This window comes from Mchenga conophoros, linkage group LG23 (assembly GCF_057382185.1).
Source record: "Mchenga conophoros isolate Kocher_MC1m ecotype Shallow Benthic linkage group LG23, M_conophoros_male_GT1.1, whole genome shotgun sequence".
Taxonomy (NCBI): Eukaryota; Metazoa; Chordata; class Actinopteri; order Cichliformes; family Cichlidae; genus Mchenga; species Mchenga conophoros.
The window spans coordinates 10807093-10951271 of NC_140547.1; the positions used below are offsets into that span (position 1 = coordinate 10807093).

Sequence of the window (144179 nt, forward strand, 5' to 3'; positions counted from 1 at the left end):
CTGCGTTTCTGCTCGCTGAGCTCATCGCTGAAGCCCGGTCCTCCTCTCAGTCTCTGGCTAATGAACGTGACCTCACACGGACCACAAACACAGTGCTGAGGCGCCACCGGCCCGCTCCAAGTCACCGCTTCACAGAGCCGAGCATCGCCTCACTCAACCTCTGACCCCGAACACACTGCCAACCGCTAACGGACACGGTCAGTAATCAGAGCTATCAAACAGCCAGCATGTTCACCTGGAACACACACACACACACACCTTCCTACTGCTCATTAATTCTTACACAATAGCTTGATTACTGTGGTTGATATTAATTAGCTTTAACAATTATTCAGCTTTTTAAAGACGACAACAGAGTGCGTCCTGAGTGGCGTTCAGGTGCTCAGGTTAAAAATAACAGCCAGACGAAGACGCCATGTCATCTTCATCGTGCTGTAAGAACACAGTCAGAGCTGCTCATGGATGTCAGAAAGCCCCGCCTTCTCTCAATACACCTGGAAGCAACTCCTTCTGATTCTTTACACGCCTACATCACCGCATATCCACTGTGTTGCTCTTCTACGCGCACAGCCGGTACTTCCTGTCCGTCTCCCTCAGCGTCATGCTGTAAGCCCCGCCCCCTACAGCTCATCTATGATTTGTGATGTTTGGACTGTAGAAATAAATTTGTCAGAACCAATCAAATCATCAATCAACTGTAGTTATTAATGAATCCTTAATGATCAATAATTTACTCTGTTCCATATTCAGCTTCTTTTATTGTGTAGGAGGAAGTTGTGACATCATCATCATCATCATCACGTCCATGCAGACCTGCTCGGTTCACGCTGCCGTGTTCATAAACAGGTTCGTCGCTGCGATTTAAAACGTCTCTCCGAACCTGAACGCACCCTCACTGGGTGGACAAAGTGACATAAACACAAACACACCATAAACCAGACTCTTCAAAATGACCGAACAGCTGACCCGAATCTTTTTTCCCTGGTTGATCTTTTTTTTTTCCATTTTAGAAATTCTCTGCTGAAAGGTTTTAAAAGTTTTTATTTGCTGCTTTCTCAATAAACTCGTCATCATTTCATCTAACTCAGAGAATAGTATCAATAAATCACGTTTTGTTGATTTATAGAGCCGCAGCACAGTTTGCACTCTAAGTACTGACTAACAGAAAATTTTGATGCCAACACCAATCATTATTCCCACGTTGGAGTGGCCATTAAATGAATTATTATCAGCTGTTACTAATACTGACAGTCATGAGGATGTTCAGCGTGTTTGGAGGCAGTGCATGGAGCTGGATGAAAAGTAATACACACAGCTGGCTGTTATTAATTTACTTGTGTCCCTGTCCAAAAACATCAGTTCTACATATTCACAGACTCAGCACCCTGAAGGATGAATCTGCATATTACACAGTGACCCATCAGGCTCAGCTCACAGGTCTCTGACACATCAAACTCATACACGGGACTGAAATCCTCCAGTTTTTCTCTGTGACAGTAAACGCTTCTCCGACGCTTTCAGACGGGAAGCACATTGTGATTGAACTCTTTTCATATGCAGAGAATTCAAATTTTCTTTAAATGTGAAAAGACTCGCGCTCGCACACGCCAACACTGATGATTTATATTTAAATATTTCACTCAGATTCTCGATAAGGTCAGCTGAACCTTATCGAGAAAGGTTCAGCTGACAGGACATCGTAATGGTTTTCTAACGTTTTACGGCTTCATCATTAATAAAGATAAAGATTTTCTAATAAACGATCAACGAGCTCGCTCTGCTACAGGCGTCTCAGAGACAAACACGAGCTGAACCTCAGTGTCGGACGCACGGCGGCGACACTGAGACTGATCACACCTTCCTGAAACCATCAAACGGGTCTCAGAGCCCAGACCAATCAGCTTGCAGAGTCGAAGTAAACAAGTGCAAAGGACAGCAGACAGTGAGACACATGCGATCCACTGCACCACCATCCCACCGACCAATCACACACTTTACACACACAGGTTCAAAGAGCTGCCTCACAACTGAAGGCAACACCCGCAAACTGCCCCGACGCCACCATCAATGTGTGTGTGTGTGTTTGTCTGTGAGGGTGTGTGCGCGAATGTCTCTGTGTGTATGTGTCTGTGAGAGTGTGTGCGTGGGTGTATCTCTGTGTGTGTGAGTGTGCGTGAGTGTGTCTGCGAGTGTCTCCGTGTGTTTCTGTGAGTGTGTCTGTGTGTATGTGTCTGTGAGTGTGTGTGCGTGGGTGTATCTCTGTGTGTGTGTGCGTGAGTGTGTCTGCGAGTGTCTCTGTGTGTTTCTGTGTGTGTGCGTGAGTGTGTGTCTGTGTGTGTGTCTGTGAGTGTCTGTGTGAGTGTGTGTAGAGTTCCTGAGGGTGACACACTCAGATCACTTGGATTTTGTGCTTTGTCAGTCACTGAAGCTGAAACTGATGGAGGTGCAGACATGAGGCCGTACTGCGCTCCGTCTGCAGCACACAGCTACTGTTCCTCCTGAGCCTCCAACATCCAGCATGTGCTCAGATCAGGTACTTCAAATCATAAACCGCCTGCGGCTGAATCGCCACCAGTGCTCACTCCAACGTTCTGCTTTTAAGATGAGCATAAAGCAGCTTTTGAAAAAGGAACTAAATATTTTCATTTGTGTCTTTGAAGACTCATTTATTGGCACTATGAGCGAGAGCGAACAATCTGAAGAGATGGGAATATTCTAGGAGCTCAGTGTTAGTGGTGTTTACACCTGCCTCCTCCTCAGCTTTCTAACACATTTAAAAATAATTTTCAAATTCGTGAATATCACAGTTTTTAAAGCATCTGCAGAAACTCTAATAATAATAATAATAACGTTCCACATGTTCCACATGCACCATGTTTACAAACATGTTTACAAACACACACAACAACATCCTGAAAACAGAGTTGCTTATTTATTTGTGATGCTAAACGTCGCTTGTAGTGCTGTTAACCCCTGCAGAGAACAAACACACACACACACATAAACTCTCTCGTCTTTATTGTGTATGAAAGTCAGATGTTCTTCTTCTGCTGTAGTTTAAATTGAAGCGCAGCCCGTTTGTCCTGCATGGTTTTGAGTTTATAATTTAAATAAATTTTCTGTCTCTTCTGAGAAAAACTCCCTGATATTATTTTTCTCTATCTTTTTGCTCGTGCTCTCCGCCTTCATCCTACTCTCACTGTAAATGTGACTATTAATGAAGGCGACGTGTTCACTGCTGCAGATGCCGCACAGCAGTAAATACAAACTGGCAACAATTCAGCTTCACTTCTCCAGCGTTTAACTGTAACGTGCAGCGAAGACGAAGAAGGCCGAAGAAAGGCTCACAAAAAACCCGACTCCACAAGAGGAAGCAGGAATTCAGAACATTTTTACAGCTTTAAAAACAAAATATCCTGAATCTGAAAGACTCATTAACGATATTAAACCACCAAACAGCAGATTATAAAAAATATTTAAATGAGATTAAAACCTAAAATCCATTAAAGCACTAAAGGAAAACTGGTGCGCTGGCCTGAAATCATCTGGAATAATCACAGCTGCTTTCTGAAAATGGGAGCAGATAATCCTCTTTGTGCTTTCAGCCAGTTTAACCTTTCCTGCTGCTTCACAGATTTAAGTCCCACTAATTACCCGCTATGATCATTTAGGATGCTGCTGCGGTGATACCTCATTAGAAAACTCTCAACTGCTGAGTTTTTAATGCAGTCACTGTAAACGTGTCTGATATCTCCCCACGAACTGTCAAATTTTTCACGCAGAGCGAAAAATTCAAATCATTATTAATTTGAATTTACTGCAAAAGTCCAGTAGAAAAAACCCAGAAAATACCTGTGCTGTTCATTTAAATCATTTAGAGGAAAAAGGAAAATATTTCAGGTTTTACACCCCAAAAAACGTAATTTTTGTGCATATTTATTGCCTAAAATCACTGTGAACTTCCAGCATTGGCCTTATTTTAATTTATTTTCAGTTTTTTATATTTACATTTAATTGTGAGGTTTAAAATCATTTTAATAAAGAAATAAAAAGTAAAAGTAGAGTCCAATCAGGATTTTACATTTATATTCCAAATGTATTTTTAAATAAATGTTATAAATAAAGTACAAATGTGTTTAATTTAACCTCCTTGATTTAAATAAAATTATTTAAATCAAGTAAAACGACAGGAAACTTTTCCTTTAATAAGAAACGTTTAAGGACAAACAGACGTTTCTATCTTGTGCTCAGCGCGTGCCATAAATTTATTTTAATACATTCACTTCATTGAAACGGGAAATAAATTAGTTTTTTTATTTTTCCTGCTTCAAACTAAATTCAAAAGATTATTTTAATGGAAACTCTTCACCTAAAATCTCTCTCCTTGGACCGGGAACTGGCGGCGGCAGCGGACGGCACAGTATGACCGGAGGAATGCAGAGTTCTCGGAGCTGTTCGGCAGCGTTAAGCCGCCGTTGTGTCCCCGCGCTCAGGCTGGGGGAGCGGGAGCTGCAGGTGCCTCCGCCCCGGAGCTTCAGAAAGCTCCGTGGGACCACGGCGGGTCCGCCGAACCTTACGCGTCATCACGGAGCAGCCGACCGGGGCCGGAGCCCAGCTCGTCCCGGGACATCACGGTGAGGGAGGGGTGAGGCGGGAGTGTCCGCTCCGTAAGTACCGGCAGGAGCGCGCGGACACGGACGCGGAGCCACTTTATCCGCGCTTTGACAAGTTTGCGCTTCTGAGTGGAGAGAAGCTCCGACACCGCGGGAGGAGCAGAGAGGAGCAGAGAGAGGAGCAGAGGGGAGCGGGGGTGTTTGGCGGGAGGAAAAGAGAAAGAGAAGAAGGAGGAGAGCAGCTCGTGCCAACTCACCATCCACCACGTCCTGGCTGAGATGTCGTAGCACAGCTGCCATTTGATGGATCCTTCCGAGCTTTTCCCCGCCATCACGCTGTCCGCGAGCCTCATCTGAGAGCGCGCTCACCGGACATGAGACACCTCACGGAGAAAACATTTGCTCTGGCATGTTGGGCAACATGTAGCCGCAGCACATGGAATCATGGGAAAAAAAGCGCCCTGACAATGAACCAATCTCCTGCAGACCCCGTGGCAAGGTGAGCGGCAGTCATCTGCTGCGAGGAAAACACACCCCCTACACACACAAACTCACTGCACAAGCAGACACACACACTCACTGCATATACACGCGCACACACTCTATACGCCCACAACACACACTCGCTCACACGCGCGCGCGTTCGAGCGCAGGAATGACGAGCCTTTTTACGCATCGTCGCGCGCCTCGGGTCGCTTCTCCCTTTCTTCCTCCTCCGGTTTAATTAGGGCTTCTTCATCATCATCATCAGGAGCAGAGGAAGAGGAGGCGAGCTGAACTTTGCAAACTTCTTCTTCGTGGTCACTTTAAAGGCAGGTAAGAGGGAGGGAGGGTGCACATGGAACTGCTTATCATGCTTTGTTTTGTTTTCATCCGCTGTGAGCCCTCCACCTCCTCTTCCTCCACCTCCTCCTCCTGCAGCCGAGCCTCGTGTGTTTTGGCATAAATACCTCCAGACCGAGGGGCCGTGCGCGAGTGGACCCTGGACAGAGCGCACCTCTCCCGGCCGAAGCTTCATCATCCCGAGCTCAATCAGTAAGTTTGCTCCACCATCATGCACCTCACCTGTAGGAAGGAGACAGCAGGAGGCTCAAGCTGAGGCTCAGCCTCCTCCAAGCCTAAAAATGAACAGACAGAGAGGGTTTAAACTTAAACTTGAGACTAAAATTAGCTTGACTGGTTTTTATGTTTATTATTGATGTAAAAATAAAACTTTCTGACAGATGTAGCTTTAGTCTTTAATTAAACTTTCATATTTTTGTTTAGGAGGCTACAGCCATTAATAAAGGAGCTGCTTTCATATTTCATATATTTCCAGATGAGACAGAAATCACTGTAAATTATGATTTCTTTTTTATTTCAGTCTAAGCCAAATTTATTCTTATTTATTTTAGTGTGAGCGTAAAACAAATCTGAACAACAATCTGACAGGACAGTTTATGTCACAGCCACGCTTTACACCATACGTAAAATCAAAGTGTAGAATTAAATTATTTTTATAGCACTGTATATTTATATAAAAAAGAAATATGTATTTTATAGTTCTTGGCTGTGAATATTTTAATGCCAAAGCACTTCCTGTTTGTAATTATTTCACATTTATAGAAAGAGAAAAATTATTAAGCTAAATCAATAGGAAACATTGATAAATATTCGTCCTCATCATACATAATAACTTTTATTATATATATGTATAATGACACAGAATAGGAAGGAATTAATTACAAAATGATGCAGGTCTTTAATTATTCTTTTTTTAATAATAAAAGCAAGTGATAATGGTCAGGTGGCATATATTTCTGTTGTGTACTCACTGTGTGTATGAATATTACCTTTATTATTTTATGTTTCTCTTTTTGTGGAAATGCAGGTAATTAAACTCTGGAATCGTCTTTGTACATGTCTCTGTTTTTATTTCCTCTCAGGATGGACTGAGCGGCGGTGTCGTCCCATCACATGTGCTTCAGCCCTTCAGCCTAAGAGAGCCTCGCTCTGTGTGTGTGCGTGGGGGGGTCTGAGCAGGCGGTGTGTGTGTGTGTGTGTGGGGGGGGGGGGTGTCTGTGAAGCTCAGGTTCCTAATCAGACGGGGAATACCTGAACCAGGGCAGAGCCGCCATCAAACAGTTCACCCATTGTGGCGGCCAAACGGAGGAATGCGATTCGGCCGGAGATACGTCGGAGGGGGGGAGGAGGGGCTCTCTGGAAAATTTGGAAGGAAATTAGAATAAATTTGGAGAGCCCTGCAGTGAAAGGTTGAATCAAGTCGGGCTTATGGAGCATGCTCAGGTGCAGTTATCGTCTGTGGTGCTGTTTGGGATCATCTAGGACACGTCGTTCACGGGGAACACGAGGAACCAGCTCCGTCTTCCCTGCTGACAAACTTTGTGACTCCAGCCACGAGCGTTCGACAGATGCTGAGCGGAACTGTTTTCGTAGGCCAGCCCTGGCGTTAGCATCGCTCCACTTCCCTCCACATGTGCGCTGAGGATGATCTCTGAATTCAGACTTTATGAAGCTTGCGTGTTTTTTTCACTCAGAAACTTTCTGCAAACTAGCACAGCTCTCACAATTTTCAGTTCCCGACAACTCGGCTGCCTGTCAGGTTTTATCAGGAATTTTCCTGTCAGATGAATTAATAATCGGTCAGAAATACTTCCTGTGCATTCAAGGGGCTGCATGAACTTGTTAGTCAGGCTCCTTTTAATCAAATCATATCGTCAAAATCTGCAGATCTGTGTCTAACGTTGCAAACACACACACACACTGTCAGGTTGGTCTGGAGTGTGACTAACCTGAGTAGTGCCAGCACCAACAGTCGTGGTTTCTTCCTCAACCGGCATCCACACGGCGGTGTAGGTCGCGGTTACACGTTGCTTCGGTCGATTAGTTATTTTCCAGTTTATTCTAAGAAAGCCGACACAAAACTGCTAGTCATTCACATGAAAGTGAACAGTTGGCAGCACTGCCTTCTGTTTGCGTCTGATTCGCCGATTCGTATCCTAAATTTGTGGAGAGAGATGGACGAGGCGAGGCCTGCCGGGATAGGCAAATACCTGAGGCCGTTTACCATTAATAGAATAACCTGACTAACACAGACAAGGACCTTGAAACACTTCCCTTGTTTTTCCTGATGATTTTTATTTTTCAAAGCCAGACGTCACTAAGCTCTTAACCGAGACGTCAGGAACCAGGAAATGTAAACCACTTTTAAATACTGGCTTTTAGGGCCAATTCCTGTAGCAGCAGAGACCCTACATTTATAACTGTTGTGACAAATACATTTATGCTCACTGTATTTCTGCAGTATCCCTTAAAATTGTTAAATGTTGATTATAATGGTGACCTATCCAGTTTGTGCCTCTCCATGATAGCTGGGATGTCAGTTTTAATTTTAAGTACGCTGTCTGCTACCCAAACGGACCCATCTCAGCTCTAATCCACCTGGACTTCATGATTAAAGGTACAGTTACACTTTTCTCCTGTAAATTAAACCTGTTTTAGCTGCTGATGTAAAATAAGTGAAAAGTCTCACAGCAGGCTGTGAAATACTCACCAAACTGTCCCTGAAGTCCACTCCAGGTATGAGGAGGAGGCCTTTTACCTCAAAGTTCCAGTTTGAACCAGAAATGGGTTCAACGCTTGGAGACATTTTCAGCTCCTCTGTGTTTCGTTTTGGCCAACTCGCTCGGCTTAATGAAAACATCGTGGACAGAGTGAAACATTTTCACCACACGTTTCAAAGCTTCTTTTTTCTTGGTCTCTTACCGCTGAGTCCATTAGAGACGTCCTTTCACGTTTCAAAGTCACGAAAAACCGCCATTAAAAAAAAACAACTATTAAATTATTCAGCCGTGGAATAATTTACCACAAGTTCACCTTTAAAATTTGGATAAGTTAATCCTAATTACTTACACATACTGAAACAAATCATAAATGTATTAATGTGTTAATATAAATTTAGCTTAAACTATATTAGCCTAATCGTTCGTTTTTTTAGCATCATTTAAACAGTTAGCTAACATTCACATTCAAGCTAAACTCTACAATTTATTTAAGAAAAACTTAAATAAACAATTTCACATGTTCAATATGTAAAATTAACAGCTGAATAAAAACCTGCACAAAAAGAAAAACTGAATATAAACTAAATTAAACTTTTTCTTCAACAATAAAAGTGAATTGAAAAAACTTTAGCTGGTAAAATAAAATGTTGATCAATACTAATATAAAACTGAATATACTAATTTTAACTGATATTAATACTGGTCACATTACGTTTGCACCTGTGAGCTGCTTAAACCAAATATATCTCTTACCATCACCATCGTAGCATACACGTGTCTCTAACTCCTCGTAGAAGTGTTCATCAACCCGGAGGAAATTTACTATATGAACTGCTCAGGATATTTATCTATGCTTTGGAAATAATTCTTAAAACACACAAAAACACTTAAATCTTTACAATGATTTACATATTTATATATGTAGTAGCTGATGTCACAGGAATGATGACATTACGTATCCATTATTTGGAAATAAACGTTTACTATGGGTGGGTTGTTTTTTAATATTTATAGCAATAATATGCTCTTGTACGTTTCCGGAAATACACATTAAATCTGAGCAATCTTATTTTTGTTATTGAATAAAATTATGCAAGTCTATTTTAAATGTTAGTGGTCGATTTAAAAAAAAAACTATAAGTGCCTAATGTTATTACTATTATGAATATGAATGGTGCTACATGCATATATATAATACTGAAATTGATTGAAACAATCACCCCCCCCCCCCAACAAAAAACAATTATATTAAATATAAACGTTAAAAAGCGACTTTTGTTGTAAGTTATGTATTTTCAAAAATTATGAAAAAGTGTTTACGTTTTACTTTGTAATGAAGTTCAGATTTTAATTCAGAAATGATGTCTGGTCTGCATTCACACGTGCGTCAGTGGGTCTAAAAAATAAACATCTGTCAGTGCAGCAGGCTCCAAACTGTGAGACTGCCTGAATATTAATACCTCCTCACCGCGGGGAGCTGGGTTTAACCAGGAAGTGATGATGTTGTGTGTGAAGACCTGACTGGATGTCAATAAAAGTGTGAAGTTTTCTTCTGTGTGGCCCTTTCGTGTGTCAGATGAGTGGGACCTTCACGCTTTGCAGTACCTGCACACTCTGAAGCAGCTGCCGGGCTTTACCTCAGCTCCCAGCAGAAGGCGCTGTTGTGTTTCTTGGACCTCCTGTGCTCACCTGCAGAAGAAAGTTGGCACATTTGTCCTTATTCCACCTGATTCTGCTGAGAGTTCTACTCACCTGCCGCAGGGCAGTAATTTATTCTCTCAGAATAAACACAAAACTGACGGTGAAAAACGCATCACGTTCATCATCATCATCACTCAGTGGAATCATTTATTCTTGCAGGGCAGAGATTAGATGGATCTGTGTTCATCTACTGAAAACGTGACTTTTTCTGCAAACATATTAAAAAGTAATCATTTGGGAGCAAAAATGAAAACCTTTTTAAAATCACACTGCGGACACGCTGATATTAATCAAATAAACACTTACTTAAAAATATATTTGTTCCCACATATTATTAAGGAATTCAGACAATGAGGTGTAACTGAAATAAATATAAAGCACATTTATATTTATACGGAACATATTCTTTTACGTTAATTTTATTATATTTCCACAGTTAACACATTAAGAAAGCACCGGTGTTGCGTTTCACGGGGCACACGGCTCATTTTTCAATATTTTTCTGGCCTCTGTGAAAAAGCACAGTACAAAAATACACAGAAACAAGTGAAAATGCTGCAAAACCCAAAGCATGAACAACAAGCTTTCATGTCGACCACAAACTGTCAGCACGACGAGCCGAGAACACATTTCTCCAATTTTTCCACTAAATCCAATAAGTTACCCAAATATATGTGTTTCACTTCCTTCCTCCCCCGAACTACAGAGACAAAAAGACCTGATTGTCAGCAGCTGTTTTTCCCATTGCCCCCCCCCCTCTTTGCGCAGCACGGTGGCGCCCCCGGGCGTCGCAGCAGGAGCACCCTGCCACCCACCCGTCTGTCCGTCCACCCGGCCGCTGAAGCTCACCGAAGCCAAAGCGTCCATATGAGGACACACTATCAGGGACATTTCCCCGAGTAGCTCGCCAGCTGTCCCCGCAGCACTCGCCACATCAGCCATATTAAATGACCCTTTGTCTTCTTCCTGCTCCCTGTCTCTCGTGTATTCTCGCACCTAATCTTCGCTGTCTGGCCGTGCAGCACTTGCAGAACATTAGAGGAGCATTTAAACGAAGCGTTTGACAAAAGCCAGGAAGCCTGAGCTCCAAACAACAGTGTTTGTTTTCATGCCTTTCCCCCTTGTCCTGATTACTGTCAGATGCCTTTGTGTTCCAGGTGGCTGAGGCTGCAGAGGGAAAACCACATGCAGAAACAAACACCACACATCCTCCTTTATTCCCGCTGCTGTCAGCGCACACATTCAGCACACCACCAAGGGTAAAAGAACCACATGGCCATGGAATCCACAACAGAACTGATTACTGTCTCCGGGCCGCTGACGAATCAGCACCAGCTGAAAGTGAATGAGATCACTAGTGGTATTTAACCTGTGTTTCTCTCAGGGTTTGCATCCAATAAAGGTCAATGCTGCTGCTCACAGAAAAACATTTATGATTTTCTGATCCTGACGGAAATCGGCAGGAGATCCTCCACAGGTCCAGAAGTGTGCTGGTCTCATATATCTGAGGCTTGGGTAGCAGGCTCCTTAAAAGTACTGAAAGCTGAGGTGTGGACTCTAAAGTGGAAACTGTGTCAGATCTGTGTATTCGCCTGCGAAAAATCAGAAAAATCTAGCTTGATCTGAAAATCAAATATCAAAACAGTGAGTTGCAACAGGAATATGACCATATTAAACAAATAACAACAACTAAACATATTGTTTTCATCTGGTCACATAATAATCGTATGAAACTATTCATTTTGATCTGGGGGATTTTTGAATATGACCAGCAATTACAACTGCATTCTTCACTTTCACATCACTTCCCTCAGTTTCATCATTTCAGTTTCTTTCCCTTCATCCTCGACAGGTCTCGGCAGATTCCCGTCACTTCCTGAGCCTGGTTCTGCCGGAGGTTTCTTCCTGTTAAAAGAGTTTTTCCTTCCCACTGTCGCCAACTGCTTGCTCACGGGGGTTGTTTGATTGTTGTAAAAGCATTTCTGCAGAATCTGGTCATCATAATGGAAAAAGTAAACTGTGGACACAAAGCTGGAAGAATTCCTCATCAATCTGTTGCTCGTGACTAATTGTTATTAACCAGGCCTTCCACTCCTTCAGGAAGTCATTTTCCAGAACATTTCCAATGACAGACAGATGCTATGAACATATGTGTTAATCTGTAATTAGACAACAAGATCGAGACCTGGAAAATGTTTTCTGTCACATGTTGAAAAGTCGGTTCTCTTCAGTTCCCATAAAATAAATCAAAGCAAATAATCACAGTGTGATTTTTTTTAGGATTGTGAGTACAAACTGATGGGATGGTTCTGAAATACTGAATGCATTACACTGGGAGGGGTGCTGGCACAGTTTGGTCTGTTGCTCTTTTACCTCCTACAAAGCAGAAACCACTGCCAGAGAGATGAAACTGGAGGTGATGGTGAAATCTGGAATAAGGCTGAAACAAATAGAGGATAAACTAACAGGACCCGGACAGCAAGAAGCATTTAACCACAGAACTACAGCAGATCACAGAAAAAGAAATAAAGAATAAAATCTCTCCAGTATGAAAGGATTTAAGTCACTACACCAAACATCACACACAATAACTCCTGAAACAACATGACATCTGGAACCAAACTGTGGATAAATCCTGTAAAAACAAGAAGAAAACTCACTGGTGCGACTGGACAGTTTTAAAAAATCTTTCTTGTCCAAATAATTTGGAGGAATACTTGGAAGTAATTTAGTGGCCATCATGTAAATCTAAATATTTTTTGAGCTGATTGTTCTAATGTACGGACGTGTCCTGAAGTCACCGCGGAGGCAGTAACGAGGACCCGATGGACGCGTGCTCTGACGATTAGAAACATGCTGCATCTGGTTTACGGAGCACGAGAAACAAATGAGCACAATAATGACTTCATTGTTCCGCAGCAGAGAAACAGACGCTGAAGCACTCGCACACAAACTACCTGACATGCTACTTCCCGTCGGCCTCCACACGAAGAGCGTCTCCGCTCTCACGTTTACTCGCAGGATACCCAAACGTCAGCGCACTACCCTTACACCGCCATCGCCTCGATGTAACCGTCACCTGTCCGCATGGTTTCATTTGTCCGAGCTCGTTTTTTCTTGTCTGATTCTTTTTGTAACTTCTTCCACACGAGTTTGCTTCATGAATCTGCGTCCGTGTCAAACAGCATTACTGTTGTTATTTTGCCGCCGCAGAGCACAAACAGCCATCCAAACGCTGTACAGCACACCTGTCAGTTTTCCAGCTGTTCCGAGACACGAATATTTAGATCACCTCTCAGGATGAGGAAAACAAAGATGTGTGAACAGACTGCAAGTTTGTGGTACTTCAGCAATCCTTAAACATTACAGTCAGCAAACCCAGAGAAACATGTCGGAGAGTTTAGCTCTGTGCAGCAGGGAGAAAGTTGTTCTTACTCTGGAGGACAACTGTGATATCTCCTGGTCACGTGGCCTCTGTTACACCTCACGGGGCTCCTGTCCTTATGAAGGTAATGTAAACACGGATGATGGTGGCTGACGGTTTCTGAAGCCAACAGTAAAGAATGTGAAGCTGTCTGGAGAGCAGATGGCTGCCTTTCCCTGAACTGGAGGTTTCTTCCAGTAAACGGTGAGTTTTTCCTTCCCACTGTCACCAAGTGCTCGCCCATAGGGGGTCGTCTGATTGTTGGGCTAATCTCTCTATCATTAAAGGGTCCTTATCTTACAATATAAAACGCGTTGAGGTGACTGTGTTGTGATTTGTTGCTATTTAAATAAAGTTGAACTGAATTGAAATTGAATGAGTACGTTTGTGAGGGGTGTTGTTTTGTTCTCTGGTTGTTGGTTTGTTCCCAAGAAGACTGTTGATGCCAGAGCTGCAGAGCTGCTGAGAACCACCTTAGACAAACAGACACTGAACATCAGCACAGTCTTACACCATTTCTATTCACGGTTGCACTGCATCCTGAAGCAAGCCGGTCCAGTACATGGTTTGTGAACACAATAGTTGTTGTGATGGGTCTAGATTTCATACATTACATCTCAGTAATAATAATGAAATGCTGCAGCGTATCACTCCTCAGTCAGAGATTCAAACAACAATGTGGAGACATTTCTCACAAAACAGGCGGTGCAACCACAGCTCCACCCAGCTGGTAAGGTACGAAGCTACAGCCATCTTTCACATCTGCCATCATTTATTTTCATTTGTGGGGGACGGGGTCGTGTCACGACTTTATTTCTTTAATTACATTTTCTTCACTTTCACACCGATGCGCTGACAGTCTGACAGTGTTAATAGATATTCTTCTAATTAAATAAATCATACTAAATAATAACACAATAAGCATGTTTGTCAAAATAAAATTCCTTTAATAACAAAGAGAAAAAATTCCTTTAATAACAAAGAGAAGGTGTGAAGTGATTTGAGTGATGTAGATGGTTCCCAAAAATAAATAAAATCCGTTCTTGTAGTAAAACGTGCATCAAAACAAATGTTTTAGTTCCTGTTTCTGAGTGAACACGGATGCAGGTTAATGTATTCTGCTGGAAAGCCTCCAAACAGCAGAGCTGCCACCTCCACTGTACAACAGCTGCTGCTCTTCAGCCCGAGTGTGTGTGTGCGTGCATGTGTTAGCCATGAGCACCATCTGCCTCTCCATCACTCAGAGCCAAGACGTTTGGTCAAAGCGCTCGGCGGCGAGCTTGGACGTGGTTGTGAGGTTGGGCGCTCGTCCTGCTCACCGTGTTTGCAGGTTGTTCTTTTCTGCCCGTTATCAGCTCATGGGTCACCTGAGCGCTGCCTGATGACATGCTCTCCCAGCGGAGACAAACAGGATCGTTGTGCATGTAATGACAAAGCTTCAGTTACGGAGGAATGGCAGACCTGTTATGTGCACAGTATGTCTGAGCTGAATGCAGCAGGCTTTATTTCCACATTCACTTGTGTGATGTGTTGTTATGGGAACCTCTGAACCCCCCTTTGCATCCCATATGAAACTATGTAAGACTTTAACCTATTTTTACATTCAAGGGAGATCTGTTCTGCTTCTTCTGCTGTTCCAGTGATTGATGTTCACATTAAATGCATCCGCAGTTTCTAATAACGAGGCCAGTGCATGTGCAGTAAACCTCAGGCTGCTCCTAAAACTCAGGTTAATCAGTTTTTTTCCTACTGTTGGAGCTGCATGATGTCATAACAGGATAGCGGTAATGTGGTCATTTTGAGCACAGAAGCCCCTCCCACCTGCTGTTGAAAAAAGTTGGTAGATTTCTCAGAGTGAGATGAAAAAGTCTTAAAATGGCACCAAAGTAAACTAGCTGGGAATATAAACGGACTTTACATTTGCTCCAGCAGAAAGAAAGTGTGTCACGACCAGAGTCCAGTTTTCAACTGCTGCTGTGGCTGCGTGGGCTTTCTGCCTTGAGGCCGTCATGTTGAGTTGATGAGCTGCAGGATAAACAGGTCACGGGGAGAAGTTACGTCCTGTTCTCAGGTGTTGCTGCTATTTTGTCCACCCCCGGTCTGTGTAAATGTCACGGGCTACCTGACAAAGCTGCTCAGAAACAAACAGCTTCACGTGCAGATTGATGAGGAGATTTCTGCATGTCCTCTTCAGATGGCGCCACGCCGCGTCCTTGAAGGCTATTTATACCCCGCAACCTTTCGCTGTGTCTTAATGGATTATCAGAAGGCACTCATCAATTCTGCTGGGTGAGGCCTGACGGTCACGTTGGCACCCAACATGAAAGTTTTGGAGTGATTTTTTCCTGACAAAAACACACAGAGGCCGTGCACCTCCCTCCACAGAGGCCCTGAAGACAGCAGAGCAGCAGCCAAATGACGCGTGGTGGCGTGGGATGCCAAAAGAGCCACGCTTCCTCCCCTAAAACAAGACATTGTGCAGTTTGTGTTGGCATGCGAGCAGACAGGCGGGGCCGGTAGCCAGAGCATCCCCGGCTGTGCTGATGTCCATCTTGGCACATCACAGCCGATCAGAGAGAGTGGCGGTGAGTGTCAGCCAAACTCATCATCCTCATGTCCTCTGACAGCCAGGATCCTCCCACCCCCGACAAGCCCCGCAAACCTCGCTCCTCCACCTCGGCCCCAAACACCACTGCACACCGACGGCATGTTTCAGACACAAGGCCTTGAGTTTACGGTCAGAAAAATAAGACAGGAAAACAGCTGCTGCTGAGAATATGAGTGCTAACAGAAAAAAAAAATTCTTATCACACATAATTTTATTAATATTATAACATCGTATTCGTGGAAGGCAACTGGTAGCTGTTGTCCATCAGGGTGATGCATGTGTGCAGCCGACATGCTGCTCAGGGGGAGCTGGCTGCTGTCTAAAGAGGCAGACATCTCAGTGCAATTAAAATCATTCATCAATATACTAATCTGAGCCTGCTGCCACAGATTTCTTCCTGTGAAAAGGGAGTTTTTCCTTCCCACCATCACTGAGCGCATGCTCAATATGATTGTTGGATTTCTCTGTATTATTGTACCTGGAGGTGACAGTTGTTGTGATTTGGTGCTATATAAACAGTGTTGGTCAAGTTACTTGAAAAAAGTAATCAGTAACTAATTACCGATTACGTCCCCAAAAAAGTAATCCCGTTACTTTACTGATTACTTATTTTCAAAAGTAATTAATTACTTAGTTACTTTTTAAAAACACGATTTACAACCTGAGTAGGTAATAAAGCGATAGATCTTTCAGCCCAATTCTACTTTTTCTGCATAATCCATCATACAAAATGTAATCAAATGGAAAAGTCTCTTTTTAAAACTTGTTTTACTAGTTTTAACCTTTTAACTTTATGCATCCAGCAAAAATGTAATTATATGCAACATTCACTGACTGGAAGAAATTTGTTTAACATTTAAACTTATTTTCTGCACATTCCAGCACATAAAATAATTTTTTTTTGTGTTTACACTCAGTCTTTCAAATAGATGCAAGTAAAACACAGCAGAAAATAAATAACATCAAAGACTCAGCAGTCCTGTTGCTCTATTTTCACCTGTAAAGCAGGAGTGGCGTAGGTGGTCAGTGGAAGAATTCGCGAGTTTCTCTGTGAGTTTCCCATTACGTGGTAGCGCACTTGGTGCTTGCTCGGAAGTTTAGGGGTTTTTTCGCTGTAAAAAGAAGTTTTCTTCCCACGCTTTAAACGCTGCACGGTCATACTCTCTCCCGCACTCGATATATGATCCATTGTTGATCTGCACACAGCTGTTGTCACGAATGTCGCACTCGCTTACGTCACTGTCATGAGACATTCTCGCAAAAAACTCACGGTTTTAGTAACGCAGTAACGCAGCGTTCCTACAGGAAAGTAACGGTAATCTAATTACCGTTTTTGCAATAGTAATCCCTTTACTCGTTACCTGAAAAAAAGTAATCAGATTACACTTACTGCCCATCTCTGTATATAAATAAAACTGAATGAAATAAATCTAATATTTTTCAGTTTCACCATTTCAGACTGATGTCTGCTCCACAGAACATGCTTTTCTTGAGATAGCAGCACAGTCGGTGGTTCCTCTCTGGCTGTCTTCCACAGCATGTTTTTTATCCCATCTTACTTCTCCTACACCAACCAGTCGCGGCAGATGGCCGCCCCTCCCTGAGCCTGGTTCTGCCGGAGGTTTCTTTCTATTAAAAAGGAGTTTTTCCTTCCCACTGTCGCCAAATTGCTTGCTCATAGGGGGTCATACGATTGTTGGGTTTTTCTCTGTATGTATTATTGAAGGGTCTACCTTACAATATAATGCACCTTGAGGAAACTGATGTTGTGATTTGGTGCTGTATAAAATGAGGACATGTTTCACATATTGAGGAGATGCAGCAGCACAGTATTTAACCAAATCTGGTCTAAAGCAGAAGATCAAATAAAGAATAAAACTGAAACCAAGCTAGCTCAGAGGTTTCATGTCCGTTCAATAATAAAGTTCCTGCTACCTGAAGCACATTTCCAGCCACTGGGACTGTAGCCTAACCAAACCTCTTTGACTTATAGATGACAGGTTAATAAGAAGTGAATTTAACTGCTTTTCTCTCTAATCATTTTTTGTGGTATGCTTTGGTTCTTGATGGTCAGTGCTGCTGGTCGCATCGATTTCGATCTGCTATAATTGCAGGTTAGTGTCTTCATATTCTGGCAGCCTTTTTAGACCACTAACCCTGGTTCAAGTCAGAGCTCTCTTTAACTTTCTCACATTTTTAGACTGAACATGCAATAATTCTAAAAGCCAGCATGTTAAAGGTTTGCATCTTTATTTCAGTGCTAACTAAAATATGATCACACTCATGCAGACTGACGCTGCTTTTCACACAGAGAGCATGAGACATCAGTTAAACTGGCCATCGCTCAATTCGGATTTGGCTTTTTGAGGTTCTTCCCCTCTTGGGCTGCGAGGCAGTGGCTGGCAGCAGCTCTTGTCCTGGCAGCGCTGCAGGGTTTCTCCAGCCAGAGCAACACAACAAACACTTCTCCACAGCCCGGCCCAACACAGCGAGATGTTCAGAGTCTTAGCGGTAAACTGGGCCAGTTTAGGAACACGTGCAGCCAAAATGATGTGACGATTTCAGTCTGTGCTAACAGAAACACAGCCTTCATCATTAAGACCGAAGAACAGCACCATGCAGGCTACCTGAAGTGGACTGAACCATCAGAGAAGTTTCTCGTGTGCATGAAGAATCAGTAGATTTAAAACTTAAAGATTCACGTCACATATGAACTACAGAATCAAATGTCTGCAGCCTCCAGCTTCAAGAAAACCTCTACAGCAAATAACCACACACTCGCTCTGCTCTGCTAACAAAGCACAGATCATTCATGCTGCAGGGTCAAATCCTTTCATTAATGCAGCAGATGCCGATCACTTCTCTTAGAACCTGCCTGACCCAGCAGGCGCAGCAGACTCAGCTTAGCATGCAAAGACTCCTGGTTTCATCTCAGCACATCATCCTGGTACAAATAACAAAATGCTATAGAGCTACTCGCCACACTGCGTTAAACATGTACAGCTAGCTAGCGTAGGCTTCAGTTAACGTGTATGATGTAATCGGCATTAATGACAAGGTTATCTGTAGTTTAATGACACGTCCGCAGTGACGATTGTTAGCAGGCTGATTTCGACTTTCACGAACAGGTTTTGTCTCTGTGAGCTCTGACTACAGAGACGAAACCTGTAAGACATCACTAAGGTTATTTGTGGAGAAAAAAGCGCATCCTATTGACTGATCCTGATTGGTTAAACTAAAAAAAAAGAACAGGATCCTGTCCTTAAATGGACATCGAGCATCTCAAATCTTTGTTGTAAGATCAGATCTTAAATGATCCGATTGGTGCTCTGGCTCCAGGCTAAAAACATTTCAGTGAATTTTGTGGGAGGAAACGGTTTCTTTAACCTCGGCTTTGTACATCACTGAGCTGCCGTTCTGCAGAAACTTCTGAGCAAACCTTTCCCGGTTATCTGAGGAGAGGAATCTGCACAGGAATGTCTGCTTTACTGTATCAACAGCGGAAGACCTATCTGCTGTAACGAGGAGGCCGCTGGTTTAAAATGCTGTTTTTGGGATGTGTGTGTGTGCGTGTGTGTGTGTGTGTGTTGGGGGGTTTGGGTGAAAGCTGGATCTAAGATTTCCTCTTCTCAGTATAATGCCTCTTTTGTTGTGACTGCAGATTAGACGCTGGAACTGAAGTTCACAGAGTAGCTGCTCTCCCCTGAGTGGACGGCCTGAAAGCTCACTTTTATTCCTTCTACCTTTGAAACTCTCCTCCTGCTTCAGCAGCCGGCCCGGGCCAGGACGCTTTCATCTGCTGATTTGGTTGAAGCGGGCAACTAACACTCCATCGCCTGAATTAGCCCGTCCATCCCGACAACAATACAGCCGAATCTTCTTTGATATACGATCGTCGGCTTGTCGTGATAGGAAATCTTCAGCGGGCATTTGTGTAAAATAAGCTGTCTGCTCTTCTTGGTTTCTCTTAAAGAAAAACTCAGACTTTTTCATCTGCCTTCAGCATCCAGGCCTGGGCTATCTGGGAGTTTATTTCTTGTGTATTTCGACAGATTTATATCTCAAGCTTCGTTAGTGTCTAATTTTTGAATCTGCAGGACAGCACCGACACAAAACCACCAAACGCTTGATTTATTCTCCACTTATTTTTGCCTCTGTCTGACAGCTGATCCTGTTACACAGAATACTTCACCTGTGACCTCCAGCTTAACTCGGACATGTAGCGATATGGATTCCAGGACAGGTTTTTGGAGCTGCCATGTGAAATTCAGTTCAGTTCAGTGTTATTTACATAAGCACGCAGCGACAGTGGGAAGGAAAAACTATGTAGGAGAGGCAGGTTCATGGAGGGGCGGCTGTCTGCCATGACTGGTTGGAGGTGAGCGGAGGAAGAGAGCCAGAAACTGGGTGAGACTGGGCTTAGTCCTAACTGGTTGAACTCAGAAAAATACCACTGAAGAAAACCCCAAAACAACAACCAACTGGCAGATTTGCATGTGGCTGCACCTTTTCCTGCATGTTATACCTCTTTTTCCTCACCTTCCCCCTCTGAAGACCAAGCTGTCACCTTTTGATGTATTTAGCAAGCATAGACTGTAAATAAAGATGCCGTATCTTAAAGGTTTGCAAAGTGAAGCTAGAGCTGAAGAGGATTAAACCTGCATCCATTCTAATGTCCAACAGGGGGAGACTCTTCTGATTGTAAAAAGAAGTCTGTGAGGAAATGATCTTCCTGCTCACCTATTCTGATCTCACTGATCACTTTCCCGATGAGTTTTGAGTCAGAAAGCAGTGCAGGATTTAGGGTGGGGCTACAAAGGTGCACACATGAACATGCAGTTTGAGATCCACTCTGATTCGTCACATCCAGAAACAAAACACTGAATCTTAGAAATTTGAAGTTACTCAGATGATCATTACTGCCACACTTGCAGTGCACAGGTCATATAAACTGAAAGTTGACCACAGCTGGAACAGATGTGCACTCCATGAGTGGCCATGTTATAATAAAGAGGATCAGGAAAGCAGCGCAGAAAGATTGAGCCTCTAAAGAGATGAAATGTTGTATTTGAATCAAGCTGAGCTGTATTGATGAACACTATCGTCAGCTCGTTATATCATGCTACAGAAAGAAAACACAGACTAATGAACGTGGGATTATGCCTGCAGCTCCTAATCCTGTCGTCACGGAAACAATCGAACAATCGTCTCACTACAGACACGTGTCTCTGGTGTTCCTTGAGCTCAGACACTATCTGTCTACCTGACAAGGTCACTGCTGGACCTCGTCATGTTCTCCTGTTAATACTATTATTTTTTTAAATATTTAATTTTTGGCCTTTACTACGAAGGACAGTGAAGAGTGATGGGAAAGAACGGGAAGCAAGAGGGTAAGACATGCGGCAAAGGGCCACGGGTCAGAGTCGAAACTGGGCCAGCCGTTCTCTGCCTAGCAGCATGTGGTCGCCTGCTCATGCCGCTGAGCTAAACTGGCACCCGAGTTATTATTTTAAATTAAAAAATAAATAAAAAATATAAAACAAATCCATGTTTCTAAAGCTTTGGTGTCAATTTCTGTTTCAGGTCACCGGTTAGGCGTTAGATTCATGAAGCTTTAAACACTTTAAACACATGGAGCCCAGCACATAAGTGACTTATGCTTAAATACCTAAAAGTTCATTTAGAAGTGTTTTAAAGTTAATCATTTGTTTTAAAACACTAGCTGTAAAAAGGATTTTCTATATGTTAATAAAACTGAATACAGCTTTGTTTCGTACCTACCCTGCTGAGCTGCACACTGTCAGTATTGGTTCTTGGTGAACTTGGTGAAGCTGACCTTGTAGAGAGCGGCTGTGCGAGATGCGGAGCCAAAGCTGAAAGACGGCAGATGACACCTGTGAAGAGCAGTGAATACGTGACTGTTACCATGGCAACTGCAGAGTTTGGTTTAACAAGTTTGTAGATATGTGGAGGTAAACGCATCTGAGGTTTGTTTTGGACTGTCTCAGGCACAGTGTTAAACATGCTAATAGCGGATAGCAATGTTAGCACGTGTACCACCTGTAGCTGTGTCCGTTACCATGGTAATGTGTTTCATTGTTGTAAGTCAGAAAAAGCTCAGTGAACTTGACACGGGTTTAAAAGCTTCATTAAGTAAACGCACCGAGAAACATTTGTGCACGCTCGCTAAGCTACAGCAGCAGGAGGCTAACCTCCTCCTGATGGAGCACAGACGGACCCAGATGTTCGCTTTCTCCTGTGGGGATTTCTGTCGCTGCACCCTCTCGTCCTTCTCTTCGATGGTTCCTCCAGGTTTCCATCACTAATTCACTACCAGGCTGTGACAGCTGACTGTCAGGAGGTCGTGAGTAAAACTGCTGCACGTGCACGTGAGAGGGTCTCATAGTTTCGGACCAAAATGCACACAAACATGCACACAGGGCTGCAACCTTTCACTTAATATTAAAGGACTCTGACTGCAGTACAACGGTGTGAGAACTTTTTTCTTAGTCATTGGGAGTATTGGTGTCACGAGTGAGTGAGTGGTGCATGTGTCTTAGGGGCTGGCAGTGTTTTTCCTGGGTCCACCTGAGGTGGACCTGTGACTCATCAACTTCAATCAGGAAGCTGCATTTAAACCCCGCATCCTCATCTCTCCTTTGCTAGTTGGTCAGTTGCTAATGGTGGTAACAGGCCGCATACCTCAGTGTTTCTGTCTGGTCAATGTTTTTGCCTTACTCGTTTCTACTTGTGTTCACAGTTTTGCCACACCACTTACTCTGCCAAATGGTTGGCAGCTTCCAGCTGGAAAATCTCTTCACTTGCAGAAACTGCGGCGTGAAGATTTGGATTTCCTTCGCCTCTGCTGCCTGCTTCGGGATTTGGACTCACAGGCCAGATAATCCTGAACCCTTAATCGCTCTGTCGGACCCACGACTGGAGAACCGCCCCGCAAAACCACTCCTCTGATTCTCCGCCTCGGTCCGCCTCACAAACCCTGTTCTCCCTTTGCTCTAGAGACCCTATGCTCCTGCTGTGGACAACCCATTTCCCATGCCCCTCTTGCATCTCATTGTCTCCCTGAGAAGTTTCCCTGTGTCCGTTCCACGCCACTCCACTGACACACAGAATATTCTTGAGTGCTGTAAATAGTAGTGTTAAGTCATATTGGGTTGTGGTGTGTTTGGTGTCTGTAAATAGTTCTACATCTCACTGATAAACAAGTTTAACCTGATTGCTGAGTTTACTGAGCCTGCTTTTCAAGCCTGCTTTTCAAACCCGGACTTTTTCAGTCACTTTTTTCACTCACTATGTGTTAACAGACCCCTCTGCATTGAATCATACTTGTTATTAATCTCTGTCTCTCTTCCACTGCATGTCTTTATCCTCTTTTCCTTCCCTCACCCCAACCGGTCTTGGCAGATGGCCGCCCCTTCCTGAGCCTGGTTCTGCCGGAGGTTTCCTCCTGTTAAAAGGGAGTTTTTCCTTCTCACTGTCGCCAAAGTGCTTGCTCATAGGGGGTCATATGATTGTTGGGTTTTTCTCTGTATGTATTATTGTAGGGTCTACCTTACAATATAACGCGCCTTGAGGCGACTGTTGTTGTGATTTGGCACTATATAAATAAAATTGAATTGAATTGAATCTTCTGCTACTCAGGTTAAACATGATATATAAGTCACTTAGATAACTTTAAAATGTTATTGTTTGGCTTTTTTCAGTGTTGTATTTGTTCCTGAACAAATTGGTTTGGCTGAGATTAAAGTTGAGCTTTATAACTGGACTGTTTTATTTAACACTGAAGTCTAACCACCGTGTCACTGTGCTGCCTAGTGCTTAACATACTTTTTAAAATTATCTTTTTTTTTTAAAGAAAGAAAGAAAGAAAAAGAAAACCTACAACATCATGTGTAATTTCCGTTGTAAATATTAATCACAGTTAAATTAAGAGAGGAGGGCAGTAAAAACTCGGTGATGTCATCAAGTATGCTGCTGTTCCAATTCTAGAACGATCGTACTGCATTCTCGCGTTTTTGGGAAGTCCGGACTTCCGTGTGTGCTTAAGAAGTCCAGACTTGCGTACTTGAGAATTGAGAAACGGCCTCTGTTTTTGTGTTGTATCCCGTATTGCAATATATTGGATGTGGTTCTACCTACTGCAGAGGTCACGTGTTTCTGGTTACTGTGGAGGTCACGTGTTTCTGGTTAATGTGGCGCTCCCCAGTGGCTGCAGCCAGACACTTCTCAAAATTGGTGTCAAACTAAGCATGACTGTTTGTGTCACTGTGTCAGACCTACAACAGACAAGCGACCTGTCCAGGTGTACTCCGCCCCTCTTCCTATGACAACCCTGAGTTAAAATAGCGGAAGAAAATTAATGAACAGACTTTCTAATAAATATATATTCTTGTTTGGTTGAGTGTGTTTATGCTAAAATGGAGTGCTGCTTTCAGTGTATGACACTGTTAAATCTACAGCTGAACTCACACTGTGAATTGTGCATCAGAGGTCATCGTTTTTAATAAAACGATGGATAAACGTCTGATTTACAGCCGCTAAAGGCCCTCACTTTAAAACCCACACAGAGTGAACTCTGCTGTCTAAAGACTCATCCATAAAAATAAAATCTGTACGAGAATGAGGTCGCCGGCTCGAGAATTAGGCCGCTGCCTGCTGATGAATGGAGACATTAATTGAAAATGGTCGCTACAGGAGCTCCCAACATGAGGCTGGAGGCTGTGCCAGCCGGAATAAGGCTGGAAGAAAAATGACAGGGGCGGGAGGACAATGTGGAGAGTGAAGGTTAGTTTCCTCTTCCTCTAAATTCAGAGTGTGAGCACTTTAACACGTCGGCATCCATCGCCGTCACCAGTGTTGGGGAGTAACGGAATAAACGTGTTATGTATTTAAAATACAAAATATGAGTATGTGTATTCTGTTACAGTTACCGCTTAAATAGGTGATAATTAGAATAGAATTTTGTTGAAATAGATGGATTACACAGCCGTCTTTTCCTGTTTCATATGTTAAGCTATCCCCTCTCTAATGTTGGTAATTAAATGCAATGCCAGAGACCCAAACAAAACACACAATAAGAGGCTCTAATGTGAGTGTCCTGTTAATGTTGGTGGCGTCAGTTACACAATGGAGCCAGAGCCAGCATAACAGAGTCAGCAGTGCATGGGCAGGAGTGCATTTCTTACTTTGAAATTCCAACACCATTTCATATTTTTTAGATTATGTATCAGAATTTCAGGAGCGGAACCACCCCTCCAAACACGCTCCTTCTGGTCGTCATCTATAAAGGTTCCCCCTAGTTCTGCAAGCTGTTCATTCGAGGCCTTTCCCAAACCGCAGCTCAATTCATGTCAAAGCATTCACTTTTACCTACTAAAACGCTGTCAAACCTAAATGAGGACATGGGCCCAGCTAGCGAATAAAGAAGAAAAGGATGGGCAAAATCTGACCGTGCGATGCAAACATTCTTTGCAAGCAACCAAGCTGCATCGAAAGACTTCAACCTAAAGAAACATCTGGAAGTAAGTCCTTTTTTAAAACCTAACGTTAGCCTATGGCAACTATCTTGTTTTATTTGTGGTAAAGTATAGTATTCAGGATAAATATTAGTCTGGTTTCAGAGCCCTCCACAGCACAAAGTCTGCTCTACTGAAGGTGTTCAGCTTTTAGCTGAACTTGGGCCGACTATCAGCTAAAGTACACCCCCATGTAAAAAATCATGGTTTCATTTTCGATTCTACCCTCAAGCTGGACAAACAAATACATTCAGTATCTCGTGGCAGTTTTTTCCAGCTCAGGAGCATTTCTAAACTAAAAGATATCCTGTCATCTAAAGATCTGGAAATCGTTATCCATCCCTTCATATCACATCTCGACTACTGTAACTCTCTCTATTTAGTCGTTTGTCAATCAAGCCTGTCCCGCCTGCAACTTGTTCAAAATGCAGCCACAAGGCTCCTGACGGATACCTGAAAGAAAGAGAGTATTACTCCAATACTTGCATCTTTACATTGGCTGCCAGTTTAATATAGAATTGATTTCAAGGTTTTTTTATTTGTTTTTAAAGCTCTCCATGGTCTGGCCCCAGGTTATATTTCAGATCTCTTTAGCCTGCACCTACCCACTCGAACTCTGCGTTCTTTCAGTCAGATTCTTTTACTGGTTCCATGCTCCCAGTTAAAATCCAGAGCTGACAGGGCATTTCTCCATTGCCGCCCCGAGACTCTGGAACAGTCTTCCCTCTTTTATAAAATCCTCTTCCTCCTTGGAAAGCTTCAAATCAAATTTGAAGACCTACCTATTTTCCAGGGCTTTCGGATCTCTTTGACACCACTGTTATTCTGTTTTAGCTATTCTGCTCTTTTATCTCATTGGATGATGTATGTATATGTATACGTATACACGTATTTTATGTTCACTTTTGTATATGTATGTGCATTTTGCATGTACATATATATTTTTACAAATATATATAGATGTCTTACGATGTTTTTTATGTTTTTCATCTTATCCACTTTAATTCTTTTATTTGATTATATTATCCCTCTGTTTAGCACTTTGACCGACACTTGGTGTCCTTTAAATGTGCTGTATAAATAAAGTTGACTTGACTATTGTTTGTCTCTTGTGTATAACTAAGCATTTCTCATATTTTACATGTCTTCCATTCTTTTTTGGGGGTTTTTGTGTTCCTGCCTTCTTTTCAGCTCATTTATTGAATCTGTTTCCCGCCATGTTTCTTCCTCCCTTCCGCCTCCTCACTCAGCCTCTCACCTCCAGCCGCCGCTGCATGTTTAACCACGATGATGTTTTTCATGGAACAAGCTGGAAGGTGCCACAACACTGCGTCTCCCCTGCAAAGGTTCATGCTAATGCTCCCTCCCTCCGGCCTCCATTTTAAATTCGACCTGCCCGCCTCGTGCGGTTACCACGGCCGACTGGAGGCTGTGATCTGTGAATGCCATCAGCCATGAGTTTATCTCCTGCAGAACAATGCTGCTGCCCCCCCGCCTCTGACTGCTGCTTAGCATAATTAATGTGATCGGCCCACAGTGGAGCCCAGCGAGCCCGGGCTGCTGCCACTGGGCATCACATCGCCACGCTAACCAGTTTAACGGCAGCGGGGACGATCAAAGACAGAGAGAGGGTTTTTATCTGCAGCGAGAGTTTCTGAGAGGAGAAACCAGGAGGCTGGATATTTAACCAGCTCCTGCCAAGCGTGAGACCATCGAGAATCTTCAGGTTTTCATCAAGCATAACTTTTAAATTCTTAAAACAATAAAAAAAAAAGCTAAGCTAACGCTGTCCTGACCACAGACTGTATAAAACACGAAGTCACCTGTGCAGGTTGTAAGAGATCTTTCTCTAACCTTGACTGCATGGTTTATATTGACAATCATTATTAATGCATTTAAAATAACAGACCAAAAATCTCGAGCTGTGGTCTGTGGTGGGGCGGCCTCCATGGCCTCAGCTGATTTCAGTTCAGTGTCGCTGGTCACTCTCTGTCGTCATTCAGACTCTTTCTAGAGCATCTGTGTGTGATGCGTTTAGGGGACTTCTGTAAACTGGAACTGTAGCAGTAACCTGGGTGCCCCTCTGGAGAACATGAACGAGTCCAGACGGGAAGCCGCAGCTCCTCCTCTTCCTCAGCCTCATCCTTCACCACCTCTGCAACATTGACTGAGCTCGCTGCGTTTCGTGTTATTCTCAAGGTTTTTTTTTTTAATTGGAGGGAGATCAGATTGTCGTCTTTGTGGGAACATATGTTGACCAACCCCCCCAGCAGATGTCCGACTGGAGGCTCCAACGTGAAGCTTCTGCCGCTGTGATTCGAGCCTCGCCGCCTCCTCCAGGGCCTGGCGCGCAGCTCTGACACTCTTCCAGTCCCTCTGTAGTGTTTTTAATGAGAGGCGATGCAGATGTGTGTGGCACCCAACTCTGCAAATAACTCCGACCTTCAGGTGTCCTTCACCTGCTCCACCAAGTGTAGGAATGATTTTACACAGAGAGGTTTCAGCTGCAGCAGAGGCAACGTAATCCACGCTTTAAAGTAAAAAGAAAAAATCAGATCAGGAGTGCATTGTTCTGCATCAGCTCTGGATTTGAATCCCGTCACACAGATCTGTTTCCTGTGAAGACGTATCAGGGCCAATGAAGGGCGGTTATTCCAAGAAAAAAACCTTTCTGTTTGAGAAACTCGCATTTAAAAGAAAACGGTAACTGCTTCCATCTTCACCCCACCTGTGGTCCTGACTCCAGCTGTGGAAGAGTAAAGCATCCTCCTGCTTTATTTCCCAATATGTGTCGTCCCTGTATGGATCAGGTAGGGTGCTACCTGTATGGATCAGGTAGGGTGGCCTGGAGGTGCAAAAACTAAAAACACAATAACATTTAAGTTGTAAATGTTTGAAAAACTCAAAAATTTATTACAACAAAAATTTAAAAGGAAAAAGTCACTGGCTATAAAATTAAACATTTACAAGGAAAAATTGGAATGATGTCAGAAATGAGCATGATGGTGTGGATGGTGTAAGGACTGTCTGCAAAGATCGGGCCAAGAAGCTCGGACCGCTGTGATCGAGAACCTGACACTGAATCATGAAGGTTTTGTTTTTCAGGGTTTGGAAAGACATGGATCATCTAAACTCATCATTGGTGATGCATTGATTGTTTTCTGCCGTGCACATCACGATGTCCATCAGCTCGCTGCTCATTGGTTCTGGGGAGTAAAGAGACCGACACCACGATGACCTGATACTTCCTGCTCCCTGATTCACTGTTTTCAGGGCTTTTTCTTCTCTTTAAGTGTCAGATAAGTCGGCGTGACAGCTGCATGGTGCCACCTACTCTCCAGGTGTGTTTTTAACACAGCTCATATCCTGGCAGGTGTGCTGCCTCCGTCAGCTCATGTCTTTCTTTGTGCTTCTTTTGCAGATGTGTTTGATTAAAGAGAGCTGGCAGCGGGGGGTGGGACACTTCAGAGTCCTGTTTTCTTATAGAAGGACTCTGAAGTGTGGGCGGAGCACCCCGTGACAAGCCTGTGAAGGTTCGCAGTCTGTGGCCTGCTGGCTCCTTCTTGGCACCGCGTCCGTCAGCCTTTCCTGCCGGGCGCAGATTAACAAAGTGAGCGGCCTCCCCCCCGTGGACCCCGACACAGCGCTCCTCCAACAAAACAGCTTTTCACACCCAGAGGAGGACGGCATCCCGGGGCCCCATCCAAGCCTCTCTGAGGCTTAGAGCACTTCCTCCTTGTTATCACTCCTCTCCTGCTGCTCCTGAGCTCCTCTCCTCTGCACACAGGCATTAAGGAGGAGCGAGGCGGGGCTGGCGGTCAGTGGACTGAAAACAAAGCTTTTTTTTCGGCCCGGGATGCTTCGCTCCATTCTTGCAGAGGGCCCCCGCCCTTGGGTCAGGAGTTCTTCATCATCATCTGCCCCTCCTCCTCTGCCTGGAGTACTGAAATCTGATCATGTAGCAGATCCTCAGAGCCAGGACCACCCCGATCTGTCTGAAGGTAAAGTGAGGGTGTGCGGTCACATGACTCCGTTCGGAGCTCAGCCTGGGGCTTCCGTTTAAAATCTCAGATTAAGTTTTAAGAACGGAAACAGCGAGGAGACACTCGCAGTGCTTCACTGAACATCAGCTGCTCGGTTTCAAAGAGAAACATGAAATCATCTTAAAAATGTTTGTGTTTGGACTCGAGCTGTTCTGCACGGGCCTTTTCGCTGCTTTTGTTCAATCTCACATCATTATCCAGGCCCACATCCGCCTTCACTGAACTCTGAAACACCACTGAAGGTTACAAACACTCCTGTGTGTGTGCACAGTTTCCTGACGTGAAGAAAAAAGAGGGGAAGAGGTCGTTTCTAGAATGGTTCAGTCCAAACTTTACCCAGAAATTCTGTCATCATAGGAGGATGGAGCAGGAGGAAAGCTTTGTGAATACTTGGTGTTCAACTTAATTCAAACAACCTCACTAATCAGTTTATTGGTACTCAAAGAATTTGCACTGTTTTATCCTCAGCATCTGATTTTAGGAGCTTTTTTTTTGCCACTAGAGCATTGAAATGAAACGCTGATCCAGATCCACACAATAACCCAGCAGACTCATTTTTGCTGTGTGGATGTTGGAGATGTTCACCAGAGGCTCGGCATGCCTGGTGAAGGTAATCTGGATGGATGTTCTTCTATTGATGAGAACAAAAGGAACCAATCGACCGAGCTAAGAGAGTACCACTTCTTTAAACACGATGATGCCGGGAACACAGAGGCAACGCCGAGAGATAGAAACTGTTATTTAAGAATCAGGCTGTGGTGAAATGACACTCTGTGCATGGATGCTGACGGGCCGTCTTTTCTTAGTGAGCAAATCAGTCAGCAGCCATATGTCACCTATACAAAGCATGTATTTTTGCGCTGCAGTAATTCACTCATGTGTCTTGCTTTGTGTCGCTTCACAGTTTGTGCCGTCGTATGGTGACCACGTTTTAAGCCACTGGTTCGACCATGTTAACTGTTGGTTTAAGTCAGAGTTGGGACTGTGAGCGCACACGAAGTTTGTAATTGTCAGTCTTTGCTGAAGTTCTCTGTCCTTTCTAAACGAATGGAGCTCTTTCCCCACAGTTCATCTTTCTGTGTAGCTTTGTGTTTAAATTCCGTTTCATGAATTATTCCATTGTTAAAAACTGATTTCCATAATCTGAGTGGATATTCTTTGTCGCCGTGATTCCGACGAGCAGTTCGAGTTAAAGTGATGACATTAAAGTCGTAGAGGGGCGGTGTCCCTGTGCCACATCGCACGGCTGAGAGGAAACACAAAATATGTCGAGCGTTAATGTGAAGAGAGTCCCGGCTGCAGGCTGCTCTAAAATATTTAAATCGAATCTGGAGCGCAGCCACGGGAGCTTGTTTCAGAGTCCTCCGCTGCTCCAGGTCAGACTAGCTCTGAAATGTGAAAGTGGATGTAAATCGGACATATTTGAGCGGTTAAAGGCAGCATGGCTCGCTGAGGTCCCGCCTGCAGCACCCGTGCAGATTCATCAGTCATCGCCTGTGACTCGCACCACCTGCTCACTGGGGACTACAATATGGAGGCCCGCCGTGATTAGCACGCCACACTAACCGCTGTGACAGAGGGGCCCGCTCAGAGGAGGAGCAGGGAGGGGGTGTCCTCCTGCCGGGCGACAGAACTGATTAGCACAGATTAATAGCAGTTAATATCACCGGGGACTCTCAGCTGTGTCGCACTCATTAATAAGTGCCTTTAATTAGCGTCATTAGCCAGAGTTTGTCCTCTCCTAAACACTTCAGTTTGTTTCACAGGACCCGATCCCCAAGGAAGGAGCTCACCTCAAAGGCTGAAATACTGAGTGAAGACCACAGAGTAGCACTTTTCTTCATGTCTGACTCCTCAGTGAACATGCTCCTGAGATCTGAAACAGCTGACGACATGTCATCCATTCTGGGTTCAGAGCTGCGCAAGTGAGAGAAAACACAACTGTGGGAATAGCATAAACCCACACCTGTCCTGAACGTCAGAAAGTCTTCCATTAAACAAACTCTTATCCAAATTACAATAAAAAATATTATACAAAAACAAATAATTCAACTACAGCTACAATAATACATACAGACAAGACCCCAACAATCATATGATCTAGGGTTGGGTATCGTCACTGATTTCTAGAATCGATTCGATTCCGATTCACAAGGTCCCGAATCGATTCGATCCAATCGATTCAATTCGATTCGATTTAAATCTGGGAAATTTTGCCTCAGACAGTCAGAAACATTATAATTCAGATCAGTACATTTACATATTTTTGTATCTATAAAAAGGAAGCTGACACTCGCAAGACTTTATCAAAGGTGTGAGCGTCACAGCAGATGCTTTTGTGTCAAAGTAGCTGAAGATAAAACACAGAAAAACATGAAGGTGATTTTCCTGGCCTGGGATTTTATAAAAATATTCTGCAGTGCATCAAAAACGAAAGAAAACCATTAATCAACATATGGACATTACCTTTGAAGTTACAGCGGTTTTATTAGAGACACAGCTGAGCGTTTTGCATTTTGCATAATTTTAAAAAGTTTACATTTGTTCAGAAGCCTATTGAACGGCAGAAATTAGGTTTTCTTTTCGGAAGTAAGTAAAAGGGAAAAAAACAGCGACTGACAGCGGTAGACTTGTGCGTAACAAGCTTTAGAATCAGTGCAAAAAGGATGTAAACACAAAGCGCGGACCCGCCAAAACATCAGAATCAGCGAGCTGTTGGCTTTCAGCCCTGACTGTGTCCGTGCCGTCAGGTGAGAAAGGCGACATCTCACTGATTCTGATCCGTCGGCGGGTCCGAGCTTTGTGTTTACATCTTTGTGCAGAATCTGTGTACCTGCTCTCATTTACTGTTTTAGCTGTTTGGTGGTTCTTGAAATTTTGTGAGGTTTAACCTGAGGTTCTGGCGTTTCGGGCAAAATAAATTAATATAAAAAAAATCGATTCAGGATTTTAATGAATCGATATCACGTTATCCAAGCCAGAATCAATTTTAATTGATAAATCGATTATCAAAACCCACCCCTAATATGACCCCCTATGAGCAAGCACTTTGGTGACAGTGGGAAGAAAAAATTCCCTTTTAACAGGAAGTTAAAAGCTAAGGAGCCTGCTGTCACAGTGCTGGGTCCAGGGACCCAGGGTTCTTTGATTTAGTGTTGTTCATTTCATAGTCTTTGTATTTCTTGTTTCATAGTTATTTTCTGTAGTTTCTAGGATTTAGGTTTTGTTACTACACCTCCCCTGGATTCCATGTTTCGTGTCTAGTCGTCCTTGTCTCTAAGTTCGTGCATCTCCTGTGTTCAGACTATGTTCCCTCTGTCTAGTCAGTCATGTCTCCTGGTCTCAGAGTCAAGTCTGCATCTTAGTCTTGTGTCTCATGTTTCCTGTTTTATTTTGATAGTCTAGTCTAGTGTTTAGTGTGTTCAGTTTTGCTTCATGTCTTGTGTATGTGATTACTCCCACCTGTGTTCCCTTCTGTGTCTCATTCCCCTGTTATCCCTCTGTTTTTAAGCCCTGTGTTTTCTGTGCCAGTTGTTGTGTGTTGTCCTGTGGTCCTTGCCCCCCCCCCCAAAAGAAATTGCTGTGTGTTTCTCTGTGCTCCTGGTTTATTTGTTTCTATTTTCCTTGTTTGTATTATTTGAATTTTTGATACTGCATTAAAGCTGCCTCCTGAGTTCACTGATTTGTTTAGAGTCCTGCATTTAGGTCGTACTCCTGCCTGCCACGGGACTAAACATGACAACTACAGGGAGGAGGCCAGGGTGGATGGATAGGTCAACAAAGTGATTTACAGTGTCACTGATTTTAGCTGACCATGTCGAAATAGTCATATCCTACAAGTATCTGGCAAGCTGGAATGGTCTGCCAACACGGACGCTGCCTACAAAAAAGGTTCTGAGCCAGGTTTACTTTCTACGAAGGCTCATATCCTTCAATGTATGCAGCAGGCTGCTCTATATGTTTTATCAGTCCGTTGTTGCACCATCTTCTTTGCTATGGCGTGCTTTGGTTCAGGCATCAAAGCAAAGGACGCAAACAGACTAACAAACTTATCAGGAAGGCCGAGTCTGTTGTTGGCATGAAGCTCGCCACCCTGGAGGAGGTGATCGGTGTAGGAATGCTGGCAAGACTGCTGGTAATCATGGACAATGACTCCCACCCCCTCCATAACACACTGGACAATCTGAAGAGCAGTTTCAGCAACAGGTTCCTTTAACCCAGGGGTGTCAAACTCAAATACACAGTGGGCCAAAATTCAAAACTAAAACAAAGTCGCGGGCTAACGTTAATATTTATTGAAATATATTTATTCCTCCAGATATAAGAATGAATCTTTTCTAATGGACTCAAACACGTTTTGCTGAAAAACTGAATATGGAACAAGCAAAGCTTAATACTAAACAATATATATATTAGCTGTACAATACCAGTAGGCCAGCTCTGATAGTAATTTGGTATGGCTTCGCGGGCCAAATGTAATTAGGCTGCGGGCCAAATTTGGCCCGCGGGCCAGAGTTTGACACCTATGCTTTAACCTCACTGTCTGAGGGAATGTTACAGGAGGTCGTTCCTTCCCGCTGCTATCAGACTCTTTAATTCATATACTTGAGTCAGGTCCACACATGTGGAACAGAATTAATCACACCTCAGTGCACCATCACTTTTGTACACCACAACATATATTTGCAAACATACTTGTCCTTTATATTTATATGTATATCTCTATCTTTATCTATTTTTCCCAATATTTATCTATCATGACTCTGTTTCTACACTCATTTTATATGAGTACTTGTCTTTTGTTGTATATTTGCTGCTATAACAACTGAATTTCCCTCTGGGATTAATTAAGTTTCTCTGATTCTGACCAAACCTGTACCACAGCAGGAAACGGCCACTTAGGATGAGACTTAGCAATAGAAGACTGAAATCTCCACTAGATCACTTATGAAGTGAGGAGTTCTCTTCATGGGAGGATGTGGGCTTCAGCAGTGATGATGAACAACTCGTCTGCACTGAACCAACCAAAAGAAGAGTCCAGTCAGCTAGGCCTGGAGCCATCTGAAGTGTGGGCATTCTGATTGAGCAACCTAAAATTACCTAATAAACCTAATCAGAGCACCGGCAACTTATCTGTCATATTTCTGTGCAGACTGAGTTTTAATGGGCTTCCTGCTGCAATGGGTTTCCCAGTTTGAGGAGATCAGGTGAGAGCCAGAGTGGCTGACTCTTTGGTCCTCCCCCCTGTTGCTGCTGTAAGAAGACAGCTGCTGGGCAATAAGTGTTTAAATGAGATAATTAATGAGTGCAGTCAGCTCTATTAGAGCTGTGAGCTGGCCCTCCTCCTCCTCCCCCTCGTCGTGTTACCACTGATCCACTCTCATCTCATCTTCATGAGCTGCAGGGTTACCACACGATGAGGGGAAACTCGTGCCGGAGTCAGCATTGTTTGCTAAAGGTTCACTTCACCTCAGAGTCACATGTACAGATGTTTTGTTTGGTTTGCAGAGCTTTTTTATGCAGATGTGAGTCACCCGGCGTGGATTTTTGAGTCATACAGATGTACCCTTCCTCTTTAAAATGATGGTGGTCGCTGCGTGTTGCACAGCAATAAAACCTCTTTCTTCATCTTCCAGATTAAAAGAAGCATGCAGCTACCTAACACTGACGCTCAGCTGGGGAGCATTTCCTTCACAGGTAGTGCACGTGTCTCTGCACAAGGATACGACTGGGGCTCAGTCCAAAGAAAATTGTTTCTATGTGGATTTTTCTGAATGACTTCTGCAGACACATTACTGCTCAGTTTTTAAAATGCATTTATGTAAATATTTATTTTAATTTCTATATCAGAATAACAGAGTATAACAGAATTTATAACAGAAAGCAGAACTGCTCTGCAGCCCATGTTTGCAGCCCTGTAAATGAGCTGTAGCTTGTGAAAGAGCTTCAAGCCAAAGAGTTTGTCAGTAAATCTTCACTTTAAATGATATTTCAGCTGCAGTGGAAATTCCTCTGCTTGGAGTTATAATCAGAAATCAATCCCAGCAGATGGAAAACCGACTCGTTGTGGAATATTTTCTCTGTGTAACAGCAGATATAGTCAGCCTTCTTAGAAACCTCTTCTGATTTTGTAAGCATCAGCATTACCAAAGCATAGCAGATGGATGTGAAGAAGAAGAGGGATGAGGAGGAAGAGCACAGGGCGGAGGTGTTTTTCTTTCTGTGGAAGTGCACAGCATCTTGTCTAGAGGCAAAGCTAGATCAAAACACAATTTCTACGTTTTGATGGGCTCAAGCATTTAAAAGTCTGAAACCACGAGAGGCTGCACATTCAGTTCTTGACTGATGAGTATGAGATGAAAACCTGAAATCACAACATCACAGGGTCTGCAAGTTCCTGCAGAGAGGGAGGAAAACTGCCACAAATACCATGAAATGCAAGTAAGTGGGTGACGCTGGTGGAGGGAATTGTTATTTTAGTTCAAATAACATTTGCGAGTAAACCAGTTTAAGTAGGTTTTGAGTTGTGACTTAAATAAGGGAAGGGAATCTATATTCCTTAAGGCTGAAGGAAGTGAGCTCCAGAGCCGAGGAGCAGAGCGACTGAAAGCTCTGTGCCCCGTAGTGGTAAGGCGAGCAGAAGGAACAACAAGGTGAGTGGCAGATGAAGATTTTAGAGAGCGGGAAGCTACGGTGATATGAAGCAGATCACAGAGATAAGGAGGGGCAAGGTTATTAATACACTTAAACCTGAGAACTAAGATTTTAAAGTTTATCCTGGCTTCTATGGGAAACCAGTGAAGCTGTTGAAGAATTGGGGTGACATGGTCACGAGTTATGACCTGAGCTACAGAATACTGAAGGAGTTGAAGTTTATGGAGGGACTTATTGGGGAGAACAAATAGGAGGGAGTTGCAATAATCGATCCGGGAAGTAATAAGATTATGGACAAGGATGGCAGCAGCATGAGGAGGAGTGAAGGAAGGAACGAAGTTGATTAATGTTACGTAAGTTAAAGTATGCAGACCGGGTTATGTAATTAATGTGAGACTGAAATGAGAGAGTACTGTCAAGTATGACACCCAAACTCTTTACCTGCGGGGAAGGAAGGATGGGGGAACTTATTTTAAAATATGGACGCAATCAGTATTTATTCCTATAGTGTGTTTATATTAATATTTATGTAGAGAAATGTGTATTATATATACTCGAAATGCCATCTAGTCCATACAGTACCACTGCAACATGACACTAAGACACATTTCTCAGTTGTATACAAACTTAGAAGAGTAATCAGCCAAGTTTGTGAGTGTTTATTTACTACGACATTTTTGATCAACGCTGGCCCACAAACATTGTTTCATATTTAGTTTGTTGGGTTCTGGTCATTGTGGTGAAGCAGAAGCTTGAAAACATGAGATGAACGCTGTCTAATAAAAAGATTTATGTAAGGCTCCTTTGACAACAACTGCCTCAGTGATCATGATTTCATCACTGCTGCCAAAAAGCATTGAAGCAAAGAAGATCTCCAACTGAAGATGAAGAAAGTTCCTCAAGGTTCCTCAACTCGCCTGCAGCTGGTTCGTTATTTTCTTGCAGTTATTAAAAAGATTCTTTGGACAGTGTTAGCTTATTAGCTTAGGCTACCAGGTAAAAAACAACAACAAAAAAACGCTAACACGGTCTTGCTAAGGTGAGCTAGCCAAGATGCTGCAAGCTGAAGCTCTACTGATTTAGATGTGTCCTGTCTTTCACAGACAGATAACCTGCTGCAGCTTCAAAGCTAACATTTCACTCTGTAACCTGTGAAATGACCAAAGCAGGAAGTCTGTGCTAACCAGTGTTAGCATGCTGCAACTGATTTCTGAAAGGAGAAGAAGAATTTCTTTTAACAGCATATGACAGCCAAAAACACCTGAAGTCAAGTCTGATTGCATGTAACCAGACACACACACAGACACACACACACACACATGCACGTAAACACACACACAAAAATTAGAAAATTAAAAATCAAAGACAAACAGTGTCATTGCAGACATATTGATGCCTTCTGTTATTCTCACACACACACACACACTGCTGTTTGTCTCTTTATTATTTGGTGAAATCGGGTTTCGGTCTGCTCTCTTTATTGTGACGAGCCGTATGTCTTATTTTTCTAATGTCAGCTTCGTCCTGTGTGGTTTGTGTTCTCACAGTCGTAGAGAGGCGGCGCAGGCTCCTGAGGGGCCTCCGGGGCCCCCTGCTGGGAGGGACTTGGACCAGGACCGTGCCTTTGGTCACGCTTCCAAATGTTTCCATTGATGGGCGAGAAACATGTTGGATCGCCGTCCCAAACAAAGCCGGAGCCAAAACTAAATCAGGCCTGGCCGGCTGGGGGTGGGGGGAGCTTCTGCTGGCAGGCGAGCTCCTTGCCCTGTAGAAGCGACTCGCTGATGGCAGTGAGAGCAGAATTGATTTAAAAAGGAGGAGGAGGGGGAAGCTGTGTCGTACGTATGGTGATGACAATGATGATGAAGAGATAAACCGTGTTGGTTATTTAGGTTGTGTTATTTAGGTTGTGTTTATAAAGGTTGTGTTTCATAATTTTATTATTTCAGTCATGTGATGTGTTTTTCAGTGAGAGGGTCTATCGCTCTCAGACCTGCTCTTTATTTCCTGCTGACCATCAGCAGGAACAGACTGGGAGCTGTGGGCTGTAAAGGCTGAGGAATCAGATTTCTGTGTTTGTGGCATTAAAAGTCAATGAATCCAACTACAGAGGCATGTGTCTCTGTAGTTGGACTGTAGTTGGACAAGTTTTTATCGTCCAGATCAGTTTGTCTACCTGGATAACAAAAAAACAAAACAAAACAAAAAAACATCAAAGATGTGTGACACATGTCTATAAGGACACAAGCAGATTAAATCTTCTGTCTCCACAAAGATGAAAACATCATAAACTTTTATTTAGGTTTCAGTGATACTGGGACTCGGTGCAGCCCAGAACAAAATGACTTGGTGTGCATCAGACGCTAATGCGTGAAGGTGCCCATACCTAAAATCTGACTGATGTTGTAGTTGTTTGGCTTCTGGAAGTGTTACCTCGAGACTTCCAGATCTCTTTTTCATACTTTTTATACTTTCAACTCCCTATTTCAAGGAAAAAGATGTAGGAAAAGGAAATAGTAGCAGTAATCCTGCAGATGTAGGAGGTCATTCCTTGGACTGTTTGACTGCCTGCAGGGACACTGCACACTGACTGAGTTCAATATTTGAAACACCAACCTTGGAGCAGGACTTACTGGGGTTGAGTGAGTTTGAGTTTGTCCTGTGTGGTTTAAAACGTGGTCCTTTAAAACGTGACCTTGTGGTCGCAATGTCTCTGCATTTGTTTGTTTCTTTGCTGCTTTTCTTCGCCATCACCGAAGTGTCAGATCTGAAACCTCACCACAGTCTGGTTGTTCTCGGGACTCTTGGGGCTTACAGTCAGGCTGATGAGGCAGACCAGCCAAGATAAGCAAACGGTGAGCGGGTGGCGCGGGGCACCTTGCCATCCAATTATGTGTAAGATAAAAAGGTGAAAACTCCCTGTGTTTGCAGAAAGAGCTGGCAAACATGGCAGAGAAGAGCCGGGGGGAGTGGAACGGTGTGAATGTATTTTCACTTCAGATTCAGGATGTGTGTTCAAGGACCAGCTCAGCTGCCTCCACACTGCAGAGCTCTGAATGTGGGGGATGGGTGTGACTCTCTGACCCATTCAGGTTGCTCAAAAGGTGTTCTAGCTTCTATTTACATTTTTACATTAGGTTTTACCATTTTTCTAAGGTACAGTGAGTTCTTTAGACAACGTGGGCTTTTATTTTGGAAATCTGAGATATTCCTCTGTATCCTGTTAATTCTGTAAAACTAAAGATGGGATTTTACTTTGAAAATGTCACAGAAAAGTCGTTTTGGTAACATCCAATCCAATGAGTTATTGTAGGTCTGTGTAGGTTCTCAGTCATCCAGCTCATGGTAGTCTAAAGAGCTTGGAAAAAAAGTGAGTGGACTTCTTTAAGTTTCATCTGCAGATGTTTATTTTAAATAAGCTGAAGGTGAAATGTCTTCTCAAACTCAAAGTCCACTTGCTTTCCTTCCAAGCTCCTTAGAGTAATTGCTGGCTTTTACTTTGAAAAGTGATACATTTTTAACACCTGGAGATTTGAAAACCAAAGACATGTATGCTCCTTCCTGTGATCTGCTCTCCATCAGTGAGATGGAGATAAACTCGTGCATGCACAGAGATGTTTAAACCTTCAGGAGCGTAGGTGACAGATGATCTGCTGCTGCGACTTTATCATCTGAGCGTCTCCAGCTCTTTATAATCAGCCTGCTGGAGGTGGCAGGTCGCTCTCTCAACTGTGGTGTCGCGCTCTTCACACACCCTCAGCTCGCACAGGAACAATGTGATGTGTGTGTTCTTCACCGCGAGAAACGCAGATAACAGAGTCTTTTGACTGCAGACAGCTCCCAGTGGCCGCTGACGTCCTCCAGCAGCTCGAGGTCAGTGGGTGGCGCTGGGAAGATGGCCGACCTCCAGCCTGAATAAAAGGAGGCCGGTGCGGGTGGAGGGCCTGTTAGGAGCATCCACACACACACCACCACCTTCTCCCGCTGCTTTTCATTGGTGGATGACAGAAAAACAACAAAGCAGCGTTTGAGCAGCCTGGTTGGCAGCTGCGAGCTTCCTCCTGGACTTTTTCCTCGGTCTGCGTGAAGCTTCAGATTCAGGACACGATGAAAGATTCATCAATCAGCATCAAGGATGCACGAAGCCAAAAGCACCCAGAGCTCCTCAGTTTAATGCTTCATATCTTCTTCTGTAAACATCGCTGAGACACAGCTAATGGCTTCAGCTGAAAGAAACTCTGACTTTCAGATTAAAAGCATTCATTTATTTCTTCATTTTCATGCAGCGAACTACAAAACCTAAGCAGACAGTAAAGGCCGACCAGGAGCTAAGCTCTTAGAACCTCTGTTCTGATCACTGTGATTTGATTTCAGATAAATGTGAGGTGTTGAGCATCCTCTTGAACATATTCTTGGTTTCTTCGGGAAGAACATGGATCATTCCGTGCTCCCACATCTGCAGATATTTGTTTTAAATGAGCTGAATATGTTCTGATCACATGCTGCAGGAGATCTTCTGCTTCCTCCTTAAATTTTCACCACCAACAAGCTTCAATCAACTTATTGCCAAGAAAAAAACCTCAGAAAGGGCTTTTCCGATAATAAATCCCATCAGTTCGACCACGAAAAGCATGGCTGGAAATGCATTCTCAGAGCTCCTTGTACACATTACACAATCAGGCGGTTATTAATGAGAGCCAGATGGAGAACTCCAAACAAAAACATTAAGAACCTGGAAGCTGGGTCTCCATTTTTCTTTCGAAATCACTGAAACTCACCTTGCATGATCGTTTTGATCCACAGCACACAGGCTGTGAAGAGCGATGAAAGTGAACGTTTCCACAGTGGTTTCTAGTAAAGATAAGTTGAGATAAGATAAGATAAGATAAGATAACCTTTATTAGTCCCACACAAGGGAAATTTGTTCATCACAAACTGTCCATCCACATTTCACAGGTTCACGTGGAGCCTAAAATCTTGCCTTCATTTGGACGTGATGGTGTTTGTCCACATTCTCGGTCCTGCTCCATAAACCCTCTGATCCATCATCACTGGTAACCCTACCCTCTCCATTTACTTTCCACAAAGACCAACTGATATTTATGGAAAAACACTGATTTTGTTTTTCAGCTAGAATGAGTATTTTCTGTTTGCCGTTTGACTAGCGAGACTAGCAAAGATTGGCTAAAGTTAGGATTAAATAATGAGAAGCCTCAGAAGATGAGCCTTCGATACCCCAACAACAGTTTATTAGCATGCTAACATCTAAAAGCAGTAAATAAATACAATACATGAACTGCTGTAAAGTCTCAGTTATATATTGGTTTTCATTTAACAACATTTTGCTTTTTAAACTATATGTAACCATGTAGGATTTCTACATTCTACGTCCTCTATTTCTCCTCCTCCTCCTCCTCTTCGCCTTCACCACTGCCCTCTCTCCTCCTTCATCTCCACCTCAGTCTACTCCTCACCTCAGGCCTCATCTCCTGAACTGAAGTCAGGCTCTAACATAGGAAAACGTGCACAGTCACACTCATTTATTCCTGATACAGTCACAGTTCCTTACTGTTAGCAGTTTACACATGTGACCCTCTCTGGACAGCTGACAATGAGTGAGCTAAACAACAACAGCAGCTGATTACAAGCTAACATTATGCTAGCTGATATTAGCCTCCAGTGTCATTGTGATTACATCCTCAAATGTGAATCAAAGTTTATTCACTGAAGGTCCAAAATTGTTAGATCCACTTATTAAATTCAGTTCTCCAAAGATAGTTTCAGCAACCCTGGGTAACAGCAGATAAAAGAGTCTAACAGCAGCAACAAGAGCAATGCTCACTCACCTCAGTGTGGCTGTGAGACAGAAGTGAATTTCTCTCACTCACTGACTCTTATCAGTCTCAGTTTTACAGCCTCCTCCAGAGTAAATGAAGGTGGACGCTTCACACTTACTAGGTAAACACGTTTGAGGTTAGGGAGTAGAAACACATCACCTGCGTTCAGAATCAAAAAAATATTGCCAAATAATTATTTGACAAATATCTGTTTGTTCATTCTTGTTTATTCTTGCTAAGTGTTGATATTATTAAAATATGTTGAAATAAATCATGTGCACAAAACATTTTTATACATAAAAAGTAGCAGAAACATGTCACCGCACCGTGGCCATTATGGGCTACAGAGCATTAAAGATAGCTCAATGTCCTTCTCATTATCTCATTATCTCTCAAATCAAAAATTCTGAACCGGGTCATCAGGACCAGAGCAGCTCACAAAAAACAGGAGGTGCCCCTCAGCAGGCTTCCAGATGTTAGCCAATCAGAAAAAAGTGAGCTGATAGGAACTGCTGAAGACTGCTGTGAAGTTTTCTACTATGTGTGTGCTGATACTGTTCACTGTGTGTGAGTGATGGTGGAGGAAGAGGAAGAGACCTTCAGGTGGAAGATCGATGACGTCTCTGAGTTCTTCTGTAGTCTGTTATCACGGCAGCATCAGGACGCCAAACAATTACAACATTGCAGCTGGTTTTCACCAGTGTGTGTGTGCGTGTGTGCGTGTATTTGTGTATGTATGTGCATGTGTGTGTGTTTGTGTGCCTGGGTATGTGTGTGTGTGTGTGTGTGTGTGCGCGCATGTGTGCATATGTGTGTGTGTGTGTACGCGATATGTTTGAGGCGCCAGAATCACTGAGTGTAAGTGTGTGGTTCATGAACGCTGGCTCTGTCTCAGTCATGATGTCATGGCGAGGAGCGGAGGGTCACTACAACTGTGAGTGAATGAATGAGTTTCCCGTCAGTCCATGTGACTTGTGTTTACAGTTGCTGATTGGTCGGTAATAACTCTGGACCTGAAACAGACCACAGGAGGAGAGGTCCTCTTAATCACGCTGTCATCACCTGGTCAAAAGTATGTGGACACCAAACAGTTTGATTGTCCATTATGATGCAGCGCTGCAGCTCTTCTGCTTTCAGTCCTTCTTGCATGTGTTTTAGTGAGTTTAGTTTAATACAAACCTAAATCAGAGGGATTAGAAAAAACAGTGGAATACACTGAGATGTCATTAATGTGTTTTTCTACATAAAAAGAAAACAGTCCCCATCCATGTGCCGTGGTTCAGTTTGGCGTAGCGTCATGTGCTGGCAGGCTGAACTTCGCTCACAGTGGAAAGTGGAGAAAAGTTCAGATTCTTTGAGTCATAAAAATAAATCTCACTCATCCAAACGATCGGAGAGCGAGTGCTGCTAATGTCCTGTTTCCACACTCCATGTTTCATGTGATCATTATCCTATTTTTCCTCCTTTGGGCCCAAGATCATAATCGCTGCCCTGTTGTTGGACCAATCAGAGTGTGAGATTTTGTGCCATGGATGCTCTGTTCTCTGGGCGAAAGAGGAGGGGCACCCTCAGCACAAAGTTTAAAACAGACCTGATAGTACGTGAGGGGGCATCAGTGCACATGGCAGGGCTAACTGGGACACTTGTGAAGGAGCAACAGTCAAGCAGACGATGAATGAACAGCACTGAGTTCGTACTCCAGATGTATGGTTTCACAGGTAAAGAGTCAAGATGAGCTGAATACAGTCCAGACCATCACTCACTGAACATGTGGAGCTTCATGAAACCAACAAAGGAGCAGCTGATGTCCTACATCATGCAGGAAGCTGCAATAAATTCAGAATGAGCACACACACACACACACACACACACGCACACATACGTTTTCTTTGTGTGATTATCAGGTTTTAATGATTTTACGCAGTGTTCGTGTTCAGGTGCTGCACTCGTCAGGTGTGTTTCAGCTTTAAATGTTTTCAAAACCTGCAGTGTCGCAGTGAAGCGAGCAGAGCCCAGCGGTCCCACACGGCACAGAGCCAGCACATCTATTATACATACATGAGGGAGGCGAGTGTGTGTGGGTGGGTGGGGAGGGAGGTGTGTGTGTCCAGATGTTGCCAGAAAGTCTGGTTTCTGTTGTCAGCTGAATGGACAAACTCAGCTTAAATGGCCTCAAACACCTTTCATTTATTCATCCACCATTTTTAATTGATCTGCTGCTGAGATGGAGGAACATACACACACGCGCGCGCACACATACACGCACAAACATGCGTGCAAGCACACAAACACACCAGGAACCATCTTCAAGCTGCACTTTCTTGTTGTCCTCTATCAGCAGAGGAAAATCCCACAAAGCTGTTTCTGATGGTTTCATTTGACAGAGCACACAGTAACTAAACCAGAGGCAACTTATACTGTACAAAAGTACTGTAAAATGTAAAAATGCTCTGTTCATGTTACTGCTGCTCATTTCATCTGCTGATTTGAATCTGAAGTTTCGACTGAATTTTATTGCCAGAGAAAAATGTAACAATGTGCAATACTGCCTATGACTAAGGACTTTTATTTTAAATCACAATGTAATTATATTTATATAATTATATGTAGGTAGGTACACGAGAATAAGAGTTAACAAGTCAGGTTTTTAAAGAAAACAAAGACATTTTAAATAATGTAGAAGTCATTTTAGGGAGAACATGAGTCACTTTAAGTATTGCATAATTTGATGGTATTTGTTTTTTGTGTAAGCGGGTATTGGAGAACAGTCCTTTACTACAAAATTACTACTTGAAATGACTTAAAATTACAATTATTTCTTTGTTTCCTGTAAAAACCTATTAACTCTTATTCTAGTGTAGCTGTGTTTTATTTTGTGGGCAGATATAATTACACTGCAATTTCAAATAGAATACATCAAATTTAAGTGGTGCTACACCCTTTGAAAAATCATAGAAAATGTGTGTGTGCGTTTCCCTCTGCAGGGTCCGATCAGAGCGCCTCGGGCTCCTCGCTGACCTACATGAACAGAGAGGATGAAACCAGGATCAAGTGCTGGTTAATAATCGCTGTGATAAATCGGAGTGTAAACACTCAGAGGCCTGCACGGCTTTCAAATTTAACTTCCAAATGAGCGTGTGGGCGGCGAGCTAACACACAGTGTGAGTGAGCCATGTTTGTCTTTGTCACTTCCTGTAAGATGAACTGTCTCATTTAAGCAGGATTACAAAACAAGAACGACTCAGCGAGCACACATGACAACAAGAATCAATTAAACTTTATTCATACAGCAGCCCTGACACCCGCCGGAGACAAAAGATTAAACATGTGAACCGAGAACAATTTCATAAAGTCAGAGAAAGGAAAACACAGACACACTAAAAGATTTATTTGTTCACAATGACTCTCATCTGTTATTCCTTATTACGTATCTTCGCATGCAGCAGATTTTAAAATGTCGGGCATTTTTCAGGATGTCTTTCTTTATATATGTTGGTTTTTAAAGTTTGAAATAAGCTCAAACATCCTGCTGGAGGATCCACACCAAGGTGCAGGACCTGGATCTTGTCCTCGCTGCCATCTGAGTGTCCCCCAGCAGGGGGAGCTGTGTCCTTAAAGCTGCAGGGTTCACACATACCTGAGCAGGCAGCTGTCTTACCTGCTTAACCTGTAGAGGTTTGCAAAGAAATCAACCTGAAACAGAATTTAATTACAGAACACAAACACTCAGAGTAAAGGATGCCATGAAGACGTGACGATGAAGATTTTCTCAGTCCTGTGTCTGTAGCGTAGGGTCCACTGTGGCGCTCGGCTCAGGGTCGTCCTGAACAGTAGTAATTGATTAAATTAATGACACATTTACATAATTGAGCCTGTTTACATTCTGTGGACGAGCGAGGCCCACAGCTAATCCCCCCTCTTTTTCTTTCTCTCTTTCTCAGCCGTCAGTCTATCACTCAGGCCGTCTGCCCTGTCAGTCTCCATCAGTCTCCTAGGCGACGGGATGCTGGTGGTAACCCGCGGTGATGGGAGGCCTCTCTAATATGTAAAGCAGGCCGTCTGGATGCGGGCCGAGCTGTCAGGCGTCCCGGCTGCCCGTAGCTGCAAGGGAGGCCGACCCAAATCTATGCTAATTTGACATTTCCAGCCTCATTTGCATATGTACGCATCAAAGTTTTTTCCTCCTGTAATCTCTCCTTTTTTAACCTCCTCCTCCTCCTGCTGCTGCTGGTCAGCCTGAAGAAAAGACAACTCACATTCATCTATCATCATCTTTAAATCACTGATTCACAGCATCGTTATTATTATACAGTAACATTATACCTCATGGAAAAATACAGATATTATAAATATGAAATATTCTCCTGCACTGACAATGATGCTCAAGTACAAACATGTGGGTCAGCACTCAGTCAGACATCAACCCCAAAATGAAAAGAAGACAGAAGACGAGGAGGGAAGGAACAAAAGCTGTGTGAATGTGGTACTTCTGAACTGTGCAGTTCTGCCCTCAGTAACCTCCAAAGGGACCAGCCGACCGACGAAGAAGAGGAAGACGAGAGCACTGTAATTTTTTATTATTTTTCCTTTGAGGTCACGATAGTCGGCACCGAGTCTGTGTTTGTCAGCTCTTTTGGATTCAGAAGCCATTGATGTAACACGCCGCTGTAAAGATGTTTTGTTTGATTGAACACCTGGACGTCTGAATCCTCTCCCCCCTGCTTGTTGGGGGCGTTTGTTTGGTGCTCCTGTTCGTCTTGGCCCGCTGTGCCCGCGTGGAGCCTCAACGCTCATTTCACAGCACGGACTCAGCGGGGATGCAAATGTGACGCCGTGCAGCCAAACTTTCATCATGTGACGTTTTCACACCCGAAATCTGCTACACACACACACTCTCACAGACTCACACAGACACACACACACTATGTTGGCACGCTGCTCGGCTGTGTCGGGGGAGAAGCGGTGGACGGACGGGTCACCCAGCTCGGTTGGCAGCTCAGCTCCGGCCTTGGCTGGGCTCTCCGCCACCGTCTGCATGTACTCATGGTGTTGGCAGGTCACACTCACCCCCCAACCTACACACACACACAGAGTGATGTACAGCAGCCGTGTTTAATCCTCCTCCTGGCTGCAGATTACACACCTACATGCTGGATGGGAGGTGAGGGGTTGAGGATGTGGGGGGAGGAGAGGGGGGGGGTGTTGGGGCAACCCCTGCGAACACACATACAGACACACACAGGCCTGATGTCAGCTGGCTGTGAAAAGTGGAGGCTGACCACTCGCTGTGATTAAGCACCAACTGGGCTCCGGCCAGCCGACTGGAGCTCCGCCATGCTGCCCCGTCCACTCCTCCACCAGCCAGCTAGCGTCCTCCTCCACACCGCCTTCATCCCCTCCCCCTCCTCTCTGCACTCTGGCTGAATCTGAGATCTTTTCTTCTCATATCTGCGGCAACAAGTGTTCCTCACACAGGAAACTGTGAAGCTTCTCCAGCTCCATCATCTCCATCTTCTCACACGTGAACACTGAGATTTATTTTCATAATGACCACATGTTTGCCTTAAGAAGAGCTCATCTGTGCTGCTTGATTATGCATAAAATGGAGACATGAACATGGGGAGAAACACAATTTCAATCTGATTTCCTGCGTTTTTACTCCACCCAGTCTTTCAGATAAGGTCATCCACTGAAGTCCAGATTAGATTAAAACAGAAAATGCACTGAGAGTAACAAAGCTAATACACTTTAGAATTTTAGCTTTATAGAAGCCTAAAATGATACTGAAGCAAAACAACTACAATAAGTAGCAAAAGTACCACTGAGATTTGACCTTTGAGGCACTTACTTTCATGCTCCTGCCGAGGAATGGCAACCTTAAAGCCTGCTCCTCAGAGTGGCTATGCGTGACACTGCGGAGCATATAATGTTATCTGACTTTTCACAATTTTAACAATTAAATGTGATAAGTAATCAAATAAATTAAATAAGAAAAAGAAAGTTAAAAAGGACTCTAAAGCACTTTAAGTGGTCAGTAACAGAGGTGGGACCAAGTCATTGTCTTGCAAGTCTCAAGTAAGTCTCAAGTCTTTATCCTCAAGTCTCAAGTCAAGTCTCAAGTAATGTCAGGCAAGTCAGAGTCGAGTCTCAAGTCACTGGTGTAAAAGTCCGAGTCAAGTCACAAGTCTGAAACTTTGAATTTCAAGTCCTTTCGAGTCTTTAAAAAAAAAAAACGAAAAAATAATGTTGCAGTTATGCTAAATGTAAATATTAGACCATGTAATTTTAAAATCTGTGTTTTTCTCAACACATGACAAAATAGTGAACTTAGAAAATATACACAAATTGTGAAATTGCACCTCTTTAAAATGCAGCTCAATTAAACCTAGCTCCAAGAATAATTTTCACCGACAGTTCTGAGATACGCTGCATGTTATTCTTGGATGCGGTTGTAGGGCCAGCTTTAAAATCGCATGACAAAAATATCATACACATTAAAAAAAACTGTATCACCAACGTAGCCTGGACAACATTTGCTAGTTAGATGAAGTCAGCTATCTCATCTTAGCATATTTATTTCAATTCAATTCAATTCAATTCAATCTTAATTGGCAGACTTCATGTCCATAAAAACAAGACAAAAAAAAAAAACAAAAAAAAAAACACACACACACACACACAACACTCCCCCCCCAACACAAGGTATACACCATTAAATATATATATGTATATAAATAAGTATCTAAAACATTTGTAAAAAATATAAAACCATAATATACATAAAACACAATTACTTAAAATAAATCAATAAATACACAAACACTTTAACCAGTGCTTTCTGAGACTGGATGAGTAACGGGAACCACTCACTGTCGGATCTGTGAGTGCTAAAATTATACTGTTACTCGAACCATCCAGTCGTTCTCTAAAATTGAACATTAGCTTCCTTAAAAGTGCTTTAAAAGTCCAAACACCCACAGCTACAAACATCTGACTGGCACTACCACTTCTAGGTATCCTGCAAAGGATTCTCATCGCATCATTATATGCAACATGCAGCTTCTGCATGCTACATTGTTTGTAGTATGACCACAAGGGGGCAGTATATAGCGGTGTGCAATACGCTTTAAACAAAGCCACTTTAACTGGAAGTGAACAAAAGCTGAATTTGCGTGCAATAGTATTTGCCTGCACATAGAGCTTACACCGTTGTCTGTATATGTCATCATCATCATTCATTTGCTCAGTAATAAAGTGACCGAGGTATTTCACCTTTTTATGAACTTCAAGAGTTTTTTGTGCCAGTTTAAACAAAGGGAAATTTAGCTGTTTATCCTGCTTGGTTCTACATATCAAAACAGCACTTTTAGCAGCATTGTACTCAATGTCATATTGCACACCATATTCAGTACAGACATTAAGAAGATCCTGTAACCCAGCACTGCTTGGACTAAAAACAACCAGGTCATCTGCATACATAAGATGATTTATCAGTGCTTTACCTAATATACACCCAGTGTTACAGGCTCTCAGTTGTATGGACAAATCATCAACATACAAATTAAATAAAATTGGAGACAAAATCCCACCCCGTCTAACACCATTGCTGACACCAAAGGGGGCAGAAATACTGCTTCCCCATTTAACCTTCATGTTCTGATGAGCGTACCAGTAAGAGAGAATCCTCACGATGTACTGAGGAACTCCCCATCTCTTCATTTTATCAAAAAGTTTTCTGTGGTTCACTCGATCAAAAGCCTTAGAGGCATCAATGAAAGACATGAGGACAGATGAATTTTTAGCCCTGTACAAACTGACTATTTCCTTGAGTGCATATATGCACATGTCAGTGCCGTGCTTTGAAGCCAAACTGATTATCCAGAGAAGAGATGAACACACTAACTCTGTCAAACAAGATTCTTTCTAACACCTTAGATAAAATACTGGCTAGTGCAATTGGCCTGTAATTATCCAAGCAGCTCACTTTTGCAGCTTTGTCCTTCATAACTGGTACCAGTAAAATACACAGCATTGAGTCTGGTAATATGCCATGAATCATAAACCCAGTGAAACAGAGTGCTAAAAGAGGAGCTAGCCTTACACTAGCATGTTTTAAATGTTCTGCAGTGATGTGATCCAAACCAGAGGATTTATTATCAGACAACCTATGAATGGCTTCATATACTTCATGTGTCCTTACACTTATTGTGTCATTACTCATGTCAAGATTGTCCTCATATGGTTCACTTTTTATACAGTTAAACAACGCACTGTAATGCTGTCTCCATAATGCTGCAATGTTATCTGCCCCAGAAACACCTTCAACAGTTGATGGTAGAGATGGTTTACAGTTATTAAGAGCTTTCACCTCTTTCCAAAAATCTGCCGTATTATTACACAGCATTTTCCTGGCCAAAGAATCTGCTCTTAGCATTTGCTCATTTTTAGTTATAAAGCGAACAGCGTACTTATATCTGGCATTCGCACATTTTTTCTGTTCAAATTCTGGGCCTTGTTTAGGTCTTCCAGCCATGGCCCAACATTTATAAGCTATGCGAGCTTCATCATGGTACATGGATACATGTTCTTTCCAGCCAGGTCTGATGTTAGGTTTCTTATGCTTATATTGTTTATCAAGCAGTGTGCCACTTTTATACAGAGCAGTCACTATATCATCATACATGGAGCAGAGTAAATGTTTATGCACAGCATTCTTACAGTTGACATCTTTGCACAAAATAGCTTCTTTATTTATATGCATATTAATAATCACACGGTTCTTGGAGTGAGTGCATACACTCATGAAGTTTAGTAACTTCCGGTCACTGCAACAAGTCCAGGTACAGTTTACCGACGGATGGGTGCAGGACCTTGAAATGCACCGTGTAGAACGAAAGACCATCGTACGTATCATAAGTTTACCAGTCTCACAAATCGTCGTCATAAATACACATTCCTTAACCGTTTATTAATATAACCTTTGAGCTCAACGGTAATTAATTAGTAGTGGAAATAATTTCTGGTTCATCACAGAAATGTAGCAGTGACAATAATATTGTATGCTGTAATCGTACTGGGCAATTAGTGATACAAAAAAACCTGTTTTATCCTGTGAATAAACGTATATGTTTTTGTCAATGTACCATAATAACATAAGCGAAACGCAATATTGTGTCAGGACAATTCACTATTTATGCACAATAAATAAAGGAGCATAGCGCCACAATTTCTGTTCAGCGCCAGACTTGCTTGTAACCTATATCACCAATTATGTTATGAAAATGACGTATTAACTACTAAAAAACACTGACCTTCGTGTAAATGCTTGGAGCAGACTAACCTGTGAGCTGGAGTGTTCTGGGACGTTATATTTGATCTTTGAATGGCTGCAATCCAGGCCACCCGTCGCGTCTTTGTTACTTCGGAAACATGGCTCGAACAATTTCTCTTCAACGACGTAATCCGATAACAACCGATCTCTTTACCCGTCGGCTTCCCGTGGCTCTCATGCGACCGGCTATTGCAGTTAATAATACAACAGCTTCTTGACATTTTTGTGTTTCTTTTTATCGCTGTATAACTGATTTTAATTGAAAGCCTGCGTGCGCTAGTACCGCTTGCCACGAGTTCCCAGAATCCTTTGCGGTTCTACCCGTGAATGACGTCACATTTTCAATCTCTATATAATATGCATGTTAAATTTTATATTTGGGGTAAAATATCAAGTCTTTTCAAGTAAACCGGTTCAAGTCCAATTCAAGTCCCAAGTCATTGGTGTAAAAGTCCAAGTCAAGTCACAAGTCTTAGAACATTTTTTCAAGTCAAGTCTAAAGTCATAAAATTAATGACTCGAGTCTGACTCGAGTCCAAGTCATGTGACTCGAGTCCACACCTCTGCTTGCTTGTAACCTATATCACCAATTATGTTAAGAAAAATGACGCATTAACTACAACAGCAGACTGACCTTTGTGTAAATGCTTGGAGCAGACTAACCTGTGAGCTGGAGTGTTCTAGGACGTTATATTTGATCTTTGAATGGCTGCAATCCAGTCACCTCTTTGTTACTTCGGAAACATGGCTCGAACAATTTCTCTTCCACGACGTAATCCGATAACAACCGATCTCTTTACCCGTCGGCTTCCCGTGGCTGTCATGCGACCGGCTATTGCAGTTAATAATACAACAGCTTCTTGACATTTTTGTGTTTCTTTTTATCGCTGTGTGACTGATTTTAATTGAAAGCCTGCGTGCGCTAGTACCGCTTGCCACGAGTTCCCAGAATCCTTTGCGGTTCTACCCGTGAATGACGTCACATTTTCAATCTCTATATAATATGCATGTTAAATTTTATATTTGGGGTGAAATATCAAGTCTTTTCAAGTAAACCGGTTCAAGTCCAATTCAAGTCCCAAGTCATTGGTGTAAAAGTCCAAGTCAAGTCACAAGTCTTAGAACATTTTTTCAAGTCAAGTCTAAAGTCATAAAATTAATGACTCGAGTCTGACTCGAGTCCAAGTCATGTGACTCGAGTCCACACCTCTGGTCAGTAAGATTAGAAAAAATTACATGAGTGGTGAGAAAAAAAGTGTTTTCCCCCTAATCCTAAAAGCTGATTGGGCCATCCTTAACAAATGCAATCGGGTGTTTCTGATAACTGGCAGTGAGACTTTTACAGTCCTGAGGAGGAATTTTGCCCCTCATCTTTGCAAAATTGTTGTAATTCAGCTGCATTGGAGTGTTTTTGAACAGGAACCACATTTTTAAGGTCATGCCACAGCATCTCAATCGGATTGAGGTCAGGACTTTGACTGGGACACTGGTGTTTTGGATCGTTGTCCTGCTGCAGCTTGAGGTCACGAACAGATGGCCGGACATTCTCCTTCAGGATTTTTTGGTAGATGGCAGAATTCATGGTTCCATCTAACACAGGTCCTAAGGCAGCAAAACAGCCACAGACTGTCATTCACTTTTTCACACGACTGTAAATGCTCATCCAAAACTCTGACATAAACCTGACTTAATGATATTATGTCTTCAATGTTACTGATGCATGTTTGCTGATGATGCACACATTTATGTTTTGGCAAAGGCTTCACAACAGCCCAAAAGAATGATTTGAGCCAACTGACTGATTTGTGAATCAAATGTCTCACAAGTAACTCTACCTCTTTGAACTGGCACATGACACATTTAATGACACTGATTTGAAAGGAACATCTAAAACGTGGGACCTAACATGTTCCATGATTGTTATGATTCACTCATCTGGCACATCAAAAATATTCGGGAACCAACAGTTCATGAAAATGTGATAAAACCTACACTAAACAAAAGATAAGCGTGTAGTGCCAGGACCTCTGCCTTACTGAACCCCTATGGTCCCTCCTGTGTGGGATGAGCCCATAGGAAGACAGATCCATGTAGCTTCTTCAGGCTAAGGATGAGACAAAAGACACTTGACCTTGAGTCTGTGGGACAGGTTCCTTTGAAGGGTGGCTGAGCTCTTCCTTATAAGGAGGAGGGAGATATAGGGTAAGAAGCTGGGTCATTCAAGAAGGACTCGAAGTAGAGCTGCTGCTCCTCCACATCAAAACGAGACAGTTGAAGTGTTTAGGGCATGTCTTACTAGGAGGAGGGCCCGGGGTAAACCCAGGACTCACTGGAGAGATTACATCTCTCGGTTGGCTTTGGAACAACTCTGTGTTCCCTCAGAGAAACAGGAAAAGGTGAAAGTCTGGGCTTCTCTGCTCAGACTGGTGACTCTGTGACCTGAACCTGGGTAAGCGGTAGAAAATGGATGGAAATACAAAAAACAGAAAAACTCAGCAGTCAGCAGGCTCAGAGTCGTGCTACACATGTGAGGACACGGCGGTCTCGAGTAAATGGCGGCCATTGACACCAACGGCTTCTCTTAAAATATGACCTCATGACTTCCTAAAAGTCTTCACACAAGGATATCTGAACAGGTTATGAACATATTGGCCAACGACTTCATAGCAGTGCAACATTTCTGTCCTCCAGCTCAGTCAGAAACAAACGCAAAGCCAACGTGAAACAAAGATGCTGCCACCTTATGACCAAAGTCTGTAACACCAGGGGAACCTGAAATGTACTTAAATGTACAATAAATCAACCAGAAACGTGAAATTCAAAGAAACTGACAAAGAACACGTTTATTTGGGAACGTTTGTATTTAATCGATGAGGAAACTCTATTATGAGGTTAAGTTATATGTCCATCACTGTGACAACATACTTTTCAATAAAGGAGGCCAACAAAACAGCACCACTGAGAACATCAAAAGAAGTCTAACCTCTTGAGGTTTGAGGATTTTATACAATTTTCATCAAAAAATTATTTTTAACATGTGAACTGCTTCATCTCTGATCTGCTCGGTTAAATGATTTCAGGATACAGCAGCAGAGAGAGATTGTGGACTAAAGCATCTGATCTTCTTTCACAATTTAACGTCCAAAACTATAAATGATTTTTTTTAATATCTGAATTTTAAAAATAAGAAATTAATCCCACACATGCTGCATCGGCTCCTACAGAAATGCACCAACAGGTACGAGCCACCTTTTATCCTCCTGGTTCTTCAGAGAATAGCTCACACACACACACACATACACACACACACACACACACACATACACACACACACACACACACACACACACACACACACACGTACACACACACACACACACACAGACCCGCACACGCGCACACACACACACACTGAGGTCGTTTAGTCAGATCCAGCCAAATGGACAAACATGGCGTCCAGTTTAAAGAAGAAAAACATGGTGGATGACAGCCGAGCGCCAAACATAGAAAAGACACACACACACACACACACACAGGCTGATGATGCATGAAGTCCGGACCGCAGCCAGCTCCTCTCCAGCCTTGGTGGCCTAATCTGAAGCTACTGCTTGCCTCCTGCTTCACTGAGCACACTCTGTGGGCCACACGCCATCCCAGCCCACTGCTGCTGCTCCACCCCGCCTCCGGTCCATCCATCCATCCATCCATCCATCCATCCTGAGCACACATACTGCAGAACCCCCAGGGATGGATGTAGAGCACGGGGATGTCACGTCAGAAGAGTTTAGAGGAGTTTGAGCTGAAGAGGAATTTTGGGGGGGGTAAGAGAAACTCCTGCGGAGAAGAACAGGCTGAAATTATCCTGGTTATCCTCCTCAGTTTTGACTGAAGGGTACTGAAGGAAATCTTTAATAATCAGCTGATCAGAGGTCTGAGCGCTCTGGGTGACATCAGCCTGGCCGACAAACACGATGAAGTGGATTTATTTAATATTAGCTGATAAAGTTTTAAGGTGAAAAATATTCTGAGAAGCTTCTTCGGCTTCAGAAAAACTTTCTCCGACTTATTTACTTAACACAAGCTTGGTTGTTTTAAGCAGGAAGAGTGCTCTCTTATTTTGAAATTGAAAGTAGATGTTTCCGAGTTAGTGGCGATCATGTGATTAGCACCTGCTCGATACTCAACTCTAACTAGTGATGTGCGATACCACTGATTTCCTTTCCGATCCGATACCAAGTAATATTCAGGGTGGTATCGACGATACTGATCCGATACCGATACTTTGTACAAAAATGTATTTTATTTATTGTATCTCAAATTATAGCGTCGTAATGATTACAGGGCATCAGATTATTTGTTCTTATCACTTAATAATGCAGGGTTCATCATATAGAAATGAAAACACTGATGTTGTGCGTTATTTGAACACCTTGCCTGCCTGCAGCACTAAAGGACTCCGTGAGAGACGTCTGTCTCACCCTAGCAGCACCTGTCCCTGTCCTCCTCTTCAGTTCGCCTCAACATACGCTCGTTATATTCTGTGATATGATTTACTTTGGGGTGTTTGACAAGGTTAGTGATGTGGCCACAATCATACATGCCAAGCCTCCTGATTTTTCTGGGAGAACACCGAATTTCAGTGCCCCTCCCGAAAATCTCCCGGAGCCACCATTCTCCCGAATTTCTCCCGAATTTCCACCTGGACAACAAAATTGAAAAACCATATCGCAGAATTCATAGCGCAGCCCAGCCAATTCCAGTTTCCAACAATGGCGGCAGCGACTTAGTTTTAATATTACTCTTATTTCTCTTTGTGGGTCGCAAAAAAACTTTTAACATATTTTCAGGTGAGAATGTAGCTGTGTAAACTTCAAATATCCGAGCCGACCGACACATCATTTTCAAACCCCCGCAGTCTTTCACTAGTCGGGTTAAACATGAGATACAAGTCACTTTGATAACTTAAAAATGTTATTGTTTGGCTTTTTCAGTGTTTTATTTGTTCGTGAGTAAATCGGTTTGGCTGAGATTAAAGTTAGTAGATTAGATTAAATTAAATTAAACTTTATTAATCCCTCGGGAGAGTTCCTCTGGGGAAAACTAATTAAACAAAGTGTGAGACGGTTGAGAGTTTAAGTCAGCGCCCGTTTATATTTTAGATAGCAAGGAGCAGACGGCAGAGTTTCACTCCATCGAGGGAGCTCGTGACATACAACCCGGCTTTCTTTAGGCCGCGAAGGCCGGGTCCTCAGGTGGAAGCAGCCTCTGAATTTGGACACCCCCGCTGTATTTTATCCGATAAATCAACACTGTAAAATGTATTTATCACCCCCCCCCCCCCTTCCCCAACAGCCCTTTTGAATGTCTACCTAATTCTGAGGTCTCAAGGTTGGCAAGTATGGCCACAACACCTCACTTTTTTTGCCACATGTATCGCAAACCACGTCTCAGCTGTTTGTGGAGATAAAATACGGCTGCACAATTATGCTCAGCCATTGTTGCGAGTGTGCACGCCAAGGGGCTGCGACACATTTACACAGCTGTATTTCGCACATGACTATGAAAGGCAGAAGAGGATGTAGTTCCTTTGAATGTAGATAATCCGAATATTATAGTTTCTTTCCACTGTGTTCCTGTTAATGATAAACTACAAATTTACCCTAAATTACTAAAATATCGATATTATAAATGATCGGTATAGAAGGAATCGATATTTCAGTATCGATCCGCACATCACTAACTCTAAAATGTCGGAGTTTCCTTGAATGCACCATCATGAAGAGAAGCGTACCTGGCTAGCATACCTGCTGGAGCACGTGGCACCCAACCTGAGCTGATGGAGGCTTCGTGCTATGAAGATGATTTAACAGGTACGTCTAACCTGACTCGCCACAGGTGCAGCCTCACAGCATAACATTCATCACCTTTACATTTATTAAAAGAACGATTAGTGTCAGTGGAAAACTCCAAAGTTTAAATATGCTATTGAATTAAAATGTAGGAGCAGCATTTCAGTTTTAATTACACGTTTTTTATTTTTTAATTATTTATTATTATTATTATTATTATTATTATTATTATTATTTTTTTTTTTTTTTTTTTTTTTTATATTTTATTTTTATTAAAATGGCTCCAGGACCTTCCAAGGGTTAAACAGGCTTAATCATCAGCTGTTTGTTCAAAGCCGTTTGGTATCCAGGTGAGATGTCAGTCAGGTATAAATGTGGGTTAAACTGGGCCACAACATCTAGAGTTTTGGCTTTCAGGCAACTAAAGTTAATGTCATGTGTTCATGCTGCCATTGTCAATAAAGTTGAGGTTGTGGTACATTACCATCGAGCTAACTCACCTGCTGTGTGACAACCTCAGTCAGAGATGGGGTCAGGCTGTATTTCTGTAGCATCTTAGACCATCACGGAGTTTCTCAGCGTGCACGCGGTCTGTGTGATGTCCACGTGGTATATCACAGGGACCACGTGGTAACGTGAACGACTTCAGTGCAGCTGAATTATCAGCGATGTGACACTAGAGCAAATATAAGACTCACAGCAACGTTCTCAACAACCTGCAGATGCTTCAGGGCAGCTTTAAGACAAGTGAACAATGAGCTACAATTATCCAGACGTGTTGAAATAAATGCATGAATAACAATGAATTTTGACACAATGAGCTACACACAATAGACGCTGGCTTGACTGTAGTGGTGTGCGGATCGATATTGAAATATCGATTCTTCCGATACCAGTAATTTATGTTCTAGAATCGATTCTTATATTAAAATATTGATATTTTAGTATTTTGGGGTAAATTTGTAGTTTATCATTAACAGGAACACAGTAGAAACTATATCATTTGGATCTAAATTGGAAGGAACTACTTCCTCTTCTGCATTTCATAGTCATGTGTGAAATACGGGCTTAAGTTTTATTTCTATATGATAATTCTGAATTATTAAGCAATAAGAACAAGTAGTCTGATGTCCTGTAATCATTATGAAGCTATATTATTATTACAATTACATAATACAATTATATATGAAATACAATGAAATATTACGTTTTTGTACAAAGTATCGGTATCGGATCAGTATCGTCGATACCACCCTGAATTTTACTTGGTATCGGATCAGAAAGGAAATCAGTGGTATCGCACATCATGACTTGACTGTTAAATCAGGAAATTATGTCGCTGTCCGGCAGATGTGCGAAAGCTGCCCCTAGACCTTTCAGACTGAAGCACAACTAGAATTTATTTATATTAGGCACCTGGAGGGAAGGATGCTAAAGCAAGGTGGCTGTTTGATTATTTCAGGTGCAGATTTCTCCTGCTGGAAATTAGATGATTCTGCTGCTTTGATTCACTTTACAATTGTGTGTGTGTTTTTTGTTTGTATGTCCCAGTTATCCTGCTGTGTGTTTTCTGATATTGAAATCAGACTATGAAAGGTTCCAGAAGGTTCCAATTAACTCCCTGTTTGCCTCTACATGCCTCGATTCATATATTAATCAGGTCCTGTAGCTCAATTATTGTTTACTGACCAGTGAAGTGTGTGTGTGTGTGGGGGGGGGGGGGGGGGGAGAGTAGTTGATGAGAGAGTAAAGGTCAAAGGTCATCTCTTGGTAACAGAGGAGGAGGAGAAGAAGAAGAAGCCGGCTGTCCTCGCGGCAGTGAACGCACCGTCGAACTGCTTCCTCATTTCATGTGGAAAAACCAACTAATTACGTGGAAATATGATAATGTATAACGCCGGGGGAGCTGCCCGCCCAGCGCCGCTTATTACCCAGACTCCCTTGTTCCTCCACACTCCCCCCCCCACCCTCTCTCTTCTGGTATTTCTCCCAGGGAGTCTCGCCCTTTCACGACTGGAGAAACATTAGCAGCCAGTCCGGCTTGTTTTGCATCAAAACAACGCCTCATTTGCATAATCTGATCTTGAGCTCCTCCCTCCTCATCACTGCCAGGGAAGGTCGATCCCTCCGCTCCCCATCTTCCTCAGGAGGCGATATCCCCCCACAGATCATCCCCACCACCTTCTCCCCTCTCCTCTTCATCATCTCATCTCATCCAGTTGTCTGATTCCTCCTTAAATATGCCTTCACCTGATACTGCAGGCTGACCTGCAGGCGTGTGTGTGTGTGTGTGTGTGTGTGTGTGTGTGTGTGTGTGTGTGAGATCACTCCTTTCTTCTCCTGAGGAGGAGGAGGGTGTCAGTCAGTCAGTGATTGTGATGTATGAGAGCTGACAGCTTCCCAGTGCGACTATCCACTGGTCACCAGTATAGCTCTTAATGGGTCTAATGGCCTGAGAGAAGAGACATACACACACAGTAAGATGGGTCGGCCTGAACCAGAACTTTCAGGATGTGAAGCTGAGTGTTAAACTGGAGCGGAATGAGCCAAACAGCTGGAGACCATCCAGATGTCTCCCAGTAGTTTTTTCTTTCAGTTATTTGTAATTTTGTTTTGACCCCAAATGTCCTTTTTTTCTCAGGACAGGAAAGAATCTTTCCAAAAGCTCCTGGGTCCACATCAGGACATTCAGGGGCTTAGGAGGGGACGGTGGTGTGTTTGGTAAACTGTGTGAAAACAGTTTGTATCTCACCTGAATATTTATGTGATGTGAGTCGGAGTTGACCTTAGCACCTGCTCAGACACTTTGACTCAGTACAGATTTGGAGCTTTTTTAGAGCCTGAGATTCATTTGCTAACTTATCATGTGACTCAGTCGCTCATTCTTAAATGTTGATGTACTTCTTCAGCACTGAAACGCTGTCCCAGTGGTGTGTTTGGACTGTCTGATGGTTCCTGTGACATTGACCATAAGGTAAAGATGGATCCAATACTGTGCGCAGTTATATAGCTGTGATATTTAAAGATAATATATTAGTAATGGCTTAAATATGAATATAAAAATGTGATAAAATTGGTCAATTCTGGTTCCAGAGACTCTCCTCTGCTCTGTGCAGAGTTATTATTTTTGCCAAAAAAAGCAAATTTTCACACATGTTAAAATGATTCTTTAAATGGACAGGTCCTCCTTTCTCCTCAGCACTCACAGGGCTTTATATACAACATGCCTCATTCACACAAACACTTTTTTTTTCTGTGCCAAAGTGCTTTCTATCTAACATTCACACTCAGAGAGCAGCTTGCATGCAGACTGGAGCAGCCAGGGATCGAACCTGCTCTTCCTGCAGATAAATTGTACAGATCCATGTTATCATGAATTCTTCGGCCATGAGAAGTGTGGCCTGGCCTGCAGCTGTGGACTCTGGCTGCAGGATCAGCTGTATTCACAGGTATGGGAGAAAGAGTTGAAAGGACTTAACTCTGTGCAGACAAACACTGGTTGTAAAGGTCAAAGGACACTCCAGAAAGGGCAGTGTTCATCTCAGAACGTGCTTCTTTATGTCTGCTTGGGATTTCGGCTGCTTTAGACTGACAGGAAGTGGAAGAACAGGAAGTGGAGCCTTCTCTTTCTCTGCAACCCGATGATGATGATGATGAGTGGAGTAGAGTTTCCTCTGACAGACAGAGCATGCTCAGTCAAGATGGAAGCTCTGAGTCTGCTATTACAGAGCCCCTCGTCTCTCCAGAGCGGCGGCTTTCTGTGGGTCGATGCCATCGAGCTGAACGGCAGCCATGACGCTGGCAGCGGCCCGTCGCTCTCCTGCCAGCACGCTGCAGACCCGAGCGGCTTTCATCTCTCTATTTGTAAGAGGCTCAGCAGGAACCACAGCTCTTACCTGATCTTCACTGAACTCAGAATCACTTTCTGGGCCACCGGAGCTGTAGGAAGAGCCAGCAGCTCAGCCCCGTTTCCACATCCGCAGCTTCAGACTTGGAGCGGTGCTTCTTCAGCGCCACAATGAAGCTGCAGCAGAAAAGTTAAAGGCCTGCAAAGTCAGAGAGAAAATTCTTCTTCTTTGCTGCTCGGCGACACGGCCTGTTTAATTATGGGTCAGCGAGGAAGGGAAATTAATCTCAGGCGGTGGAGGAGTCACGGCGTCAGGCTGACAGGGGCCCTGGGGCCAAGGGGGGCGGGCACGGGGCCAAATGCCGTGGTAGCATCTGAAGTCACCACGCAAAAGGGTAGCAGTCAAAAGTGATCAGAGAGCGCCGGACAGCGGACTGGAAGTCAGTGCGTTTCTGGCAGCGAAGCCTCTGAATGAACATAAACCCATGTGACAGACACGCTTCAACTTCACCGCCACTTTCTGAGGCCACGGCAAGGACGTGTGCACGGCCTGGGGGACGGGGGGGCTGACGATTTCAGAGAGATTGCTCCTCAGGTTTAAACTCTACACAAAGCATGAAAAAGAAATGCATTAAGAAATCACGTTTCTATTCTGAACTCTGGAAAAATGCACAACAGCGCCTCACTCAGGTACGGGGGTCCAAACATGTTGGCCATAACTACCCGAGAGTCAGAAACAGCCTAATCTGAACCTTTCCACAGTTTTTATACATACATTTTTGCAGTTTTATTGGATGGTTGGTTTGTATTAAGTTCTGCATTTACATGTATTACTTAATCAAGTGTATTTGATTTTTTTGCATTTACTTCCATTTCCTGTTTAGTTCCACATTTACATTAGCTTCTGATCACTGGATCCATTTTTTTAACAGACCTACCAAGCACTTATATGCACAATCTCTCTCTCTCACACACACACACAGATTCATACATCACGTTACTTTTTGCACAACCCACTGTCATTGTTGCACATTTCTATTGCACTGTTCTGCCTGTATCGTTCTGTTCTGTCTTTGTTTTGTTGCAATTTTTTCACACTTGCACAGTATGTAGTCCTGTATTGATTGTCTGTTTATTAGGGGTGCAACAATACTTGTATCGATATTGAACCGTTGGATACAGTGCTTTCGGTTCGGTACCATATGTATCGAACAATACAAACTTTTTTATTTATTTATTTTATCAACTTTTCTTCTGACGATGCTGTCTGTGTTGAGCGCTCAGTGGATCTGCGTTCGACTACTCCGCCTAGGCTGCAGTGTTGCCAACTTAGCTATTTTGTCGCTATATTTAGCAAGTTTTCAGGCCCCTTAGCGATAATAATTTATTTATTTTGTATTATTTATAACTTAATTTATTTGTTGTATTCTTCCTAGATTACGCATTGTGTTCTGCTTTTTTTTTTTTTTTCTAAAAAGCGACTAGTGACAAATCTGGCGACTTTTTCTGGTGTTATTGGAGACTTATTTATGACGACTTTTTGACGTGAAAGAGCGTGTTGCTCTTACTCTTAACAAGTAGCGGTGCTGCCGTGGGCACCTCACCCGTGCTAAAGCACTCACGGGCGGAGGATAGTCCTCCCCCAGCTGCAGGAGATGTTCACACCTATGCGTCCAAACTGCAAATGAATCGCGCATGAGCAAAGCCGCTGCTCCCGCACTGACTGTAATGCAGTCAGTTCTTCTTTTACTGTTATGCTGTTTTGTGGATCACAAGGTTTAAAACTACTTATAAACACACACACACAAAGTAACTCCACCAGAGTGCCTATTTCGGGTCACTTTTGCCGGTCGAAGCCCGGATAAAGGAGCAGGGTTGGAATTGTGACATTAAAAAACAATAATTGCTAAAAGAAATTTAATTTGTAGTTCTAAATAAATTCTAAATGCATTTAGGACGTTTTTTGCTCACTTTATGTCTCTTCCACGATGTTATTTCTCTCTCCAACAGCGTAGGTTACAATTATATTAACATGACCAATTATGCAAATTAGGTGATGACGTCAATTTGCGACTTCTAGCGACTTTTAGGACAGCCAATAGCGATTTTCCTTACTGAGGAGTTGGCAACACTACTAGGCTGCACTGTCGAGTGCAGATCCACTGAGCGCAGCGCAAGCTAGCAAGACAGAAGCTAAGCTCGAAATTGAACCTCCCCCACCCTCATTCAGATCTGGCGTTTGGAACTATCTTGGTTGAGGGAACTGGTGGGGGTTTTTTTGGGGGGGGGTTTGATACAGCTTGTGAACTCACTGTCTGACCCATACTCCGGAACAGTAGGAGGCGGTAATGCTCCTTTACGTTGGTTGCCAACCGCCGTTTAACACAAAGAAGAAGAACTATCTTGGTTTCTATGTGAAGCATGACCCTGATGGTAAGCGTGTCATGGACAAAAGTAAAACAGTATGTCGGATGTGCCACGCAATGTTGGTGGGAACTAGTGCGTCAGCGCAGTTAGCTTGTTAACGTGTTGACACTGTCCATCCCCACGCACGGGGCGATCCGCGGTAACTCGTTGGAGATTTGCTGCGTTATGGCATTAATGTCATTTTAACGAGATTAACGCTGACAGCACTAGTGGGAACACAACGAATATCACTGCACATTTACACTGACATCATCCTAGTGCAAAGACAAGTGGAAGCAGACAAAAACAACAAGCACATGATTCTCCTTATGGGGACCTGATATGTTTAATATGCTGCTGAGACTATAGCCCAGAAGAAGCGTATAGTATAGCTTTTATTTTGGAAAGAGCCATTTCTCTGTAATAAACTCTCTTTTCCAAAGATGAGTGATTTCTCGATCAGATAGATTTTTTTTGTTTTTGTTTCAGCAACATTACATTTAAAAACTGTACTTTTGAGTTAAAATATATATTTATCATTTTAATGACAAATTGAAAAGGCATGAACATTTTTTTTGTATCAAAAAAAATATCGAACCGTGACACCAAAGTATCAAACCGAACCGTGAATTTTGTGTATCGTTGCACCCCTACTGTTTATATGTAGCACCATGGTCTTGAAGGAACGCTGTCTCGCTTCACCGTGTACTGTACCAGAATCAGAATCAGAAAGGGGTTTATTGCCAAATGTTGAGCAGGTTTACAACATTAGGAAATTGCTGCGGTGCTTCAGTGCAAACATAGTGTCATAAATAGCACTTAAATAGTGTCATAAATAGCACTTAAATAGACATGAAAAAAAATAAAAGTAGGGATAAGAATTAAAAGTGCTACGTAGAAAGATATGTGCATGAGCTATACATGAGCTATATACATGAGAATAAGAATTAAGAGTGCTACGTTGAAAGATATATACATGAGTGCAGGTGGTGATCAGTGCCAAACATGGAATGATGCAGTGAACACAGCGTAGGGTCATGTGTTAGTAGCGGGAACAGTCATATGGTTATTGTTCATGTGTCCAACAGCAGAGGGGAAGAAACTGTTCTTATGGCGAGAGGTTCTGGTGCGAATGGACCGGAGCCTCCTGCCTGAGGGGAGCAGGTCAAACAGACTGTGTCCAGGGTGAGAAGGGTCAGCTGAGATCCGAGCTGCACGCCGCAATGTCCTGGAGGTGTACAGGTCCTGCAAAGATGGGAGTCTGCAGCCAATCACCTTCTCAGCAGAGCGCACAACACGCTGCAGTCCACTGGTTGGAATGACAGTAAAGCCACTTGACTTGACTCTTGTCAGCTTTTGGACTCTGCATGACTCACCTCTGTTCCAACCAATCAGAGGCCGAACTCACTGCCGCCCCACACGTTCGTGCCTGATGAAGACTGACCTCGACTCTCTGACCTCGTCCAATCAGCCGTGACAGAGTCATCAGCTCATCTCACTAAAGTAAAAAACCCGCAGTAGGTCTGTTTCCTCCCTCTGGGACGGTTTCCCTCCTCCAGCCGAGCCACTGCTGCTTACCAACAGGTGTTTAAATGCTGTTGGGACGAGCTTCAGACGGAGACCCGAACAGGAATGGGGAGGACACGACCTTGTCAACGCTCCTTCTGACCCCGTGAACCATTTCATGATTCTTCACAGCTCCTCAGTTTCCAAACAGTTTGTACGTTCAGTCCGCCATCTTCATGTAATCATGGTGTTCATGTTAAATTTCTTACATTTTAAACTAGACCTGAGCCGACATGATATTCCTTATGAACAAGAACATGCTGAACTCCTCCCTGAGTCAGTGTCCCAGGAAAGATGCTGATCGCTGCATGGAGTTTAGAAGATTTCCAAAATCATCAAAATGTTAATTAGCTGATGAAAAAGACTTTTTCTGCAGCAGAAATGTTATCAGGGAGGCTGAGACGCTAAGAGAATCCCTAACAGAAACCTGTAGTCTGGTAACGGCAAAAATGGCGAGACATGTTCTCGTTCGCTGCCACCAAACACCCAATCAGCTGCTGAACGGGGAAATGTAGGAACCAATCACATCTGCACAACAGAGACCGAGGACAGTTTGAGAGGATGTCAGACGAATGGACTTGTTATGGTGGTAAAGATGGAAGGCCGGAATACTCAGCGTTTGTTTACTGCAGCTGTGGTGGGAGGAGCCAGAGACAGCAAAGTCATAATGAAACCTGAAAACCTGCAGGAAAGCTTCTGTTTGGCAGAGATGCGTTTAATCAGATTTGTTCATGTAGAAAAACACACAGATAAAGACTCAGAAACACACACGACACAGACACACACTGTGATGGTGTTTGACTCTTGCCTCCAGTTTGTTGCTTTGGGTTCAGTAATGCTGGAATGGAGGGAGACTCTCAGCTGAGCTCAGACTGAATGTTACAGGCAGCACTGCTGGCTGTGAGCAGCTGCACGGTAAGAGTTTACCGCCTGAGTGAAACTGTTTCTGCTGAGTCAGCTGATCTTCTGCTGCTGGTTCTTCCATTAAGGCAGATTTTCTCCTCTGGCAGCTGCAGAAGCCATCAGAGAGCAGGGATCAGGGTAACCTGGGAGTTAACGAGGATAACAGAGCTGTGAGGCCATCAGCGGCTCTGTGGCAAAGTTTGTTTATACCAGCTTAGTTTTAAAAAGATGCAAACACGAGTTCTCGAAAGATGCCTTTCTGTCTTTATGCTAACGGTTTCCCTTCACTTCCAGTGTTTGTGCTTAGCTGAGCTGCAGCTGTGATGGAGAAAGAGCTGTTAGCAGGGTTCCTCTGATTAAACACGCCGTCAGCGATGATTCACAGCTGGATCTGCTGGTGGTCTTAAAAGCCTCACACTGAAATCAAATGACGTTCACACAGCTCTGACTTGATCGTTATCTGAGTCTTCCTACTTCATATGAAGCAAGAGCCACGTGAACCAGAAAGATCCTCACAGGTCTAATTTATATTTAAGGAGCTTCAATGATATTAACAATAACAGTTTAAGTTGCTGTGGGAACTTAAGGTTCTACCTTTTTCTTTATTCTCTGAAAGTTTAGACTTCACACAGTTTTTTTTCTTCTTCTACTAGTTAAATTGTGGGATGTCACAGAAGGGATACAAGACCCACCCACCTGCGGTTTTTAATGGGCAGCCAATCAGAAGAAAGTTGGCCTCATATATTTGAAATCATCTTAAGTCTTCATGGGTTTGTTGGAGAAACCAGAAACCTTCTCGCTGCTTTTGGGAGTTTATTGTCTGAACTTTGTGGAGCTTTGCTGCTCGTTTCACCCTGGTTTCACTCGTCCTGCCAGAAGGTTCAATTTAACATTTAAAACGTTTACACTGAAGTGTACAGATAACAGATACAGTTCAGTCTGTGGACTCAGATCTGTGAGTGAAATGTTTGGTATTCCTGATGAGGATCAGAGGCGTGTTTGGGACTCAGGGCTCTGATGTGGTTCAGGACTGAGAGCAGAAGGTGGAGCTGAGTCAGGCACACAGAGGGGGTAAACAGACGGGGGCAGTAAAACTAAAAGTCCTGGAAACTTCTCAGCACACTTCCTGTCTGCTCTCTCTCTCTGGCTGTAGAACGTCTGTGCTCGCCTTGTTTTCCTTATCTCAGTTTTCCCCCTCTGTTCCCCTCAGATGCCAGATGTGTCAGGGTGACTGACGGCGCGCGGTGGATGTTTGTGTTGTTTGTGTCACAGCATTCCTGTGAGCGTGTGCAGAAGGTGAAGAAGACAAGTATGGAGCTCCTGCAGCTGCAGGTAGGTGCCAGCTCCCTCATCTCCGACCGGCTCGTGCAGATTAAAGGATTTTCCTTCGTTATTTTCTCACCCTTTTCTCCTTTTGGCTTCCTCCTCCTCCTCCTTTAAAAAAAGAAAAACCTCACACAGCGAGTCATTGGGCTTTGCAGGCTCAGGATGAAACTTTGCCAGCCGTGTTGGTGCAGCAGGAAGCAGCGATGCAGACAGACATTCACCTGAAGCGCGACTTAGTTCAGCTCTTTAATGCCTATAAGTGATGACACGTTTTGTTGGGGAAGCTGAGCTGGTGGCAGGAAGTGACAGTACCTTTGTGTCCTTCTATGTAAAAACCCGGCATCCTTACAAAACATGTAAGTCTCTGTACGTCTACCTTTTAGTCATTACTGATTTCTGTGAATGGTGCCGCCTATCAAGCGTTTGGTTTTTTTTCTAAAATTCTGGTGCCCACCAAAGAGGTGTTGATGAAAATCACCAGGACTGCGATTAAACATGATTTTGACCAGTAATTTTTAATTTATGCAGGCTTAACATTCCAAATAAGCAACTGTTAACTAAAGTAAGAGAGATACACCCCGTCCAGTACAGTTTAACGTCCAGGTGTCTCTGAGAATGGGATTCGGGCAAATCTAAACACGTCAGCTCAGACAAGATGGAGGATGAGGGTTGAACTGTTCGAACGTCAGCCAGACAGCGTCTGAGAGGATCCATCCGTCCATCTGCGGCAGCGTCATTTGGGTCAATTGGGTCAAGTACCGATGAGCCGTGTGTAGACTGCTGACCGGTGTCGTGCCAAAAAGTGATTAGCGTTATTTAAATTTGTTTGAACTGTCATAAATAACTTGTTGGTCTATATTATATGAAACATGTCAAATGGATTCCTCATGAATGATATCCAGTCATCTTGAACCACATTCCTGTCACAAGGTAGAAGCTGCAATCAGTTTTTGGCAGTGACTTTTATACATCCTTTATCCTATATCCAGTTAAAAAATCTCATTGACATTAAAAATGCTCTAAAAGGCTCAAACAGAACAAACACAGCCCAGAGGTCCAGCTCAGGTGAAGCCTAGCAGACAGCTCGCAGGTACAGCCACCTGTGTCCACATCCACCTGTCAGTCAAAGAGGCCACGCCTCTAATAATCCTAATTTAAGCCTTAGTACAATTTAAACAGGTAATTTACAAAAACAGGCTGTTAAACGTGTTTGTTTCTGCTCTAATGTATTACATGGGAGTCTATGGGGACTGACTCACTGCTGATCTGCTGGACGTCACAGGGACTGCAGTTCGTTGTAGCTTCTGTTTCCTTCCAACCTCAAACTAATGAACCCACGCTCATCTGGCTGGATGGGAAGCGGCACGCCAGCTCTCTGCTTTGATCCTGAAAACACCCCATCACCTCCTCCTTCCTTCTCCCCCTCCCCCGGCCCGTCCAGCACCTCTGCGGGGTCATGCAGATTAACCTGTCGTTTCCTGCAGACAGTTTTGGTTGGGAGTGAAATGGAGGGTGAAGCAGTTTCCGGCTGGGAGTGTGGGGCAGTGGGGGAAGAAGCTGGGCTGGCCAGCTGCATGCTGGGAGTGTTTTTTTGTTTTTGTCTGAAGGATTTAGAGGACTTTTCATGTGGCAGAGGGGCAGTTGCAGGGATTCAGAGGGAACAGTGGAGGAGGGTTGGAGCTGCTCTGGAGTATCTGCTGTAAGTATTCTGGTCTGCTGGGTTCAGTGTTTGTGTTGGAAGAGGTCAGAGTCAGGATTACATCTGTCTCTGTTGGAGTCAGACATTATTAAATCTGCTTTAGTTTGATCTGTGTTGAGCCGTTTTCATGCAGAAAACTGACCTGTGGAGGACACACAAAGAAAACCACAAAAGAAGAAAGACTCTGTTGTTCTGCAGCAGCTCCCTGCTTCTTTGTGTGCAGTATTTCCTGCAGGAGAGGCTGGAGTCTTCGGTTTCATAGACAGGTGGTGTTCAAAGCACACCCACAGCACACTGAAGGGCAAACCAAAATGTAAATGCACACCTGTATTTATACCTGCCTGAAATAAGCTCGGGGTCGGCTGTCATGTTGTCGGTGCTTCTGTGGCATGTTGTGTCAGATGAAGACACTTTGACAGCTCATTTGCATGACAGCTGCAGTTATTTAAGACTGACGGAGTTTACAGTGTAAACTGTAAATGAGCCCATTACAGTATCAGGCAGTGCTCCTGCACAGTGTTCGGCTCCGTGCTCTCTTATTGGATATGGTTCATATGATTTCCTCTGTAAATGGTCCAATGTTAGCATTAGTCAACCAGTTCTAAAATATGATTCGCTCTGTTCCATCATCCATTATTTTGTTTTTAGGGTCTGGAAATGAGTGTGTACAAATGACTAATACAGTAAATTTAACATGAGCTTTTTGAACAGTTAAACTGCAGTAAGTGTATAAAAGCCTATAAAATAGAATAACATCTTTGTCCATCCTCTTCCTCTTGTCCTTATCAGGGTTGTGGGAGGGCTGGAGCTTATCCAGGCTACCGTAGGACGAGAGGCGGGGTACACCTGGACAGGTCATCAGCCTGTTGCAGGGTTAACACCGAGAGACAACTCATCACACTTACATTTGGAGCACATTTGGGCAGTTTAGAATCACCTAACCCCACTGACTGCATGTGTTTGGACTGTGGGAGGAAGCTGCAGACATGCAAACACCACACAGTGTTGAATCTTCTGTCTGTTTGACGTCAGACAATAATTCTGATATTATTCAGTTTGTTTCCATTCGGATTTCATATATATATTTATTTTGACGTCTCATGTGTGTGTGTGTGTGTGTGTGTGTGTGTGAAATCAGTCAAGTGACGCTGAAATACAATATGAGGTTTTCCTGTTTTCCTCCTTCAGCCCAAAGACGAGGAGTTGAGGACGATGTGAGCGGGAACCTCTGAAACCTCGGACAGATTTATTCTCCCTCAGCGTTGCTTCACCTGAACTACTGAAACCGGTGACCCCGCCCACAGCATGGCTGCCGTCCTCGTGTCCCTGCTGCTGCTCGCGGTGACGGGCGTTTGCCCTCGGACTCTGGTTGTGGTGAACTCTGCCGTGGAGGTCAGCAGAGGGCGCTCGGTTTTCATCACGAGGGCGGAGCTTCAGATCAGCGTGGACCCGAGCGCCGACTGTAAGGTGGAGGTGGTGATGAACGAGCCCGTGACTCAGAGGGTCGGGAGGCTGAGCCCACAGGTGAGGGTGGAACAGGTTGGTGCCGTATGGCAGCCGCTCAGAGGAGTTACAGGCGCTCTGCTCTGTGCACTCTGCAGGTGTTTGACTGCAGCTTCCTGGAGGACGAGGTGAAATATGTCCACGACGGCAGCCCTCTGCTGGACGAGGACGTGGTGATGCTCAGAGTCTACAGGTCAGTCAGCAGCATCCACAGGTCTGCAACATGTCTTCTAACATGTCTTTTAACCTGAGGTGCTCTGACCCTTGAGGGTCAGCTGGAAATGGCTGCAGTGCTGGGGGGGGGTCAGGGTGTTAGGGGCTTGTTCAGTGAGAGGATGGTGGAGCAGGATTGGTGGGTGATGACCGAAAGAATGAGATGGAGGATCCAAGCAGCAGAAATGACTCCTCTGAGGGCTGAGGTGAGGAGGTCAGAGTAGAAACACTGAAGGCAAGGAGTTTCGACCTGTGATTGGACATTCCTGGACTCTCCTAGGTGGAAAGTTTGAGGCCCATCTGGGACACACAGCAGATAAGATTTCAGGTGCCAGTCCAGTCCTGGAGGCACAGACATGGTCGGTTAGCTGATCCTGCAAACAGTAACAACAACCCCTCTGAGCCCAATGAAAACGGCCCCGACCCCGCTCAACACTCGCTGCCCCTCAGCAGGCTTCCTGAAGGTTGCCATTGATTTTCGAATAATGAGAAAAACAATTTCTGCAGGTTAGATTTATGGAGCGTTTACAGACGTGGCTTAAACATTAATTCAAATTTGGATGTACGTGTGATGACCTCGTGGGCCAGGTGGAGCTCTGTTTAACATGACATGTGGTGTCTGTGTGGAGGTTCACGTCCTCGGACACGCAGGTGGAGACGGTGATCCTGAGGGTCCGGGTGGTGGACTCTGGTGCGGGCGTGGTGGCACTCGGCAGCGCTCCGCTGGTCGTTCCCCAGTTCTACGGTTTATCCAACGCAATCAACGGCTCTGTGCTGAATATCAGGGCCGCGCCTGACCTTGTCTGCACCGTCAGGCTGTTGACCGCAGACACCAGCGTCCCCGCTGCGGGTCGGCTGGTGAGGGAGGAAGACTCCACGCAGAGGAAGGGTACCAAACTCATAAGATGTTTTTAATTTGCTTTGTTTCATTGTGTCATCACAGTTTCTAAAATGTAATTTAACCTTTTAAGTTGAATAAATTAAACTTTATTTACAATGTTGAGCACAAATAAAGCAAAAACTATAAAAAATATCAAAACTTAAAGATAACTGAGAGAAATGCTTAAATATAAAATACACATTAGTATAAATATAAACTGAAATGCAGGCTGCTTGTGGTTTATCTGTTTGTGTGCGTCTGGTGTTTTCCACTCACCGACTGGTCTAAAACCCTCGGCTCTCCTCTCTGATAGGTCGACAGGCGACGCTCTGCCCAGGAAACAGTCCGTGTCTTCACGACACCACCGAGGTCCACTTCCTCAAAACCAGCTGCCATGAATTCCTGAGCTCTGGCCTCAAGTACCAGCACCTCAGCCCGCCGTCCCCGGAGATCGACTACGTCCCCGTCAGGGTGGAGCTGAGAGAGCAGGCGAGCAGAGCACTGCTGGAGGTACAGGAAAGACCGATGAGCTCACAGCTCAGACAGCAGCGTGGAAACAAAGAGATTAGAAATGAGGCTCAGACTTGCTTTAAAGGAAGAAAGTTTGTAAAGTGCAGATTCTGCTGTTTGCAGGTGAGATGTTGGCAGTGAGAAGGTGACATCCCGCCTTCTCAGCTCGGCGATGAGGACGGATGTGCAGGCGGAGGTTTCGAAGCCTCCAGCATTCCTTTAAAGCATTTCTGTCTCATCGTTAGCACGTGAGCGGTGGCATAACACCTCTCACGAGTGTAACAGCAGAAGTTGTGGCGCCATGTGTTGATCTCTGCGTGGTGTGTTAAACTTTACCTGTCCTCCTCCTCCCACAGTCACAGGCCGTATGGCTGCCGGTTTTGATCCACGGGGCCATGCAGAACCAGCCCCCGCAGGCTACCTTCATGGCCTCTTTCATCCTGGAGGTGGACCAGTTCATCCTCACCCCGCTCACCACTGCCACGCTGGACGCCAAGGACCACGAGACTCCGCAGGAGAAGCTGGTCTTCAATGTGACCGTCCCACCCGCCGAGGGCTACATCACACACCTGGACGACCACACCAAGCCCATCCGGTCCTTCACATGGCTGGACCTTCACGAGATGAAAGTGGCCTACCAGCCATCCAACAGCAGCCGGGGGCGCCGCAGGAACTATGAGGTACTGAAGACGCGACAGGGCTCCAAAGGTTCTTCCAGTTTCTGTAGAAAAGTTGGAATGTTAGAAGCACCAACACTGGGAATTTTGGAGAAAACAGCTTTTTTTCAGGGCAGTGTGGCCGATATCTGAGCTTTTATTCTAGGAATCTAACCTAACGTTGTAGCTGCTAATGCTGCTTCAACTTCTACAGCATAACAGCACACCAAAGCTAACCATAGCTAACCCACCCCACACCGATGTTTCAGAGGGTCTGAGCTGGGGCTTCAGATCTGAGTGTTCGTGTTCTGTTCCCTTCAAAAATGTCTATGTCAAAAAAAGGAGACATGGAGGTTTAGGAGACGCTTCACCTTCAAGTCAGCTGTACAAAAAACAGCAGAAGGAGAGCGAGTGAGATACAATCACACAGGGTCAAAATCACTGCTGGCCTGCTTGGGCTGGAACGGCTAAAGAAATATATATTACAAAATTATTTTGACCCAGAAGGAATCGCAACTAGAAGATGATCCTGGTGTCAAATGTAGGTGAAAAGAAGACCTTTCTTTTTCTCTCACCTGTCCCACAGGCTGATATGAGCCCTGAAAGTGTACCCAGAATGCACTCTGTGAAGTTCCACACGCTTGTTTTACACACTTAATAATGTAATTTCCTGTCATTGCGTTCCCTTTTTATATGCTTAGGTGGAGTTTCAGGTGATAGACGGCTCCTATCTGACCAGCCCACCCATCGTGGTCCACGTCTCCATCAGGACATCGGAAACGAATGCTCCGAGAGTCTCCTGGAACGTGGGTACGTTCGCGTCCATCTCTGTGGCGTGAAAAATGTCTCACGGCGTTTTACTCGTTGAGGTAACATGTGAACACGTGTGCCATCTCAGGTCTAGACCTGTTGGAGGGTCAGTCCCGACCAATCACCTGGGAGCAGCTGCAGATAGTCGACAGCGACAACATTGACGCCGTTTACCTGGTGGCCGTGGACGGACCCGTGCACGGGCGGCTCAGTGTCAGAGGTGAGGGGTCAAAGGTCGGCGGGGTTGGGTTTAAGGTGGTAAATGCTCTATCGAACATCAGACAGTCAAAGTGAAGAAAAATCTTCTCCTCAGTTTTCTTTCTTTTCTTTCAGACTAATCAAGTTTTTCAGTTTTAGTTGCTACCAAAACTTTGATGTGCCACAAAATAGAATCTATAGGTGAGACTTTTGTACCTGAAGCTTCTGCTTTCTGTGTAGTCTGAGTTCTTTTGACCAATCAGATCTGAGCAGATGAAAGAAAACATGGTCGGGTGCTACGTTTATTAAAATATTAAAAATCGTTTTAATGTTAATTTTTAATCCTTGAGTAGCCAAAAATGGTACTTAATTAATAGTAGCACTCCCTCAACATAGTTTTACTCAAGTAAAAGTAAAAAGTAGCTGTCCAAGAAATTACTCAAGAGTAAAAAAGTATATAGCCTATTTGAGTACTGAGTACGTGATCATAACATCCAATTTATGTTTGAAAATGAGATAATCAGACAGACAGAAGTATAAAGTTTAGTCCAAAATTTGGTATTTGAAACAAAAGTAAATAAATATAAATAACATGATTAAAAAATAATACATCTAATAAAACGTACGTGTGTGTGTGTGTGTGTGTGTGTGTGTGTGTGTGTGTGTGTGTGTGTGTGTGTGTGTGTGTGTAAGAAAAGGGTAAAGTACTTCCAGTGACAATATATGGTGTTACTTTACTTCATCTCTAAATGGCACAACAGGCTCAGCAGACAGAATAACATTAGAACAACAAACCTTTTGTATAAACAAGAATCACTTTGACATAAACTGCAAGTTTGTGTCTGTGTCTCATGCATTTTTGGTTAAAACGTGCTTGTTATTCATTCACTGAAGTTACTCACACTGAGTCGATTAAAAGTAAGAGTAGTGATACTTTATAATAATAGTTTTACTCAAGCAAAAGTAAAAAGTACAGTAACCAAAAAGTCACTCAAGTAAATGTAACTGAATAAATATAATTAGTAGTTACTACCCACCTCTGGCTGTGACAAAATATTTTTTTAAACACCTTAAAATTTTAATTATATATATATTATGATAATTTTTTATTAAAATTATATATTTTTATTTATTTACATCAAATAAAAAGTGTGTTAAAAAACTAATCAAGTTTCAAGGATTTATGTTCCATTTTAAAATTAATGATTTATTTATTTGCGCTTAATTTACTTTTTATCTTCTCTATTTTGAGTTTAAATCTTGTTATATATAAATTATGATCCATGAGTATTTATGTTACGTCTGTTAGAAATCATCATCAAGACCAACGATAAACACAGAACAGACAGAAAGTATAGAAGATGTCGTCGACGGGTTTCGGGAAGCCCCTCGGCAACACCGCCTTGCCTTGTCCCTCCGTCCTCGACTCCCTCGCTGGTATGCTGCTCGGTCGCCTGGGACTTCTGCAAACCGGCGTCTGGCCTTTTCCGCCCTTTTAGCTCCATGTGCTGCGCGTCCATCAGGGACCGCCGTGTGGCAGGGGAAGCATATGTCTCACGGTCCTGCATGTGTTTCCTAATCAGGTGTAAAATGGGGCCAGGGCCACTTCGCCAGGGGCCGCCGCTGCCCGCCTCTCCGTCCACTTCCGTCCCTTCCAGCCCGCCGCTCGGCGAGGTCGCCTCTTTGTCTGAACGGCATCGGGACGGAGCAGATTGGAGCGACTTCTGCCATTTCATGGCGGCGTGCACAGGGAGCAGATGCACTGTCCCCAAACAGGTTTTCATGCTACCAGCTCGGAGGGGGAGGAGGTGGCGGGCGCCCCGAGGGCTTCATGCGGGCGGGAGTTAACCTTTCATGTCTGCTTTTGTGCTCGCCTCATCTTCCGCTCGTTTGTGAGGTTTAATCAGTGATTCAAGCTGCAGTCCTCACCTGAGCTGCTGTGACATCGCGCCACCTTTTCAAATTAAGTCACAACATTTCTGCTCTTTTTTTTTTTCCATGTCCCTGAAAAAGTTTCATTTTTATTTCCTGAACATGATTTTTCATCAGCGTGCTGCCGTATCCACTGACTTACATCCATAAACAGGAATTAAAAAAGGTGGAGGCAAAAATAATTTGGTATAATTACATCATCATTTTTGCCCCAGCTGTCAAAGTTCACAGAAATAAATGAAACCATGGAAACAAAAATAATGAATTTATGAATTCCAATAAATGAATTATTACTAACATAAACACATTTAATCAGAAATGAATCTGATCGTCACTGCTGCAAAAAGAACAGGAGAGAAGATTTTAAATGATTAACCACTTTTATATTTTTTTTATTTATTCTTCAGCTCCTCTAAGTTTGTACCTTTTTTAAGATTTTGGTTTTGTCCTACTTTTTACTTTATTGATCGAGATGTGTGTTTTTGTTTTTATTGGTTGTTTAATTTTCAGCAGAGGAGCTTTCACTGTGTTTGGGACAAAAACCCGTGTTGTGTAAGCTGATGCAGAAAATGATCCACAAAAATTCTCCATCCAGCATGTGACATTCAGACCTCTGCTCGGAGGAAGCCTCCTACCACGTGTTCACACTCAGATTGGGCAGCAGTTTCCTCAGATTTACAGATCGGGGTCACACAGAAGAGCTACAGTGAGGTCAGGCTGATGATTTCACAGCAGGCTGGAAAAAGAGCAGGGGTTAAACCTGCTCACTGTGCCTCTGTCAGGCTTCAAACCACAAACTTCACAACAGCGAGAACTCGTGCTTGCTTCGTCGACATGTCTGCATCCTCTATCAAAGCGCAGAAACCTGCAGAGGGAAGAACGTCTCTAACACGCAGCAAAATAAGTTTCAACAATAATGCTTGTTGGAACTTTGGTCCCACCAGGCAGCTTCCTCCTCCTCCTGCAGCACCTGCTCCTGCATCATTTCATCCCGTCGGTTTGGGCTGAAGTTTGGCACCGCGTCCGTGCAGGAAGCTGCGGTGGAGCTGCGTCTCTGAGGACGCCGCTGACCCTCGGTGCTGCGACTGGAGGGTGGCGGCTGCAGCGTGGGGACGGGCTCGCTCCAACGCCTTCAGCCAAATGGATGGCTGCCTGTCCCTAACAAACACACACTCTCACACACACATATACACAGGCGTGGCGTTTCTCCCTTCGTGGGCCGGCTGCCCAACGCCACCTTTGGGCCCAATTACCAAGTTGTTTCCATCACTTGGACCGCGAGCCGGTTCCCCTCGGTAAAGTTGCTAATGAGGTTCGGGCTTGCGACCGCTCGTCTCTCAATCTGTCTGCTGACCTTGCCCTTCTGTCTCTCTGGCACTCGCAAGGAGACAGGAAGCCCCCGTCCTGGCAGCCGGGCAGCCGCCGGGAAGGACGCCATGTTGTAGCCCACCGGTTTTCGCAGCGCAGACCGAGCCAGCGCCTCGCTGTGCCTCCAGGCGCCAACACAAACTTGTTATTTCCAAGTGACAATGGGAGGAAAGCAGCGCACGTGTTGGAGACGGTAATTGAATCAAAGTGCGAAGCTTTGGCTGGAAACCGGCCACTGACAACACGTGTCCTCCAGTAGGCCACGGTCACGTGACGCTGGGCCATCAGCATGTTGTAGAGCGCGAGGAGGGCCAGCCAGCGGCAGAGAGCTGGCAGATGGACGCGGCCGCCGTTTCATTAATGTAGGACACCGAAGTTTTTCATGTTCGGCTCGACGAGAGACAAACAGCATCCCGCCGCTCTGTGACAGAAGCAGACGCTCGCCACACGTTCATCCCGAGTACGACACGATGCCCTCCTGACGCGTCACTCCGTGGAAACATTCAATCTGTTTCAGTTTATAAGTCAGCATGAACATTTATTGTGAAACCTGGCTGCAGCGGGAAGATCCCATCAAAAAAAAAAAAAAAATCTATTTAATCTTTAAAAAGATGACGCTTGTGAAGACAATAAATAATAGCAATGTAACAATAAATGGTGAAGGGTCAGAAATATGTGCAGTGTTTAAAACAGAGTCTACAGCATCGTTCTGTTTTAGTTTTCTGAATTATAACTCAGGTTAAAGAGGGAGTGCTTTCATCTTTATTCAGTCCAAACAGTATTGCAAAAACTTCTTTCAGCATTAAAAAAAATCCTGCCAGTAGTTCGTGAAGAGGCACAGAGGGCGAGTGACCTCGGTGCGTTTGTGCTGTCGCTGAGGTGAAGCCTTCAGCAGATGATTTTCTGTCTTTCTTTTGACTGATGTCGTCGTGAATCTGCCTCCAGCTGATTAACACAGTCGTCATCACAGTCAGAGTTTTGTTTAAATGTAGAAATGAGTTTTTGTCTCGTTAAATATAAGATCTGAACTCGATCCCAGTCAGACAGACAAGAGTCTGCAGTGAGCGTGAAGAATAAAGTTACTGACTGAAGTTTCTCCTCAGTGAGACTGAAGGTCCAGTTTGAGAGGATCACAGATCATTTATGATCAGGTAAAAACATCATTTTAGCTGCCAGTCAGATGCTTTGAGTGGCTGGAAGGAGGCCGCCGACATTTCAGTCTCTAATGTCTGAAATCTTGTCATCGCTCTGAACCTGCTGGCTGAAATCGAAGGTGCTTTGATCTGTCAGGCTTCTCAGAGGTGAGGATTTGAGGCTTTTTTATTTTAGAAAACGGACGTCTGACGCTGTGGGAATAGTGAGGACTCACTGTTGTTTAGTGGAAAAGAATTAAAGATCTTTCTCTTGTGACTCATGTGACTTTTGCGTTGTGTTTCCAGGCGGGAAGGCGTTTATGTTCCGCGTGCGGGACCTGAAGGAGGGCACAGTCGTCTACCACCACTCCGACAGCGACTCCACCCGCGACCACGTCGTCTTCCGCATCAGCGACGGTCGTCACAGCGTCCGCCACAAGTTCCCCATCAACATCCTCCCGAAGGACGACTCTCCGCCCTTCCTCATCAACAACGTGGCGGTGGAGGTGCAGGAGGGTGGGGCCGTGCGGCTCGAGGAGTTCATGCTGCTGGCCTCCGACCTCGACTCCAGCGACGACTACATCCTTTATCAGATAGTCTCCGCCCCCCGGGCCGGGCACCTGGTCAGGAGGACATCCGCCCATGAGACAGGTGAGGGCGAGTATTTAGACGTAATAATTAGAGAGGCAATGTGGGCGTGTCTAACGCTGGGACTCTCCCACCCAGAAGAATCAGCCAATCCAAACTCACTCTGATAGGTCAGCTGATTATCAGCTGATACTGACCTCAATGACCAGAATCACCTCTGTGGTAAATAAATGTTTGTGATACTCGATTTCTGTTGAATTTAATGGTTTTGAAGGGTAAAGGTAAATGTTCACCACAGTCACATGACTAGGGGTCACACCACTGAGCTCCTGGGGGACGCTCAGCTTTACTCACTGAACCACAAACACATTCAGAAATAATCTACAAGGGGGTGAAAATGCTGATTTCTGGGTGAGAGGGCTCAGTCCTGCAGCTCTCTGCTGTAAACCATCATGTTCCTGCACTGCTGGTCTCTGAGCTCTTCTGTGCTCTCCCTGCAGGGTCACCGGTGGCCAGCTTCCTGCAGAGGGACCTGATCCAGGGTCAGATCTTCTACCAGCACTCGGGAGATGAGCAGTTTGAGGATGCCTTCGACTTCACGCTGTCTGACAGCCACCGGCCGCCCAACCTGTCGCAGACATACGTGAGTCGGCTCTGGTCTGAGAGAGTGACAAGTCTGAATGTCGCTTTGAGACCTCCTCTTCCTCTCACCTCTTCCTTCCTCTTCCTCCCCGTGTGCAGACGGTGGTGGTGCACGTGTTCCCGGTGGAGGACCAGGTGCCAGTCGAAGTTCCCGGCAGCGTCCGCTCGCTGACAGTGAAGGAGACGGAGGTGGTTTACATCACCCAGGCTCACCTTCACTTCACAGACCGAGAGCACCCAGATGCTGACCTCATCTATGTCATTACACAGCCCTGCTTCAGCCCGCTACATCCTGGGTAAGGACCCGGCTGCCAGCTTAGCTTTGACAGAGGAGAAACAGCAGACCCTGTGACTGAGAAACTAACTATCGTGTTTGTATTCGTTTTCAGCCTGATGGATGCAGGACGTCTGTTTTACACCGACAGCACCAACGCCATGAAGAAGGACCACACAGCGCCCGTGCTGAAGTCCTTCACTCAGGTATGCAGCACCTGCTTGATTCTAATACATATGAAGGAGTCGCTGCTGGAGGGGAGAGTGGCGTGGCTGGCGAGGTTGGCATGGGTTGGGCTTTTGCAGGTTAAGATGTAAATTTCTTGTTTTCTCCTAGCATGCTGTGAACCACATGAAGGTGGCCTTCATGCCGCCGGTCGAGGACATTGGGCCCGAGTCGCTCTTCGTCCAGTTCGTCTTCTCAGTCAGCGATCACCACGGCGACACCGTCTCCGGCCTCATCTTCAACATCACGGTTACCCCTGTCGATGACCAGGCGCCAGAGGTCAGAGGTCAAACAGGCGGAGCCTCTGGTTTGACCGTGCTGTGGACGTCGTGCTGAATCTCTCTGTGCTCCTCAGGCTTTCACCAACCTGCTTCGGGTGGAGGAGGGCGGCGCGGCCTTCGTGACGGAGGAGCACCTCTTGGTCCGGGACCGGGACAGTCGAGAGGAGGCGCTGAGGGTGGAGATTCGGAGCACGGCTCGTCACGGCCGGCTGGAGCTGCGGGGCCAAGCGCTGCAGCAGGGAGGCGGGTTTACCCTGCAGGAACTGAGAGGGCTGGGCATCAGGTGAGACCCGGGTCAGGTGGTTCTGGACGTGCCATGGTGATCTGAGCTCAGCGATCACTCTGAGAGCTCTCTGGTTTTATCCGCTGCTTCAGCAGATGGGTGTGTTTTCACCGGTGATGTAACGCCGGAGGGTTTTTCTGATTTCAGAGGATTCGGTTTCAGAGGTTCCGAAGTTTTCAGGTGATCATGAAGCCGCTCACCGCGCTGTGGTCGACTGTTTGCAGTCAGTCTTGGTTTCTTAGAGCAGAAAGCACGGAGCGGATTTAGTGCCAGCTTTTCTACTCCTCACTTCCTGTCATGTACCTCCTGCTCGAGTGGTGGGCGTTCACATTAAACATGTTTCTAATAACGAGCTCAGAGTGTGCAGGTAGGTCACCTTTAAAGTGTTTCACCTGCACCTCTGTTTTAAACGTCCACTGAACGTTTAGTTAAACCAATTATTGTTCCTGTTTTGCAAAACTGTTTTGTTGCTTTTGCTCGTCTCACATTCATTTGTAGGTGATGTATGATTTCTTGTTCCAGCACACACGTCAGATAGAAACGCTGCAGTTTGTTCCTGTGAGTGATGCTGCTGTTTTTGCTGTTGTCGTGTTCTTCTGAAACCTCGCCCTGCAAAGAGCGCCAGTCACGTAAAATCCAACCAGCCGGTGGCTGTAACCGTGTGGTGTTCAGGGACCCCGGGTCACTCACCAGCCAGCAGTTTGTGTTCTTAAAGTTCACGAAAATCAGAAAGTTTCTTCTTTTTTTGAATGTTTAAGACATCCAACATTTTTTTCCAGTTGTCCTTAGGTGACTATGAGTATTTCTGTAATTAGCAGCTGTAATCTTTCTATTTTACTATATTTATACTCGGAAGCCAGGTTCTTGTTTTAGCTGAAACCCACATCAGGCTTCATGTTTTATATATTAAGAATTTCTTTGTTAATGCGATGATTAGAGGCAGACTCTGTCAACACGTGACTTTGACTCGTCGACTCATCATTTTCTTTTGTACATTTAATAACATTTTTATTCCGCAATTATTTTGTGCCAGTTTATTTTATGACATTAATGTTTGATTTTATTGTATTTATTAAGATTCAAGCTTTTTATTGAGTTTTACTTTGTGTAATTATTCAGATTAAATTAGACTCAGTATTGTGCTTGACCTTTACCCCTGGCTTACCGCTGTTGGAAAGTTCACAAGAGGTTCAGTAGTCTCCATTTAAAAAGCAGAAAATCTGGGCTCTAAACATCATCAGTGTTTGTAGAAGCTGCTGATGTCACCGATGTTTGACTAAGGAGCTGGTCACAGGTCAGCGTGACGGCGTCTCTGTGTTTCAGGTACATCCACGATGACTCTGAGACCACTGAGGATGTCGTTGGTCTCAAGGTGTCGGACGGTCTGAACTCTGTGGACGTCGTCCTGCACGTTCAGGTGAATCTACTGAATAAAGGTGTCACCTGCTGAGCACTCAAAGGTTTCTACTGACATGTAACAAGTGAAGAAGAAGCTGATTATAAAAGTTCAGGTGCTACTGTGGGCGGGATGCTTAGACACTAGCAGAAATCGAAACGGGATAACTTCAGTTAAAAAATCACAGATTAAGACAGGGAGACAAAGAGACACCCGAGTGTTTAACTAGCGACAGTCTGTCTCAGTGGACAGTTTATGGATAAAAGCAAGGTGACACACAGCAACCTAAATCAGAAGAGGTCAGCGTGTTAGGGCATGACCACCTTTTATAGCAATCAGCTCAGTGCTTACAGGTGTTGCTTAACACCTGTAAACATTGAGTCCTGCCCACACAAAACCAGGGGGCAATGCAGAGGAGGAGCAAGCAGAGTGGGAGGGGTCAGCAGATGTGACTGACATTGATGTTGGTGAATGTTTGCTTTCTAGAGTTTCCTATTTCAGTGAACTTTGAGGAGTTTTCACTGGTTGTAGTTCAAACGCGGAGAGAAACCAGAGCGATGACTGTGTGTGTGTGTGTGTGTGTGTAAAAAAGACCAAACACAGCCGGGACTTTTAGCTGGTTAATAAAAACGAAATGTAACCCACCCCCCCGTCCTCAGGTGCTGCCGATGAACGACGAGCCTCCTCAGCTGGGCGCCCGTCTGCAAGGGGGGCTGAGCTGCGAGGAAGGGGGGCGTGTCCAGGTGACGGTGGACTACCTGTCGGCCACCGACCGGGACAGCGACGATTCCGCGCTGACCTACATGCTCGCCCGGAGACCGAGCAGGGGAGAGCTGCAGCGAGCCGGCGTGACTGTGGACAAGTTCTCCCAGCAGGACGTCCTGCAGGGTCACATCTACTATGCCCACACAGGTGAGCAGGCCAGGCTGCGTTCACGGCACGTAGGAAAAATGTGTGTTCCTTCCGCAGGAAGGGAACCAGCCTTGGCTGAACTCTGGAAAAAGTTTGAATGGGTTATGAAGTAGGTTTGAAAGCAGAAACTAACCCGTGGTGCATTCATAAATGAAATACAATGAAACGAAAGCAGTTCTTTAGAAACATTTGTTGTGGACATGCTGTTCTGTTTAAGGCGGGGAGATCGGACCTGAGCCGGTGTTCGACACAGTCACCCTCATCATCTCCGACAGTGAGGCCAGAGGGCCGGACAGCTGCTGCCACGGGGAGGCCCCGCCCCCTCCTGTTCCTCTCCATGGTACACTTCCTGTTTACGATCTGAACATCACAGTTCTTCCTGTCAACGATAAAGTCCCTGCTGTCACTCTGGGTAAGATTCACCAAATTCACAAAAACCACGTGTACAGTTTACACAACAGCCTCATTCACGATGTCACGCGGACGCACCTGTTGGATCTGTGTGAGTGAACCAATCAGAGAGAAGCCCTTAACTTTCCTCTGTAACAGCACCAGAGCCACAAAAAAACTCAAACTGTTATCAAACTACTTTATTGCAAACAGGAAACAGGTTTTGTGGTTATTTAAACTGCAGAAATAAAGAAATGTCAAAAATAACAAAAACCATTAAAAAACTGTGCTGATGTTCGCTCACTGATCTCCTTCAGGATTGGCCAGATTTTAGTGAAGCTGACACACGGCGTTCACACAATGTCCTTTCAATGTTGTGTTTGCGTTTACATCTGTGAACTGTAGGGAAGTGTGTGCTTTCATTCCCACTGAAAGGCTCCGTGTGTGCGTGTGCGCATGTGTGTGCTTAATCCTCTCTAACCAACAACACACCGTTACCTATCAGTCCAACACACACTCTGTAATGGGAGGGGCAAGGGGGGCTAACATCTCTCACACACACATACACCGTCTCCCAGTCTTCCCAGTGTGTGTCCCAGTGGTCACTGGTCTCCATTGATAACCATGGAGCTCTTCAATCCCTGTTTTTGGCTGTGAGCAGTGAGAATGATCATCCTCTCAGGAGAGAGAGCGCGCGCGCGTGTGTGTGTGTGTGTGTGTGTGTGTGTGTGTGTGTGTGTGTGTGTGTGTGTGTGTGTGTGTGGATAATCTCCTCCACAGTAGAGACATCATCTGTGCATTGTCTCCATTTTCTCTGTTTTAATCCTGAAGATGTTCTTTGGGTTGATTTTCGGTCACAGACGTTTAAACTGTGAGGTAGCTGCACTCAGTGACTCACCTGTCACAGGTGGAGATGATGGGAGATGAGAAACAGCAGGTCTGTGTTGTTAGTCGGTGGTTCCTTTACAAACGGCGCATAATTCCCCAGAAATGATGCTAATCAGGAGTGAAATGTGAACACGATGCTTTATTTCAGGGCAATAAATCAGAACCATTCTAGTAAAAATGAGCCGTCCTCTGAGCTCACAAACAACACTTTGCTGTGAGCTGCATTGTCAGCCTGCTGCTGGCTTGATTACAGCAGGGATGTCAAACACTGTGGGTCAGACCGAAGAAACTCTCCTTCCAGTCAGTCTAATGAAGTTTAACAATGCATTAACTACTCACTATAAAGCCAGAAAATTCTACAGTAGGTGGTTAAAAACGGGGACTTTTCTTTCATGTAACTGTCTATTTATTACTTCATTACCTTGATGTAGTGCAGGGGTGGGCAACTCCAGGCGTTGAGGGCCGGTGTCCTGCAGCTTTTAGATGTGTCCTTGAACCAACACAGCTGATTCAAATGGCTAAATTATGTCCTCAACATGTCTTGAAGTTCTCCAGAGGCTTGGTAGCAAACTAATCATGTGATTCAGATGTGTTGACCCAGGGTGAGATCTAAAACCTGCAGGACACCGGCCCTTCAGGCCTGGAGTTGCCCACCCCTGGTGTAGTGTGAGTAGTCATGGGCAAGGTCTTAACCTAACCCATGACTACCCCAACCTTACCCAAAAGGAAAAACTTGTGAAACTTATGAAAATACATTAAAAAGTTTATGCCCTCCTTCCCATTTTTTAATGAGATCCCGTGGGCCGCATTTCAGTCTTTGCCGGGATGATTCTGGCCCTCGGACCTTGTGTTGGGATCCCCAGGATTACAGTTTCATGAACCAGGGTTTAACCATCGAGGCAGCAGATGAGAAGATGGAGCAGTTTGGGGGTTGGCCGAGTTTTAATGTAACTGTAGGTTGGTGCTCTGATCCTGTCGAGCTTCAGGAAACCGAAATCAGAATGATCTCTAAGTTTAAAGATTTAAAGTTAAACTCAGCATAGAGTTTATTCTGGAGACAGAGCCCTGAGTTTACACTTGCTGGGGTCTTTGTTTAAACTGGCCTGATACTTGGTGTGTGTGTGTGTGTGTGTGTGTGTGTGTGTGTGTGTGTGTGTGTGTGTGTGTGTGTGTGTTGTCAGCCGGCTAACGAGGTTGGCACTGATGTGTTTTAAATGAAATCTGCTAATTGTCTGGTGGTATTACATGAAAACACACACACGGCTGAGAGATTATCTCACCGTGTGTGTGTGTGGACAGCGGACAATGAGCGTCTTAACTAAACAAAAGACAGAACCTCCATTTCGTGCTCACAATAGGAGACGTGTTAGCCGCAGCTCAGCAGCCAGATCAGCTTAGCGCTGCCGACGGCGGGACGACTCGTAATCCTGCCGGCGGGTCTCCCTGCTCATTCGGCACCGGCGCACAGTTCAGGGCCGAGGGTGGGGTGGTGCGTGTGTGTGTGTGTGTGCATGCGCGTGTGGTGGTGCTGGTGTTTGGGTGGGGGGTTCTTGGTCTAATTAATTAGCAGTGAATAAAGACACAGAATAAGAGCCTTAGTGGAGCGAGCCTCACATCCACGTGTTCCTGTTTTAGGACGACGTTGGTTTATCAGCCAGATCCAGGACTGTCCCTCATTAATGCTCACACCCATCCACTCACATCCGCCCACAGTGTTCATACTCCAACTGAACACAGCAGGCTTAGACCCGCTCCTGTCTGCAGGAAACGGGGGGTGGAGGCTGCAGGTGGAAGGAATTCTGCTCCTGGTCCTGTTTGAGTTTCACTCAATAAAAAAAACAGGATTATTAAACGATGCCTGAACTTTAGTTAGAAACTAAACAGGTTTAGTTTCCAGCTGTGAGAGATCTCAGTTTGGGGTAAAGTGTGATGAGGTGGGAGTGAAAGAATGGACAGATTCGCCTGCATGAACCGTCCGCTAACACATGAGGAGCTGGCAGCTCAACATCTACACCTGTACCTATTGTGTACAACATGTCCAGCCCAGAGTTGTGCTAGTGGCTCAGGTGGGCTTCAACATCATGGCAGAAAATAAGCCAGTGCTCCCGTGTGCTTCGAGTGGACATCTCGGTGGACGGTGTGCTTACTGCGTGGCGTGCATGTGTGGAAGCAGTGGAGTTGAAATCCACCATCAGGCGCTCAGTCAGTGTGGCGAGCAGCATAGTTGATAAATGAAGAATGAAGGTGTTGCTGTGTCCTGGCGCAGGCGAGTCCATGCTGGTGGTGGATGAAGGCTCTTCTATCTGTCTGTGCGGGGGGGTCCTCGGAGCGTCAGACCCAGACAGTCCCCCTGAGCAGCTCGTCTTTCACCTGGAGACTCCTCCCCTTCACGGCTTCCTGGAGAACACGCAGCCGATGCCCGGCTCCGAAAAGAGCAACGCGGGAGTGCGAGTCGGTCAGTGTGCGGTGCACGGGCAGAACCTCGGGGAGCCAACTCAGATCTCACTCTAATGTTTGTCTTTTCCCAGAATCCTTCACTCTCAAACACCTGACCTCTGGCTTCATCAACTACGTGCAATCGGAGCACAAAGGGGTGGAGCCAACTGTCGACCAGCTGTCCATCAGTGTGAGCGACGGGCTACATCGCTCCGCCCCCGTCTCCTTCTACATCATTATCAAACCAACCAATGATGAAACACCATCGCTGCTGCTCGCCAACTTCACCGTACGTACACCTGAGACCTGATCAGTAATCGGTCATCAATCAGCTATGACTTGAAGACAGCTGACTGGTTATTAAAAACATTGTCACCTCCCCCCGATTGAGGTGACAAAGCTGTAATTGTGACATCAAACAAGAGAAAATAACAATAAAGACTAAACAAAATTCACACGAGAGTCAAAGTAAAACGATTTCTCTGACTGAAACTGAATCTGCGATGATCCCAACAGCCTCACGGGGGCGCACTCCTCCTGTTCTCTGCAGGTAAAAGAGGGTGGGATGAGGGAGCTAATTCCATCCATACTGGATGGTTTTGACTTGGACGCCCCACCTGAGCTGCTCACCTTCACCGTGGTGCAGCCGCCGGCTCACGGCAGCCTGATTAACAGCATCCACGGCACGGAGGCGGGAGCTGACCTCCTGCACAGGAGCCTCTCTGTCACCTCTTTCACTCTGCAGGAGCTCCGACAAGGTGAGGCAGTCACTCAAACAGGAAGTGTGACAGTAAAATGTGAATACATTCTAGATTATTGGTGTTTTATACAGATGATCATCATTCAAACACTTTGAACCAGGATGACTTTGAACAAGAGCAATAATCGCTTTTTATTTCATATTCGGAGAGGGTAAGCAGCAGGGCCGTGTTCCCAACCATCTAAAAAATAAAAGGCTTTTGGTCCATCCATTTGCTTCTGCTTATCTAAATCAGGGTCGCGAAGGGGCTGGAGTCAATCCCAGCTGTCTTAGAGCGAGAGACTGGGTATGCAATGGACAGGTCACTAACACATAGAGACAGACAACTATTCACACTTATGGGCACTTTAGAGTTTACCTATCCCCACTAACTGCATGTGTTTGGACTGTGGGATGAAGTTGGAGTACCCAGAGAGAACCCATGCATACACGGAGAGTGCATGCAGGAATACCTTGGCCCCAAATCACAGACAAACAGTATCCCACAGTTGTTTATGTTTTTAGACCCATTTTGCACAGAGTAATTTTTTGTATTGACAGCAGTGTTGAATATTCTTACACAGTAAAAACAAAAAAACAACCACGTAAAATAATCACACCATAAAGATGGTTTGTTTTTGTTATTTAAGGCTACGTCCACAGGTACACGGGTATTTTTGAAAACTGAGATTTTCCATTTTCGTTAAAAAAAAAAAAAAATCCCATCCACATGTACAGTTTTGAAAAAAATATCTCCGTCCACATGTAAACAAAAAAAATGAAGTTAAACGCTGTCAAGAATGTGCCAAATCCTAACTGTGAAGAAATGTTGGCCAATCAGAAGTCTAGACGCCTGGGAGTAAAGTACTGAAAAGTTTTTGTGTTTTTCTGGAAAGGCAGCTAATTTTGTGTTACTTTTCAAACACCTTCATCATTTCAAATGTTAATAACTAAAGACAGTATTTTGGATTTTGTCTCACTGACTCCCTTGGCCAGAGTTTATTCAATAAATAAACTGAAAATCAGCCTGAGTGATTCATAATCATAAGTCACAGCGCTGTTAAATATGCCTGATGTAGACTCACAACTTAGGAATGGACAAATGCATACAGCATACATAATTTAAAAAAAATTAAATGTATTCAAAACTGACGACAACATTGGCGTCGGGATTTGGGTTGTGAAAGCGTCTGTGGTGAACGTAGAAGCCACTTCCGAAGTTCACTCTGACGCCTTTGTCTTTCTAAATGGAGGGACAGTAACTGCGTGTGTTTATGTAAAAACTGCAGATAGTCAGATTAACAGCAACAGTATTTTGTCTCTATTCGCCATTGTAGAAATGCATCTCACGTAAACATCACGTGGCGCACAGCGTGATGCCAAAAAAGGCACACACCTTTGACGTTGCGTGACTAAATCTCCGTTTTCCTCGTCCACAGGTAAATGCAAGAACAGACTTTGAAAACTCCACACTGGCAGGAGTTTTTCAAAATCTCAGTTTTCAGTGATCCAAAACACTGTTTACGTTTGGACGAAAGGCCCAAATGCATAGGAAAAGATGCATTTTCAAAAATACTCGTGTACATGTGGACGTAGTGTAAGAGTTAGTAGTTCATTTTATTGCTACCTGTAATTTATTGCAGTTAATTTTTATTTGTTTAATTGCTTACAAAAGGTTCGAGGAGTGAAATAAACTGCAATGGAGTTTGAAAAAAAATATGTGTGTGGTTGGAGGATGTGTTTGTGCCGGGCAGGGGGGGTCGCAAAGATTTTCTTGTAAAACAACGGGGGGCCTACCAAAAAAAGTTGGGGAGCTACTGGCCTAGCCCTTACCCTAACCATCAAAATGAATGCCTAACCCTAAACCTAATCATAACCCAGCTGTAACCCTGTCACTAAAATCACATTTTGAAATACATGTAGTAACAAATTGCTGAAGTTGGTGGTATTGTACAGTGATTCCTAAATGTCGATTAAAAAAAAAAAAAAAAAAACCCCACATTTTGAGTCTAAAAAATGCCTTCAAACTTGTTGGGACCAGGATGTTAGTCCCCATAAGTATAGTTAACATCAATTAAATTCTTATTTATATTGCACCAAAACACAACAACAGTTGCCTAAAGGCGCTTTATATTGTACAGTAGATCGTACAATAATAGATACAGAGAACCCCCTATGAGCAAACACTTTGGCGACAGTGGGAACATCCAATTTTTTAACCCCACAAAGATATGAATACATGCTCACAGAAACACACTGCTCCATATTTTCTGTTTTCCTCCTGCAGGCATGAGGATCGTCTACATGCACGATGACACAGAAACCCTGAAGGACGCCGTGGCTCTGCGGCTGACAGATGGTGTCCATGCAGTCGAGGGAACAGTTCAGGTCACCGTGCTGCTGGTCAACGACGAGAAACCACGACTGCTCAAGTACACACACACACACACACACACACACACACACACACACACACACAGACAGAGTGGTGTTTGCTCACCCTGATGTGGATCTGGCTTCCTGTGGGTCTGAAATTAAAATCAGGTGAAAGGAGGCTGAACATGTTTTACATTTCCTGTGACTTTGCTGCAGGAATTAAAAATGCAGCTGCTGCAAAATGTTTTTCTTCTTGATGGTTTTGTGTCATTTGCTGAACATCGTTTTCAATTTGTCACACACATTTATTCTCGTTGTTATGAAGTTAATGTTCTTGTCCCTAAAAACCTCAGAAACATGGTGTCACACAGAAATATCTAAGACTGCCTTCCTTTATCTGAGACCAAACACGGATGTCAGCAAGTAGAAGACAAAAGTTAATTACATGCAGCAGAGGTGTGTTAACACACAGGAACACTCAGTGCATCATGGGAATCCCCCAGCACCCTACACCTGTTGCAGCATAACTATGGGAGGATTTGGCTTCACCTGATCCAACCCTAACTATATGCTTTAGCAAAAAGGAAAGTTTGAAGCCTGATCTTAAAAGTAGAGCTAGTGTCTGTCTCCCGAATCCAAACTGGAAGCTGGTTCCATAGAAGAGGGGCTTGAAAACTGAAGGCCCTGCCTCTCATTCTACTTTTAAATACTTAAATACAAGAAGTAAGGCGTCAGTGCTCTAGTGGGGTAATATGGTGCTATAAAGTCATTAAGATAAGACCTGATTATTTAAGACCTTGTATGTGAGGAGATTTAAAACTCTTTAAAGGTTTTCAGGGAGGAAGTAAAGAGAAGCTGTGAAGGAGTTGAAATGTTTTGGGTTTAGTTCCTCTCGTCACATGGACCTACTATAATTTGGATTAGATTGAGCTTTATGGAAAGAAACTTCTGCCTCCGCACAGCAGGCGGCACTGCTGCACAGGGAGGGGGAATTACCTGCACAGTGTGACAACAGAGCAGCAAAAATCCGTTTAACTGTCACAAACTGCTACAGAAACAAGTGCAGTAAATTCTTAATACGGCGTAAAAACTCTAAAAATAAAAGTTTATGTGTGATGCTCAGTCCAGGTGTTTCCACCTCACACCTGTACCTCTGTTGTTCCTCTGCAGTCTGAGCGTTGGACCCTAAAAGTTGAAATTCAGAAATCTCTCCGGCTCCGATCGCGTCACCTTTTGAGCTGTTTAGAATTTTTTGTGTTGTTTGGGTGTTCGGATATTCGTTTAAGTCCTGAACTGTCAGCAGACGTCTGGTTTAACATCTGTCTGCAGCTGCTGTGTAATCCAGAGCATTTGGGGAGGGGGTGGTAGGTGCGTGTGACCTGTGACCCCCTCCTCCCCCATCCTTAGTGTTTTCATTCCACTGATTGTGAATTTGCATCCTTGACTGGGCTCCCACCCACTGTCCCTCACCCCCTCCCCTGCGCCGTCCCCAGATCAGCTGTGTTGGTGGGGGTGGAGGTTGCTGGCGGAGGCTGAGCTGGTGCTGTAAAGGCCGCCGAGGCAGAAATAACACAGAGACTTGGCAGATGCCGGCCGCCTTGTTTTCCCGTTTCCTGCAGGATGGACGTGGCAGCTTCACTCCTGCGTGGATTTTACTTCCGAGTGAAGAAGCAGCCAGATGGTTCCTGATGTTCAACACCGCCCCACCTCAAAAAAACAAAAAAAGACCCCACCACCAGCACCACCAACATCTCCACCATCCTACAGGAAAAGCCTGCTCACACAAACCTTCACCCTCCTGCTCGTGACTCACATCAAACGGCTTCTGTTCGTGTTTTCTTCGAGTCCTGTAGGGCGAAACGTGTTTGATGATAAAAATAAAGCAAGATGTTTTTAAAGTCAGAAATATTTTTTGTTAAAGTCATCCAGAGTGCAGCTAAAAGATGAAGCTGAAGCAGACCAATATTTTCTGTTCTCCACCTCTGCGCTTCATCTCTGCACTTCACCTCAGAGATGTTGGTTCGCTCTTGGTGTTGTGACATACAGATGCTCTTAGAGGGTCAGTGTCATTACCTCCTCTCTGTCTGCAGTTTTGTTGCACAGGAAACAAGTTTAAGTGAACTTTTGTCTCACTCTGAACACAGATCTGCCAGGAGGGGGCACTCAAACATCTGTTTAACTTTAAGTTAAACAGATGTTTGAGTTGAACTCCATGCAGGATGGAAGTTATGAGCATGCTGAGAACAGAAAAATGTGCTTGACCACAAACGTAATGAGAAATTTTCTTCTGTGGTGTTTCAGGAATGCTGGACTGCAGGTGGACTCAGGTGAGCTCAGGGTGATCTCCAGTGTGGTTCTGGAGGCTGAGGACCTGGACACGCCCCCAGAACAGGTGTACTACTTCCTTAATGTTGCTCCGCGGTTTGGAAAACTGCAGCTGAAGGTGTGTGTGTGTGTTTGTGCATGCGTGTGTGTGTTTACTGAGTTTTACTTCTATAATAAGCAAAGATTTCAGTTTGAGTTGTTTCCAGGTTAAAAGTTTAAAGAGGAGGGGGGAAGGAAAGAAGGAAGAATTAAAGGAGGAAAGGGAAGGAAAAAGAAAGGAACAAGGGAGGATGAGAGGAGTAGAGGAAGGAAGGAAGGATTGAAAGACTAAGGATGGAATCAAGAGGAGGAAAATAATTAGAAAAGGAGAAAATGAAGGAAAGGAGGAGTGAAGGGAGGATGAAGACAACAAATGGTAGAATAAAGTAAGGGAATAAGAGCGGAAAGAGAAAGGGAAGAGAGGAATGAAGGATGGGAGGGGAAGTGGCAGAAACAGGAAGTCAGGTGTGTGTTTGTGCAGGTGTTAAATCCTCCTGATTAAATTGTGACCTGAGGCTGGTGTGAGACGTTGAAGGTGACTCGTCTTCCTGCCGCGTCTCTTCCTGATCCGAGCGTCTCGCCCGCAGACGACGTCGGGGTGGAACGAGCTGACGGCGGGTCAGAACTTCACACAGGGTGACGTGGAGATGAACCGACTGTGGTACCAACACACCGCCGCCACCAACGCAGCTGGCTTTAAAGGTCACGACAGCTTCCGCTTCACCCTCAGCGACCTGGACAACGAGTCTCCGGCTCAGAGCTTCTTCATCTCTGTGCACGTGATGCAGAAAGGTCAGAGGTCACAGAGAGTTTCAATGCAGAGAATTCAGCAGTAACACTTTTATCCAGGTCATGATTTTATTTCATGTTTTCTCGCACTCACACACACACTCACTCAAACACACACACACAGGGCCCTGTGTGGCCCTGTTTCATTCATTATTGAGCGCGCCCCCTTCCTGCCGGTTTTACCAGTCGGATGAACACGCTGCCGTGGGTCTGCGGCCCTTCTGGCTTGGCGCCCTGTGATCCTGGAGGAACAGAGAGGTGAGAAATGGCCGACCTCCTCGGCTGCTGAATAATTAATGGCGGGGAGGTGGAGCAGCTGTGGAGGGCGCCGCCTCACCTCCTCTGGGTGCTTTTTAGTTGAAAAGTTGAACTTGGGCCCTGACTGTCACATGTATTATGTAGGCAATCGCTCGGTCCCCTCTGACACCTGAACGCTCCCTCTGACTGCCTCCAGGGGACATCGTGGTGCTGAGCAGGCCAGTGCACCTGAGGGAGGGGCAGCGTGTCGTCCTGAACACTGACATCCTGCTGGCATCAGACTCGACTGGCCGGCCCGAGGAGCTGGTCTACACGGTGTCTGACCCGCCGCGTCACGGCCTCGTCCACGCCGTCCACCGGCCTGGAGTCCCGCTACTCAGCTTCACCCAGCTGGACGTGGCTGCGCACCGAGTCTGCTACACCCACGACAACAGCCGTGATGCCGAGGCTGACTCCTTCAGGTGAGAGTTGGAGCTCAGAGCAGCTTCTTTTAATGACAGCCACTGTGCAGGTGAAGGCGGAGCCTGATTTAAAAAAAAACAAACACTCCGGGTTTTCTCTCTGCTCTTTTTCCAAGAACCATTACAGTGCAATCTGTCAGCTTTCAAACCGTTGCTGTGTGTTTGTGTGTTACACACGGTGTGTTCTTTAGTATATTTAAGTTTACCCCACCTGCCCTCCGAGGTCATCTGCTAGTGTTCTCCGGACCAATTCCTTGATTTAAGGACACTTCCTGGAGGTTCTTTTCTGACCGTGCATTAAAGATTTAAGATGCTTGCTGAAACTCCGTCACTGTGTCGAAACACTGAATCTCAACTTGAGATGGCCGCTTTTCCCTGAGCCTGGTTCTGCCGGAGGTTTCTTCCTGTTAAAAGGGAGTTTTTCCTTCCCACTGTCGCCAAAGTGCTTGCTCATAGGGGGTCATATGATTGTTGTGTTTTTGTCTTTGAATGCAGGGTGGGTAGAGTCTACCTTACAATATAAAGTGCCTTGAGGTGACTGCTGTTGTGATTTGGCGTTATATAAATAAAATTGAATTGAGTTCTGCAGGTGGTAGCTCTGGTTCTGCTCACAAACGGTCCTCCTGCTGCAGGTTCTGGTTAGAAGAAGCTTCCAAAACAGAACGAGGAGGAGGTTGAGTGATATTGAGGACCAACAGGAACCTGACCAACCTGCATATGTCAGATGGCAACTATTAAACACAGTGAATTTTCAAAATAAAAGTGATGCTTTCAGAGTGGTTAAGGTCTTATGAAGTTTTAAAACCTTGTTGTTGTTAAATAAGAAATCTAATTGTCAAGAAGAATATTTTAGTCCTTAAATCACTTTGTGTCCAGATACAAGTCACAATGACAGAATAAAATGGATGTTTGTGATGATGAATAAAAGGCTGAGGAGGAATTCTCTGCCCCCCCCCCCCAACACACACACACACAAAACTATCACACACAACATTTGGCCAACAAAAGAAAACTGGGCACGGAGACGAGAGGAAAAAAGGCTCAGCATCAGGAGACGAGAGGCTTTCCCTGCTGCAGTATGTTTATCTGCTTTTCCAGCCAATTTGGCAGCGGTTAGGGTTTTGAGGAGGAGGAGGGGAGCATGCTGGTGTGTGCAGACCCCGGGTTTGTCACCCAGACCTCTGCTGCCCCAGCCGGCTGGCTATCTGGCTCCAGAACACCCATCAGATCACAGCCAAGACTGAGAGAGAGAGCCACACTCTGACGGCTTCCAGAGCAGCTGAATTATAATGAATTACAGTAGTCCAGCCTGGAAATAATAAATACATGAACTAGTTCTTCTGCATCACTCTGAGACAGGGTGTTTCTAATTTTAGAGATCCTGCACAAATGTTCTTCCATTTGTCCTACATATTTGTTTAATATGTGCACTGAATGACATGCTGGTCTGGTGTTACTGGAGTAAGTATCTGGTTAGATACCATATTTGTAAGATTTTAGGTTTGAGTACAATAACCTCGGTTTTATGTGAATTTAGAAGCAGAAAATTAGAGGTCATCCAGGTCTTTGTCTTTAAGACATCCCTGCAGTTTAAGTAGTTGGTGTGTGTTATCTGGCTTCACACAGAAAGTTGGGTGTCATCTGCATAGTGAAAGAGTGTGCTGTGTTTCCTGTGGAGCTCCAGCTGATTATGTCTGTTTAAGTTGTGGCTGTGTAGAACCGATAGCGAGTGAGGTCATCATTTATCATCAAACATCAATTGAACGAAATAAAACCTGTGATAAGCTGCGGGAATTAATAACTGCTTTCGCTGATTAGATTCCTCCATCAGCTGACTCCAGTGGTTGTAGCTGTGGTGCATGAATGTGGATAACTGATAATTGAACACTTTCTTTACTACCTCACACCTCAGCACCTGCATTCATGTTAGAGCTATACAAATGACTTTAATTTATTGATGTTTTCATTTTGTGTATTTTCTTTTTGATTGGCTGCTGGGGGACAGTAATTTCCAGACTTTTGAGAGGAAGTATTTCTTATCTTGCGAGGTTTACAGTTAGAGTTTAGGCTTCAACTACACTGGATTTCCTTTAATTCTGATCACGTTCCTAGTATCGGAATCAGATCTGGAATCAGAATCGGGGTGAAACAGCTTTCATCAGCGTAAGCCTGTCAGCTTTAGAAGGCACAGACAAACTCAGTCTCATGTAGTTCAGACCACTACAGTTATATATTCAAGGAGGAGGAAATGTCCCCTTTTTAACTTCTGAAAACATCAAAATAAGGTCACGAAGCTAAAATCACGAACAGCCCGACGAGTCAGAAGATGAAGAAAAACCAGTTTGAACATCGTGTCTCAGTTAGTTAGTGTGTCTCTGTCATGGAACAACACAAATATTTAACCTCAATCAAAAACTAGTAATGATGTGAAAATCTTTTATTCTTCAACATTAACGCTGGCTGCTTAGGACCCTCTGGAAGGCCGGATTTGGCCCCCGGGCCACATGTTTGACACCCTCTTTTAGAGTCTGAGTTTGAGCTGTGGCTGGATTTACCTTTAACTGATGATGTGGGTTAGGACTCAGGTGCACACGTGTGTGTGTGTGTGTGTGTGTGTGTGTGTGTGTGTGTGTGTGGTGACAGCAGATGATGAATGTGTATTATTAGAAAAATAACAACAACGTTGGCACCAGAGCACGGCCGTCCCTGGGCAAACGTGGACGCTGCTGCAGCCAGATGTTACACCAGGACTGTGTGTGTGTAGGCCTGGGGCAGTTTGTCAGCTGCAGGGCTGAGAGGCAGATTGTGTTGGCAAAGAGCAGAGAGGACAAAACACATACACACAGACACACACTGGTTTGGGGGACACTGCCTCAACCTGAGGACAATGTCCTGTATAACATGTTCTCCCATCGGGAGGCACTGCAGAACTGAGTTGAAGCTAAATATCAGATCAGTTTCTAACTGCTTCCACTCTTCTCTCCTCAGTTTTGTTGTTACAAACGGTGACTCGTCTCGCAGCTCCACCCTCCACTTCACCATCGAGCATGGTGACCGCATCCCGCCCACCCTCAGCCGCAACGTTGGCCTCCGGCTGCAGGATGGCTCCACAGTGACCATCACTTCGGACCAGCTGCAGCTCACCGACCCCGACACTACCACCGCCAACCTGGGATACGTCATCACGCAGCTGCCGCAGCACGGGAAGCTGCTGCTGAGAGGCACGCCGCTACCCTCGCCGCCCCGGTTCTCCCAGACGAACGTGGACGACCTCCACCTGACTTACCAACACGACCCGAGCAGCCCTGCGAAGATCGACGGGTTCTACTTTATGCCGAGCGACGGACACAACAGGGGCTACCTGGAGTTTGGGCAGCTGAGGGAGGAGCCTGCTGTGTTTGACATACAGGTGAGCCACGAACGCAAAACACAACTCAGAGGAAGTAACAGGAAGTAACACAACACAGGAAGTCTGAACATTTCAGTTCAGTTTTACTTATATAACCAAAAATCACATCAACAGTCACCTCAAGGCGGTTTTTTGATAAGGTAAAGATTCTACAATAATACAAAGTAAACCTCAACAACCACGTGACCCCTGTGACCGGGGGACAGTGGGAAGGAAAAACTCAATTTAATCAGGCAGAAAACTCCAGCAGAACCAAACACTGACTGCAGGGTCAGAGGTCAGTGTGGCTCAATCCACAGGTAGAATTACTCTATTCATCTCACAGCAGAAACGCGAAATTTTAATAATAACTAAAGCAGGTCAGACGGAGCCCAAAAAACAACGATCTGGACCTCTGCACACGGCTTCAAACCAGCAACTTCCAGCAGTGAAAATGGACCAAACACAGGAGGTGCTGGTCCTGATCTGGAACCAGTTCCAGGTTTCCACTAAAAGCCTGATTTTGACCCAGAGTTGGATTCCTCCCCACAGGTTACCTGCTGACGGGCAGCCAGGTGGCTAACACCATTGCCTTGAGCCTCTGGAGGCCACCTGTGATTGGACCAAACATCGAATAGTTTGTGTGTGAGAAGGATATCAGTGAAATGTGTGTGTGTGTGTGTGTGTGTGTGTGTGTGTGTGTGTGTGTGTGTGTGTGTGTGTGTGTGTGTGTGTGAAGCCATTAGAGCAGGGAGCATCCATGAAAAGCAGCAGAGCAGAGGATCCCCTCACAGAGGAGCAGCTCATGCCTGCAGCACAAATCTCTGACCTGATGATGACATAGATTTTATGTCTGTTTGTGTTTGGACATAACAGATACGACCCGGATGAATGAAACTGGGCTCCTTCCTCTGTTCTTTAAAATATTAGAAACCGAAAAAGCTGCAGATCACTGAGATATTAAAGGACCTTGTCTTATTCAGATGTTCTGTTCCTGCTCTGAAAATGAATTACACACACCAAAAAAGAGCTGAAGTCAGAGGATGGCATAAGCTTCATCAGTGTCAGCAGAATCATCCATGAACAGACTCATACATAGGACATCGGTGACACCTGGTGGTCAGGCACCTGAACTGCAGGCAGAGAGAGAGAGAGACGGGTAAAATAACACACACTGATCAGTTTCTGCTGCTTCTGCACAAAGTTCTCTGAAATATCCAGAACATAAAAATCCTGAGATGAAGTGCAGCAGGCCTTTTCAGGAAAAGGAGGCACTGAGAGAACGAGGGGGAGATGATTTGTGCTCAGTTTGATGACAACAGCAGCGTAAAAGCGCCTTCCACCGACCGCCTCTGCTCAGATCTTAAATCAGGATGACAAAGGATGACCTGAAGCTCCGCCAACATGTGATGTCACATGCTGCTGTTTCTGATGTCACTTCCTCCATCACCTTTGAATCTGTCGCTTCCACAGATTTGAGTTTCTGTAAAGTGCTAAAAGAGCGACGCTTTCTTGGGAAGCCGTAAGCCTGACTGAAGCCCGACTGTTATCTCTGCATGACCGACAAATCATCCTCATCCTCTCCTCTGAACTTCGTCTGAAGACACGTTCCAGAAAACACTGTTTGTTAAACTGTTCATTCAGGTCTTGAAGTGAGATGATGAGTTGATGACGGATGCACAAACGAAGTGTTTTCCTAAAGAAAATAAAAAAGTTTTTTGCGTGTGTTTGACTCGTTTGGTTTCTTTTCGATTCCTGCTGCTCAGTTTCCTCTGATCTTCGTCCCCCTGAAGTGCTCGCTGTTTCTGTGTTACTGATTTAACTTCCTGCTGTGTTCAGGTGGATTGGGTCGACCGGACGCCTCCCACTCTGACCACCAGGGGGAGTCCCAGCACCGTGGTGGATCTGGGCGGCGGCCGTTACGGAATCTTCATCACCAGCAGAGAGCTGCAGGCCTCAGACCCTGACAGCCCCACAGAGGAGCTCGAGTTCTCCATCAGCAGACCTCCACTCTTAGGATACCTGGAGAACGCCGCCACAGGTGTGCGAGGAAACTGATGGTTGCTTACACAGGCTCACCTGTGCAGGGCTCACGTGCAGTCAGATTAAAAGCCTTCCTTCTCTTCCTCTTCCTTCTCTCGCTCCATCAGGGTCGTACATCAAAGGTCGTTTCACGCAGCGTGACGTGGATCGGCGAGCCGTGATGTTCGTCCTCCCCGCTGACGTGGAAGTGACGTCTGACAGCTTCCTGTTTGTCCTCAGAGATCCGGCAGGAAACAGCGCGTTGCCTCAGACGTACGTTTTTTTTTTTTTTTTTTTTAACTTTATTTATCACATTATAGACATACAGTCAGGTAAAACAGGGATCACATAAAAGATAACATTGTGGTAGTACAATGAGGAACAGAAAGAGTGACAAAGACAGTGAGACAAAAGTGAGTACAAAAAATAAAATAAATTAAGGGGAACAAAAATAAACAAAAGTTTGCAAGAGCCAAAATCAAGTTAGCAGTTTCAATCGGTTACAGATGTTAACAGTCTTGAGAGCCTTCGTGTTTTTTGATGAGGAGATTGTCCTTATATATTGTGCAAGTTCCATTTTTAATACAAGAAGTTCAGGCTTTCTGCCGAGGACTTTGATTTTGTGTATATGAAATTTTGCCAAAAATAAAACCAAATTTATAAAAAAAGAAAGCATCATTGTCCTTGTCTTTAAAATTATAATAGCCAAAGATAACATCCTTATAGTACAGTTGAAGATTAGGGAGAACAAAGTCAGTAATAAACTTGTGGAAATCCTTCCAGAATTTACACGTAAATTTACATGACCAAAACAGATGAGAAACTGTTTCAGGTTGCTCTTGACAGAAGGTACAATTTACATTTATTTCAGCCATAAATTTGGACAAATATTGTTTGGTAGGGTAAAACTTATGAATCAACTTAAAAGAAATCTCTTTAATTTTGTTTGTCAAGAAAACCCTTTGTGGTAAAGTCCAAACTTTTTTCCATTCAATATCTGTTACAAAATTGGCCCAATAAAATATGGCTGATGGAACAGAGACCATTGCATCCTGAAAGAGAGATCTTATTTTGGTATTTATAGACTTATGAGAGGAAAAGCAAACATTGCCAAGAGAAGAATGTAACACATCCGGGGGAGTGACCTGTAGTGGAGCACTGTGGGAGCATCTGTGTAACATGGACAGACCAGATGGGATGGCATCGAACACTATTGAGAATTCTTTAGGCGTTATCGGTACATTGTATCTCCTGAGGAACTCAGAGTAATTATAAAAGAGTCCATCTTCTCTAAATAACTGACTAACCAAGATTATTCCATTACTAAACCAGTTATTTAAAAAAAGAGTTTTATTTTTATAAATAATATTGCAGTTATTCCAAATAAAACAGTTTTGTGGAGAGAAATTGTGTTTGTAAATCAGCGCCCATGCCAAAAGAATTTGTTGATGAAAGTGAGAAAGTTTCAGTGGTATTTTTGGAATACTGTAATTGCAGAGCAGTAGGAAGTTAAGGCCGCCTAAATTAGAGAACACATGATGTGAGATAAAGTTCCAGATAGAGCCTCAGACGTACGTTACATCACATCCTGTCTGTCTGCTCGTGGTTACTCTGTGAACATAAATGAAACCTTCGGTCAGGTGGGGGTGCTGTCTGACTCTAACAGCCTCTTCTTTTTCCTGCAGGCTGGAGCTGTCCTGGTCTCGAGTGGAGCTGTCGGCGACCTGCTACAGAACCTGTGAGACGGCCGGGATACTTCAGATCCGCGTGCAGCGCAACGGGAGGAGCGCTGACCCTGCCTACGTCGCCATCCAGGTCACGCCTCACCCACCTCCTGGTTTATAATATATAAAACTGGAAGTTCCTAACCACTTTGTCTGCTCAGATTCTGTTTTAAGTCTGAGTGCAATCGCAGACTCTCAGATGTCTTCCTGAGCGTTTCTCAGTTTTCAAGCCGCTGTGGTAAACCTGCGAAAGACTCCAGCTTTTACAAACTCTGAGTTAGATTAAAAACAGCTGAGAATCGAGTGAAGCCGACGTGTAACGAGCAGGAAGCTGTAGCTCGGTTTGTTTTGGACTAAAATCCTGACGTCTTCTTCTTCAGGTGGACGAAGGATCAGCCAAAGCTGGCAGAGATTTCACTCACAGCACTGCGAGTCTCATCCAGTTCGATCCAGGTCTGACCGCCGCTTGGACTTTCACCGCCTCATCATGTGACCTGTTGTGGCGCAGCGTGCAGTCCCTGTCTAACAGCTGTTTTTTGTTGTGCTTCAGGTGTGAAGGTGAAAACCTGGAACATTTACCTGATTGACGACGGCCTGGAAGAAAACCACGAGAGCTTCACGGTCACGCTGAGAAACCCCCAGAACGCCGTCCTGGGACCAAGGAGCTCGGCCACCGTGGAGATCATCGACCCCCACCGAGGTGACATGATCGATCTGATCAATGAGTCCAATGAATGAATGAGTTTAACTCTACAAACTGAGAAATAAATACAATAAATTGTCTGTGAGTGGGATTTAAAAATGATTCCAGTCGATTTAAAATGAAAACTGCTGCTCCATCAAACCATCCTCACACCATCACAGTTAGGACTTTAAGCCGCTGGTCAGTCTTAGATTCGACTGAACGTTAAAGGATTGCTTCTGTGTCTCAGGAAGCTGTGACCCAGACGACCTGTGGGTAGAAGATGATCAGCGCCCCCTTCCTCCTCCTCCTACTCCTCCCCCTCTCCCTCCTCAGCTCCCTGATCCTCTGCAGCAAGAGGAGGAAGAGGAGGTTCCGGTCATCAATATAGAGGCGGAGCTGCTGTGGGAGAACCAGCCTCACCCGCCCCGAGGAGACGTCCCGAATCGACATCACCTGGACTACAAAGAGGTGGAGCCACGAGACCCAGAGGCCCACAGCAATGGCTACACCCCCCACAGCAGCCACCTAAACATTCAGCAGCACACTGGAAGCAGTACTGGGAACACTGGGAGCACGGTGAGACACAGACAGAACATGATTCTGAGTTCTTTAAACTTTAAACAGTCAGAGTGAACAATTGTCACACGATCGTAACAAATCAGCGAACAGGAAGTTGGGCTCAGATGGGCACCGCCTGCGCTCTCAAACAATATCTGTTCACAGATTTGTGATCCATTTTCTCGTCTGTGTGTGTTTGTGTGAGTGTGTCTTTCTGTAAATTCTGAACTTTGTGTTGTTGTTCAGGTCCGTCTGTCTGCACAGAGGAGGCCTGAGGACGAGCAGGAGAAGGTTTGGACGGTAAGACACTCAGCCAGTTTATCCAATGACCGACTGAAGCTCACTGTGTTAATGTCTCTTCCTCCTTCTCCTCCTCCCCTCCTTCTTCCTCCAGTTCCACAGTCTGACTCCTCTCCGGCTCGAGGAGCTGCAACCGGGCGATGTCGAGTGGAGCTGGTCAGCTCACGGTCGTCCCCTGCAGGAACTCCAAGTTGGAGATTCTCCTCAGATGGCTCATCAAGCTCAGAAACACCAACCCGAGCTCCGCCAGCACAAGGCACACACACACACACACACACACACACACACACACACACACACACACACACACCGGAGTAACCTTTGACCTCTGGCTATCTGTGTGTGTTCAGGTGGGGAAGTCTGTGAGCAGCTCGTGTCCTGATGGCTGGACGCACCACAGGAGACGATGTTACATCCTCAGCCCGTCCGTGGCGAGCTGGGCCAGCGCCGACAGAACCTGCTCGCTGCTGTAAAGAAGCCGCTTTCTCCTCTGACTCTGTTTCCGTTCTGTTTCCGGTTTGCTGATTGATCTTTGGTTTCAGATTTGGTCACTCAGCTGAGATGTGACACAAGTCAGAATCATCACTGATATCCTTGACATGTTTAAAACATGACCATGAGTCTCGCTGTAACACATCTGACGGTTTAAAGGAGGTCCTCACAGAGTTTCTTCCAGCTGTGCGTGGCGAACAGCCTGCAGCTGCAAAGCAAGAAAAAGATTTTGAACCATCGCAGTGACTGTTTGATTTTTATTTTAACTTCATGAGCATTTGAAAACTGTGCTTCATTTAATTAAGGCAACGATGCTGAGCCAGCCTGAGGTCATGCACCTCTGTGCTGCACGTATGAGCAGGACAGAAATATTAATCAGTGAAGAACCTGCTCTCTGATGTGACCTTTGACCTTTGCTCTCCTCTCCTCTGGCAGGTTTAACAGCAGCCTGACCGACGTGCACTCCAGGAGAGATGTGAGCTGGTTGTGGAGGTTTGCAGGGAAGAAGCCATTTTGGATCGGTGGGTGTTTCCTCAATAATGATAACCAGTAATTAATCAAGTTAATTAATAGTTAATTTAGCTGTTTCCTGATGTTTCTTGGCTTTTGGGTCATGTTGACTTTTATCCACATTTAAAGAACTGAAAGTCTGAACAAACCCCAGCAGGCCTCTGCAGTTTGACTGGGAAACAGATTTTATTTCACTGTGTTTTTAGGATGTAGCACAGATATGTGAAACTGTACGCAGGCTGAATCTGGTCCCTCACAGATTTTCACTTTGGGCTCTTAGTAACACCTCGCTGGACCTGCAGGTTCAGAGAGAATCAAAGGTGATGCTGACGTAGGAGGAATAAACGAGCAAAGTTCTGTTTTCAGAAATTTAGAGTTTGGGGCATCACTTTGAATATGTGGCAAAGAAAGCAAAGCCATTGTCTTTTTTAAAACTCTGTTCTCAGAGCGATCAAGCTGTCATTGTTACCTGGCAGGAGGCTGTGCTGCAGGCAAACTGCAGGATCATTTTCACACAGGTGCCGAGTTTGTTCTCACACACCTGAACACAAAGGAAGCTTTGTGGTGTCGGTGTGGCCCTCTGGATCACTCTTGAATCTGCCATCTTTTGATGCTTTGAACTCTTTGGAAACTTTTAAGCTGGCAAACCTGAGCAGATTTTCTTTATTCATGAGTTTTCGGGCTGATTCTGATGACGATGAAAGGTTTTTGTTTCAGTGACTCTGATTTGGAGCTCCAGTGGATGAAATGTTGTATCCTGAGGCCTGGTGCGTGTCAGGCTTTGCTTCCAGACTGACGGCTCCTCTGTCTGCTCCTCAGGTCTGTCTGGAGGTCCAGGACGCTCATCGTGGGCTGACAGTCGCTCGCTGTCTTCCTCCAGACTGAGGGGGGCGCCAGTGAGCCCCGGTGAGCCCGAGAACGACTCCAACTGCGTGCTGGTTCAAAACCCGAGAAGCTGGATCTCCACGAGCTGCTCTGCAGAAACTCAGCACTCATTCATCTGTTCATCGCCAGCTCAAACTCACTGAGACATTCATAGCCAGTGGCCTTCATATTTAACGTGATGAGGTGATGCTGCTCTGTACATTAGTTTCATACTTTGTCTTAATAAAGCTGCTGCACAAACACAAATATGAGTCAGCAGTTTGGTGACTTCTTTCCTCACATTTTCAGATAGGTTTGTATTACAGTATAAACGGTGTCATTGATTGGAATCAATGTTTAAAGAGAGTTAGCCAGTTTGAACAGATGAGTTTTGACTTGAATGAGAAGAGAGAGCCAGTTTTCCTGATATCAGGAGGAAGGGAATTCCAGTGCCGCGGTGCAGAGCGGCTAGAAGGAAGAAATATACAGCTGAGTGTCATCAGCATGACAGTGAAACTTAATATTACATTTCTGAGTATGTAACCAAGTGGAAGCATGTAAAAAATTAATAGAAAAGGCCCTAATACTGAACCCTGTGGCACACCAGCAGAAACAGAAAATGAACCTAAAAAGTGAAATTTAAGTTGAATGAAATGAGTGCAATCTGAGAGATATGAGGTGAACCAGGCTAGGAGGATATGACTAATGCCAAAGTCTTTTCAGAAGGATAGTGTGGTAAATCAAAGGCTGCAATCAGAGAAGGGTGAGGATGATGAGGACACTGGAGTCACCTGCCATCAGGAGGTGATTGGTCGTTTTTAATATTTTCTGTGCTGTGAAGTGGGCGAAAACCAGACTAGAATTGTTCATAGAGATTATTGTTATTGACGTGTGTGAAGCTAAGAGGCGACAACATTCTCAATAATTTTAGAAATTAAAGGGAGGTTAGATATCTGTAGAAAGTTATTGAAATTATGGGAAATTATTAAGAATTGGAATAACGGATGCAGTTTTCAATAATGAAGTAACAACTCCAGCGCTGAGGGAAAAGTGAATAATGGTGGTAATAAAGGAGGCCAGTATTTAAATCACTTTCTGAGTATCATGATGACGTATTAGAGCCACATTAAGAAAAAAAAATTGAGATCAAAGTTGAATTGTGGATATTACCGTTGTTGTTTCAAGACAGACTGCCACATTTGCTGTACTGTCTACAAAATGTCTTGTTTAGATAAGTAGCTGAAACAAAGTGATCAGCTCTTATATGTGAAACAACAAGCATCTTCTTTACTGCATGAAGGTGTAACCATCGATAACCTTGCATCCGTTGATTAGCAGCCATTTGATTTTGTACAAATCCGTCCAACTCTTCCACATTTGTGTTTTTCCATCTGACCAGATGCAGCTTTCCGCACCTTGTTTTCGGCATCCATATATTTATCACCACGATATGGTTATATTCTAAAGAGCAATCATTGCCTTCCTCGTGCATGTTTGAGCTTGCTCTGCTTCACTTGTTTATTGGAACAAGAGATCCTGAGCACCTTCTTTGCAGGTGCTTGGAGAGATTCGGTTTTACGTTAGCTTTTCTGTTCTCTGCACAAATTACACTTTTCTGTTACACCATATTTAATGTTTTTGGAAATTAATTTCTGAATTTGAAATCACATTTAATCCGCACTGATACAAATACCTTGCACTGGAATAATGTTTTACCTCACCTTTAGATAATAAACCCACGTTTCCACAGAAATTGTTATCAAGACACGGCTAAATATTGACCAGCTCTCTGACAAGGTGTACAAACACAATTTCAGGATATAGTTGCTGGAATTTGTATTGGGAATGAGGACCAATTGGACTGAGGACATTCTACACCCTTCCTTAAAGCAAACATTCTAATAAACCTTCAATGGTTACTTGAATAGTTTTAAAAAAAGAAATATTTCAGTTTTAGATTTTTAATCATTTTTACAAAATTCAAGAAACTCTCAAAACAAATTTTCACTCTGAATTTCTTTTAGTGCAGACTAAAAACATGATAACTTAAGGAATTTAAATACTAATTAAAAGTAAAGCGGTCAGAATTCTGAATCGTCTCGGCAAACTGGTGGTTTTTCAGTGTGTATTCTATATTCTAACATGCGGCCTTGTCAATCAAATCACAGAAATAACAGATACTTGATGGCAGTTAAATTTAGAGCAGTGAAAATTTCTGAAGGTTGTATGTTGCTACTTTGACTTATTATTAATTTAGATCTCAGTCCTGCTCAGATTTCCATCCAGAGATTCTTCCGGTACGTGGGAATAAAGACTTGTTAACCTTGAGTGCTGCTCTCCGTGTCTGTCTCTGCGCTTGGGTTCACGTTTCGTACCGTCCTCCGTGCCTGCCTCAGTGTCTCCTGCTCTCGTCCTTGGTTGATGGTGTCTCTAGCTTCACATATCCCAGAACAAAATTGCAGTCTGATCCCCGGCGGTCGTGTCGCAGAGTGGGGAGGAATGATTAGACACATCAACGGGTTGGTGGTGTACGGACGCACTCGTGCAGTATTACAGTTCCTCTCTGAACAAAATTAGTTTTGATATTTGTGATTTCCACATGTTACTCTTGATTTTTACCATATTTACTAATATTAACATAGAAAGTTACAAAAATTACTTGCTGAGAAAATAATTTCAGCAAATTCTTGCTGTGCTCCACCCTGATTGGAGGATAACTGCACTGCCAGCACTCATGGACATTACACCTTATTTACAAACCGTATTCCTATTTATACTTCAGTGCCACCAACATCCCTATTTAAAGTGTATTTAATATAACCTTATTTAGTATAGTTGCAGCAGTCCCCCCCCCTGCATTTAATAAAATACGTTTTTGAAATCAAAACAGAGCTGCAATCCATCATGAAGCAAACAGTGACATCATCAAGCACTAGTTTATTTTAACCAGACTTATGAAGCATGGAGGTTTCAGTTCAAGCTACATTAACGAACTACAACTAAAGGGTTAGGGTAGCTACATTAACTATAGTTAGTTAATGTAGCTAAGTATAACTAAACTAAAACACAAGCGGTTCATTAAAAGACATGAGGGTTTTTTTTAAACTTTATTATTGCTCAGTAATAAGACAAAAGTATTTATTACCTGAGTACGAGATTCATAAAAATACACCATAGCCATGCATTAGTTTAGTTTGTTTATTTTTAGCAAATGCATTTTGCAATTTTAGAATAAATCTGCATTCATGTGCAAAATGTAGCATTTCCCAATGAGATTGAGAACATGCAGTGCCCTCACAGAAAGGGCCAAATAATTTCAACAACAGTGAGAGGTTCTGAATCGAGGTGTTTTAAATTGTAAGGTAAAAACCTTACAAAATTAAAGCTCCAACCCAAACAATCCCCCACGAGCAAGCACTTGGCAACAGTGGGGAGGAAAAACTCCCTTTCAACAGGAAGAAACCTCCAGCAGAACCAGGCTCAGAGAGGGTCAGCCATCTGCCGCGACCTGTTTGGATGGGGCTGATGCGAGACAGAACCAACACTGTAGGATTTTAAAATTGTTGAAATCTTGTGAATTGTATATATCATAGTCGAAATCATAGCCTGATTTCGACTATGATTTTGTAGGGAAACAATGTTTTCAAAAATTTCCCAAAAGAACAACAGTTCCTAGTGGTGTTTGAAGAGGATTGTTCGGATGAATTGTTGTTATTATTCTCCTTAACAACAAAAACCTTAATCCTCTTCTCCTTCATCCTGTTCACTTCAGATATCAACATTCTTGCTACATTATCTTCAAAGTTTAACTGCCTGAATTCCATGGCAGTCTGTACCATCAGTTTAGACTTATATGTCTTCTTTAGACTCTTATAAACAGCTCTAACAAGTTTGTCTAAAGATTTTGGAAGTTGTGTGGGTAGTTTACCCACAGCCATTTCAATGACATTTTCTAAAATGGCAAAAATGTTGACCTGCTTTGTTGCTGTGCCTGTCTTTAAGGCGACCATGTTGTTCAGCCTAACAAGAAACTGAATTATAAAGTTTCTTTCTTTAGTTTCTTGTGTCCTTTGCCCTGGACTGGGGATCTGTTCTTCAGACGTTTCAGCAGGACTGGTCTGATTTTCCCAAACAACAGAACCCTTTATCCTTTTCTCCTTTACCTTATTGATCTCTGATATTAAAATTCTTGAGACATTTTCTTCAAATGTTGACTGACGAAATACAATGAAAAATTGTAGCAAGTCCTTGGAGTTGTACATCTTGTGCAGTCCACGGAAAACAGACTTAACCACCCTGTTTATAGATGTTGGCAGTTCTGCAGGTAATTTTCCTGCAGTTTTTTCTGTGACTGTTTTGATGAGTGAAAACATGTCGATGGGTTTTATGACTAATTTAGTTTTTGTTGTAATGGTGTTTGAAAGCTTTACAACAAACTGAACGATAAAGTTTTTTTCATCCATTTCTCGTCTCTCTGCCCGTGTACGGGTCATAAAGACGGATTTGAAGAGAAGTGTCTGCATCTCCTCTTCAGATATTTCTATGGGCCTGGTTTCCTGTGGACTGTCTGCTTTAAAGGAATCCATTTGAGTTTTTTTCTGTGCTGTTCTCTGATCCCGTTGCTAGTGTCTGTAATAACTTTTGTTTCTAATGTCTCTGCAAAGCAAACCATCGGTGTCGAATTGTGCGATACAAATAAACTTGCCTTGCCTCCGCCCCTATTTATGAGCTGGTAGGACCAGATCAAAGCTGAAAATGTATCACGTGACACCGACGTCAGCTCTGGAGTGTGATGTCACAGCAGGGTGTAGCGACTGTTTTTATGTGTTGTCGTTAGCAACAAGGACGGTAAAACCATCGTGTACGCTTGTTTATTTCCCTTTCACAATAAAGCTCAAGATCCTGTTGAGACTTTTCAAAATAAACTGAATGACGTGAAAGAGTGTTTACGGATGAGTATGGGCTCAAATTGTGGTCATAAATATGTTGTACTTGTAAAAAAGATTTGTATGTGTAAAAAAGATTTGTGTGTGGACTTAGCCAAAAAGTACATGTGAAACTCGAAGCGGCAACCTTCCGATTACAAGGCGAACTCCCAACTCTTGAACCACGACCGCCCCACAAATAATTAACAAAATATTTATGACCACAATTTTAGCCCATAGATGAGAAGCAAAAAAGAGCCGGCAGGTGCTAAAAATAAACCTTAGACTCAAACGTTAGAACAGGCCTTTCCCCGCAGCACGCCGTTGAATAAATATTCACGAAGAAAACGGCGGCCGTTACAACTTATGTATCGTTTCATGCATCGGTTAAAACACTCAACTCCAGGTAGACGATGCCCAGCTGAGTCGAGCTGCCCGAGATTCACAGAATTTACAGAAAATGTTACATTTTTGTGATTTCTATCGTTATCGGGGCTATAGATGCTTATATTGGGATATGTGATTTTGGTCACATCGCACAGCCCTACTCTGAGGTCATAGCAAATTAGAACAAATGAAATATTTCACTGGAGCTTTAGATCCCTCTCTGTCCACAACAGAGGAAAAACAAGGCACCAGTGAAGGATCACCCTGCTGTGTTCTGGTCATATTCAAGCTCTGATTAATGTCCTCAGGAATCATTTCAGGGACGTCACATGTGGAGATTTTTTACAGAATCAATGGGTGACACGAAAGAGTCGTCTTCATCAAGCGTAGCCATAAACGACCCCGACAAATCCACAATCTCACCCATTTTACGAGCCTGAGCACGAGTAATTGCGCACGCAGGAAACACCTCTGAAGCAGTGGAGCCCGAGTCAGCAGCAAGGGCAGGAACATCAACAACTTCTGGCGGGGGAAAAACATGCCCACCAGCTAGATCATTACCAAGAATGAAGGAAACTCCTTCGATTGGTAATCGCTGGCGCACGGCGACTTTAACGTAGCCCGACACTAACGGCGAATGCACCCATATGCAGAGGGGCTTTGGTGACACTCATTTTTATTCCCCACACTACTATGTCGGAACCACAGGATGTTTTTTCCGACAAAGGCAGCACAGATTCTATTAAGAATGAGTGGTACGCACCCGTATCTCTAAGAATCGTGACTGGCACTTTATCATTTTCTTCACCCGTCAACGAAACAAAGCCGCATGACACAACTGCGGATCAATGTCAGTTTTCGGGTTTTGTTCAGCCTCCGCGTGCACCTTTGGCGAGCAAGCGGTTTTAATCAAACCCACGCCTGCGGGGAATTTAGTGCCCCTCGCTTCTTTTCTTTTTAATACTGGACACGCAGCAATCAAATGTCCTGAGTCGTGACAATAAAAACATTCTCGACCGTTTGATCTAGCAATGAACGCTGATACATTTTTACGCACTGCTCGTGGTGACTTTTTTCGTTCAGAGAAATTTTCCTGAAACGAATTCTGTGCACAGAACACACTTTTGTGCGTTAAAACAAAGTCGTCAGCCAGGAGTGCCGCGTTAGTGAGAGACGACACCTTTTGTTCGTTTAAATAAGTCACGATGCGTTCCGGCAAACACTTTTTAAACTCCTCCAGCAAAATAAGGGTTTAACTCTTCCACGGTTTTAACTTTACATGAACAACACCATTTCTCAAACAACACATTCTTTTCTCGCGCAAACTCAACAAAAGTCTGGTTAGCAGTTTTATTAAGATTCCTAAATTTCTGCCGATATGCTTCAGGGACAAGTTCATACGCCTGCAGCACAGTTTTCTTAAGAGTTTCATAATCTAAACTCTGCTCAATAGACAGGCTTGAACACACTTCTTGGGCTTTTTCCACAAGCTTACATTGGAGTAAGAGGGACCAAAACTCTTTCGGCCACTACCTATAACTATAACTAAACTAAAACACAAGCGGTTCATTAAAAGACATGAGGTTTTTTTTTTAAACTTTATTATTGCTCAGTAATAAGACAAAAGTATTTATTACCTGAGTACGAGATTCATAAAAATACACCATAGCCATGCATTAGTTTAGTTTGTTTATTTTTAGCAAATGCTTTTTGCAATTTAGAATAAATCTGCATTCATGTGCAAAATGTAGCATTTCCCAATGAGATTGAGAACATGCAGTGCCCTCACAGAAAGGGCCAAACAATTTCAACAACAGTGAGAGGTTCTGAATCGAGGTGTTTTAAATTGTAAGGTAAAAACCTTACAAAATTAAAGCTCCAACCCAAACAATCCCCCACGAGCAAGCACTTGGCAACAGTGGGGAGGAAAAACTCCCTTTCAACAGGAAGAAACCTCCAGCAGAACCAGGCTCAGAGAGGGTCAGCCATCTGCCGCGACCTGTTTGGATGGGGCTGATGCGAGACAGAACCAACACTGTAGGATTTTAAAATTGTTGAAATCTTGTGAATTGTATATATCATAGTCGAAATCATAGCCTGATTTCGACTATGATTTTGTAGGGAAACAATGTTTTCAAAAATTTCCCAAAAGAACAACAGTTCCTAGTGGTCTTTGAAGAGGATTGTTCAGATGAATTGTTGTTATTATTCTCCTTAACAACAAAAACCTTAATCCTCTTCTCCTTCATCCTGTTCACTTCAGATATCAACATTCTTGCTACATTATCTTCAAAGTTTAACTGCCTGAATTCCATGGCAGTCTGTACCATCAGTTTAGACTTATATGTCTTCTTTAGACTCTTATAAACGGCTCTAACAAGTTTGTCTAAAGATTTTGGAAGTTGTGTGGGTAGTTTACCCACAGCCATTTCAATGACATTTTCTAAAATGGCAAAAATGTTGACCTGCTTTGTTGCTGTGCCTGTCTTTAAGGCGACCATGTTGTTCAGCCTAACAAGAAACTGAATTATAAAGTTTCTTTCTTTAGTTTCTTGTGTCCTTTGCCCTGGACTGGGGATCTGTTCTTCAGACGTTTCAGCAGGACTGGTCTGATTTTCCCAAACAACAGAACCCTTTATCCTTTTCTCCTTTACCTTATTGATCTCTGATATTAAAATTCTTGAGACATTTTCTTCAAATGTTGACTGACGAAATACAATGAAAAATTGTAGCAAGTCCTTGGAGTTGTACATCTTGTGCAGTCCACGGAAAACAGACTTAACCACCCTGTTTATAGATGTTGGCAGTTCTGCAGGTAATTTTCCTGCAGTTTTTTCTGTGACTGTTTTGATGAGTGAAAACATGTCGATGGGTTTTATGACTAATTTAGTTTTTGTTGTAATGGTGTTTGAAAGCTTTACAACAAACTGAACGATAAAGTTTTTTTCATCCATTTCTCGTCTCTCTGCCCGTGTACGGGTCATAAAGACGGATTTGAAGAGAAGTGTCTGCATCTCCTCTTCAGATATTTCTATGGGCCTGGTTTCCTGTGGACTGTCTCCTTTAAAGGAATCCATTTGAGTTTTTTTCTGTGCTGTTCTCTGATCCCGTTGCTAGTGTCTGTAATAACTTTTGTTTCTAATGTCTCTGCAAAGCAAACCATCGGTGTCGAATTGTGCGATACAAATAAACTTGCCTTGCCTCCGCCCCTATTTATGAGCTGGTAGGACCAGATCAAAGCTGAAAATGTATCACGTGACACCGACGTCAGCTCTGGAGTGTGATGTCACAGCAGGGTGTAGCGACTGTTTTTATGTGTTGTCGTTAGCAACAAGGACGGTAAAACCATCGTGTACGCTTGTTTATTTCCCTTTCACAATAAAGCTCAAGATCCTGTTGAGACTTTTCAAAATAAACTGAATGACGTGAAAGAGTGTTTACGGATGAGTATGGGCTCAAATTGTGGTCATAAATATTTCGTACTTGTAAAAAAGATTTGTGTGTGGACTTAGCCAAAAAGTACATGTGAAACTCGAAGCGGCAACCTTCCGATTACAAGGCGAACTCCCAACTCTTGAACCACGACCGCCCTACAAATAATTAACAAAATATTTATGACCACAATTTGAGCCCATAGATGAGAAGCAAAAAAGAGCCGGCAGGTGCTAAAAATAAACCTTAGACTCAAACGTTAGAACAGGCCTTGTAGCTGACGCATAAATGTTTGTGTGGGTTGCCATGACAACACCAAAGTGAATCTGAGATCGTTATTGTTTTCTATTTGTTTTCTTTATTTGCTTCTCATGCTTGTGTACATTTGCAGTAGGAAAGGTAATCTATGAATCCAGTGATATATCCTGCTTATAAGAAATGTTTCTGTTAAAATATTATTGTGAAGTAGTCACTTCCTGTGAGTTGCGGGAACCGGAAGTTGTGCGCGGGAGAGACAAGACAGAACGGTAACACGGCGGACTTTTCGGAATATACAACTTTTCTACTGCTGGTTTTACAAGGCGTACACGGTAAAAAATCATTATGCTGTTATTTGTTTAACACTTGTGCACCTTGTGAAAGGAAATAAGTGGCTGAGATGAATATCATATGTGCTATCGATATTATTTTACTTGTTTCTAGTTTTCACGGTGCTCCATGATTGTGAGAGGAATAAAAGAATTGTGGACATCAGTACGAAGCGTGGATTCTTTCGACCAGAGTAGAAACAGGCCTTTCCCCGCAGCACGCCGTTGAATAAATACTCACGAAGAAAACGGCGGCCGTTACAACTTATGTATCGTTTCATGCATCGGTTAAAACACTCAACTCCAGGTACACGCTCAGAAAAATTATGGTTCTTAAATGGTTCTTCAGATGGCTTCATGGTTCTTTAAAGAACCATCATACGTCAAAGAACCTTTTTATTTTGTGGATGGTCCTTCAGCTATTACAAATGGTTCTTTAAAGAACAAAAGGTTCTTCATCCTTAGCAATCTAAGTTTGATGGTGTAAAGGGCATAAATATTTATTCACTATAATGAGGCTGTGAATTATACTGTGTGTTTTCTTTGTGTGCATGTGTGTGCGAAGGGAGAGGGCGGGTTACCTGGCAATTACCCTTTAAGAGAAGATGGTAGGAAACTGAATATTCAAATAAAAGTTAGAAATATTTGCTTAAAAATATACTGGTGGCAGGGGTGGGGGCCAAAGCCTAAAGACCCTAACCCCCGCAATTTAGTATCCGGTATACAGAAACTGTTTTCCTAACAAAACCACTGTTATAATTAAGTGAAGGTGCTCCCAGCTAATTTGAACCTTTGGCTTCTAAAATATGTGGTTCAATTGCGTGCTGCGTACATAACCTAATGTCAGCTAGACCGAAATTAAAATTTAATATATTGTTAAAGTCACTAAAATGGTGTCTGAAGCCTGTTGTGAGCTCTGTGTCTGCTCTAGAAACTGAAATTCTGTAGATCTGAGCCGTACATTAAATACTCACATGAACCTGTACTTTGAATTCTGTATGAGCTGTATAAAATACAGCTATGCATAAGAGTTTTGAATGAATAATTAGATTAGATAACTCTTCATTGTCTAATCGAATTATATAGAAATGAATAGAAAGTGGTTCTTTAGACTGATGCCATAGAAGAACCTGTTTTGGTGCCACAAAGAACCTTTCAAACAATGGTTTCAAACATGAGAAGGTGTGTCTTTGACTGTTCCTGCATAACTTAGTTTCGGACTAGTTGACAAGTTATGCTCCGGTCATTTGATGTTTCCAAGATAGATGTTCTTTTGTAATATAGTTAAATTTTTTTGTATATTTAATTTATCCACCATCATACATCATACATACAAGCTAAGAAGAGGTCGTTATACTAACAAGAGGTATCAACGCTGGGCCAAAGTTCAGCACATGGTTAAAGTTTGTAATCCAGCCAGAGCTGAAGCAGGTAGCATCAACACATAAATCTACTCTACCCGGCTTAAATCACAAGAGCACCTCTGACCAAAAAGCTGTAGATTTTTCTTGTTTGCACAAATTAATCCAGATTCACATTAACTGTGTTCACAGCTCCAACAAAATGAGGAAGAGGAGGGGCAGAAACACAATTAGATTGAATTACAATTGGATGGAAGTTGAGGACAAGGAGAAGGAAGCTTTGGATGAGGAGGAAGAGAAGCAGCAGGAGCATCTTTAGGGATCCCTATGATGTCATTGAGGTTTGTTTCATTAATATGGTCCTCTCACAAAGAACGATGACATGTTTTAGTTCACGTACTTCCTGTATTAAATAGTGATATGCAAAATGTTGTGAAAAACCATGGAGCAGGTACGTATAGTGCATCTGCAGGTAAATGAACATCAAATCTCTAAGACAGTCTGAAATCTGTATATTTATCACCCTTATGATAAAACCCATGTCAGCCATTGGTTTATGGACTTTGTATTTTGAAGCCTCAACATTTGCATTATTGCTGTTGCTATGTTGGGACCATATTAGGATGAGGGATCAGAATCTGGAGTCATGCACACTATTATTTCATTTAGTGTGTATCCATAAGATTCGTACAGCAGATCCAAGTTGTGCCTTGAAAACAGGAAAGTCGTCTGCATAGAGGAGAACTGTAATAGCAGGCTTGTACAAAGTGAGGCTTTGTGCTCACATTTGCTGCAAACACTCATTTTACCCTGTTTTGATGCAGCTTTCACTTGAAATCAGGCAAGAACTGGACTTATTTTTTACAATGTGTTCTTGTGAATTGATTGTGTATCGCATATGTTTGGTTTGACTTTCTGCAAGACAACAGTCGTCCACTGGCCAAAACAATTTTCCAAATACCTCCACGTGATCAAGCCTGGATTTAGAAAAGAATAGCAAAAAAAATCTGCACCTCCTGCTTCAGATGCAATTTGTGTTTGTGCGTTCAGAGGCAGCGGCGAGAGGGGAGACCTCGGGTCATCCAGCTGGAGAGCCTGACCAGGAGGAGTCGAACATTAACTCAGCTCTTCCAGGGCACCCTGCAGACTCGGCTGTTGGCATCGACGAGGGATGACGTGAACGCCAAACTGGAGTCCATCACAGGTCAACTGCAGGTATGCGAGTCAGACCTTCTGAGGAGGGTTTCACTTTTCTCTCTTCTTTATAATTGACTCTTTTCTCTCTCTTTCAGCTCCTTGTCTCAGAGTGGGAGGGATTTGAAGCACAAAGGGAGGAACTTGTCATTTGGTTGGCTGATATGGATGTCCGCCTGAGTGAGGTTGACCAGCTGACAGGAAACACCAGTGAAAAACTGAAACAACTGCAGGTGTGGGCTTGTTTTGATATGACATATATTTGATATGAAACATACGTCAGAGACATTGTCCTAAACTGGACTAACAAAGGACCATGAGTACAACATGAAAAGTACATTACATAGCGTAAGGCTGAAGTTCATTGATCATTTTAATCATAAACTTGTTGTTGAAATGTTTTTACTGAACATGCAAATATCTGCTGATGAAAATGTGTTGATTTATTGGTCTGTTATGAAGCTATTGCTATTTCTAATGTGTTTTATCACTTTCTGATGTTTTATTAATTAAACAATACATGTATTATTTGTTGTGTTATCTGTAGATATAGTATTTATATATATATTTATTTATAGTATAGCCAATATATTTAATTATTACTTTTTAAAACACTAATATGTGACATGTATTAGTAGTGATGTTGTGCTGAGGGTTAAAATGCCTTTTTGTCTTTTGGTAACTACAAAATGACAATAAACCATTAATATATGTCTATGCTGTGCTCGTATTTATTTTACCCTACTCAAATTCAATTTATGATGCATTTTATTTTGAAAGATTTAAAATGGTTTTTTTAAAGAACCACTCAAAAAAGGTTCTTTAAAATGGTTCTTTAAAGAACCATTTTTAAAAAGGTTCTTTGAAAAACCATTAAAGGTGCCCCAAAGAACCATTTCTTGAAGCAGTTTAAGAGTCTGAATGCTCGGAAAGCTCCCGGCCCAGACGGTGTGTCTCGTCTACTGGACGCAGCCGGAGGGTTCACTTGGTTGTTTGCTCTCAATAGAAGCTGAGCGCGTCTCTGTGTCTGTGCTGGTAAACGATACTGAGTCCCAGTGCTCAGTAAACTGTACACCTGACCGTTATTCTCCCACTGAATCCGGTGTGTCCACGGTCCAACACGTGCTCAACACGATGGTGCTGACCGGTGCCCAAACACACCAGAACACCAAATAAGTAAAATAACACAAACACGAACTTCTCCATGGCTCGTCGGGATGGCAACTGCTCCAAAAGTGACACATGAAATAGGCTGACATTTGAGTTTGACACGGGAGGTGAGGGGGTGTTTTGAATATGCTTGACTCCGTCACGAGGTTGTGCACAGCATCACCGGCAAGGGGGCTTGGTTTGAGAGGTTTTTGGCATCTGTGATGTGATTTACAACCATCCACCCATGTACAGCAAGAAGCCGCACTCACAACCGTGGGCATCAGCAAGTTGGTGAAATTTAAACAAAACAAAACAGCATTCCATCTGAAACTCTCTTATTGTACCCAAAATACAAATTTTAGTGATTACATGTGGCTTCATTAATTATGTTCAAACGGATGAATACATAACGCAAGTAATAACTTTATGATCAGTCAGTGAATGAAGGAGCTCAAGAGTGCAAATATAGTTGCAATAAAGTGACAAATATGCCCTTTTATGTCAAACAAAGACCGAAATAAGTGGCATCAGTGTGAGGATGAGAATGAGCGATCCAACCTCACACTGCAGATATCAGGGCAAAGCACAGTGGGGGGGTTGCAGTCTGCGCGCACAAGAGGGCTAACAACGCTGTGAGTGACGGAATCCACCCAAACTGAGGAACAGCTTGTTCCCCAGAGCTGAAGCCTGCACTGTTTGCACTATAATATAATATAATATAATATAATATAATATAATATAATATAATATAATATAATATAATATAATTAGGGCTGTCAAATGATTAAAATTTTTAATCAGATTAATCACAGCCTAAAAATTAATTAATCATGATTAATCACAACTCGAAATATGACCAAAATGTGTGCAAACATACGGACAGATAGCGGATTTTTACACACTTGTTAGTGTTATTTAATGCTAAGACCACGCTGAGTGGCCTGCGTTCACTCAGCGTGGTCTGACGTAGGCTGGGTGTTGTGCTGGAAGCGAATTAATCACAGCCTAAAAATTTATTAATCGCAACTCGAAATATATGTGTATATGTGTGTATATATGTGTAAAAATCGGGACAGATAGTGGTTTTTAACACACTTGTTTGTTTTATTTATTATTAATTGTGAGTACAAGCAGTACAAGCAGAACAGGGCTTCAAATAATTGTGAGGGATTTTTACTGAATGTTTTCCACCCGTTTAAATCTAGCACATTGTTTTATCCATATACATCTTCAAGTTCACAGAACATAGGCCTAATTCAACAGGCAAAATGTGGAGGCAGGAGTGGCCAGGTATCTGCGAGCAAGGCGGGCCAGCTGGCTGTGGGCTCCTGCATGAGCTGCCCACCACTGTAAGGGACAGTCCTCTAAGGCAGTGCAGGGCTCTGCTCTGTAGCGCTGTATGGCTCTGTCCTGCTGTACCTCCTCCTCTGACTCAGAGTCAGAGTCCATCTGCAGCAGGCTCAGCCTCTTCTTGGCTGGACCTTCTTCTGCAGTGTGTGATCTTCTAGGAGAGTCTTCATGCAGCATGCCTGCCAGTGTGGTCCACACTGCTTCTCTGTCAGTCTTGGGCACACTGCGTAGGTCTTTAAAACGTGGGTCCAGTGCAGTTGCGATCTGGAGCCATGCATAGTTGGTATGTTCCTGGCGGGAAGCAAGGTCTTCCTTAAACTTCTCTTTAAACCTCACCACATATGCAGGGTCCTCATCAGTTACTTCCATGACACGGCGCAGGTGGCAGAAGGCTGGTAGAACTACAGAGCAGGAGACGTAGGCCTCTCCTCCCAGCAGTTCAGTCACATATCTGCAGTGGAATACACACACACACACACACACACACACACACACACACACACACACAGAGAGAGAGAGATAAGACAGCAAATTAAAAAAAGCTTTTTAATACTAGGTAATATTAATAAAATATTTGATTTCATTTATTTTTTAAATAAGACATTTTCATAATAACAAAACTGATTTAAGATGTATGTTTGATACATTTAATCTATCAAACAGGGCTCTAGAAGTGTCTCCAGTCTCTGGAGTTTGTCCCACTCTGGAGGCGTCAGGAGGACAAGTTTATGCTTTTGTTTATCCAGAGTCGCGGTTACTGCAGTTTGGTTGCGGATCAAGCGCTTCACCATCTCCAGCGTGGAGTTCCAGCGCGTAGGCACGTCCTGGGCCAACGGCTCCTGCTTGCGCCCCAGTGACACCTGCTCTGCGTTCAGCTCTGCTGTGTTTGCTGGGCTGTGCTTAAAATGGCCAACAATTTTGCGGCATTTGGCCAGCGCAGTGACAAAGCCACTGTCTGCGAGACTCACTGTGATGCATCTCTGTAGAATGTGCGCGGTACACGGCATGTGATTGAATGGCATGATGCGAGCCGCGGCGATCATATTGCGCGCACTGTCCGTGCCTACTGTTGTCACCTTCTCCTCAATTCTCCACCTGCGAGCAACAGTCTGGAACTGCTCTGCACAAGCCTCCGCAAAGTGCCGCTCTTCCGTTTTCATTATAGTCAGCGCAAAGGATGTCAGACCCCAGGCTTCAGTGATTAAATGCGCAGTAACTCCCAGGTAATTGTCATTACTCAATGATGTCCAGTGGTCTCCTGTCAGAGCCACGCATTCTGTGTGAACTAAAGCCTCTTCTTTTTTCTTTTTCTCCGTTTCATACAGTTCGTGGATTCGAATTGTTATTGTGCTTCTCGCTGGGGGCTTGTAGGACGCGTCCTGAGATGCAACCTTTAAAACATCCGCAAAGCCCTTGTCCTCCACAATGCTTAGCGGTCTGCAGTCCTTTGCTATCCATTTGGCTATATTGTCGGTCAGTTTGTCCAAAGAAGACTTACCGAGTGGCCTGCGTTCACTAAGAGTGGTCTGACGCAGGCCGGGTGAAGCTGCTGCCCCGACAAACGCGTGTTTGGCATTAAGGTGGTATTTTAAGGTCGAATTTGAACGGTGAAATTGAAACTCTTTACTACAGTGAGTGCAAATTACAACGCGTTTGTTTATTGTCCCATCTATGTTCTTCTTGTATTTAAATTCCCCATCCAGAAGGCCATCCGCTTCCTGCTTCTCCATTTTCAGTGGCGCGGTAAACAAATCAAGTGGAATTATGGGAGCGACTTATCTGCTGTTGCGCTAAATAGTTAAATATTCTAACGTAATTAATTCCAAAATTTAATTATCGCAATTAACGCGCTAATTTCGACAGCTATAAATATAATATAATATAATATAATATAATATAATATATCATGTTGCTATTTAATGTTTTTTGTTCGTGTTGCAGCTGCTCTGTGAGCCAAGCTTTCGTTGTCTAAATTCAATGGCAATATATCTCTGCACCACACGATGGCGATAGATTCTCACAGACAGTCTGTGCTCTGCTTCCGCCACCAGTCATCTTTAAATCTTTTTTTTAATTCAATGAAACCTTTATTTAACTGTCCATCTCGTGGCATTACTTAAAAAAAATCATATTTAAATACAAAGAAGATTAAATACATGAACGACAGTAAATTGATAAAATAAGAGCAAATAAATATATTTACAAATGATAGCAACATCAATGGAATAAAAGCATGAACAGCAGCAGAAGGAGAAAGAGGCCTGTATCTACATTATTACTCTGGCAGCTCTCAGTCTCCATACAGACAGGACACGTTGCAGCGTAATTGCAGACAGGTGCGTGGGCCTGAGCTCCGCCCAGGCAGAATGACGAGTGGAAGAAAGCAGCAACACAATAAACATATGTAGCCTTGCGGAGCCGGCCGGGCAGACACCGAGACAGAGTGCAAAGATTTTATACGTGACAACACACACAAAAAAACACACACAACAAAAATCAGAATGTGTTTGTGATTTGGATTTTTATTTAAAGGTGAAACCTTTTTTCTTTTCTTGTTTTGCCAGATTAGACATTTTGATTCATTTCATTTAGTTTTTTTGTTTTACTTTGATGCTATAATAGATGTTTTTAAAATGTAGTCATATTTAATACTATATTGCAGGGGTGCCCAATCCCGGTCCTCGAGAGCTACCGTCCTGCAGCTTTTAGATGCATCCCTACTCCAACACAGCTGAATCAAATGGTTTGATTACCTCTTCAGCATGCCATCGTGTTTGGCAAAGGCCTGATAACAAGCCATTCATTTGATTCAGCTGTGTTGGAGTAGGGATGCATCTAAAAGCTGCAGGATAGTAGCTCTCGAGGACTGGGATTGGGCAGCCCTGCTATATTGCATCATGGCAAAACAACAGTCTCCTCAAGCTGCTTTATACTGTAAGGTGAAAACACTACAGTAAAAGCCAGAAAACCCCAACAATCCAATGATCCCCTTTGAGCAAGCACTGGGCGACAGTGGGGAGGAAAAACTCCCTTTAGGAAGAAACCTCCGGCAGAACCAGGCTCAAGAAGGGGCGGCCATCTGCTGCGACCGGTTGGGGGTGGGTGGGCAATCTCAGTCCACGAGGGCCGGTGTCCCTGCAGGTTTTAGATGTGTCCTCGAACCAACACAGCTGATTTAAACGGCTAAATTAGCTCCTCAACATGTCCTGAAGTTCTCCAGAGGCCTGGTAACGAACTAATCATGTGATTCAGGTGTGTTGAGCCAAGGTGAGATCTAAAACCTGCAGGGACACCGGCCCTCGTGGACTGAGAATGCCCACCCATGATATAGGGAGACAAGATGAAGTATACTTCTAATGGCCTATTTTAGCAGTTAATTTTTAACAATCAACTGGTGGTAATCCATCATCAGAATTGAGGAAAGGTGGTGTTGATGGAGACTCTACAGGAGGATTCACTGGGGAAGCCATACCTGCACTTCTGCCAGGGTGTCTTGGACGTACCTGAATAAATGTAGTTTTCCCTGGAAGTGGACGAGGATTAATCTGAGACGGAGTCTCCTCAGAACATCTCCCCATCATGCTTCTATGGTCCAACGATGCCAGCTTTTGTCCTTTCTGTTTTTCTAATTTAAGCTGGAGTTGAGCGTCTTTCACTCTAGATTTTAGATGACCTATCTCTTTTTCTTCATTGGCAGCCTTTTGGATAATCTGGTTCACTGGTCCAATGAGCTCCTCTCTTTGTCGGAATAAAGCGTACTCGGAAGACTTTACCATGTCATTGTACTGCTTTTTAAATGATTCCAGCTCCCGTGTTTTATCTAGTAAAGCTGCATCTAGATCCTTGCATCTGATACGTAGACAGTTCAGCTGTTTTTCAAGAAACTCCGTTGTTCCAACAAAGAGGGTGCCTTCCACTCCGTCTACGTATTTCTTTTTTAAGTTGTGGAACATATCCCTAAATTCCACCTTTTCTTTTCCTCTCAAGGCATGTGGAAATGCGTTTTCAAAGGACAAAACGCACTGGCACAATTCCTCTTGGAAGTAGCGCTCTTTCTTCTCCAGCCAATTCACTTTGGATATAAATCTTTCCCGTTGCTTTTTTGTGGAGCGCAGTTTCTCTTCCAGCGCCACCTTTTCAGCCAGTGCCTGATTGTGTGCCGCTTTTACTTTGTGCCGGTCCACTGCTGTCTTTCTGTGGTTTTCCTGCTCTGTGCTTAGGGCCTTTTTGATGTCTTCAATTTTCTTTTTCAAAGAATCAACTTCGTCTTCAAGCATAGCCTTCATTTTCTTTTCCAAGGCCAGAGCTCTAATATTACTCTGGCATTTCTGCTTGATCGCCATATTCTGGGCCTTTTGGTCGTCTATCACTTTGCCCATTTGATCTGTCTCCTCTGTTAATTCTTTCATGTTTTTAACCATAATTTCATTTTCGTCTTGTAATTTTGTATTATGCAACAAAACACCGTCAATCCAACACTGCGAGGATTGACGTTCTTCCTCGCGTTCCTTAACCGCATTGACGGTCACACCTCTACTATTTTTTACTGCCGTCTGCAGCTTTTCTATTTTGGAGTCATACATGTTGATCACCTCTTCTAACTTCCTGTCTGTAGCATTTGCTTTGTTTTCCAGTTTTTTAGTATTTTCCTGGTAAAACTGCTGCATCTTATTTTTTTCCTCTTTGTGGCGTTTCAATAATAATTCAACAACTTGGCTGTTGTGAAATTGCTGACGTGCCACCTTTTCTTTCTCTGTTTCCAGCAGTCCTTGCAGGACTTGGACTTCGTCCTCGTGTTTTTCTTTAAGCTCAGCCAGAGTTTTCTCCGTCTCTGCGCGGAACTTTACCAGAGCTTCGTGGTCATCTTTTATCGAGTCCAACCTGTCTGCGATGTTTGTCCTGTCATCCAAGACCGAACCCAGCAGCTTATTATTCTGCAAAAGTTCATTGTTTTCTTTTGTTAGATCCTCGATCCGTTTCTTATTGACTGTATGCAGGTTTTTGAAGTAGTCAAGCTCAGTTTTGAGCTTTTCAACCTCGTCGATCATTGGCTGCAGTCTTTGCTCGAACTGTCTGGCATATGTTTCTTTTTCTTTTTCACTTTTTTTAACCATTGTTTTTGAGAAATTAACATTTCTGTCTTTGTTAGCTTTCGAACTCATTTCTGCTTTTTTATGTGCTGTATCACTCCAACAAAACGATAGCTTAATGAATTCCCTTTGACAGCTGTCCTCTATTTATAGACTTGAACATCAAAGGATGAAAGGACTGTCACTATGACATCACCACGTTCTGTGACGTAACAGGGCTTTGGAGCGTGATGTCACGGGGGTGGGCGTGGAAAGGATTTTGGGGGTCTAAACAAAGCGTGTCTTTTTTTTAAAACTTTATTTAACAAACAATGAGTATACAACATACGAACAGATGAAGTATACAACAGAACATGAACACAAAAAGCCAAGGGTGAAAGAAAAAGGTAACAATTATAAGAATACACGCAAAAATTCACATACATATATTGTTGTGAGAGCCTTTTTGTTGGTGCAGTCTGATATTGATTGTATGTGCATGTGCACATCCTTAAAATAATGACAGAAATATGGTGTTTTGTTAGTAAACTTACATTTATGGATAAAAAATTTAGCTAAAAGTATTAAGAAATTTATCATAAAAAACATTTCTCATACTTCTTGGGGAACTTAAAGAAACAGAATAAAACATTTTCCCATCGTAAAGAAAACTCCCTTAAAATATGGACAATAACAAAGCTGCTAAATTCCTTCCAGAATCTCTGTGTAAAAGAACAGTACCAAAAAAGATGTGTCACCGTTTCTGGATGATCCCCACAGAAAGTACAATTAGTATTTATGTCCCTTTTAAATTTGACCATGTAATGACTGGCTGGATAACATGTATGTCGAATTTTAAAAGAGACTTCTTTCACCTTATTTACAATCAAATATTTATGGGGGACCATCCAGACTGTCTTCCGCTTGATATCTGGAACACTGATTGGAAAATTATATAGTGCAATAAAGTCGTTGTAAGTAAGTAGTTGTCCCTCTTTACTAACCAGCTGAGCCACCAATAGGATCCCATTTTGGAGCCAAGTTTCCAGGAAAAGTGATTTATTTTTCTATAAAATATCTCTGTTGTTCCAGATAAGGTATTTGTGAGGTGAGAAGTTGTGTTTATAAATGAGGGTCCACGCTAAGAGGACCTGCTTATGGAAGGATGAAAGCTTTACAGGGACTTTCTCAACATTGTAATTACAATTTCAAATAAAAGTAAAGCCACCAAAACGAGAGAAAATGTGGTATGGTATAAAGTTCCAGATAGAGGTAGGGTTTTAAGAAAATGTTTGGCCCAATTAATTTTGAAAGTGTTATTTAAAGTAGAAAAGTCTAAGACGTTAAGCCCACCTGATTCGTACTTATTCATCACAACAGTTTTTCTAATATAGTGCGTACGGTTTTTCCATATAAAATTAAAGAGCATACGGTCAATATCTTTACTACTTTTCTTATCCAGATGTAAGGAGAGAGCAGCATATGTTCATCGGGATATCCCTTCAGCTTTAGTAATTAACACTCTACCTTTCAAAGACAAGTCCCTTGTTCCAAGATGGCGCCGCCGCGGATGCCCCGGTGCTTCAGTGCGTTACTTCTGTTTTGTTTTTGTGCATAACTTCTGTGTCTGGGCACTCCTCTGGATATTCTTACACTAGAGAAGAGCTTCTTAACTACAGGACTACAACACCTGTGGATTTACTTCCAATATTTGTCGCATCTGCGGCAGATTTACTGCAGACTCTGATCAGGAAAGTGAGACGCCGAAAGCGAGGAAAGCGAGCCGGCGCACTCGTGCGTCTGAGGAGACGCGGACTGCGAACTGCTCTTCCTTTCCAACGTACGCTCACTCAGGAATGAGATGGACGAGCTGGCCCTGATGAGAAGCATGAACAGAGACGTTGCCTCCTCCTGTGTCTTGTGTTTTACGGAGTCGTGGCTCTGTGAGGACATCCCGGACAGCGCGCTCAAGCTGGAGGGCTTTCATCTGCTGCGCGCGGACCGGCAGGCCTCTCTCTCTGGTAAGACCACAGGTGGACGTGTCTGCTTCTACATTAATAGTGGCTGGTGCACAGATGTAACAGTGATTGCTCAGCACTGCTCTTCCTCTCTGGAATACCTTTTTATTCACTGCAAACCGTTTTATTCTCCGCTGGAGTTTGCTTCATTCATCTTGGCCGCTGTTTACATCCCGCCAGATGCGGATGCGCAGGCAGCTCAGTGCGCACTCGCGGAGCAGATACTGCACATGGAGCGGACATTCCCGGACTCTCTCATCATTGCTCTTGGGGACTTTTACAACACCCCCCTCCTCACCCCACACAAAAGAGGATTTCACACCACCTCCTCCCACCACAACCCTTCATATTCATGAAGCAGATGCGAGGAAGCAGTTTAAGAGTCTGAATGCTCGGAAAGCTCCCGGCCCAGACGGTGTGTCTCATCTACTGGACGCAGCCGGAGGGTTCACTTGGTTGTTTGCTCTCAATAGAAGCTGAGCGCATCTCTGTGTCTGTGCTGGTAAACGATACTGAGTCCCAGTGCTCAGTAAACTGTACACCTGACCGTTATTCTCCCACTGAATCCGGTGTGTCCACGGTCCAACACGTGCTCAACACGATGGTGCTGACCGGTGCCCAAACACACCAGAACACCAAATAAGTAAAATAACACAAACACGAACTTCTCCATGGCTCGTCGGGATGGCAACTGCTCCAAAAGTGACACATGAAATAGGCTGACATTTGAGTTTGACACGGGAGGTGAGGGGGTGTTTTGAATATGCTTGACTCCGTCACGAGGTTGCGCACAGCATCACCAGCAAGGGGGCTTGGTTTGAGAGGTTTTTGGCATCTGTGATGTGATTTACAACCATCCACCCATGTACAGCAAGAAGCCGCACTCACAACCGTGGGCATCAGCAAGTTGGTGAAATTTAAACAAAACAAAACAGTATTCCATCTGAAACTCTCTTATTGTACCCAAAATACAAATTTTAGTGATTACATGTGGCTTCATTAATTATGTTCAAACGGATGAATACATAACGCAAGTAATAACTTTATGATCAGTCAGTGAATGAAGGAGCTCAAGAGTGCAAATATAGTTGCAATAAAGTGACAAATATGCCCTTTTATGTCAAACAAAGACCGAAATAAGTGGCATCAGTGTGAGGATGAGAATGAGCGATCCAACCTCACACTGCAGATATCAGGGCAAAGCACAGTGGGGGGGTTGCAGTCTGCGCGCACAAGAGGGCTAACAACGCTGTGAGTGACGGAATCCACCCAAACTGAGGAACAGCTTGTTCCCCAGAGCTGAAGCCTGCACTGTTTGCACTATAATATAATATAATATAATATAATATAATATAATATAATATAATATAATTAGGGCTGTCAAATGATTAAAATTTTTAATCAGATTAATCACAGCCTAAAAATTAATTAATCATGATTAATCACAACTCGAAATATGACCAAAATGTGTGCAAACATACGGACAGATAGCGGATTTTTACACACTTGTTAGTGTTATTTAATGCTAAGACCACGCTGAGTGGCCTGCGTTCACTCAGCGTGGTCTGACGTAGGCTGGGTGTTGTGCTGGAAGCGAATTAATCACAGCCTAAAAATTTATTAATCGCAACTCGAAATATATGTGTATATGTGTGTATATATGTGTAAAAATCGGGACAGATAGTGGTTTTTAACACACTTGTTTGTTTTATTTATTATTAATTGTGAGTACAAGCAGTACAAGCAGAACAGGGCTTCAAATAATTGTGAGGGATTTTTACTGAATGTTTTCCACCCGTTTAAATCTAGCACATTGTTTTATCCATATACATCTTCAAGTTCACAGAACATAGGCCTAATTCAACAGGCAAAATGTGGAGGCAGGAGTGGCCAGGTATCTGCGAGCAAGGCGGGCCAGCTGGCTGTGGGCTCCTGCATGAGCTGCCCACCACTGTAAGGGACAGTCCTCTAAGGCAGTGCAGGGCTCTGCTCTGTAGCGCTGTATGGCTCTGTCCTGCTGTACCTCCTCCTCTGACTCAGAGTCAGAGTCCATCTGCAGCAGGCTCAGCCTCTTCTTGGCTGGACCTTCTTCTGCAGTGTGTGATCTTCTAGGAGAGTCTTCATGCAGCATGCCTGCCAGTGTGGTCCACACTGCTTCTCTGTCAGTCTTGGGCACACTGCGTAGGTCTTTAAAACGTGGGTCCAGTGCAGTTGCGATCTGGAGCCATGCATAGTTGGTATGTTCCTGGCGGGAAGCAAGGTCTTCCTTAAACTTCTCTTTAAACCTCACCACATATGCAGGGTCCTCATCAGTTACTTCCATGACACGGCGCAGGTGGCAGAAGGCTGGTAGAACTACAGAGCAGGAGACGTAGGCCTCTCCTCCCAGCAGTTCAGTCACATATCTGCAGTGGAATACACACACACACACACACACACACACACACACACACACACACACAGAGAGAGAGAGATAAGACAGCAAATTAAAAAAAGCTTTTTAATACTAGGTAATATTAATAAAATATTTGATTTCATTTATTTTTTAAATAAGACATTTTCATAATAACAAAACTGATTTAAGATGTATGTTTGATACATTTAATCTAAACCTACAATTATGGTCACAATGACAGGCTCACCTGCAGGGCTCTAGAAGTGTCTCCAGTCTCTGGAGTTTGTCCCACTCTGGAGGCGTCAGGAGGACAAGTTTATGCTTTTGTTTATCCAGAGTCGCGGTTACTGCAGTTTGGTTGCGGATCAAGCGCTTCACCATCTCCAGCGTGGAGTTCCAGCGCGTAGGCACGTCCTGGGCCAACGGCTCCTGCTTGCGCCCCAGTGACACCTGCTCTGCGTTCAGCTCTGCTGTGTTTGCTGGGCTGTGCTTAAAATGGCCAACAATTTTGCGGCATTTGGCCAGCGCAGTGACAAAGCCACTGTCTGCGAGACTCACTGTGATGCATCTCTGTAGAATGTGCGCGGTACACGGCATGTGATTGAATGGCATGATGCGAGCCGCGGCGATCATATTGCGCGCACTGTCCGTGCCTACTGTTGTCACCTTCTCCTCAATTCTCCACCTGCGAGCAACAGTCTGGAACTGCTCTGCACAAGCCTCCGCAAAGTGCCGCTCTTCCGTTTTCATTATAGTCAGCGCAAAGGATGTCAGACCCCAGGCTTCAGTGATTAAATGCGCAGTAACTCCCAGGTAATTGTCATTACTCAATGATGTCCAGTGGTCTCCTGTCAGAGCCACGCATTCTGTGTGAACTAAAGCCTCTTCTTTTTTCTTTTTCTCCGTTTCATACAGTTCGTGGATTCGAATTGTTATTGTGCTTCTCGCTGGGGGCTTGTAGGACGCGTCCTGAGATGCAACCTTTAAAACATCCGCAAAGCCCTTGTCCTCCACAATGCTTAGCGGTCTGCAGTCCTTTGCTATCCATTTGGCTATATTGTCGGTCAGTTTGTCCAAAGAAGACTTACCGAGTGGCCTGCGTTCACTAAGAGTGGTCTGACGCAGGCCGGGTGAAGCTGCTGCCCCGACAAACGCGTGTTTGGCATTAAGGTGGTATTTTAAGGTCGAATTTGAACGGTGAAATTGAAACTCTTTACTACAGTGAGTGCAAATTACAACGCGTTTGTTTATTGTCCCATCTATGTTCTTCTTGTATTTAAATTCCCCATCCAGAAGGCCATCCGCTTCCTGCTTCTCCATTTTCAGTGGCGCGGTAAACAAATCAAGTGGAATTATGGGAGCGACTTATCTGCGTGTTGCGCTAAATAGTTAAATATTCTAACGTAATTAATTCCAAAATTTAATTATCGCAATTAATGCGTTAATTTCGACAGCTATAATAAACATATATAAATAAAACCACTTTTTTTTTTTACGTTAGTAATTCCTTTTGTGCATAATTTTATATTATTGTTAATAATAAATGAATTAAAGCAACAAAACAACCTGAAGAGCCGGTTCGGAGCCGAAAGAGCCGGCACTTTTTAGTGAGCCAAACCGAAAGAGCCGGGTCTCTAAAAAGAGCCAGAAATCCCATCACTAGGATATGTGATTTTGGTCACATCGCACATCCCTACTCTGAGGTTCTAGCAAATTAAAACAAATGAAATATTTCACTGGAGCTTTAGATCCCTCTCTGTCCACAATAAGTCACGATGCGTTCCGGCAAACACTTTTTAAACTCCTCCAGCAAAATAAGAGTTTAACTCTTCCACGGCTTTAACTTTACATGAACAACACCATTTCTCAAACAACACATTCTTTTCTCGCGCAAACTCAACAAAAGTCTGGTTAGCAGTTTTATTAAGATTCCTAAATTTCTGCCGATATGCTTCAGGGACAAGTTCATACGCCTGCAGCACAGTTTTCTTAAGAGTTTCATAATCTAAACTCTGCTCAATAGACAGGCTTGAACACACTTCTTGGGCTTTTTCCACAAGCTTACATTGGAGTAAGAGGGACCAAAACTCTTTCGGCCACTACCTATAACTATAACTAAACTAAAACACAAGCGGTTCATTAAAAGACATGAGAGTTTTTTTTAAACTTTATTATTGCTCAGTAATAAGACAAAAGTATTTATTACCTGAGTACGAGATTCATAAAAATACACCATAGCCATGCATTAGTTTAGTTTGTTTATTTTTAGCAAATGCTTTTTGCAATTTAGAATAAATCTGCATTCATGTGCAAAATGTAGCATTTCCCAATGAGATTGAGAACATGCAGTGCCCTCACAGAAAGGGCCAAACAATTTCAACAACAGTGAGAGGTTCTGAATCGAGGTGTTTTAAATTGTAAGGTAAAAACCTTACAAAATTAAAGCTCCAACCCAAACAATCCCCCACGAGCAAGCACTTGGCAACAGTGGGGAGGAAAAACTCCCTTTCAACAGGAAGAAACCTCCAGCAGAACCAGGCTCAGAGAGGGTCAGCCATCTGCCGCGACCTGTTTGGATGGGGCTGATGCGAGACAGAACCAACACTGTAGGATTTTAAAATTGTTGAAATCTTGTGAATTGTATATATCATAGTCGAAATCATAGCCTGATTTCGACTATGATTTTGTAGGGAAACAATGTTTTCAAAAATTTCCCAAAAGAACAACAGTTCCTAGTGGTGTTTGAAGAGGATTGTTCGGATGAATTGTTGTTATTATTCTCCTTAACAACAAAAACCTTAATCCTCTTCTCCTTCATCCTGTTCACTTCAGATATCAACATTCTTGCTACATTATCTTCAAAGTTTAACTGCCTGAATTCCATGGCAGTCTGTACCATCAGTTTAGACTTATATGTCTTCTTTAGACTCTTATAAACAGCTCTAACAAGTTTGTCTAAAGATTTTGGAAGTTGTGTGGGTAGTTTACCCACAGCCATTTCAATGACATTTTCTAAAATGGCAAAAATGTTGACCTGCTTTGTTGCTGTGCCTGTCTTTAAGGCGACCATGTTGTTCAGCCTAACAAGAAACTGAATTATAAAGTTTCTTTCTTTAGTTTCTTGTGTCCTTTGCCCTGGACTGGGGATCTGTTCTTCAGACGTTTCAGCAGGACTGGTCTGATTTTCCCAAACAACAGAACCCTTTATCCTTTTCTCCTTTACCTTATTGATCTCTGATATTAAAATTCTTGAGACATTTTCTTCAAATGTTGACTGACGAAATACAATGAAAAATTGTAGCAAGTCCTTGGAGTTGTACATCTTGTGCAGTCCACGGAAAACAGACTTAACCACCCTGTTTATAGATGTTGGCAGTTCTGCAGGTAATTTTCCTGCAGTTTTTTCTGTGACTGTTTTGATGAGTGAAAACATGTCGATGGGTTTTATGACTAATTTAGTTTTTGTTGTAATGGTGTTTGAAAGCTTTACAACAAACTGAACGATAAAGTTTTTTTCATCCATTTCTCGTCTCTCTGCCCGTGTACGGGTCATAAAGACGGATTTGAAGAGAAGTGTCTGCATCTCCTCTTCAGATATTTCTATGGGCCTGGTTTCCTGTGGACAGTCTCCTTTAAAGGAATCCATTTGAGTTTTTTTCTGTGCTGTTCTCTGATCCCGTTGCTAGTGTCTGTAATAACTTTTGTTTCTAATGTCTCTGCAAAGCAAACCATCGGTGTCGAATTGTGCGATACAAATAAACTTGCCTTGCCTCCGCCCCTATTTATGAGCTGGTAGGACCAGATCAAAGCTGAAAATGTATCACGTGACACCGACGTCAGCTCTGGAGTGTGATGTCACAGCAGGGTGTAGCGACTGTTTTTATGTGTTGTCGTTAGCAACAAGGACGGTAAAACCATCGTGTACGCTTGTTTATTTCCCTTTCACAATAAAGCTCAAGATCCTGTTGAGACTTTTCAAAATAAACTGAATGACGTGAAAGAGTGTTTACGGATGAGTATGGGCTCAAATTGTGGTCATAAATATGTTGTACTTGTAAAAAAGATTTGTATGTGTAAAAAAGATTTGTGTGTGGACTTAGCCAAAAAGTACATGTGAAACTCCAAGCGGCAACCTTCCGATTACAAGGCGAACTCCCAATTCTTGAACCACGACTGCCCCACAAATAATTAACAAAATATTTATGACCACAATTTGAGCCCATAGATGAGAAGCAAAAAAGAGCCGGCAGGTGCTAAAAATAAACCTTAGACTCAAACGTTAGAACAGGCCTTTCCCCGCAGCACGCCGTTGAATAAATACTCACGAAGAAAACGGCGGCCGTTACAACTTATGTATCGTTTCATGCATCGGTTAAAACACTCAACTCCAGGTACACGATGCCCAGCTGAGTCGAGCTGCCCGAGATTCACAGAATTTACAGAAAATGTTACATTTTTGTGATTTCTATCGTTATCGGGGCTATAGATGCTTATATTGGGATATGTGATTTTGGTCACATCGCACAGCCCTACTCTGAGGTCATAGCAAATTAGAACAAATGAAATATTTCACTGGAGCTTTAGATCCCTCTCTGTCCACAACAGAGGAAAAACAAGGCACCAGTGAAGGATCACCCTGCTGTGCTCTGGTCATATTCAAGCTCTGATTAATGTCCTCAGGAATCATTTCAGGGACGTCACATGTGGAGATTTTTTACAGAATCAATGGGTGACACGAAAGAGTCGTCTTCATCAAGCGTAGCCATAAACGACCCCGACAAATCCACAATCTCACCCATTTTACGAGCCTGAGCACGAGTAATTGCGCACGCAGGAAACACCTCTGAAGCAGTGGAGCCCGAGTCAGCAGCAAGGGCAGGAACATCAACAACTTCTGGCGGGGGAAAAACATGCCCACCAGCTAGATCATTACCAAGAATGAAGGAAACTCCTTCGATTGGTAATCGCTGGCGCACGGCGACTTTAACGTAGCCCGACACTAACGGCGAATGCACCCATATGCAGAGGGGCTTTGGTGACACTCATTTTTATTCCCCACACTACTATGTCGGAACCACAGGATGTTTTTTCCGACAAAGGCAGCACAGATTCTATTAAGAATGAGTGGTACGCACCCGTATCTCTAAGAACCGTGACTGGCACTTTATCATTTTCTTCACCCGTCAACGAAACAAAGCCGCATGACACAACTGCGGATCAATGTCAGTTTTCGGGTTTTGTTCAGCCTCCGCGTGCACCTTTGGCGAGCAAGCGGTTTTAATCAAACCCACGCCTGCGGGGAATTTAGTGCCCCTCGCTTCTTTTCTTTTTAATACTGGACACGCAGCAATCAAATGTCCTGAGTCGTGACAATAAAAACATTCTCGACCGTTTGATCTAGCAATGAACGCTGATACATTTTTACGCACTGCTCGTGGTGACTTTTTTCGTTCAGAGAAATTTTCCTGAAACGAATTCTGTGCACAGAACACACTTTTGTGCGTTAAAACAAACTCGTCAGCCAGGAGTGCCGCGTTAGTGAGAGACGACACCTTTTGTTCGTTTAAATAAGTCACGATGCGTTCCGGCAAACACTTTTTAAACTCCTCCAGCAAAATAAGGGTTTAACTCTTCCACGGTTTTAACTTTACATGAACAACACCATTTCTCAAACAACACATTCTTTTCTCGCGCAAACTCAACAAAAGTCTGGTTAGCAGTTTTATTAAGATTCCTAAATTTCTGCCGATATGCTTCAGGGACAAGTTCATACGCCTGCAGCACAGTTTTCTTAAGAGTTTCATAATCTAAACTCTGCTCAATAGACAGGCTTGAACACACTTCTTGGGCTTTTTCCACAAGCTTACATTGGAGTAAGAGGGACCAAAACTCTTTCGGCCACTACCTATAACTATAACTAAACTAAAACACAAGCGGTTCATTAAAAGACATGAGGTTTTTTTTTTAAACTTTATTATTGCTCAGTAATAAGACAAAAGTATTTATTACCTGAGTACGAGATTCATAAAAATACACCATAGCCATGCATTAGTTTAGTTTGTTTATTTTTAGCAAATGCATTTTGCAATTTAGAATAAATCTGCATTCATGTGCAAAATGTAGCATTTCCCAATGAGATTGAGAACATGCAGTGCCCTCACAGAAAGGGCCAAACAATTTCAACAACAGTGAGAGGTTCTGAATCGAGGTGTTTTAAATTGTAAGGTAAAAACCTTACAAAATTAAAGCTCCAACCCAAACAATCCCCCACGAGCAAGCACTTGGCAACAGTGGGGAGGAAAAACTCCCTTTCAACAGGAAGAAACCTCCAGCAGAACCAGGCTCAGAGAGGGTCAGCCATCTGCCGCGACCTGTTTGGATGGGGCTGATGCGAGACAGAACCAACACTGTAGGATTTTAAAATTGTTGAAATCTTGTGAATTGTATATATCATAGTCGAAATCATAGCCTGATTTCGACTATGATTTTGTAGGGAAACAATGTTTTCAAAAATTTCCCAAAAGAACAACAGTTCCTAGTGGTCTTTGAAGAGGATTGTTCAGATGAATTGTTGTTATTATTCTCCTTAACAACAAAAACCTTAATCCTCTTCTCCTTCATCCTGTTCACTTCAGATATCAACATTCTTGCTACATTATCTTCAAAGTTTAACTGCCTGAATTCCATGGCAGTCTGTACCATCAGTTTAGACTTATATGTCTTCTTTAGACTCTTATAAACGGCTCTAACAAGTTTGTCTAAAGATTTTGGAAGTTGTGTGGGTAGTTTACCCACAGCCATTTCAATGACATTTTCTAAAATGGCAAAAATGTTGACCTGCTTTGTTGCTGTGCCTGTCTTTAAGGCGACCATGTTGTTCAGCCTAACAAGAAACTGAATTATAAAGTTTCTTTCTTTAGTTTCTTGTGTCCTTTGCCCTGGACTGGGGATCTGTTCTTCAGACGTTTCAGCAGGACTGGTCTGATTTTCCCAAACAACAGAACCCTTTATCCTTTTCTCCTTTACCTTATTGATCTCTGATATTAAAATTCTTGAGACATTTTCTTCAAATGTTGACTGACGAAATACAATGAAAAATTGTAGCAAGTCCTTGGAGTTGTACATCTTGTGCAGTCCACGGAAAACAGACTTAACCACCCTGTTTATAGATGTTGGCAGTTCTGCAGGTAATTTTCCTGCAGTTTTTTCTGTGACTGTTTTGATGAGTGAAAACATGTCGATGGGTTTTATGACTAATTTAGTTTTTGTTGTAATGGTGTTTGAAAGCTTTACAACAAACTGAACGATAAAGTTTTTTTCATCCATTTCTCGTCTCTCTGCCTGTGTACGGGTCATAAAGACGGATTTGAAGAGAAGTGTCTGCATCTCCTCTTCAGATATTTCTATGGGCCTGGTTTCCTGTGGACAGTCTCCTTTAAAGGAATCCATTTGAGTTTTTTTCTGTGCTGTTCTCTGATCCCGTTGCTAGTGTCTGTAATAACTTTTGTTTCTAATGTCTCTGCAAAGCAAACCATCGGTGTCGAATTGTGCGATACAAATAAACTTGCCTTGCCTCCGCCCCTATTTATGAGCTGGTAGGACCAGATCAAAGCTGAAAATGTATCACGTGACACCGACGTCAGCTCTGGAGTGTGATGTCACAGCAGGGTGTAGCGACTGTTGTTATGTGTTGTCGTTAGCAACAAGGACGGTAAAACCATCGTGTACGCTTGTTTATTTCCCTTTCACAATAAAGCTCAAGATCCTGTTGAGACTTTTCAAAATAAACTGAATGACGTGAAAGAGTGTTTACGGATGAGTATGGGCTCAAATTGTGGTCATAAATATGTTGTACTTGTAAAAAAGATTTGTGTGTGTAAAAAAGATTTGTGTGTGGACTTAGCCAAAAAGTACATGTGAAACTCGAAGCGGCAACCTTCCGATTACAAGGCGAACTCCCAATTCTTGAACCACGACTGCCCCACAAATAATTAACAAAATATTTATGACCACAATTTGAGCCCATAGATGAGAAGCAAAAAAGAGCCGGCAGGTGCTAAAAATAAACCTTAGACTCAAACGTTAGAACAGGCCTTTCCCCGCAGCACGCCGTTGAATAAATACTCACGAAGAAAACGGCGGCCGTTACAACTTATGTATCGTTTCATGCATCGGTTAAAACACTCAACTCCAGGTACACGATGCCCAGCTGAGTCGAGCTGCCCGAGATTCACAGAATTTACAGAAAATGTTACATTTTTGTGATTTCTATCGTTATCGGGGCTATAGATGCTTATATTGGGATATGTGATTTTGGTCACATCGCACAGCCCTACTCTGAGGTCATAGCAAATTAGAACAAATGAAATATTTCACTGGAGCTTTAGATCCCTCTCTGTCCACAACAGAGGAAAAACAAGGCACCAGTGAAGGATCACCCTGCTGTGCTCTGGTCATATTCAAGCTCTGATTAATGTCCTCAGGAATCATTTCAGGGACGTCACATGTGGAGATTTTTTACAGAATCAATGGGTGACACGAAAGAGTCGTCTTCATCAAGCGTAGCCATAAACGACCCCGACAAATCCACAATCTCACCCATTTTACGAGCCTGAGCACGAGTAATTGCGCACGCAGGAAACACCTCTGAAGCAGTGGAGCCCGAGTCAGCAGCAAGGGCAGGAACATCAACAACTTCTGGCGGGGGAAAAACATGGCCACCAGCTAGATCATTACCAAGAATGAAGGAAACTCCTTCGATTGGTAATCGCTGGCGCACGGCGACTTTAACGTAGCCCGACACTAACAGCGAATGCACCCATATGCAGAGGGGCTTTGGTGACACTCATTTTTATTCCCCACACTACTATGTCGGAACCACAGGATGTTTTTCAGACAAAGGCAGCACAGATTCTAGTAAGAATGAGTGGTACGCACCCGTATCTCTAAGAATCATGACTGGCACTTTATCATTTTCTTCACCCGTCAACGAAACAAAGCCGCATGACACAACTGCGGATCAATGTCAGTCTTCGGGTTTTGTTCAGCCTCCGCGTGCACCTTTGGCGAGCAAGCGGTTTTAATCAAACCCACGCCTGCGGGGAATTTAGTGCCCCTCGCTTCTTTTCTTTTTAATACTGGACACGCAGCAATCAAATGTCCTGAGTCGTGACAATAAAAACATTCTCGACCGTTTGATCTAGCAATGAACGCTGATACATTTTTACGCACTGCTCGTGGTGACTTTTTTCGTTCAGAGAAATTTTCCTGAAACGAATTCTGTGCACAGAACACACTTTTGTGCGTTAAAACAAACTCGTCAGCCAGGAGTGCCGCGTTAGTGAGAGACGACACCTTTTGTTCGTTTAAATAAGTCACGATGCGTTCCGGCAAACACTTTTTAAACTCCTCCAGCAAAATAAGGGTTTAACTCTTCCACGGTTTTAACTTTACATGAACAACACCATTTCTCAAACAACACATTCTTTTCTCGCGCAAACTCAACAAAAGTCTGGTTAGCAGTTTTATTAAGATTCCTAAATTTCTGCCGATATGCTTCAGGGACAAGTTCATACGCCTGCAGCACAGTTTTCTTAAGAGTTTCATAATCTAAACTCTGCTCAATAGACAGGTTTGAACACACTTCTTGGGCTTTTTCCACAAGCTTACATTGGAGTAAGAGGGACCAAAACTCTTTCGGCCACTACCTATAACTATAACTAAACTAAAACACAAGCGGTTCATTAAAAGACATGAGGGTTTTTTTTTAAACTTTATTATTGCTCAGTAATAAGACAAAAGTATTTATTACCTGAGTACGAGATTCATAAAAATACACCATAGCCATGCATTAGTTTAGTTTGTTTATTTTTAGCAAATGCATTTTGCAATTTAGAATAAATCTGCATTCATGTGCAAAATGTAGCATTTCCCAATGAGATTGAGAACATGCAGTGCCCTCACAGAAAGGGCCAAACAATTTCAACAACAGTGAGATGTTCTGAATCGAGGTGTTTTAAATTGTAAGGTAAAAACCTTACAAAATTAAAGCTCCAACCCAAACAATCCCCCACGAGCAAGCACTTGGCAACAGTGGGGAGGAAAAACTCCCTTTCAACAGGAAGAAACCTCCAGCAGAACCAGGCTCAGAGAGGGTCAGCCATCTGCCGCGACCTGTTTGGATGGGGCTGATGCGAGACAGAACCAACACTGTAGGATTTTAAAATTGTTGAAATCTTGTGAATTGTATATATCATAGTCGAAATCATAGCCTGATTTCGACTATGATTTTGTAGGGAAACAATGTTTTCAAAAATTTCCCAAAAGAACAACAGTTCCTAGTGGTCTTTGAAGAGGATTGTTCAGATGAATTGTTGTTATTATTCTCCTTAACAACAAAAACCTTAATCCTCTTCTCCTTCATCCTGTTCACTTCAGATATCAACATTCTTGCTACATTATCTTCAAAGTTTAACTGCCTGAATTCCATGGCAGTCTGTACCATCATTTTAGACTTATATGTCTTCTTTAGACTCTTATAAACGGCTCTAACAAGTTTGTCTAAAGATTTTGGAAGTTGTGTGGGTAGTTTACCCACAGCCATTTCAATGACATTTTCTAAAATGGCAAAAATGTTGACCTGCTTTGTTGCTGTGCCTGTCTTTAAGGCGACCATGTTGTTCAGCCTAACAAGAAACTGGATTATAAAGTTTCTTTCTTTAGTTTCTTGTGTCCTTTGCCCTGGACTGGGGATCTGTTCTTCAGACGTTTCAGCAGGACTGGTCTGATTTTCCCAAACAACAGAACCCTTTATCCTTTTCTCCTTTACCTTATTGATCTCTGATATTAAAATTCTTGAGACATTTTCTTCAAATGTTGACTGACGAAATACAATGAAAAATTGTAGCAAGTCCTTGGAGTTGTACATCTTGTGCAGTCCACGGAAAACAGACTTAACCACCCTGTTTATAGATGTTGGCAGTTCTGCAGGTAATTTTCCTGCAGTTTTTTCTGTGACTGTTTTGATGAGTGAAAACATGTCGATGGGTTTTATGACTAATTTAGTTTTTGTTGTAATGGTGTTTGAAAGCTTTACAACAAACTGAACGATAAAGTTTTTTTCATCCATTTCTCGTCTCTCTGCCCGTGTACGGGTCATAAAGACGGATTTGAAGAGAAGTGTCTGCATCTCCTCTTCAGATATTTCTATGGGCCTGGTTTCCTGTGGACAGTCTCCTTTAAAGGAATCCATTTGAGTTTTTTTCTGTGCTGTTCTCTGATCCCGTTGCTAGTGTCTGTAATAACTTTTGTTTCTAATGTCTCTGCAAAGCAAACCATCGGTGTCGAATTGTGCGATACAAATAAACTTGCCTTGCCTCCGCCCCTATTTATGAGCTGGTAGGACCAGATCAAAGCTGAAAATGTATCACGTGACACCGACGTCAGCTCTGGAGTGTGATGTCACAGCAGGGTGTAGCGACTGTTGTTATGTGTTGTCGTTAGCAACAAGGACGGTAAAACCATCGTGTACGCTTGTTTATTTCCCTTTCACAATAAAGCTCAAGATCCTGTTGAGACTTTTCAAAATAAACTGAATGACGTGAAAGAGTGTTTACGGATGAGTATGGGCTCAAATTGTGGTCATAAATATGTTGTACTTGTAAAAAAGATTTGTGTGTGTAAAAAAGATTTGTGTGTGGACTTAGCCAAAAAGTACATGTGAAACTCGAAGCGGCAACCTTCCGATTACAAGGCGAACTCCCAACTCTTGAACCACGACTGCCCCACAAATAATTAACAAAATATTTATGACCACAATTTGAGCCCATAGATGAGAAGCAAAAAAGAGCCGGCAGGTGCTAAAAATAAACCTTAGACTCAAACGTTAGAACAGGCCTTTCCCCGCAGCACGCCGTTGAATAAATACTCACGAAGAAAACGGCGGCCGTTACAACTTATGTATCGTTTCATGCATCGGTTAAAACACTCAACTCCAGGTACACGATGCCCAGCTGAGTCGAGCTGCCCGAGATTCACAGAATTTACAGAAAATGTTACATTTTTGTGATTTCTATCGTTATCGGGGCTATAGATGCTTATATTGGGATATGTGATTTTGGTCACATCGCACAGCCCTACTCTGAGGTCATAGCAAATTAGAACAAATGAAATATTTCACTGGAGCTTTAGATCCCTCTCTGTCCACAACAGAGGAAAAACAAGGCACCAGTGAAGGATCACCCTGCTGTGCTCTGGTCATATTCAAGCTCTGATTAATGTCCTCAGGAATCATTTCAGGGACGTCACATGTGGAGATTTTTTACAGAATCAATGGGTGACACGAAAGAGTCGTCTTCATCAAGCGTAGCCATAAACGACCCCGACAAATCCACAATCTCACCCATTTTACGAGCCTGAGCACGAGTAATTGCGCACGCAGGAAACACCTCTGAAGCAGTGGAGCCCGAGTCAGCAGCAAGGGCAGGAACATCAACAACTTCTGGCGGGGGAAAAACATGGCCACCAGCTAGATCATTACCAAGAATGAAGGAAACTCCTTCGATTGGTAATCGCTGGCGCACGGCGACTTTAACGTAGCCCGACACTAACAGCGAATGCACCCATATGCAGAGGGGCTTTGGTGACACTCATTTTTATTCCCCACACTACTATGTCGGAACCACAGGATGTTTTTTCCGACAAAGGCAGCACAGATTCTAGTAAGAATGAGTGGTACGCACCCGTATCTCTAAGAATCGTGACTGGCACTTTATCATTTTCTTCACCCGTCAACGAAACAAAGCCGCATGACACAACTGCGGATCAATGTCAGTCTTCGGGTTTTGTTCAGCCTCCGCGTGCACCTTTGGCGAGCAAGCGGTTTTAATCAAACCCACGCCTGCGGGGAATTTAGTGCCCCTCGCTTCTTTTCTTTTTAATACTGGACACGCAGCAATCAAATGTCCTGAGTCGTGACAATAAAAACATTCTCGACCGTTTGATACATTTTTACGCACTGCTCGTGATGACTTTTTTTCGTTCAGAGAAATTTTCCTGAAACGAATTCTGTGCACAGAACACACTTTTGTGCGTTAAAACAAACTCGTCAGCCAGGAGTGCCGCGTTAGTGAGAGACGACACCTTTTGTTCGTTTAAGTAAGTCACGATGCGTTCCGGCAAACACTTTTTAAACTCCTCCAGCAAAATAAGGGTTTAACTCTTCCACGGTTTTAACTTTACATGAACAACACCATTTCTCAAACAACACATTCTTTTCTCGCGCATACTCAACAAAAGTCTGGTTAGCAGTTTTATTAAGATTCCTAAATTTCTGCCGATATGCTTCAGGGACAAGTTCATACGCCTGCAGCACAGTTTTCTTAAGAGTTTCATAATCTAAACTCTGCTCAATAGACAGGCTTGAACACACTTCTTGGGCTTTTTCCACAAGCTTACATTGGAGTAAGAGGGACCAAAACTCTTTCGGCCACTACCTATAACTATAACTAAACTAAAACACAAGCGGTTCATTAAAAGACATGAGGGTTTTTTTTAAACTTTATTATTGCTCAGTAATAAGACAAAAGTATTTATTACCTGAGTACGAGATTCATAAAAATACACCATAGCCATGCATTAGTTTAGTTTGTTTATTTTTAGCAAATGCATTTTGCAATTTAGAATAAATCTGCATTCATGTGCAAAATGTAGCATTTCCCAATGAGATTGAGAACATGCAGTGCCCTCACAGAAAGGGCCAAACAATTTCAACAACAGTGAGAGGTTCTGAATCGAGGTGTTTTAAATTGTAAGGTAAAAACCTTACAAAATTAAAGCTCCAACCCAAACAATCCCCCACGAGCAAGCACTTGGCAACAGTGGGGAGGAAAAACTCCCTTTCAACAGGAAGAAACCTCCAGCAGAACCAGGCTCAGAGAGGGTCAGCCATCTGCCGCGACCTGTTTGGATGGGGCTGATGCGAGACAGAACCAACACTGTAGGATTTTAAAATTGTTGAAATCTTGTGAATTGTATATATCATAGTCGAAATCATAGCCTGATTTCGACTATGATTTTGAAGGGAAACAATGTTTTCAAAAATTTCCCAAAAGAACAACAGTTCTGTCAGCGGATTTTTGTTTTTAAAGGTTTTATTATTCATATAATAATCAGCTAAGAGTGTTTACATTTCTGTTCTGTACTCAACCAGCTGCATATTTTAATTGCTGGCTCTCTACTCTGTAACGGAAACTGTTTGCCTTCACATTATCTGTCAGCAGCAGGAAACCGCCACCCAAGAGTAAGAAACGACCTTGTGGAGGATACAAAGTTCTTGAGAAATCATACCTGCTTGCTTGACAAGATAAGCATGATATTTCCTTTTTTGTATGCTTCCTGCTTTGTATAAATAAAGGCAGACTGCAACAGGGAAGTGTGTGAATCTCTTTTGAGGTTTCACCCGTGCACGTTAAACTGCTGAAGTGTCTGAGTGTTATTTCATTACGTCTGAGTGCTTGATAAAAGAATCCCTTAACAAGTTCCTAGTGGTCTTTGAAGAGGATTGTTCAGATGAATTGTTGTTATTCTCCTTAACAACAAAAACCTTAATCCTCTTCTCCTTCATCTTGTTCACTTCAGATATCACCGTTCTTGCTATATTATCTTCAAAGTTTAACTGCCTGAATTCCATGGCAGTCTGTACCATCATTTTAGACTTATATGTCTTCTTTAGACTCTTATAAACGGCTCTAACAAGTTTGTATGAGGGGCCGTACAAGCCAAAATTTATTCTTTCACTCTCACATACATACATTCTTCTTTCACACACATATTTTCACTCTCACATACATATATTTTCATTCTCACACACATATATTCTTCTTTCACATACATATACTTTCACTCTCATGTTGTTTTATTTTAATTTTTATATTTAGATATTTTTATTCTCATGTTTACACATATTTAACACACACATTGCAATATTATGCTCTCTTATACATGTATTTTAATCTACATATTTACACATTTGCACTCTAACATACATGCATTTTCATTTATGCATTCCTACATTTTGCTCTCATTTACATGCATTCAAAATGCATTTAATCTTACAAATAATATATGTATGTAAGAAGAGAATGCATACATATCTGAAGAAAATATATGTATGCAAGAGAATAATGTATGTGAATGAAAGAGTATAGTGGAAACGGAAGGAGTTTAATGGAAACGGAAGGCTGGGTGTCTGTACCGCTGTGATTGGCTGAGAAGCACGCGCGGGTCACTTTCAAGTGTCTGACAGCATGGAGGGGGGAGAAGAAACTCGAGTTCTTCAGCAAGCTGTCGGGTTGTTAAGAAATATTTTATCATCTCCTGAAACGGTCACATCGTTGTCCTCGTCACTTGATCGAGATCGGACGGGCTCAACTGCACCCAGTGTTACCCACAGCACGGTGGAAAGTGAGATGAGGGAACTTTTTAGACCAGCTAACACCCGGGTATCTTCAACGAGTCAAGTAGCTACACGGAGTTCGACTGGAGTGGGGCAGTCTTTGCGATATCAGACCCAGAAACACTTTGGCAACTGGAACTGCAGATCAAGGAAAAGGTAAGAACAAAACAGTTTGCCACTTAACTATACAACTGCGAAATACAAAATACGAAATGTGCTTTGCTGATTTAGCAACGCACTTTGTTACCCTTATAATTTTTTATCCCTAGCTAATTTATTCAGCAGCATCCACATTAAAAACAGTAAAGACCGTGGCATTTATTTCAATATTAATGGCTGTTTGTACTTGTGACCCGAGTGTAAGTTGATGCTTACTTTAAGATTATTTATATTAAATCTTCTTTATTAATGTGGGAGGTGGTAGCTACATTATTCACTGATGTAGCTACCACCTCCTGCTAAATAAAAGGTTGGGTTAATTTTCTTGTTGTTTTTGTTTAGTTTTGTATTTATTTATTTATTTATTTATTTATTTTTTGGGGTAGAATTTTAATCTTGCTAGAAGACATCAATCCAACTCTGTGTTGTGAGTGGATCAATATCTGTACCACTGTAGAGGTAGATAAACATGGATGCCAAGTCATGCCTTCAGTCCAGTTTCTAAAGTGTATGAAATAAGAAAAAAAGAAATATGATCGGTGTCTTTTTTGTTCTTTAGTCAAAGTAAAAAGTAATAGCAAATGTTTCTTTGTATGCCTCTTTGTAGGCGTATTTCATTTTAAAGAGCAGTAAAATAAATCCTCATGCAGTTTATTTTTTGAGCTTTTGTGATTGAAGGGGCCGCACTGTAGTTGAACTGGAGCTCTTAGATTTTCTTTCATTGTACTATATATATATATATATA

General features: G+C 43.5%; 5 protein-coding genes and 1 long non-coding RNA gene across 16 annotated transcripts in view; 4 read left to right on the forward strand and 2 right to left on the reverse strand.

The window, feature by feature from the left end:
• nfia (nuclear factor I/A) overlaps nucleotides 1-5255 on the reverse strand; it is a 155922-nt gene extending 150667 nt beyond the window's left edge. Inside the window, exon 1 of one of the 5 annotated variants that reach the window (XM_085263616.1) lies at nucleotides 4871-5255. In XM_085263616.1, the coding sequence (XP_085119742.1) occupies nucleotides 4871-4966 (96 nt within the window). In that variant the 5' untranslated portion in view covers nucleotides 4967-5255. The remainder of the gene's footprint in view (nucleotides 1-4870) is intronic. The other 4 variants (XM_085263615.1, XM_085263617.1, XM_085263621.1 and 1 more) reach the window with 4 other exon arrangements.
• LOC146546732 (uncharacterized) lies at nucleotides 5100-6658 on the forward strand. The gene is made up of 3 exons (XR_014890605.1): nucleotides 5100-5429; nucleotides 5535-5648; nucleotides 6539-6658. It is a non-coding gene; the product is annotated as an uncharacterized LOC146546732 (long non-coding RNA).
• A 56549-nt stretch (nucleotides 6659-63207) lies between these two features.
• On the forward strand, nucleotides 63208-104209 carry frem1b (Fras1 related extracellular matrix 1b). Of its 5 annotated transcripts, none has more exons than XM_085264912.1 (37): nucleotides 63208-63436; nucleotides 67089-67210; nucleotides 70092-70427; nucleotides 70505-70599; nucleotides 71249-71508; nucleotides 71813-72009; nucleotides 72366-72689; nucleotides 73367-73475; nucleotides 73564-73695; nucleotides 78413-78757; nucleotides 79195-79337; nucleotides 79436-79632; nucleotides 79726-79816; nucleotides 79947-80114; nucleotides 80191-80399; nucleotides 81723-81816; nucleotides 82455-82707; nucleotides 82925-83119; nucleotides 86252-86440; nucleotides 86514-86710; nucleotides 86972-87179; nucleotides 89448-89592; nucleotides 91838-91979; nucleotides 92488-92692; nucleotides 93144-93408; nucleotides 96397-96817; nucleotides 98636-98837; nucleotides 98947-99091; nucleotides 100504-100633; nucleotides 100923-100995; nucleotides 101093-101242; nucleotides 101475-101803; nucleotides 102032-102085; nucleotides 102180-102341; nucleotides 102436-102554; nucleotides 103013-103098; nucleotides 103907-104209. In XM_085264912.1, exons 3-37 carry the CDS (start codon nucleotides 70209-70211, stop codon nucleotides 104113-104115), a joined length of 6462 nt encoding a protein of 2153 aa, XP_085121038.1. In that variant the 5' UTR covers nucleotides 63208-63436; nucleotides 67089-67210; nucleotides 70092-70208; the 3' UTR covers nucleotides 104116-104209. The 5 variants fall into 5 exon arrangements, with proteins under 5 accessions (XP_085121038.1, XP_085121039.1, XP_085121037.1 ...); XM_085264913.1 differs by lacking the exon at nucleotides 63208-63436 and adding an exon at nucleotides 67325-67560 and having other exon boundaries at nucleotides 67022-67210; XM_085264915.1 differs by lacking the exons at nucleotides 63208-63436; nucleotides 67089-67210 and adding exons at nucleotides 67572-68903; nucleotides 69037-69169.
• An 8788-nt stretch (nucleotides 104210-112997) lies between these two features.
• Nucleotides 112998-116550, forward strand: LOC146546734 (uncharacterized). 3 transcript variants are annotated; one of them, XM_085265631.1, is made up of 5 exons: nucleotides 112998-113285; nucleotides 113398-113589; nucleotides 114836-114984; nucleotides 115694-115858; nucleotides 115936-116550. In XM_085265631.1, exons 3-5 carry the CDS (start codon nucleotides 114928-114930, stop codon nucleotides 116101-116103), a joined length of 390 nt encoding a protein of 129 aa, XP_085121757.1. In that variant the 5' UTR covers nucleotides 112998-113285; nucleotides 113398-113589; nucleotides 114836-114927; the 3' UTR covers nucleotides 116104-116550. The 3 variants fall into 3 exon arrangements, with proteins under 3 accessions (XP_085121757.1, XP_085121756.1, XP_085121758.1); XM_085265630.1 differs by having other exon boundaries at nucleotides 112998-113589; XM_085265632.1 differs by lacking the exon at nucleotides 113398-113589.
• Nucleotides 116551-127104: 10554 nt separating this feature from the next.
• Nucleotides 127105-129141, reverse strand: LOC146546735 (E3 SUMO-protein ligase ZBED1-like). The gene is made up of 2 exons (XM_085265071.1): nucleotides 128069-129141; nucleotides 127105-127831 (listed from the first exon to the last, which is right to left on the reverse strand). Exons 1-2 carry the CDS (start codon nucleotides 129139-129141, stop codon nucleotides 127282-127284), a joined length of 1623 nt encoding a protein of 540 aa, XP_085121197.1. The 3' UTR covers nucleotides 127105-127281.
• Nucleotides 129142-143126: 13985 nt separating this feature from the next.
• The window catches only part of LOC146546736 (uncharacterized), a 5591-nt gene continuing 4538 nt past the window's right edge, over nucleotides 143127-144179 (forward strand). The window contains exon 1 of the mRNA XM_085265579.1: nucleotides 143127-143431. Coding sequence (XP_085121705.1) covers nucleotides 143127-143431 — 305 coding nt within the window. The remainder of the gene's footprint in view (nucleotides 143432-144179) is intronic.

Coding starts and splice junctions, on each gene's coding strand:
- frem1b (XM_085264912.1), top strand. CDS start 70,209: ATGGCTGCCGTCCTCGTGTCCCTGCTGCTGCTCGCGGTGACGGGCGTT. Junction 70,600..71,248: donor GTGATGCTCAGAGTCTACAG/GTCAGTCAGCAG, acceptor GTCTGTGTGGAG/GTTCACGTCCTCGGACACGC. Junction 72,690..73,366: donor GGCGCCGCAGGAACTATGAG/GTACTGAAGACG, acceptor TTATATGCTTAG/GTGGAGTTTCAGGTGATAGA.
- LOC146546734 (XM_085265630.1), top strand. CDS start 114,928: ATGAGGAGGAAGAGAAGCAGCAGGAGCATCTTTAGGGATCCCTATGAT. Junction 114,985..115,693: donor ATCCCTATGATGTCATTGAG/GTTTGTTTCATT, acceptor TTGTGCGTTCAG/AGGCAGCGGCGAGAGGGGAG. Junction 115,859..115,935: donor CCATCACAGGTCAACTGCAG/GTATGCGAGTCA, acceptor TCTCTCTTTCAG/CTCCTTGTCTCAGAGTGGGA.
- LOC146546735 (XM_085265071.1), bottom strand. CDS start 129,141: ATGGAGAAGCAGGAAGCGGATGGCCTTCTGGATGGGGAATTTAAATAC. Junction 127,832..128,068: donor ACACTTCTAGAGCCCTGCAG/GTGAGCCTGTCA, acceptor ATTCCACTGCAG/ATATGTGACTGAACTGCTGG.